Genomic DNA, 144,179 nt, shown 5'->3' with positions numbered 1-144,179 from the left:
CTTGATTAGGTTTTGGAAAAGATCATGGTTTAGGTTAGGCTGTTGCATACATGGCATAATTTAAGCATGGACCTTCAGTCCATATGCAGACTTTTTATACAATATCACCTGACTTGCATTTTTGTTCCCCCCATAATTATTATCACTAAGTTGCCGAACAATAAATGTAAATATGTGTTGTAATAAGATGCTTGCACAAACGACCTATATGGCCAATTTTCAGGTGATGACAGGCTGTTATTTTTTTGTGTCACAATAAATGTTGGTCCTGAAATGCAGGCACAGACCAAAAAACCCTATTCTCCAATCATTTTTTAGTACCCTTGTGACAGAGAAGAGTGGCTGAGACAACCTGAGGTAGCTATATGGAGACTGTAGGGTTTTCACAATTACAATCTGGAGGTCGGGAATCACAACAGAGCCACGGCATAATATTTGGGGGGGGGGGGGTTGCTATGTGATTCATGCTGTTGAAACAATAATCTTTTTCATTAATTTCGACCTGCCTCATTTTCTAAAAAATGAATAAATAAATTGAAAAAATCACGAGTTGATGTGTCTCTAATTTTGAATTTAACAAACTTAAATTTAAGCCCTTAAACCTTACTGCCTGAAGGTCCGTCATTACAAACGCATGCTATGCAGGCAAACATTGTTAAATCCACAGAACTTTATCTGAAATTCTCATGATCAACCCTGGGCACTGAGCCAGGTCACATCACCTTGTTGACCCATTTACAAAAAAAGGCAAACAAGGCTTTTCTGAGGCTGTTATTTGGGTCTAAATAGGGATGGCAGTAATGGTGATGATCTACAGACATGTTTGGCTGTGCCTGGAGCCGTATCATTGCAAATTACACAGAAGAAGAATCGTGACAGCTGCTCTGCAGAGGAATGCATCTTGTATGTGATGGAGCTGAAGAGGCAGAATACCTGCCTGTGTGTCTCCCCTCGCTCCTTCTGGCCATTGAAGAGATGTCAAAACAAATCTGATCACAGACTGTAACCTTAGCTGAACATAATGGACTTATTTCTGGTAATTTACCCTCTGTGGTGCTCATACCTGTTAAACACGCTTGAATAAATAGCTGACTATAAGCGTCACTCAAGACAGGGAATTGCACTCAGTTCCCTTTGTTTTGCTAAGATTTTCAAGCAGCAACCGCAAGCTATCTGATGACTATTTCTGTCTTCTTATGCCCATGTAAACTTGTATTTTTAGGCACGTTTCCATTACTATGTTACATGGATACCAAAACTCTGAAAATTGCTCCTATTTTCCACCATTAACTTTGAACATTTCCTGCCCCCTTCTCTCCTTTGTGTTACTTCCTGGCAGGACAGGAAGTAACCTTCTCACAAAGCTGGCCTGTATCTTGTGTGTCCAGTTGTCACTTCAAAATATTAGGCTGAAAAAAGGTGCTGAAACTAAATAAGGATTGTATGTCATTTCACATTCAAATCCAGGCTGTGGTGAACCCACAAATAAAATTGCAACATATCCTGTAGTTCACTAATTTCACTGCAGTGGGCTGTGACTACAGGCCAGCATTACAGAAGAAACGTAGGAGGTGTGAAACATATTGCACGTTTAGGGTTTTTTTTTTACATCTGCTAGTCATATATTGTAGATGCTAAAAATGAACAGCCTCATTTGGAACTCAATCAATCATGTGGCATTTTTCTCATCGAAGAGTCTTTCAGAAACAGCTGTGAAATAATGGCGCCAGAAGTAGCCGTGTTCCTACTTCCTACATTTCTCAACAGTGTGGAGTTTATTTTTGTTGCATATGCATATATAGAGAGCACAACTTAATTAATTCGCATTTGCCTGTCTATCCATTTGACTGAGTGATCAACACTGAGATAGCACTTACTTGGAAGTTCGTTCAATGGAGAAAAAAAAAAAGATTGGATGCAGGTTTATCACACTGAACAAAGGAGAATACTGGTCACAGCAAGGACCACTGGTTCTGCTGCTTATGATACAATTCACAGAATGTGGCGACATTGTTAAAAATTGAACTGGCAGCCAAGCGAGCACTGGTAGATGATCAGACACATTTTAAACAAGCTGCCAATTTAGCCAGATTAGGGAAGGAAAACTGAAAGTCAGTGTACCTGTAATGTTGCTAGTAGTGCATCGTTGCACAAGAAGACCCTGTGGAAGGTCAAAAGTGGATGGATTTTACTTTTCACCTTTCACCTTCTTCTCCAAATACATTTCCCTAACCTGGTGTTTTGTTTTCAGCCTGCATGATCGTCCTTCTGCTTGTGCATTTTGCCACAAAGGACCCTCGTTTTACAGTAAATGATGTTGCTGCATTCACTTTGTTCTAATCTCAGTAATTAATCTAAGCAGCTTGGTTAGTATAACTAATGCTATAATTCCAAGTAAACCCAATGGCCAGAATCACACAAATAAGACCTACCTTATAAAAGAAACGCCTTTGACATATGAGAATAAGAGAGCACCAAACACATCTGTTGAAAGGTTGATCGAAAGCTTCTTTTAGTTTATAGCTCTTGACAATATCAGTCTACCAAGCCAATGTCTACAGTCTTATCAGGCCACAATGTGCAAAGCTAAATTTGTGGTCCAAATGTGCAAGGCTAGAGGAAAAGAGGAGGAGTGGAAAAGCTTTTGTGTCAGCCAATTCTTTCTAGCTGACAAACTGCAGGCTGTGAGTTCAAATTGCATTGTTCTAATCTGTCCAAATGAACCCAGATGAGGAAAGGGTTCCAGAGTTTGAACAATCCAAAGCTAGGGGCAAACACACTCTAACCAAAAAGATAACCAAACACCATTTGATACAGCCAGTTGTCTCATTTACACACTTTAGCATTCCCACACATCTGTATTACAACATGACAAACTAATCAAGTACCATGGGAACAGGGTGAGCCTGGGAGCCGTATGGAGGGTGGGATTGAGCAAAGCTATTCTATTCTCTATGCCTCGTTCTGTTTCTAATAAGTCATCAAGTACTGTCCTGCAGGCCTCCTGAGCTGTTAAGCTCTTGCTCAAACATGATCCTTGCCATGTTGGTGATTTGCAGGACAATTGGCTCACTAGGGATGTGAAAAGGTCAGACTGAGGTGCTTGTCTGGTTCCCCACGTTTAAAGCTGATACACAAGCAGTCCTAATCTCCCCCAGACCATGCTACTGGCCACCTAGCTCTGAATAGGAAACTCTGCTGCCTCACTTTCTCCCAGCAGATGTGAAACCTCAATAAGGTTGAGCTGCAAACCTGCAGTTTGTTTGGGTTCCAACCGTACCTCCAAACTACATAGATGGGAAGACATAGGATGTATGTGTTTAGCCTTATGAAATGTTAGGAGAAAACATTGCACAGAGCTTACTGTTCATTCAATTTGTGTCTCCATTTAACAAGTATGCGACTGGGCTTTTCAGCTTGACTACCGTGTTTGTTGCAATTGTTTGTGTGCATTCCTGTGCTCTTCAGTCTTTTTATTTGTATCAAATAATGGATGGCTGGAATTCTTTGGATGACATATGGTACCACATTTCGGTGCGTTCATCATAAAAGCCTTTTCTTCCGCTTAGTTTCAATTCGATGTTTCTTTGTAGGTGGCAGAACACCAAAGTAGACACTGTCTGCTGTTCTCACAGTAGGTTACTTCATTGGATTAAACTTGCTGTTTTTTTTTCTTCTGTCGAGTTTAATGACTGTTGGCATCTGTAAGTGTAGCATTACTGTTGTCTGCTGGATTGTAACAGCCTCTTGATGCAAACTATTTACAGTGTCACCAAATGTGATCCCATTCACTACATTGTCCATTCAGTATGTCAGACCCAATTCAGTTGCTGGCTGGTATGCAAATGTGCTTTCTGAAACAACTGGACGTTACGCATTTCTGATTTTTGTCATATGTGTACCTGTACAACAGTTACGTGAACCCATGTCTATGGAAAAGAAAACTCTATATCCAGAATTTTGCTTAAAAAAACAAAAACAAATGAACTCTCTGCAATTAGAGCATGCATCTACAGTAATTTACCACATGCCAGATTCTCATTTTATTGTTTTACAATTACAACATCTCTGATGCAAAGCAGTCATCACTGTGCTGTATTTCCCAGGGATCTCTCAAACCGTGTGGCCAGTTTGTCTGTTTTCTTTGGATTTAGTGTTGATGATGTTTGGCTCTGCTCAGCCATGTTCATTCCTAGGTTTTCCTCTGCTGTGTTCGTTCCAAACAGCCCACTGTTGCTGTGGCCAATAAGTGGTGCATCAAATTCGTCAGGACGTAACTCTGTTGTTTCAACGAGAAAAGGTAACAAATATGCATAAAGCTTAAATTAATTTGTTTCAGTACTGTTATCAAGGGTTGTATTGGTGGGAAGCTTCTTTATTAAGTTGAATCTGATGTACAAGGTGCACAGTAAGTTTTATTGTCCTCCTGTTGCATGTTTTGCAACATCTCTCTGACCTTAACAGATACAAGTCGCTGGCACACGGCAGAATGTTTGTGTATAAGTTTGTGTGTGTGTGTGTGTACAGGTGGGTGGGTGGGTGGGTGTGTGTGGGTGTGTGTGTGTGTGTGTGTGTGTGTGTGTATGGGTGGGTGGGTGTGTATTGAGTTTGCATCATCACTGCCCTGAAGTGAAGCTGCGTGTGGTGTTTGTGGTTCATTCTTGACTGAGTGGGTCATGGATGAACAAGTCTAGAGCTGTTTACCAGAATAAAAATGATGAACAACTGTAATTTTAATGGATATGTTCAATCTCATAAAAGAGAAATTAACTCACAGCCAGGAGGCTCAGCTCAGCTCCAGCTGGCTTCAAGTCAGTAGGCCAACATTCACAGAGCAAGTCTGGACTTTTTTATCTCCAGATAGGTCCCTCAACCTAGGTTATATTAAATGTAGTGCTGTCAAAAATATTGCGTTATTAAGGCGCAAATCAATTTTAAGGACAATTTTATTTTTCTTATCGCGCGATTAACATTCTTTGTGACCTAGTGAACTTGTAGTTTTTTATAAGCTGTGGCCACTGCTAGTAACATTACAAAAACTACAGGATCCGATTGTAAACCGGAAACAAAACAATGGGCACGCCCCACACATGTTTTGGTCTTGCCTGCTCGCTAGCAGTGAAAGTGTAGGCGGATGTCAAACGCGAAACACTGAAATGGATGTGAATAAGATTCTAAATAGAAAGTTTAGTTTCAGAAAGTTGCCAAATGGGTCGACTGACAAGACCAAAGTTTGGACAGAGGCATATGGATACCCCAACTAAAAACAAGCTTACTGCAGCCATAGCCAAGTAATGTTCATTCTTTCTGGAGAGAAATAAGAGGCTGCGTTGATCAGCCTCTGGTGAACAAACAGAAGAGCATCATAGTCTGACTGCTTGTATGTTCAGAGGAAACTTAAGAAAGGAAAGTTTAAGCCATGGTTTAACTGCACTATAGCCTGAGTCCTAGTTTACAATGATGTACACTTTGTAACTTTTTCTTGTATCTGTTTTGATCTCTTAGAAAGGATTGCTGAAGGGACTTTTTTGTAACCAAGTTTTTTTTTTTTTTTTCTGTTTATTGGCAGTGTTATTGTGTGAGATTTGATTCATTCAAATGTGAATGACTGCTCAAAGTCAGAATGTTAGTGTGAAATAAAACACTACATGTTGTTGTTTTCAATAAAAAAACATTTGCACAAAGAAAGCCTATCCACTTTTCCATGTTGATAACAGTATTAAAATGATAATTAATGGGACATTTAGAATAGATAAAAATGTGTGATTAATTTGCGATTAATCGCGAGTTAACTATGACATTTGTACGATTAATCGTGATTAAATATTTGAATTGATTGACAGCACTAATTAAATCCACTTTTTTTTCAGTACTTTCATGTACAAATTGGCCGGCAATGGAAAGGGCAAAATAAACTCAGCTGTTGCCTAGGACAGCTTAACCACACTTTGGAGCAGGTGTACTTTTCCGTAGGTCTTTCCACGGGTCCCTTTCAGATTGGGTTACTTTCTTTGGAAAAGAATGTATTTTTGCATCAGAATCTGGTTTATTGTCAAGTTTTCATCTACAAGGAATTTGCCTTGGTACTTCGGTGCATAACAATAAACAGCAAGAGAAAAATAAAGTAAGTACAGCAGGTACTGCAAAAGCCAACAAACATACTGTGAGTAGAAAATAGAAAGTTTACAATGAAAACATGAAAATATTAATTCCATTTATTTCAATTTTATTTACATAGCGCCAAATCAGCAGCAATCAACAGAAGTTGTCTAAGGAAATTTGCTACAGACCATACACTTTATCTACAGAGACCCAGCAATTCCCTCATGAGCAGACACTTGGTGACAGTGGTGAGGAAATAAATAATATGCACAATATGTCCATTTTTAAAATGAAAGATCTGTACAGTTTACACAGGAATTTGCAAAATACTGACCAAAGTTCACCATATGAAGTATGAAGAATATGTATGATGTACAGAGATATTAATCCAGAAGATGTTAAAGTAACACATTACGAAATGTGGAGACTGGGGGAGTGTTTGTTTTTGGGATGGGAGGGGTCGGCCACAATTTTTCCAAGAGCAGTGGTAGATTGTAGCCTATCACCTTCTCAGCAGAGCGAATGATACACAGCAGTCTGACCTTGTCTTTGGTAGCAGCATTAGCATGTAAGATGGTGATGGAGGAGACGAGGATGGACTCGATGGTGCTGTATTTCCTTCAGCTCCAATTTGAGGTGCCATGTGATGATGGTGCCCAGGAAACGGAAGGACTCCACAGTGTTGACTGGAGAGTCACACCCTGTCTTTGTTGTTGTTGTTCTGTTGGCATCATGTCACCAGATGGTCAGTCTCCAAGACACGTTCCTACTAGAGATGAGTGCAATGAGGATCTATCATCTACAAAGTTCAGGAGTCTGTTGGAATGATGACTGGATTTTGTAGTTCTTGACGTACAGGGAGAAAAGTAGAGATGCTGATGGTCGGGGATGGTCCATTTTAGAGATGTGTTTGTGAGTAGACAAATGGTAGGAGTTCCAGGAGCAGGTCAGTGAAGGTTTTGAGGTGTCTGATGAGGAGTAGTTATTGAGATCTTTAAATCTCAGTCAGTGAGGTGGACTGTCCAACACTGACATTTATAGAGCAATAAAAAAAAGTTCATTTTTCTTCAGTTGGTGAGAGTATCATCTAATGTTTTTTGTAATGTCATGCTATCGTCAAGACGGCTTTTGGTATTTAGTCCTACTTAAATGAATGAACTCAACATGTGAAGTATGATTGTTATGGGTCAAATTAAAGGTGCAGTAAGAGATTCAGGAGAAAGATAGTTGATTGTTCAGTCTCATTTCCAGGTCATCAAATATTGAAGCTTTATATTTTCCTGGCTGTCAAATACCAACACTTAACCCCAAGCATCAGTATTTGACCACCTGGGGATAAGACTGAAGAATGAACCATCTTTCTCCAGAATTGCTTCCTGGACCATTGAATACAAACACTGAATGCAGTGTAGGACGAGTAAAGTGCATGATGTGATATATAACATCTTCAAGCTGATCAAAATGTCTGTATGGAACTGTAGTAATGAGAAATATGTGGAGAGAAAAGACTCAAAGCTGTGTTTGTAGGGGATGTTGTGTGAATAGCTCAAAGAAAATATTCATGTGATTTCTATTCCACTGACAGCATCCCTGTCTATTCAGAGGAGGTTGCTGTGCAGCAACTCAATTCACTCTTCATATGTTTTATGGATTGCCATAACTCTGACACTGATACTGGCTATTTTGACAGTGTATTTTGTTTCTCCGCTCTGCAGCAGGACACAGCCACTGTTATTTCAGCCCTGCATGCTTCCACAGTACTTTGCAGTGCAGGGCACCTGCAGGGCTATAGATGAGATTGCTGATACAAGGTTCCGGTTCTCCCCAACCTTGATACGCCCGGGCACCACCCAGTGAGCCAGCACAGGCCCCCATCCTCCTCCGTCTCCCATAAATTTTGAGCGAAAGATTATGGGCTCATTTGGCCAGCCATTTAGCCCCCGCAAAGCAGCTGTCGGCCTTTGACTGGAGGGGTCTCCACAACATGAGCCCTGCTGCACAGGGTCTGCATGCTAACACTGAGCCCAGGATTCAGGAGGCAGCCCCCTTCTCCGTGACAGTCACTGCCCTGGCGCTTGACATGGTGTCAAGCCCAGGTGCCGCGGTGGCTCAGCTCCTCTCAGCGCTCCAGACAGGCCAGATCCAGGCTCTGACAGGCTCAGTCTGTGGGGAGAGGTTGAGTCCAGACGCTGCTCTGACCCCTCTGCCCTCCTGTATGTTGTTTACCTTCAGGTGTTGGCACCTGCTCAAAGAGAGAAAGGAGGAAAAAAAACAGGGGTGTCTGCTTCTACCTTTCGCAGACAGGAATCAGAAATTGACATTGCTGGGCCTCAAAACACCTCAGCCAGACCTTGTGGGCCCTGTGGGGCTGCCAAGAACTGACTGGAGCTTGACCACGGCTTAAGCAGGTTCTCCAGGCCAAATTGACCTGGATTCATTGTGAATTCAACAGTTTAATCACAAGTTTCTGTGTTGCTGCCCTGAGGGAAAAACATTTATACTTATATTGGAATAATTTTTTTCACTATATAATGAATGGCTATTAGGTAATGCACATTTGAATCTAAATTCTCAGCCAAACCTTCAATTACTGCAGGAATAAAAAGAAAAGAGAGGAAAAATCAGCCGCAGTGGTGATCCCCATGTGAGCTCACACTGAATCAACACTTTCGTGAACAGCACCAAGCTGCTGCCTTGCGTCACCTCGCCCAATATGAATGGGTTCTTTTTCATTAGCTTCATTTGATAGCATATCCTACATTTTCTCCAACAATATGACATCCAAATGAGAATTTGAAAATACAATGCAGAATTAGATACATTTGGCCTCTCAAATTGGAGGTTAAAAAGACTGGACGGCAATTACAGCAAATATACTTTCTTGCTGGCGGTTTACTGCACACTGCTCTATTCTTGGTGAGCATTAGTGCATGAGTAATTATGGAGAATTATTCAACGGGAGCATAATTATGCAAAGTCTTCTAAATGATGGACAAATCTGTCGCATTATATTCATTGTTTTGCAAATGCGGTTGATGGGTCTGTTATCTGTCTCTTGCTCTGCAACACCTGTTTTGTATAATTAAAACAAACTTTGACATGGGATTGTGACTGTGGCAATTAACAGCATCATAAATGCTATTCAGCCTTAGAAAATAGCTGGCTAATGATGGTCCACAGGTGATTTTTTTTTCATATGGACATTCTGTCTTTTAGCTGTGTGGGCAGCACCCGCCAAACTAGATCGCCAAGCTAGAAATGAGGATTTGAATCTATGCATCTTGGTTGGAGACTTCAGAATGTAGCATTGTATTTTTAGAATCCTCACGAAAGAGGTTTTACTTATCGTTTGCATATTACATTTAGAATTACATGCCCTCATTTTATGTTATCGTCAAAGACGCCCACAATCCTGCCACTCTATCGTCATTTACAGATATATTTCTGCAGTAAACAGAACTCTGAAGTGCTGTTTAGATCCTCTTTCGGGCACAATTTTTGTTGTGAATTATAATATGATCTATTTTCATTCTCACATTCATGTTATTACATAGACGAGTCTCATATATGGCTATAGGACTAGTGTGTACAGTGTTTGACATTTACAAGCAAATACACAGGGTAGTTGCAAATTACAGAAAATCTGCAGAAAACGACCAAAGTATGGTAACATTTTATTTTAACCTTTGCAAAATATAAGCACTAAATAAAGGCTTTCTATAACAACTACTACAACTCCTCTTCATAGCTGGTATACTAACAGGAAATGAATGCTTGATAACACAGGACATAATAAAATATATTCCATTTCATATACAGTATTCCATAAATCTTACAGTGTATTATGAAGCTTTTATTCACGTAGGATTCACATAGATTTAAAACTTCAATGTATCATTAGCAATTATTACCTGTTCATACAGCAGCCTTATATGAGGTGTTACAGTTGCTGATGAAATGCTGCATTATAATGTGTTGTTGCATATTGTAAAAGGGTGGCATTTTGAACTATTAGTTATGAAAAAAGGTACATCATAACAAGAATATACAAAATTCCAAAGACCACATTCAATTGCCAAAATGTTGGTAATCTCAAAATGTTAAATGTAAGTAGTGATGAAATGATATCTCAGTGATGCTGCAGGGATGGTCCCTCTGTGCTGCCCACAGGGCAAATGAAAACCATCAGTTGGTCAGTCTGACACTTTGGTGCAGACTGAAATACCCCAACAACTACTGGATGGATTGCCACAAAATTTTGCTCACTCATGGTCTCCAGAGGATGAATTGTAATTTGATGATCTCTTCATTTATAATCTAACACCACCAGCAGGTCAAAGTTTTAATTTCATTTCTTAATACCTGCAAAATTTATATTCCCATCAGCTTCAGCTTTACTTTATATTCCATGCTAATACTAGCATGCTAACACACAAAACTAAGATAGAGAACATTGTAAGCATTATATCTGTTTGTCTGTAATACCAACATTTAGTCAATGTCATTATTACGTACTACAAAAAGAAAGTCAACAGTTCCAGAGCAAGCTGGTTGACCCTTAAAGCACCATTGCAGAAATTTGTATTTCATAACAAGTGTTCAACAAGTAAAACATATGTTTCCCTTTTTCCAAGACCACAGTCTTTCTGCAACTAAAACAAATGACTTTGACTTCTGTAATCATTCGCCTAAAAACATTAACAGTGCTACAGTTGCCAGGAGTGGATTTTGTAGGGAAATGAAACAAAATCCCTAAATGATTTGTGACTTTGCCAATATATTCATTAGAAAACATATTCTCTCTACATCAATAAACAACAATATCTGGGTGGCTTTGTCTTCCAAAACATATTTACTGTTGAGAAAAAAACAAAAAAAAAAAAAAAAACAGGACTCTGTATGTGTGCAGACATGTATATAGTTATATATGCCTGTACGACTCAAAGCAGACTGAATGTGACAAGCCCTGAATGAATTATGGCTTGTACAGCATCACAGTTTATTGTAAAATACTATCTACATGTATTCTAACACTTAGCAGGTAGTAGAGGCAGTAGTGGTGGTAAAAATAGTTGTAGGCTGTATTTCTACAATTTAATGGGAACAAAAGGCATTCTGTAGTCCTCTCAAACAAATGGCTTATCTGTACTTGTGTCAGAATCCTAAATGGATGAGAGTAAAGGTGAGAAAATAGAGGTGTACATCCATTTGGATTGTTCTGTTGCTTGAACTGTAGTGAAAGTAAAGTGTCATCCTATGTCTGCAAATATATTCCCCCTGGGGTCAAAGTCAATAACCCATTACATGGATTAAAAGAGCCTCTTCTGTCCTTCACCATTCACTTCTGGACAGCAAATAGCTTCTGATTTTTATTCATTGGTTTCTATCACAAAGAAATAGTTGGTAAAGTATGTGTCAAAGCAATTTACTCACCAACATATACTCCCACACAGAACAAGACTCATGCTGTTCGCCGAAGCATTGGGCTTCCTGACTCACAAAGACAAAAAAAGGGAAAAAATCCCATCTTGAAGGAAATCTTAAGCAGATGCATAGAAGAAGGAAAGCCCCTGGATAAGCTGTTACGCTGTGAAAGCCTCTCTCTGGTTATGAGCTGACAACACTCTGCCTTTATTAAACACAGGTTTCATCTGTGACAGATCTGGAAAGGTATTTCAGAGATGCACCGTGGTTGCGTCTAACCCAAGCACTCGATCTGCCGGTATGGGCTATTCACAGCATTTAAATCACTGCAGCAGAGAAATGAGACGAGATTTTGCCTCCAATATTTCCCTTGGAATTCCAGGTTCATGCTTGACAGTGTATCTACCATTTGATGCATGCTCATGATGCTGCTGAGTTCTAACAGCCTTACATTTCTCACCATTGTTATATCCACAGAATCCAATAATTCTTTAAGAGCCCATTTTGAGTTAAGCTGAGGTATAATCACATCAATCTAGAGTAATCCTTTCCATGTGCAATATAAAGGGTGAGAACATTGCAATTTTCACAAGACTCCACTTAAACCATCACGCCAGTTTATTACAACTTGGGTCTTATTTGGCACAATAGGCAATCTTTTCTATCAGTAATAATGACAGTACTCACCAAGGCATTTGCTAAGATATTACAAAGTGGCACCAACACTTTCCATCAGGTGTGAAATATAATGAAATAAATACTTGATACTTACAGCAGTTATCCAGCACTGGTCCAGAGTGAAATAGCTATCAGATTGATTGCAATGAAATTGGGTTCAGACATTCATGTTCCATGTCCTAAGAGGAATTCTACTCACTTGCATGATTTCCTGCCTTTTATTCTAGTGCCACATTTGTGGCTTTTGGGAAAATGTGCCGATGGCTATTGGATGGACTGACAATGAAATTTGCCAAACACATGCCATCCTTAGCTTTTCAGCTAGCACCACCATCAAGTAAAAAATTCAGTTTGTCTATTACTGTACTTCATGACCACATACTTGCAAAACTAATGACATTCCCTTCATCCTCAGCTGTACTTTAGTTCTGTGCCAATTAGGAAATCTGTCCATGCTAACATACAGCAGTAGATGTGAACACGGTAAGTATTACTTCCTAAACATCTGTATTTTCACATGCTATTGTGAGCAGGTTAGCATGCTGACGTTACCATATAGCTTAATGTTGTGCCATGCCACTAACAGGACTGTAGGCTCTTTCATTTGTTTTAAATGCATTTTTAGAAAATGGAACTTATAATGTCATGTTGGCCGATGTATTGGGTCATTTGTTTTGTAATTGATTGGCGCGTAGATGTTCGCCATAGCAACAGTCACATTGCAAGGAGTTTTGGATTTGAAGTTTGTACCTTGTTTCTGAAGTTTTGTCTGACCACCAATCTACTGCACATTGAGGTCTTCATAACCATTTTGTAAACACACAGATTATTCTCGAAAACCCTATCATAGCATTATAAATTCATTAGATACAGTGGAAGTAACTTCAAACACAACCTCAACATGCCTTGATTTGGCCTGTTGCAAGCAAAATGGGGAGGGACTTAGGGACTAGGTATTCATAGCTATCTGGAATTTATAGACAGAACGACAGTGTTCTAACTCAGCTAACCCTGCTGTTTCTACAATATGTCCAAATGACCTCAGGATTCAATACCCTTATTTGCCTATTTAGTTTAAGACATGCACCCCACACCAAACTTGTTACAGCAAAGCAGTGATTTATTTAGCCAATTAAACTTGGGGGTAATTAGGTGGAGACAATGAGGGAGCCGGGCAGGGAATTTGTCCAGTATGCAGAGGTTAATGATAATCCTCTTTGAGATAAGTGCCATGTGACCAATGGGAGTTCAGACTGGAGTGCCTGATCCAGCAGCCATCACTGGGGCCACTGAAGTGCATGAATTAGGATAAGGCAAGGCCCTGGCTGATTTACTGTAACTCCCAAGTGTCGCGCTCATTATTTTAATGTCTCCTACCACTTCACTTATTTCATCACATTTATTTCAATCCTGAGAGCTGATATTTTTGGTTTTTGCACAAAATGATGAATAGTGCAACATGAAAACACTTATTTTCTCAGTATATGTAGCGAGTGTGGAATAATTGGATGAAGAGAAATTGGTCCTTCAGTGTTGTACGGTGGGCTAAAAAAATCAGGATTTTTTTTTTCTGATTTTAACATTATTGACAGCAGTGTGTATAATGAAATAATCATTGCCTAATCAGACAGATTAAGTGCTGTCTTTCCTGCACTTATTCATTCAATGGACATTTTTAGCAGTAGCATATCAGTGGAGATGGATGTGATAGCTGTTCCTTTAATTTGGGGGTAATCAAAATCTATGAGATGATACTGACAAAATTTGTAAAATGATAAATCTGCATCAGACGAAATCATATTCAGAAATTAGATCAAAGTTTAAAATACTCTCAAATAATCAAAATTGAAAGCCAATTATAGCATCTAAAATAATAGTGGGTAATTGAATTCATTAGCTGGTAACTGGGAAACATTCTCCCCAGCTGTACTGGTTACTGGTCCAGCAGTCGGATGAAAACAGAATAAAAAGCCATGTTTTAATTGGATGACATTGTGTTTATTGACATTATGCACAGATTTGGAAAATGGTTTCAATTCATGGAGATGGATGTCATCCGTGAATGATAAGGGTTTCTTAAATTGGAGAATTGCAGATAAGAAACCCAATCTAGCTAGAATTTTACTTAAACATATGATTATTTATGTTTGATACTTTAACATATGATCATTACATTATACACACAGTTAAGATGTTTTTGTGTGTACAGATACTATATATATCTCTCCCTAGGAGCTACATCCATACTGGATCATTCCTCATGATTTATGCTCAGTGACAACATTTAGTGCCAATGCAGGAAGTGGTGTGCCCTGCATATGGAAAAGTAAGGGTGTGGAAACAAGGGTGGCGGATGTGCTTTTTCACTTTCATGCAGTTTCATGTCACCACAGTCTTTCTCTAACTTCAATGGAATGATTTGGTCACCCAACCTTTCCCTAACCTTGACCCTAACATCGCTGCCATGTGCACATATTGTAGAAAATGAGAGTTTTTAAAATGTTGTCACTGAATGTAGTCTGGGGTTAGTCAGTAATTTTCTACAGACTGTCTCTGGTGGAAGGGTTGTACGCCTGTGTGTACATATAGGTAATAACAACAAAAATAACACAAATGATAAATTAAAAGCTTAACTAAAAACAGAACTAACACTAATGACAGTCTTTAACTCTAAATATGTACAGTGACAGTACTTCATAATATGTTGCAGATAGTGTAAGATATAATATATTGCATGTTGATGCCTCAAATTGGCATGGCAAGGTGCTTCAGTAGATATCGCATAGATTACAATTTATAATAAATATACATTGAGTATACTCTTTGTACACACAGGTGTGTACAGGTATGTAGGTATGTGTTATAATTTACAGGTATGTATGTAAAAGTATGAAATACAGGAATAATACAGGGATACTCATACAGAGAGACAGCCACATGTGTTGTGTGTGCATACAGCGCATTTGAGTATGTGTGGGTATATACACAGTACATATATATGTATACATTTATACCGAGATGTGTTAGTCATTGATGATGGAAAGAACTGATGTTTTAGTTGTACATATTGTTAAAACTTTTCAAAAGACAAAGTTTAAAAAGAAAGCATAAAGACTGGAGATACAAGGTTTTCATGTGAGACTGATGTTAATTACCATGCCCGAATGTAGCCACCTTGCGGCAGTAAAAAAAAAAAAAAAAAAAGTAATGTGCTAATATATCTGCAAACATGTGAATACGTGTTTGGACAGATCTGTTATGGTCTGTCATAAAGTGTGCCTCATCACAGCTGTTCAGGATCTACTGTATTAGCATCATACCAACACACACAGTCTGTGAGTCACAGCTACAGCCAAACGAAAAAAACACACGCCTTGCCTTTGCTGTTATATACTGTACAGCCACATGACTTACCAGCTACAGATGGATTTGAGTCAGAGCAGACAAGTGATTAAGGATGGGATCATACTGTAGAGACACATCATAAGTTTATTAGCTACTGCAAAGTTAGAATGCAGGTCTGGACTGGAGGAAAATGCAAAGTCAGACTTTCTGCAGTGGAGACCACACCTTGGGAAAGCTGATGTCATGTATTCCATGTTGTGGACATAAACAGGGTGCAGAAGTCTGCTCCTGATGACACAGTGTATGATGCAATATACAAAGTACTGTTCTTTACACACACACACACACACACACACACACACACACACACACACACACACACACAGAGTACATGTATAAACCTCCTGTATATATTCGAGCCACAAGTGAACTGGGTTGCTAGTTTAACCACTTCTACCTGCTGGGAGAACTGGGGAGGGAAGTCCTGCGAGTATTGAGGCCCTCCCCAGCAGGCCTGTAGCAAATGTTCAATAAACAGCTCTCGTCCTTCAGGCAGCCAGGTTCCAAACAAACAAAGGAAGTGCTGTGGGAGTAGCTCATTCTCAGACACACACTGCTTTCCTTACTGTAGGACATCCTGAATACCTCACAGCAACTTGAACACGGAGTGAAAGCTTTAATAACCAGGACCATATTCAGATTGCATCATTTTTATCATAGTGGGAAGTAATGCATTCATAAGTGAATGAAGAACAGGGGAATTGCTGAGGGAATAATGTGATTTTATATATTCTTGGGCACTTATTAGTTCCAAACACATCTGCAAATTATTCATATGTGAATAAAATTATTATTTGTTCCAACAGTCAGCAATAGAAGAAATGTTATTGCCACTGATTTATAATTATCTTTGTGCTGCTTTATATCTATAATCATATGGTAGTGGTTATGAATTGTAATAGGAAGCCCTGATTATTTTGAAATATGCCATTTTAGCAGAGCCTTATTAACTCGTTAGTGCGGCAAAAATGACCTGTGGGCTCCCTACTCGCTCACCCCCGTCTTTCACTGTGCACTGCATATGTGTTGGTTAGTAATTTGTAATTAGTTTGATAACACACAAATCATCTAAGTACAATATATAATAATAGATAGCAAGAGGCTACATTACATGTAGTGTATGTACTCTGCCTTATAAATCATACAACTTATAAACTGTGAGATATGCAATCGTGTGACATAAACTAGTAATATCATGCGTTGTAGAAGAAAGGTATTACGTACATATATTAATGTGTAATCATGAACCTTTTTTAATTTTAAAACAGAGAATACAGAAGTTATAAAAATCAAATATTAATAGAAGATTTTTGTGTTGATTCACTTTCTGCTTCCCAGTCATATCTTCTCATATAATTCGTTGTTTGGCTGCAATTTAAAATTTACAATTTAAAATAAAAAAATAAAAAAAAATTAAAATTCAGCAAATAAAATAAGATGAGATAAGACTTTATTGATCCCACACCAGGGAAATTAAGTTGTTACAGCCATCAAGTAAAAAGCCAAAAAGTAAAAATAGTTGCACAAAAAAAGTACAGGATACAGAATAGAAAAACAACTATGTATATGTACATTATGTGCAGATTATTAAATACTAAATGCCATAAAAATCCTACTGCCATTAAAAGTACTATTGCCAATATTGTTATGAGTAAACTACTAATGTCATATGTTGTAAATACCATTGCACTTGATAAGTACTAGGTCTATGGATATGCACAAAATATACAGTTTCTATAAATACTGTTGCTGTTGGATAGTACGTAGTTTAATTGTAAAGTTCAGAGAAATATACAACAACTTAGAAATTGCATCAGGTGAAATGGATAATGTCATATATTATCATATATTAGCATTGACAACAGTTGTGCAAAACAAAGTGGTTTACGATGTAGAAATGGGAAAGACAGCATCAACACGTTACATGATCCTGGCGTTAAACAGTCTGACAGTCGTTAGGATGAAGGACCCGTGGCAGCGTTCTTTCCTGCACACTGGATCCAGCGGTCTGCTGCTGAAGGATTGCTTAAGCCCCCTACTGTCTCATGCAGGGGGTTCGACGGGTTGTCCATGATCAATGTCAGCCTGGCTAACATCTTCCTCTCACCCACCTCCTCAATGGTGTCCAGATGCCAGTCCAGGACAGAGCCAGTTCTCTTGACAAGTTTGTTTAGTCTTTTTCTGTCCCTGTCAGAGCCAGCAGACCACTGCATCGAAAACTGCAGATGCCACCACAGAGTCATGAAATGTCTTTAACAGTGTCCTATATACTCCAAAGGACCTCAGACTTCTTAGCAGGTGCAGACAACTTTGGTCCCTCCTGGACAGGGCATCTGTGTTGTTTGTCCAGTCCAGTTTGAGCGAATTGACATCCTTTTTCCTGGATAAGAACCTTTATCCTGAATTATAATATGCACAGAACAGTTTTGGGGAAAAAAAAATGTGTAAGATGAAGTTGAAAACATTCAGTATACCAATATGGCTTCAATTCTTTGCTAGAGTCAGAGCTGTTCCTTCCAGATTTCATGCAATAGAGTATATTCACTTGTATGAGTACATGTTGTGGGTGTCTTTATGTCTTTATGGCAACAGCCAAGGTTGGAGGCATTATGTTTACATGCCTATGTATGTACAAGTTATGTGAAGGTGTCTCTCTGAAATGCCTGGATGGAATTTCATTGCATTTGGCACAAATGTTTACTTGAATGATGAACTGATTAAATTTTAGTGGTCAAAGGTCACTGTGACCTCACAAAGCAAACAAGTGCAAGTGATGACATTTTCTGTTTAAAAGGTCAAAGGTCAACTTCACTGTGACATCATAATGTTGTGCAGAAACACTTTATTCAATACCATCACTCAGGAACAGAAGGGGAGATTGGGACCATATTTCACATTTAGTCAGATACTGAATTGGTGACTCTAATCTTGGGTGTCCACATTGAAACTGTGCTGATTGCACAGATCATCTGTGCTGCCTGGATGAAGATGTGTGTGAAGTATCCACTTGTACAGTTGGTAGCTTCTTTGCAGCAATGTCCAAATTTGAAGCATTGCAGGCCACCACACGTTCATTGATTTTACTGATATTGAGCTTCATGTGATTGTTGTTGCACCATGTGATGAAGCTCTATATCAGTCCTCTATACTCAAAAAAAAGAGAAAAAAAATTCATCTCTTCATGAAGACGCCATGTTTCTCACTGGAAATATTCACTGCAATGTCAGTGTAGTGATAACGCCCATTACCTTTCATTAAATTCCTTCAGAGTCTTCACTACATATATTATTGGACAGACAGATGGATGTAAACTGCACAGTATCATCAAATAATTCCTTTCCTGTCTTGTATAATTTTCCGCTGATTTTACAGTGGAGCTTACAAGAGCAATGTTGGTCAGTAATCTCTTACGGTACTTTCAGAAGCAGGCAGTTGCTGCCACTGCTGCTTCCGTTGTTTCCAATGGAAACAAGACGGCAATTGTGCCACCAAGTTCCACGCTAGTAGCAGCATCAAGGAGAGGAAGAGCATGGCTGTTTGCTGTTTTCATGCTTTTGTCATGAACAAAGAAACAGTGCTGATTTTACTCATCTCTGATTTCTTTACCAGCAGAGAACAGACAGATCAATGAGGAAAAAAGATTGAGGGCCAGTAAACATTTTTGATACAAGTCAGCAAAACTTGCTACATTAAACATGTGCTATTGTTAATCATTTCCTCCTGATTTAAAATACCCCCAGCAGTATTAGGCTATGTGATGAGATTTCAGTGGAGAGCAGCAGCCTGAGGTGTATGATACAGGTCATCAGTAGGATCTTGGGTAGCCTGTGGTCACCACAGAGGGAGTTGCTCTCATCCATTCAACAGAACATCAGCTGTCCAGTGGCAGATGCAGTGGTGGATAGTTGGGCATACCAAGTGTCCAACTGACACCAGACAGCACTGTGTCCTACCAACAGAAAATGTTGGTTTCTTTAGGTAAATCCTTCTGGGTTCGTTCTCTGGGGAGCATGAATGTGCTCAATAACATCATTTCGATCTAAGTATTAGACTTTGAAATTTTAGCCTGATCATGATGCTGGAAAAGGTCAGGAGTTGGGTCACCAACATCTTTGAGAATTGTCCTCAGGGGACCATTAAAACCCATATCATGTTTCAGAGCAATCTGGCCTGTAGCTGTCGAGATTTCTTTGCTTTTGAGCAAAGTCTTGGATGGACAGACCTGCTAAACAACGAGCAGACATCACCATCCGTGTTTTGGCTAAAATTTGTCTTCCTTTCCTTCCTTTCAAGACCTGCAAGCACCTCTGGAAGAGTGCCCTTTCAAAGAGCATTTTCATGACATTAGTGCTTTGTAAAGGAAAGGGGATGTAAAGGAAATTGGGAAATAGAGCAACAAAGGTCGGAAGCTGAGTTTGTGGTTGAGACATTATAATTACAGGCCAGACACTGAGCCACCAGGACATCCACAAGCACTCTTTATGGTGACTTTGGTCTCTGCCCCTCTTCAAGTTCATGGCTTGCAAATAATGCAAGTGCCTGTATTTATGTTTGAACATTTACAGTTGAGCAGAGTTTTGGTATTTGCCAGGAAAGCCTGACCTGCTAATAGATCCAAAAGGAAAGTAGGAAAGCTACAGGGCCTATTTCCATGTGTGCTGCGATTCTTGTGATGACAAACTGCAGGTAAAAATAGTGTTGACAGGAATCTGATGGGATGTCTGAACTGCTTAGTATTACGGGACATCAAAAAGATGAATGATTGTATGTGACAGATGTCAGCATGGGACATGTGGTATTCTAAACAATTGATTATAAGTTGTAATGAAATACAAGTGGGGATAGACATGGTATAAAAACTGAGCTATGTGTAAAAATGCTGTGGGTGGAACTCGCAAAAACACTCCCACTCCCACAGCTCGCACGTTCATGTTTGAGTCTTTTTGACAGGTCATGAAAGGAAAGAAAAGATTTATCGAGGTTTAAAAGATGATAACTCATAACAAAAATCAGGACAGGGAGAAAATAAAAAGAGGGCAAAAACAGATTTGGTTTCAGGGAAATACTGATGAAAGCAGTCATGACACCAGAATTAAATGATATGATTTTTTTTTTTTAATTTACTTTTTGAAATTAACAGGTTAAAGTAACTCAATTACACTCACTTGCACTCGTTAGTGCTCCTGCTCGTATTTTGTTTCCTTCCCCTTCTTTGCATATTCAATTCGTGCATGAGAAAAATTTGAAAAAAATGGAACTTGGCTGAGCTGGAAACACTGTTGTACAGGTATAAACAAAATGCAAAGCTTGTGCTCCAGTGGAAAGACAAACAGTAGTGCCAGAAGCATCAGATCTGTCTGGACTGGATGTTCCTCAATTTAAGAAACAAACATAAACACCATTTTTCCATTAGGTTTTCCACGTTTTCATTCATTTGTGGTTTGACGTGCTCTTTTAATTATATCATCTAATTCACTTTGTGAAATAACCTCTCGATGCACCCAACCTCTAATATTGACATTACAGTAGGGAATGAAAACACACATTAGTTTTTGTTTTCTTTACAGATTCTCTGGAAATTCGGTTCAAATTTGCTCGATATTTAATTTCTAGAATTTGGATGAAAATTTGGCTCTACACACAGATTAACTGAATGTATTTTGACCTTTGGAGTAAACCAGAACACCTGGAGATATGGGGAGAATATGGAAAGTGAAAAGAGTGGAATACACTCGGTGAGGCACTGGGACAGTGTAGAAAGAGGCGGGAACAGGCAAACCACGGTCAGATGGTTGGGAATTGGAAGCAGGACACAGGCAGAGTGAAGTTCGCTGCAAATGGGCCTTTATTGATACTTCTTTCTTTTCTAGTTTCTTGTACTGGAAATTAGTTTGCAGGTATGTGTGTGTGTGTGTGTGTGTGTGTGTGTGTGTGTGTGTGTGTGTGTGTGCTGTAACAAAAGAACCAGAACTTTCCATCAGAAATAACACAGATACACATAATCTATGGCAGCATCAACAAATCAATTCACTCCGAATAAATCAATACATTACAAACTAAATATTTACATATTTACACATTAACCACTTCCGGTTACCGGCATAGAGCCCATGTTATCGCTGCTTGCGACAAACAATACCCGTGGTGGTGCCGCACTCGCGGCTACTTCAAACTGCACACAGATGTCGGATACACCGCCCATCATCAAAGGCAGGAGGAAAGGGAAACCACACTCACGTTTCAAAGACGCACACAGGATTATTTCCACAGGCCAGGAGATAGGAGAAGTGTTGGGGTCTCGGGCAAACCATCCAGATGCAAAACGTGGCACATTGCGCCTCGGCATGTTCTATGCATATCCAATCAGCTGATCGTCATCCGGTGTGTGCATTACACTGCGCGAGTGGTGGCCTGGTTGCGTGAGTGCATTTGGGGCAGGGAACATGAAAGCAGCGCGATGGCTTTGGCTGGTTAACCAGGAAGTGAGTGAGGATTTTCTACAGTGTCTTCACATTTAATCCATAGATCCTGGATTCAAACCCAGGATCCTCATGCTGTGATGCAACAGTACTAACCATGAAGCTACATCATTGTAGGGCATTCCCCATTTCAAAGACATCCCATATAATAATATATAATAATCATTGTTTGGTTTTTATTTTATTTGCCCTCATCACACTGACACAGTTGCACTTATTCACATGTGGAAGCTCCCCAGCACAGCTACAGTCTGACCTATTCATCACTGAGTAGTTCCTCTGGACCAGGTGGAGGTTAAGGTCCTTAATCAAGGACTCCTTGGTGGTGGCAATGAGGGAAAGTCAAGCTTTTTCACTTTCCCCTCACAGATTTGTCCTGCAGCTCCGGGGATCAAACCAGTGACTTTCAACTCAAAAACATACCTCTCAAACTGTAAATTTAAGGCTTTAACATACACTTTCCTCATTTTTTTTTTCTAAGATTAGAAAAATAATTGAAGCTATATGCATTCACATTGAGCAAAATGTTCAAACCCAAGACTCAGCATTCTTTTATGGCTGCACCATTCCATAAATACAACTATTAGATGTCCTGTGCATTATTATATACAGTACACATTTCCCCCAAATTTAACTCTTACAAAGTATTCATGTCAGTGTATTTCTGTCAGTTAAAAATCATATCATAATACTATTATAGAATGATTTTAAAATATGAATGATGCGTCCCAAACTGGACATATTGGATATTGTGTCTCAATTAGCAGGATGGGAAAACATTCTAAAACAAAAAATAAAGATTAACATATATTAAGTGAAAGGAAATATCCAAATACATTCAATGAGCAGACAACATGGTCAACAAAAGTCTCCACAAAAAGCTATCTGAGTTTAGTATTATGGAGTAAAATGGCCCTCCAGCAGTGGTCAGGGCTGACGCTTGTGCTGCAGTATTAATGGACCACAGCAGTGCTTCCACTACCTCAGTTAGCCGTATTTGTGGAGGCAATGGTTTTTGTTTGCAAAAAACTATAGCAGGGGAACAGTGTCTCTACTGTATATATGAGGCACAGCAGGCAGCTCTGTTTGACCAGTGACAGCCATGTTGGATGGATGTGACCTGCATACATAAATTTTGAAAACATGTCTTCACCACAGAGGGAGGAGGAAGAGCAGCATTGTGATCAGCATGCCTGTGCACGACTTGGATTCAAGCTCACTCCACTGTAGCCTTAAGTCATCAGATACAGAAAAAAAAGCTTTAAATCTAGAAAGATCACCAAGCCCTGACGAGAAACCAAAGAGGCAATCAGCACATTTAAAAACAATGTATCCACTGTATCACATTGTGCAGAAAAGTTTTGGACTCTGAGATGCTGCAGCGGAGAGACTAATGGTATTATCATGAATATCATGTGGTGATGTGGCAGCTACACTGATGACTAGCCCAAGGGAGTGGAAAAACAATTATTGTGCAAAACCACCAAGGGGAAAAGAGGGAGCATTTTCAGAAAAGCAATGCATTTTCTCCCCCCTCATCTTCATAAACCTGTGTGGAGAGAAATGCTTAGGACCCAATGTGTTTTAATAGCTGTCACAGGATGTCACTCATGTTTCAGCAGTTTCGACAGGTCGAACGTTATCCCTCAAGCCACGAGAGTGTCGAGCAGCACACATGCCAGTGGCTACTGTAAAATTGATGAGCTGTTAAAGTGACTTATTATGATTTCAGATGCCTTATCTATAATGTCAAGGGAACAGGATTTCAATTTAACGGCAAATCTAACTTTACAACAGCTCCAACCCATAAAGCGCATTTTTCACACTTCCTTTGTTATATGGTGGCTATTATTAGGCAAAGCTCTTGAAATGAGGAATAAGTGCTTCCCTTGTTCTTGATAATCCTCTGATGTGATATGTCTGGAAATGAAGTGTCTCTTCTTGCCTGTTTGCGGGTCAGAGTGGCAGTTTCGATTTCACATGTCGAATACGGCATGTCAGAAGATGTGGAGCTCAATTGTTTAGAGATTTAATTATCTGATAACATTGTATGAAGTATGGCTTTTCCAATTGTTGTAAATTCATGTGTGGTGCCCTGTCTTGTCAATCTTGACTCTGGTCAAGCTTTCTGAGCATCTTTTGGATCATAAACTGATCGGTATCTTTATCTCATCCCGTGTCTGTCGTCTGCATGTTCGTATTTATCCTCTTAGTCACAAATCATTCTGTCACTTTTTTTATTGCTTCTATCTTTTCATTCCCCATTGTCTGGACCCTTCAGGTCATTCTTTGCATTAAGACAAAACTATGTATGTCTGATGTCAGTGGAACAGGTTATTGTCGTGTAGTGTAGACAGAGGCAAACTCTCTGCCCACTGTAAACACTAACGAATGAGGGTTCTGAAAGCTTTTCAAAATGGGTTGAGGGTAAAACCAGGAGCCAGCTTGTACTATTTTGGGGCCCTCAGTCAAAGCGACCAACCACCAATGACACTCATTACCTGTTAGCCAAGGTCAACGAATGAGTATTCATAAAGCCCCTTCTCAAAACATGAGAATGAAAGTTTATCAGTGTGTTTGTCTGCTCTAAGTAGCTTACCAACTCTCACAGCTAACTTTAATTAGACACATGATAAAATCTGCCAGATATATTAAGTAGCAGAATGGAAAGTCGGAGTCGAAAATGAAATTCCTGCTTTTGTTTAGCTCTGTCTGAAATTAAGGACCCATTGTTTCAAAAAAGACTACAGTTTGGAAAGGTAAATCTGCCACTGATGTCATTGTTAACATACATGTCGTGCTAGAATGAAAAGTTTAAGCTAAATAGGACAGGCCCAACGCCTGTGGTCTATCAGCCATTTTGCACTGCATAAACTTTGCCAGGAATCTAAGGATCAGAGAATAAACTTGATTGAATGTGCAGATCATCACTGTTTTGGAGGCACATGTTCATTCTCCTTTCCCACCTCCTGGCTGGCTCAGAAGGTCCTATCAGAAGGTCAGTGATTCAATCCATTGAAGTATCCTTGGGCAAGATACTGAAACTCAAATTGCTCCTGATGCTGTGCATTGGAGTGCGAGTGTTTTCATGCTCGTAATGAGCAGGTGACCTAGCCACCATTGCATGAATGCGTGTGTAAATGGATAATGCAGGCATGTGTTGTAAAAGTGCTTTGAGTGGTCGTCAGACTAGAAAGTAGCTTTATAAATACAGTCCATTTACCATTTACCTCTGCAAATGTCCTTTGCAACATCCATTTCAACAAGAGTTATTGTTGGCCTATTTGACTAATGTTTATGTTTATGGCAGAAATGCTAATTCCTCATTTTGTTGTTGTGGCTCCTTAGCTCCAGAAAAACCATCTGAGAGAGTGTTAGAGGTCACACCATATATCACTACTAGAAACCAGCTCGAGGCTGCATTTCCAGGTACTGGTGAGACAGTAAAATACAAATCAGAAAGGCTTAGATACAATACTTCTAGAAAGGCCGTGTTTGAATGTGCCATCACAGTGGCCTCATTCAAATCACTGAAGCCTTTTAGTTTTAACACACACCGCTGATGGGCATCTTCTCACAGCCCTGCATAGCACTTACCTGTGCTGCAGCTCTTCAGCCACGCCCCATACCTGTCTATCTGCACACCTAGCCTATTAGGCTCATCTGGAGGGTATTTAAGCCACGCTGTCATTCTTCCCAGTTGCCAGATTGTCTTTGTGCCATGCCAGACTCTCCAGCATTCTTCTCCAGTTTGATCTCTGGTATCCGACCTCGTCTGTTCCTGACTAGTGCTTCTGTCCTAGCCCTGTGTCTGCGGGTATGCAGATCTTACCGCCTTGGTGGTTAGAAAGAGCACATTCCTCGGAGAGTGCTTTTGACCTCGCCGAAATCTATCTGATTTCCGCGTTCGATCCGCTCTCCTCACACTAACTCCTTCTGAGCCGGCTCTCTGCTCAGTACGGCACATTGTTGCTCCGGTTGTCCGTTGTCCTGTGTTCCCAGTAAATCGACCGGCACTGCAATTGGGTCCTCTATTAGCCCGTTACACATCTAATGTAGCTGAAATGTGGAAGCTCTCAGCAATGTCTCTGAAAGGTAGTCAATCACACAAAAAATGCATCCACTCTAAAGCTTATTTTATGATATTTCCAGTGATGGAAATTGCCTTTCTACTGTGGACAGAAGAGCACAGAACAGTCAAAAGATGAGCCTTCAGATTTCTCCACATTAATGTGGAAATATCGGCCCAGTCATTAAAGTTTACTACATACAGTAGGTAAGAGCAGGTATTATGTTCAGTTTAAGGGTTCAGCTGGAACACATTATATTACACCTGGGAATCTTGCTGCTGCTGCCTACTGAGCACGCTCATTCTTGCCTTACTTGGGGTTTTTATCTTTCCCTCTCATATGAATAGAAAGTTTATGATGTGGTAACAAGGTATTCAACATCTTATTTAAGTGGCCACATAGTCGTGCTAGACGAAGTGATGTGATGTTCACCAAATTAATTTCATGAAGCATATGTCTGACTTTGGAACCAAAGTCTCAGTAGAATATTTTTCCTTGTTCCACTGGTGTTTGTGACTGTCTCTTTCTTCTCAACATCCCATAACAACCTTTAATAAACCCATTACTGGCTCGTCTTGGAAATGCTTATTGGCATAGTGGAGGGATTTATGCACGAAAGGTTATGGGCTTCACACTATTTCACACTGGATATGTTTGGTGACAGCGCGCTGTCATGGATTGAAAGGTGTGAATCCATATGGATTTGCTATAGGAAAGTAATAAAACATGTTGGCTGGGGGAGTGGGTGACCCAGCTGCAGACCCTGGAAGATGAACAGTCTTTCTTGGCTTAGCAGCGACACAGACAGATTTCACATAATCACAAACGTGTGGCTTCAATCCCCACCTTCTATCAAACACATTAAAAATAGGGTTGCAAAGGTTTTATGGTTCTACTTTACAACTTTTTATTATCAAAAAGTTTCTTGTGTTCTGCTTTTATGAAGTTCTTTTAGGATTCAAAATGAATATTTAACCCATTTTAGGTACTAATTTGTTCATCTTCACCTCCATATCATTTTATTGACTGTATAAAAAGTCCACTCTCTCCCCTCTCACATATTATTTTCCCACTTACCTGTATCTCTGTTTAATTTCCCTTCAGCCTTTCATTTGTGCTTTGGTTGCTTATTAAACCTTTCCATCTTTTGGATTCTTGTCTTGGCTGCTTCTTAAGTCTCCAGTTGAAATGTGTTTTTCAAAGGACCATTGAGGTTTGTGTCTCACCCACACAGTGTTCATTTTCTCTCTCCACAATCTGTTGCTGTCAGTTGTATGCAAATAAAGTAAACATGTAAAGCTGTTAATTCCAGTGAGCCTCAAGCATATGTGACATGGCAGTCATGAAAAGACATGGAGGCAAAGTCTTTTGAGCTCAGTATAAAAGCCTTTTCACATGAAAAGTTTTGCTTTTACAACGATGTTAAATACAAAGGAGAAAGTCCCGCAGTTCTTGTGTGTCTGCAAAATCTGAATACTCCGTCTACTAAGGTGTCATAATGTCAAAGACGTTCCATTTTCTAACAATACCTCACACATCTATACATTTTTGAAGCTACACAGACAAACTTCACTTCAGTACTCTTTATTTTACCTTTCAGACTGTGTGAACATCTCAACTCCTTCCTCCCTCTAGCCCCCTCTTCCTCTCCCTCTCTTTATCTACATTACAGAACAACAAACAAAGTCTTGCTTCTGTGGTTCTGACAGTCACTCGAAACCCAGAGTCACACAAGTTAACAAGTGGCATATTTCCACATGCTAATTCAGTCGCTCTGGGAAGTGGGCACGCAACAGTGACCTCTCTGAGTCTCAGTATGCCACCAGCATATTAATTCCAATGTAAACATAGGCGAGGGCTAAATTACAACACTACAACTGCATCCTCTACATTTTAATAAACATGATTTACTGTTAGTACTTGATATTTGTTTCCAGTGGAGCGTTCGTAAAGCTAAAAGGTCACTGTGGTCAATCCAAGCTATAATTGTGAAAGAAGCTTAAGGGTGCTTCTCACATATCTATCAAAGGAGTTTCTGCAGAACTGTCGCGGTATCACAAAGTGATCAGTTCACTAAGAAAGAGCACCCAGTAAAATGAGTCAAAGAGGAAATACTGTGTAAGTGCAGTAGTTTCTCATTCTCATTAGGGGAGAACATTTAAGAAAACAAGATACTGAAGGACAAAAAAGTAAATGAGAACTCAGGAAGATTCATTAACCATAATAAAAACACAACAAAAAAAATATACTGGAAAAAAAAAACTGGAAGTTTCATCTATAGCATTATTTTCTAAGATGATCAAACAGTATGTGTTATTCAATTTTAATCTGCAGAGTAACCAGTAATTATAGATGTCAGATAAGACAAGATATAACTTTGTTTACTCAAAAGAAAAGTGAAGGGTACCAGTTAATATAAATTAGAAGCAAGGACAAAACATGTGCATCTATGTTACCGTCTGAAAACATTAGTTTTCATGTTACATTAAGATGTCAGCTAGATGTGTATGTGTAATATATTAATAAATGAATTTTAAAGGAGTAATTTGGCATTTAGGGAAATAAACGAATTTGCTTTCTTTCTAAGAGTGAGATGAGAAAATGGACATCATACTCAGGTCAGTGTGTTAAGTAGAGAGCTGGAGTCAGACATGATTAGCCTAGCTTAGCACAAAGGCTGGAGGCTTGGGGAAGCACCTAACCTGTCTATCCAAAGTGGAAAAACAAATGCCTACCAACGCCTCTAAAGGTCACTTCAGACTCAGACTCTTTGACATTTTCGAGGGATTTACCTGCTGAATCTATTCCTAAGTGAACATGAGTAATTACAGTGTGGTGGTCAGGTTTGGTTCCATCGTGCCTGTACAGCCACCAAAAACCAAAACCTGTTCTCACTAACTGTATCTGGCAAACTGAGTAGTAGTATTTGCACAAATCAAACAACAAGATACACCATGCTAATCAGTGATCTGGTCTGTGATTTTTTTTTAACTCTGGACTGAAACTGACAAGTTTTTTTCAGCCTTTATGCTAAGCTAGGCTAATCACATCCTGGCTCCAGCCCTGTATTTAACACAATTAGACTGATATCAATCACCTTATCTCACTCTCAGGCATATATCAAGCAAACACATTTCCCATAATGAACCATTTCTTTAAGTATGATTAGATAGCATCTACAGGCTGGACGAAAATGCAAAAGACACAGCCTACCATGTAAGCAGATAAACTGACTGAAACAGAGGCTCAAAATGAGCCTAGAAAAGGTAGAATTTGAACAGTGGTCGGTGCTCCATGCTGCCTGTTCAGGCAGAGCTGTGTATGAGTGCTGTCCATCCTGCTTCAAAGCCACCATCCACTCAGCATTCCTCCATGCTCCCTCCTCCAACCAATAATCATCCCAATCAGAAGATAAAAAGGAACAGAGGGGCCAGGGCTAGATGTGGGCCGATCCCTATAAATCTTACATAATCCCTTTTGTTTCCCTAAAGGGCAAAAAGAACTGAGTCTGGAGTCAAAAGTGCACACGGGTGTTTTAATGACAGAGACGAGCCGAAAAGTTTGGAGCTAGCCAGTGGCGTCTCATTAATATATACGCATAGGTTGGAGCCGGTGTTAAAGGATGACTACCTGCTCCCATATTCCGCTTCAGTCAGTGCTGATGTACTGCAGCTGATACGAGTGGTGATGAAGAAGGAGTTTAAGAAAGGCGAGTGGCGATTGATGTTCTAATGATAGCGGGTTTCTCCCGAGGCTGCTGTCTCACTGCTGGAAAGCTGTGGGCCTGACTGAAACCTGCTGAGGATTCTGCAGTTTTCTCTGACTCTCAGAAAATGAAAACATTGTTTTAGGGCTAAGTTCCTCACGCAGCAGTCAAATGTATGAGAAAAGATTGCAGGGCTGAAGTAGTTTAGTATAAACTATTATTTTTTTCATTTATGACACACCTAGTAGCCAGTATCCATCTTTATCTGCAACTTTGCACAAAAAGGGCGGAATGGAATATGAATTACAGTTATTTTTATATTTGATGGCTATGTGTGATTATAATGTAGAGGTGTGACAACATCACTGGCCGTCATGCAAGAATATTTTTGCAAGCTTATCCTAAATCTCTTTAACTTATTTATTTGAGGTTTGCTCATACGAGAGTTCCAAGTCAGATTCACCAAACTCTCTCAACTGGACAAACTTGTTGTATATCACTTGTTTCAACATGATGAATATCAGGGTTTGATCTACGCTCCCAACTTGCCCTCTAAGGCCGCCTGTTCTCTTCTGTATGTGTGCAGGTTTCATACCTTGAGAGAAAATTTTAAGTGAAAGAAAACTGATGAATGCCACAAATTCTCTAAAATCAATCTTATGTGTAACTCAAGAACAAATCTGTTTGTGAGTCGTAAACAAGTCACTATGTCCCCTCGTCAGTAGCAGAGTAAGATTATACTTAAAGAAATAATAAAATATCATGTAATAATAACAATAATCTTCATTTCATCAGAGTCTCATCCACAAAAGTAAATTCACAAATAAAAGGACTCATTTTGCAGAGTTTTGCTGAAGGCTGCGGTGGATTGCATAGCCATTACTTCACCCTCGCCCAACAAAATTTAGTGAAAATTATCGATATTTGCTCAGCATACTCATTTACTTCAACGTGTTCTGTCAGGCCCCAGTCTGTGAGAGGTGAAACAAAGACAAACTGACGCATTAACTAGCTCATTTTTGATTTGCTGTGATTTGCAGTGGTGCAGACAGACCACAGGAAGACACTGCTCAGAATGCGCTACAGCTACATTTTTTTACCAAATGTGACTTTACTGTCTGCCCACCACAGAGCCGCAGAATAAGCCCCACCACTGTTATTGTGCTGTAGAATCTGCATAACCTTGGATTACACTCCGATGTTTTTAAACATCCAGTGTTATTTTTTTCTTTCTAAAGTGTCTGTAAATGGAAACTACAGTATGTTCGGGTTGGAGAGCGACTGAGGTTACAGTAAATAAAGTGAAAGGTTAACTGTAATGCACCTCCCACACAAAATTCAGATGTGTTACATGTCCATCAATGTGTAAGTTCCACACTTGGGTCAAGTTGTGACACCATTAACTCTGCAAGGACCTTGGAGGTATGGAGGTAAGATAGTAAGCAGATCAGTTGGTTATTTTGCTACATATGGTGTTCCCAAAGTCACACAGGAACCTCCATGCGTAAGATACTGGTTACATACTATTTGGATTGGAAGAAGACAAACACTGCTGATTCGCTGTGTCTATGACATGTTTAAATATAATGCATTTTCCTGAGTGAACTTGCAGGACATAGTATAGCTAATAACAGAATGAAAATATTGAAGATTATATTCTTGCTTCCAGCTTTGTTTGTGGGAGGACTTGACTTACAGTGCTTATTCCCTGAATTTAGATCATCCGAGACTTAAGCTGATTTAGGTTGCACCACAGTTCAAGATGTTCAGTTCATTGCAAAGAAGCAATAAGTTACATGAACAAGCATTTCTAAGCACATGTTTTAAAGTAAACCTTCATTACACTGAAATTACTCACAGGGGGAATAAAGAAAAGATTATCATCATTCTAGGAATTTGGTCCTGATACTTGCACTAAAGTCAGCAGAATGTCCAAGTGATGGTCAGAGGAAAGGATTTCTGAGTTCAAGGTTATAATCTGACTTTTGTGTGCCTCTCAGCAACATTTGTGAATGTCTGTACTGTGGGTGACTTTACTGCATGTTTTTGGTATTTCAAGGGACATTCATATATTTGCATGAAATTAGGTATGCAAATTATGTGTGTTTCACGACAATAAAGTCATTTGAAAATGGCCTTTGCCTGTTGGATATTGTTGGAAAACAGAGAAAAGCACTAAATATAACTTTTCCTCCAGTGGCAAAATGCAGCAGGAATCAGACATTGGATAGCAGAGCTGGACACAGAATTGAATTTTCCCATACCTACCACAGCTTCAGCTGCATGTTAAAACGCTCAGCCCATTGTGCGGGCAGCTGATTAAAGAGCAATTGTAAAAAAAGAAAAGAAAAAAAGAGGACATTTATTTCTCAAGGGTCTTGAGTGCCAGACAGGCAGCGTGGCTGAAGGCTGTGTCTGGGTGGAGGACAGCCGTTGGACAGACTGCCCGGGGGAGACGCAGGCCAAACATCGCCTAAACTGGATGCTGTCAGCATTGCAGCAGAGGCAGCTGGAGAAACACTGAAATAAAACACCTTTCTGCTGAGCATCCTTCAGATTCAAGGGGGCCACCTTCTTCCCTTTCAAGCCATGGAAACCCCAACTGACTGCTTCCCCCTGTACCTCGACTGCTGAACTCTCAGCAAGAGGTTCATTTATAGCAGATAGTTAAGTAACTGGACACTGTTGCTACATTTGGATCTGGGTGATATACAGTATACCTAACAGTCTGATGTGTGCAGCACCTGAGCAGGGCGATATGAGCCCCGTGGAGCCTTGTTAATCCTATTTCACTTCATAAAAAGAGATTTACGACTGAATGAGCAGCTGTGCAACTAAACTGTGTGTCCAGTTGGGCTTTGACATCTCCAGCGTTACGGAACTCCAAAATAACCAATCTGTAACTAAATCCAGAAGAATATCACAAATATTTTTCGACCATTGTAGAAATAGGACGTTTTCCAAAGCGAAAATGATCAGATCTGTGAAGTTGAAGTTAAAATCTGTATGCAATATTTTATTATGTCCTCATATTGTGATGTGTGTATTTGTAAACTGTCTTTCAAATGGCTTGGCGTTTGTGTGTGGATTATTATTTGTGCATTGTGTTTTGTAGGTTTCTGTCTGCTAGGCCGCATAATTGCACAGAAACCTGCCTTCATGTAGCTGATGTACCATCACTGACAATCTTGCATTCAAACTTATTCTGGCTCCTTCAGCTTCTCACGTTTCACCGGGAGGTTTTCAGACGTCGCCACTGTGGGATTCTGGGCAAACGAGGGGAAGCCATTTTAATCACTCCTGAATAAACAAACAACACGACGACGGTGGAGGAGCCAGTCGCGTCCCCGAGCACGGATGATGCCAAGTGAAACTGACCACATGTTTCCCATAAGTGTAGACGTCTGGCTATCTTCATTTGTCAACAATGATTTCAGCAATCCCACAATGGCACTAACAAGAGCGGTGCCGCAGGAAATGAAGCAGTCAGCAGAGCAGCACACTGCAGCATTGTGACATTTCACTAACCGAAAATGATTTTTGTGTAAAGCCGTTGTATTAGTTTAAAGTGAATGAGGAGCCGTGATCCAGGAATAATTTGAAACTGGGCAATAAAGGCGGCGCCTTGTGTGAACGAGGCCGATTAATTAGCGCTTTAATTAATTTTCATTTGCATGGAAATATCAAACTGGAATTAAAAGGATTGTCTTTACATTTGGTTGTCTTTAATGTGGATACATCGATTACCACAGTTGTGTTTTATGAATAGGGAGAATGTTTGAGTCATTTGAGGCTCCATTAGTCCTGTTTATATCTCTCTTTCCATTCTGTCTCCCCCCCAGAAAAATCTTTTTTCTGTACTGCGGCAAAAAGCAAAAAAAAACTTATAAAATCTTGTTCACTCTGAAGTTGCGATATCACACATCCTGTGACCCATTAACTGAGACGTAACACACCACTCCTCTGCCGTGCCTACATAACTAAAAAGTGGAGCAACATCCCAGACAGAAATGTGCTTAAACAATACAACGGCATACTTCTCTCTTTGAATCTCCTAATTGGATCACAAAGAAATGTGGATTTCTGCTGTACTTCCTTGTCTCCTGATGAACCAATTTTCATAATTGCGACCCAAGGCACATGTGAGTTTAAACACAGGGGAAATTTTGTGTGGAATGATTACTCTTTCTCTGGCGCTTTGCATTTTAAAACTTCAGTGCAGTCGCAGACAGACTCCAGCAGTAATGTGATTATATCAACAAAACGGTGTCAGGTGCAAATGGCTTTGAGCTGCCCCACAACAATACCAGTTGAGTTTTCAACACTTGAGATTTCCTCTGGGACAGCCATTCCATATTACCAATCTATAAAAAGAAGCAAATTGCCTGCTTGCACAACCAAACCGCCATTTGACAGGGCCTCTGGGCTGCTTCTCATGGCCGCTATTAAAGCTCTGGGTGGTGTTTTCCTCCAGGGCCTGACAGGCAGACTTCAGACTGCCCCCACCCTGCCTGCTGGATGCCAGGATCAGCCTGCGCACAGCCCCGCCGGCTGTGGACGGCTTGTTCGCTACTTACCGACACAGCCTGAGAGGAGCATGGGAACAAGATTGTGTACATAAGTATTTCCAACTTCTTTACACATCTCAGCAGTCTGTGGGACTGTCTAAGAAGTGTAATTCGAGCCTGCAGGGAGGAAACACTGGGAGAGGAGTTAAGTGCTGCCTGCTGATGAGGACACTGGATGAATGTTTAACAGATTTCTCTGGAATGGAATACAAACTGTAAATGTCTGTGTGTACTTTTACTTCATATTCAGCGTATGCTTATGCCTTCTTTTGAGAATTTAAAGACCATCACAGGACACCAAAGCTTCCCACTAACACCAGAGCTGGTGACATATTTTATGGTGGCTTTGTTTGCTTTGCTTTGTGGCCTTCAGACAGGTGACCCACAGCTATGGTTCACTGAGGGGGGACACTCTGATACAGTGTTCACAGAGCTACAGAAATACTGAGGTCATGGGTCTAACACCCCCCACCCCACTACGTTTGACTAGTGACCAAAAAAGATGTATTTATTTGACCGTTTGAGTCTCTTTTCTGTACTTTGACAAGACACTGGCACTGAGTTTGATGGAGTTTGTGTCATCATTTGTAATTTTGATCCAGCAACAAAGAACATGAGAAGAATTTCCTCCAGAAAAAGTTGTAAATGTACCTTAATATTCAGATTTTTTTGGTTTAAGTACCACTTTCAAAAATGAACTTCCATGCTCATCATTTTCCGACAATTAATTCTCAGAATGTGATGGGCTAAATGCTGGTTCAAAGCCCTTTTTCAGACAGATAATAAAATTCTCATTATGAAATCATTTGCATCATAATTACATTTTTTACTTTGTCTCCTTTTAGAGCTATTGGATGTAAAATATGAAGAATCCATTCTTTAAAAGCCACAAAATAAAATCAACATGCAGGATTAGAGTATAACCTGCTCCTCAGGTCATTAAAACGAGCAGATTTTCAGAGAAAATTCCCGACATGAGCTCAGTGTCCCCAAGGGTAGCTCCAGTCCTGTTCAGGATGCTACTAAATATGATATTTGCTAAAGCATGTGATGCATTTTATACCTTTTATTCAGTGTCACTTCTTATTGGAAGCAGGGAAAACAAAGCTAAAGTCCCCGGCATGTCAGTGTTTTTTTTATTTAGCAACCTGGGAATGTGTGGATTTCATTTTAATTCCTTTTAGGCCAACAAAACCTTAAGACTGTTCAGTATTTATCTACAAGAATTATATTCCTAGTAGTGAGGAAAAGGTTTTTGAAGCATTTAGACCTTCATGTTGGGAAATAAAGAAGAATATCATTGATATTAATTATAGTTGAACAGAAGCTGAAAAAATAAAACATTGAGAATGTAAAGAATTAAAAAAATCTTAAGACTTTTGATTTGGTATTTTGGGGAATTTGGACTCAGTGGTTCTCAGTGGTTCTAGTCCTGACAGCCCAGTTGACCTTTATTATGTTGCAGAGCATACAGTAATAGCGGTGTTTCACTGTATTTTTCTCATTTTCCAAGCAGCTCCTGCTTTGTATTCATTCAGCCCCCCAAGACTTGAAAGAGATTTGATGTAAACTAATCTCAACTGAAATCTGAATGCTGCCACACTTGACTGACACTCTATTGTCTGATACAGCGTGCGTTCTTTTTCCTGTTTGTGTCCTGTGCTGATCTGAATGTTTCTAGTTTACAGTAAAATGACCCTGCCTGCTGCATGGAGGCTGGAGGGTGGACTGGATCTGTGCTCACCCAGTTGTCTCAATAGTAGGTGACCAGGTTATCATGTGTTGTTGTTCAAACTGCATACACACTCGCAGGTGGCAGCCCTGTGATGCGTGGTCCTCAGACATATCACTGCTGGTTAATGACTTAATGTGTGAAATTGAGACAAATACTTGTATGTTTATGTTTCATCATTTTTATAAAATGTGCTTATACAGTAGACTTTTTTTGCGTTGTTTTTTTTAAGTCTTCTGGGTTAGTCTAAGTTGTACTGAAAAGCACTGATGAGTCAAACAAAACAAAACAAAAAAAAACATGGCTGTGGGGAAATGTATGTTTAGAATTCATTGTACATATTTGATTGTAAAACTGATAAAAATGGATCGATATCTCAAGACTGGGAGGGTCACATTCACAAACAGATGGTCAGAAATGAAGTGGTGTCTCTTGCCGCTGATATCTACACAGCTGGGTCCATTAGGTGTGTGTCAGTCCACAGTTTGCACAAACACTTCAGCGCCGCGCTTCTTGTTGCGACAGCTGCATCTTCTTCCAGCCACTCCCTCGTCATTGTTGCCTGTTATGACTGAGCTGCTATTGAACCAAAATTAACTGGAATAGTCTCGGCTGGCAGAAAGCTTGTGCACGCTGACACACAAAGTTTCACAGCTCTCGCCGCCTGCCAGTGACCTTTTGACACTTACACTTCTCTCTGTTAGCCAATCAGTTTGGCAACAACAAGGCAAGATGAGATGGTAGCAGCTTCATTACTGTCAGTGCTCAACATAATACCTCTAATGCTTAGTGTCACTTCCATATGAGGATAACAGGAAAGCTTTAATTAGTGGACGCCATGGCAACAGTGAGCATGTTTAGGTTAGGTACAATGAGGTGAAACAGACAGCTTCCAATTCAGTGAGATATCACACATTAGTCAAGCTGTTCCAGCTACTGGTACAATAGTCAGGGTGTTAAGAGACTGACAAAATGTCAAACTGCATAGATACATGCACGAGTGCTAAGCTGTCTACTGGACTTCATTGTGTCTTTAACTTAAAATATATATTCCAGAGAGGAAGTAGAGCCTGTGCCTCTCACAATGGAAGCAAGAGCAATGAAGAGGGAAGGACAAACACTGTAAAAATGAAGTCAAACAGTTACACTATTACTCAAACTGTATGTTATGAAAATCCATCACAGGTTACAGTCTGTTTGACTTTTTCAACTTTGACCCACGACACCTGCAAACACAGTTTTCCTGCGCAACGAGGGATCAACGCGGCATTTCAGGTGCACTCATTCGTAGTCTGGGTAATACAGCGGTTTAGATCATCTGGATAAAGTGTTGCTTTGCTCACAAATGCCTGATGTCTGACTGCTCATGTTTCTTGATCCGTCAGATTTTGTGGTGGTAATGTTGTTCCTTTGGTTCAATGCAGCACTATAGCCAGGTCATACAAACAAAACATTGTCTTTAAAGATACTGACTCTAAAGAATACCAGAATAAGAATAAGAAAAGAAAGTCACAGCATGTACCTTATTTGTAATTGTGGAACGTGTACTCGTTATCAGCTTCTTAAAATCCTCTGATGTTCAGACACATTGCTGATATCAGACACCAGCATAACCACGGCCCTGTTATAATGTTATCTTGCTGATAGAAAAGAGGGCCCAAACAATAAAAATAAGACCTGCATTGTAATAAACCGGAATGATCTTAAAAGCATGTGGAGCCACTGAGATGTCTGCTGGGCTTCATCGTGTCCTTGACTTTTGAGAAACATGTTCCAAAGAGGAGGAAATCTTCCTGTGCTGTCACAGAGGAGGTAAACCCAGCTGAGACAGAAGAACACACACTAATGAATATTCAAATATTGTTGACTGAAAACCTAAAATGAGTGTGTGTGTGTGTGTGTGTGTGTGTGTGTGTGTGTGTGTGTGTGTGTGTGTGTGTGTGTGTGTGTGTGCAGTTTAACCAAACCCTGTCTCTCACAGAGACTAGTGCAGTGATGGTGTCATACAGACAGTTTATGACAAAGGTAACATTAATCCAGATTAATTCAACAATCATTAGTTATACACTTCCATGCAGGACTTCACTGTGTATCAAGGGCAAAAAGGATTAGCTGCAATTTGCATAACAAACAGGCCAAACAAACAAACAAAAACAGAAAAAGCAGAGGTAAATAAACCTTGAAGTGAGTCCTTGTCTGCTTCTGTCCATTTTTATGTACACAGTTTATTAATCAATATTTGTTGGCCATAATTACAGCTGTTTCGCTTGTTGGGAGGTAATGGAGATTAATTAGTGACCTGCAACAAATGCTGTATGTATAAAGGGATAATGAGCTCTGTTTTATGCTTTAATTTTTAAGTGATATGCCAAGTCATCCAAGAAAGTGGGAAATTAACTTTAGACTTTTTAATTGTGTTTTTTTTTTGTTTTTTTTTTAATCTTTGTTTGTTATTTAAGACCCCCAACGGTCCTTTATGATGGAATCTCTCAAGCAGCAGAGCCATAATGATTCAGGTCGTGTCGTGTCAGTGGACCATCTCAGTGGAACCATCCCTTGCTTAAAGTGACCTTCCACAGAAATTCGAATCCAGGAGCTGAATGGAAAGGATTTTACGGCGCGTCTCAAGCTCTTTAACTGGCTAATCCTAATCGTATCTTTGTGCTTTATTTTCTTAATATTGTCATTCTGTTTCTCCACATTGTATTTCAAGTTTGTCGGCTCATACATGTGACACCTATTACACCTTCTTCCATCCTCAAAGAGGGATCCCTCCTCTGTTGCAACCCCTGACTTTTCAGTGTGTGTGTGTGTGTGTGTGTGTGTGTGTGTGTGTGTGTGTTTTCCCCTCGTCGGAATCCAGTATCTAAGAATAGATGGTGTTGTATGTTGTAGAAATTGTAAAGCCCAACTTTTTGACTTTTCCCTCCACCTCTTTTGTACCGCTGGTGAAGAAACTACACCTACCGGATGGCTGATTGCTGTGGGGTAACTAACGGCTTATTGTAGTCTTTGGAGAGATGAGTGTTTAGGGTGTCAGTCTCCTCATACACACACTCGTACTCTGTTAACATCCAAACACACTCTCTGCAGATGATCTGTTAAGTGGAAACGGCTGAGTTACAGCAGAAATTAGAGAGAAAATTAAAGCTGAATTTTTTCTTCTTTCCCCACAAATTCATCATCTCTTGGCCCCTCGGATTTATCTGGTGACCCTTTGGAGGGGTCAGACCCTACTGGTGCATCTGTATTAACAATCTAATTTTGAATACCACACTTTTCACTTAAATAATGTGTTTTTACATTAATGTTCTAGCAATTTAAGTAAAGCATAGTGAATACTTCCCCACCACAATCCAGACGATGTCACACATAAAATACAGGCTTTATCCAGTGTTTATTGTACTACCCGCTGGCTGTTTAGCCATCACACTGTATCAAATAGATGAGCAGTATCACAGACATCCCAAAGTCACACAATGATTATGAGACTATGTGGTTTACTACAACAATCCCTGCTTTAAAGAGCAGAGCTTAGGTTTACAGAGTGTGCCAGTTACAAGTCAAAGTCTGTCAGGAACTAGACGAGAGCTGTAGTTCATTTTCAATTGTCAGTTGAATGTGATGACTTAAACATTTTTACAGAGAAAGCCACCACACACACACACACACACACACACACACACACACACACACACACACACACATATATATATATATATCTGAAATCTGACAAACTAAGATTAAAAAGCTTTGTGCACGCGGAGGCCCTCATCGACAGCTGCCTACTTTGCCTCTGTGACAGGTTGGCCCCTGCCAACAGCACCCACCTCCTCCTCCTCCTCCTCCTCCTCCTCCTCCTCCAGGCCACCAACATAGTCGGGCCGCTCTACTATTTATCTCCCAGGAAGAAAATGAGCCTCAAGTCTGTATTTAATATAATTCCAAACTCAAATTCACCCTTCGCGAAGCAGGAGGCTGTGAGGTTTGTGACGCGATGTCCTGTCAGGAAACATACACAGCTGTAACTGCTGGATAGGTGGGAAGAGCATGTTTGAGTGAATGTGGTGAAAACAGATAAATAACTGAGGGTGTCAAAACTGACAACGAGCAGACGGGCGTTTAAAAAAGTTTAACAAACTTTTCACACTGTGGACCCTCTTGTCATAGTGCGTGCGTGCGTGCGTGCGTGCGTGCGTGTGTGTGTGTGTGTGTGTGTGTGTGTGTGTGTGTGTGTGCGCGCGTGTGTGTGTGTGTTTCGGGCCACCAATTGTACTGAAGCATCTCTTGTCCTTTCCCTGACGAAAAGCAAAAATATCTGAACCAAGTTGTGACAACATTTCCTCCGCCGTGCATCCCCTCAAAAACCCGCCCTCTTCCACACGCCTATTGGTCCTCGCTTTTCGAGACGTTGCCTTTTGGGCGTTCCGATTGGACAATTCCTCCGCCTGTCCACCTGACTGACATCGCCGGAGCCACAGTCTCCTCCCAGCGGCAGCCGACGCTATTTGAGTGGGGACCAGCGGATTGTTGTACATAGAAACGCTTTAGTGTCGTCAATGGGAAGCACGCGAGACGGTGGCAAAGCGAGTTACGGTCTAGATTGAAATCCGCGGCTGCACCATGCTCTCCAGGTCCATCCCGTGTCTGTGGATTACATTTTGCCTTCATTTATGCTGTTATGTAGACAGCGGGGAAGCACAGAATGCGAAGGAAGGTAAGTTCTTAAAGTTTGGAGTCTTCCATCCCATCGCATTTGGAAGGTGTCCTCCAGAATTTATAGAGATGTGTCCAAATTCAACAGACGTCTTCCTCCATTGTCTCTATTTCCTCTTCAAATCCCACTCAGAAGGTGGATGATTTCTGTAGCCAGCGCGGTCAGATGAGGCCGGTGTGCGGGGATGACAGCGCTGTGCTCCCGGGCTGTTTGCGAGCGACCTCTCGGTGTTTTTACGCACGGCAGTTAAACGCCGTAGAGCACGGATTAGACGCCGGGGCTCCTGTTTTTATTTCACTCCAGCGCCGATGCGCTGTCATCATAACTAGCCTGCTCGTTAAAGATTAATAATGTGTCACGATAAACTAGGTAATATCAGCGGATCGATCGTCCCAGCACGCTCGCCTCGCTGGAAGTGAGTGAGCCGTCTATCTGGACGCAGTTTCGGAAGGTTATTTCCTCCAAAGTGGCCTCTGTCTAGTCTTGTTTCTTAGAAGGAGAATACAGTAGATTGATGCGGTGCCGTAATCTGCTTCAGACGCCCAAGTTGGCAAGAATCAAGGCTATAAAACGCCAAAATAAGAGGGGATTTAAATAACTCCAAAGGGCTCAAATTTGGCACTTTTAATTGAACGGATTCCGTTTCAGTGAGTCACAGTATGTTATGCGTAAAAACAGAAAATCACAGGGCAGGTATTGAATTTTAGCCACAGAAACTACAGTGAAATAACCGAGCGCGTTGTGGAGGTAGCCCGGTGTCTTATATGAATGGTAAATCCTCGGTGTTTAATTTCACAGGGCTCCATATCAGACTGATGTAAAATATAACTGGAGAATGTTTCTGTGCGACGGTGCGTCCTGGCTGATGCCCCTTCAACGGTGGAGCTGTCCGCTGACATTAAATATGATTAAAACAACTTCATTTTTCTGAAAGCCGCCGCGGTGCCGCTTTGCACTCTCGCACGCTTCCTGAACATGAAACAGGCTGATGGGTTGACAAATCTCCTTCTCAGATTAAACCTGCAAACAAGCCGCCAGTCAGACGGTCCAATGTAGTTTAGGGGCCGTTTCGATCAGAAAATAATCCCGAGTTGAAGCGCATGAACTGTGTGTGCGTCGGAATAGAAGCAGCCGCTGCTTTGACCTTAACGCAACAACTTCCACTTCAAAATTGAGTTTAAATAAACTGATGCGTTAAATAAGCCCACATTTAATTCAGTTAATGTTGTTAAACCTTATGCGTAATGACTCCCGGCACATTCTCACGTGTCTCTGTTTCTAGACTCTTAATTCTTCTTTCTGCACACTGTCAGTGTCTTCATTTGTTTCCCAGAAAGTTCCCCGCAGACACGAGGACCTGTCCGCTGCAGTGTGTATTCTTATTGAATGTTTTTGCTTTAGCTGCTGCTAGAAATTAGGTCACGGTTATATGCGCAATAGATATCGATGTGTGGCCTATCAGTAATACCCAGCCCCGGTGCCCCGGTGAGATTTAACCACCTGCGTCTTGGTTTCCTGTCACTAGTGATTCTACTGGACTCCAAGGCACAGCAGACGGAACTGGAGTGGATCTCCTATCCTCCCAATGGGGTAAGTCTGCAGAATCTCTGCATCGCTGGCACAAGGATGTACTCCATATCTATATTTTTCCCCGAGCTTTCTCTGATGTCCCACATCTGTGATAGGAATAATAATATGTATCGGAAGCATAAAACATAAATAAGGCTGGGTAGCCTAAAATTCCCTGCTCACAAAAGTCTTCCCAGAATAAAAAATAAAGAATGCAAGGGGTTGTTTCTGCTGCTAAACTCTCTGAGCTTTTGACATTCTGAGCACAAAGGCCTTAAGCAAACCACTTCCAACCTGCTAGTCTGATTAAAAGCAGGCTTGGGGAAACTTTTTAAATAAATAATGTGAGCAGAAGCAGATAAACCGAGCACAATCATTCTTTAAAGATGTGTTTGTGCGATAAAAAAAATGCAACTGCTAATCTCCTTTCATTCACTGCAGTTTATCTTAATGAATACTGTCTAAACCGACTATATTTCATATACCTTTGTCATATTCATTACAGAGTAATCACCTCCAGTTTGATTGCCAATCATTAGACGTCTTTTCAGTTTGATGGCTTTCACATCTAAATTCAGCATGGTGACATTCTCTAATGGATGTATTCATTTGCAAATCTATGTCGTCTTCTTTCAGTGGGAAGAGATCAGCGGCTTGGATGAGAACTATACACCCATTCGCACATACCAGGTTTGCCAAGTCATGGAGCCCAATCAGAATAACTGGCTTCGGACTAACTGGATAGAGAAGGGCAATGCCCAGAGAATTTTTGTGGAACTGAAGTTCACTTTGAGGGATTGTAACAGCCTACCCGGTGTGGTGGGCACTTGCAAGGAGACGTTCAACTTGTATTACCAGGAAACAGATTCCGAGGTGGGCAGGAGCTTAAGGGAGAACCAGTACGTGAAAATTGACACGATCGCCGCAGATGAAAGCTTCACCCAGGGCGACCTGGGCGAGAGGAAGATGAAACTGAATACAGAAGTACGCATAATTGGCCCCCTGTCCAGGCGTGGCTTCTACCTGGCCTTCCAGGATGTAGGGGCGTGTATCGCCCTGGTCTCTGTCAAAGTTTATTACAAGAAGTGTTGGTCTATCATTGAGAACCTGGCCACGTTCCCAGACACCGTGACAGGATCAGAGTTCTCCTCGCTGGTGGAGGTCGAGGGCATGTGCGTGAGCGATGCCGAGGAGGAGGCCGACAACTCTCCCAAGATGCACTGCAGCGCTGAAGGGGAATGGCTGGTGCCCATTGGGAAATGTATATGCAAAGCTGGATTTCATCAGAAAGGAGATGCATGTGAACGTGAGTGCCTGTTCCTTTTCTTTGTTATGATCGAGTGAAACATAATTTTAGTTGTCTTTTAATTGACTCATTAGCATTCCCAGAGTTTTTTTTACTTGTTCAATTAAGTTTTAGAAATCAGTCAGGGGCATCCTGGATTTCACACAACTAAAGGTGTGCCAAAAAAAAAAGCAATAAACTGGGGAGTGTTTGTGATTTGATTAATGCAAAGCAGGTAAGTGACAATTTAGGCATTGCTGGCTGAATAGCTGTGTTGGCAAATGGGATTAAAGGAGCTGATTTGACAGCAGTAAAGATGGATAAAGTACCCAGGCCAAACATCCCCAGTGTAATAATTGGAATCCGTGTTAATTGATTATGAGGCTCTTAATTTATAGCTATGATTCTGTTGACACTGGGATTAAATAATAACTAGAGTTTAACTCCTCAGCTCGAATACTCCTCTCTGTCTTACTGGCAGCGAGCCAAGACAATCACTAGCAGAATACACAGGTTTAGAGGAAGTCCAGCCAGTCTTTCAGTATCTTTCTGCCCTGGCCAAATGACCCTGACAGAGAGGGAAAACAAATAGCCGTCGTACTGTGGCATTTAGGCCTCGGGATATTTATGAAGGAGCCTAACAGGAAGGGCAAATACAGCCTCGCCGTGGCTCAGTTTTACATTGTTGTGGTGCCGGATCGTGCTGCTACAATTAACAGTAACATGCTTTCTGTGTCTAAATGCTCAGAGGGCTGTTTTCAGTGGCCGCCTGACTTGAAAGATAAAAATCACTATGGATTAAAAGGGGGTGACTTAGGTCACAGAACTTAAGTGGCCTGCCTTGTCAGCCTAGCTTTTTTTTTTTTTTTTTTTTTCAAACAAAGTGGGCAACCTCAATCTAAGCAGCTTATGAGGAGCAGCAGCCAGTAATGTTAATAATTGAATGGAATGCATCTAAGAACAAATTAGTGTCCCTGGCAGACACGCTTTTATGCCATGCTGTCATCCATTAGGGACCCCACCGAGGGAGGTGTGTTAATGAAATATATTAGGCCATGTAATTTAGAGCAACACAAGTCGGGCTGTGTTTCTAATGTTAGCGGGCTATTGCTGATTCAACCCCACAGAGCTCTGTTTTATTGTTCTTGTTGTTTTAATATGCATAGATGTAAGATCCAGTTGTGCCCTTTGGTGGAAAGAAAGCCCACAATTTATTTCCACGGGGAGAGCGATGCAGCATAACAACCAATAGCTCTGGCTGGCTTGTCAAAGTAATTTTGCAGTGTCTTCTTATGATGTCTTGGTGCAAAGCTCTCAGAACAGAAGACTGTTGCATATCTCTATTAATTAATCTGTTCATGTGTCAACTCAAACAACTACCTAGATATAGGCAGCAGCGTAGTGAACCTACCCTCAGGTTGTTTAAAGTCTGAAGAAGAAGGCTCCTTAATGTGTATGTGGATCAAATTCCAGTCTTGACACTGCACCTTTATGAGCTTTATCTCCACTGAGGCATGAGAAGCCTTTGTATTAAGGGGTAGTTAATCTAAATAAAATGAGAATCACGGTGCACCATCAGCACTTCTTCCAGCAGCTCCACTGACATTAAATTGTCCATTCAGTAGTTTCCCCCAGCACAATCTAAAAGCTATTCAAAGTATCAGCTGAACAGCAGAGCAATAAGTCCAAGTGGCTGTGACCGTTAAAAATGTGAAATCCTGGCATTTGTACCTCAGACTAGCTTGTCTTAGTGGTGTCAGAGTACATCTTTATAATGGCGCCTTGTGGCGATGCTGCTCTTTTAGTATAAAAGGTTCCACAAGCAAACTACTTTGTATGAAGTGTGGTCTGAACACGTTTAAAGGTAAAAGTGTTTATACCTGTTTTAATGGCCAGACTGTGAGATGGGGTGAGAGCCTGCCTTCATAGAGAGGGGGAGATGCAAAGAATTGCACAAATGGCTAGTGTACACTTTTGAAGAGTCTTTCCTTGAAGTCTCTCCTTGTGTCTCACTTGTGTCTTATTGTGTCATTTGTACACACGGAAAGTGATGGAAGTAGTTGTATGAAAATAAAAAAGAATCTTGAGACATATGTTGAAACCCTCGTTACACGTGGCCAATCGCTGCAGTAAATGGTTAGTATTGTCAGTTTTTAAAAGCTAGGGAGGTTGTTGCAAACTTCCTGCTTCCACCAGTGGAAAGGTGGTTTTAGATGCTGATGGACGGTCCAGCATGAGCTTTGTCTGGAGACATGTGAGGCCTTTAGGGATCAGTGACACAGCCAGGATTTTGACATTTTTGAATATCCACCAAAAAAAGAGCATTTTCATCCAACAGTTCAAACATTTTTTTCTGTAATTTATATCTCCCAACATGAAACGTGTGGGGTGTGGGGCCAGAGTGTTTCACATGCCAGTGACTGATCTGACAGGCACTTGTTCTGAAGCATGCTGATGCCTTAAGACAGTTCTTAACTGGCCTATTTTAGTATGTGCAGTCTGCTATGATTATAACATGGCCGGCTAGTAAAATATTCAGCCGCAGGGCGGGCGCAGGTGGAGCTAAGCGAGTCGAGCTGTCAGTTATGTCATTTGAGAAGCCCCCTCTGTGGATGCAAAGGCCTCCTCCGAAATGTGTTGTGATCCACTCATTCATCACCGTCAGCAAAGAGGGACCCCTTGTCTTTCACCCCTACGCCCCCCTCCCTCTGTCTCTCTTTAACTCTTTGTGTGGCAATCTGTGGCAGTAAATGTCACTCTTCTTCTCCGCCCGCTGCGTTCAGTAGTCTCAGTGTAATGGGTGTTGAAAAAGGCCAGTTGAAGTGTCCCCGCAGCCTGCGCGGGCTTCATTTTGCGAAGAAGTGCGTGTTGTGAAAATAGCGCCCATTCATCCGCTGGTCTTGTTTAGCGCTGGCTACTGGTTGCAATGGAGCCACAGAGTCGTTTAGACAGAGAGAGGGCCCTTGTGGGAGGACATTGGCTTCTTTGTTTCGCTCAATCGCGGGAATGTATGTTGTCCGATTTTGACACATCACATCATTGTGGTACTAAGTAACCACTGCCTGAGAAACGATTGTTGACCCTCGACCAAAAAAGTTACAGGCCTCTATCTGGTGGAAAACGTATAAATCAGGTCGTATCTCGCATGCTAACAAGAGAATTAATGAGAGGATGCAACATCCTGTAGACGCTGGCACCATCCATCTTGACTGTCAGGGAGTTGGACAGAAGTTAGTTGGAGACTGATTGATGATTGAGCCCCTGAGGGAAGCGGCTGAGCAGTTGGGGTCTGACCACGACAGCTAACGTGTATGGAGGCCACCAGGCGGCCCCTTGCAGCCCTGCCCAGCTCCAGGCCTGGAGAAAAACTGCACTTAGCATTTCAAATGAGGCCAGGAAGTCATGAGTCAGGAGGTCCTCATACATCTTGATGCTCCTCTGATTGATAAGGTGTGAATTTAATACACCAAATGGCTGTCTTTTACAACTGCTCCACAGCTTAATTATGCAAATGATAGGTGTGCGCCGAATCCACAGGAGACCTAAATGGACTTAAATCACTCAAGATTGAAATAAATTGTTGATGGATGGGAGCTCGTCCTGTCACTGCCAGTGTCTACTTCCTGTGAATAGTAGCATTCTTCCACAGCCCAGGGCTTTTCCTCCTTGTTGTCTTGGCCTGGCAGGTCGCAGTTAGACTCACAGATGTGGTATTCTCTGCTGGCAGCGTCCTAAAATTGATCACTTATAGGGGGACTTTGAGACATGAGATTTGGAGAAGCTAAAACGTTTAGATTAGTCATGAATAAAATGACAGATATTTTCTGTTTCCAGCTTCTCAAATGTGAGGCTTTGCTGTTTGTCTCTGCGTTGTGTCAAGCAGCATGTGCTGGAACTATTTGACCGCCGAGGCACTCTGTCCATTTTTGCTTAAGAATTAATTCAACAATTAATTCGAGATCGAAATGATTGTAGATTAATGTTCTGTTGGACAATTCATTGATTATTTAAACAACTCTTTTCAGTTCTAAAGACATTTCTATTTGAATTTTTGTTGGATTTCCAGGATTATTAGTGTACCAACTTGCAGTAATTTTATAATGTATTACATATCTCTGATTTGGATGTTCAGCACATTCTAAGAGTTACTGTATTTCATAGTTCTTGCAGCAGAGAGAACAATGGTTGTTCAAATCACAAAAAAAGACAATGAATAGGGTGTTAGATTTCAGTTGAAAGGACTCTGCTCAGAACAGATGTAGACTCTTCATGGCCAGAAAGACTGTATTCCTGTACAGTTCTTTTGCTCTAATTCCTGCTCATTAGTAGAGACTAAACCACAGTTACATGTAGTTCTGAAGACAAGGCGAAGTGTTTGAAACCGTGTTTTGGCAAGCTGCAATAAAGAATATTTGTTTTTCTTCCATACACAGTGTCCCCGTTTAAATACACACTTCCCAATCGGAAGTAAAAGCAAGAAGTTGTATCCCAGGGATACACTTGCTTGAGCTGGTGCCAGCAGCGCTTTCTGTGGAATCCGGCTGCCCTGTCAACACGTCAAATTATATACGAATACCTCATTTTACACACAAAAAAATTTTTTACCGGAAGGCTCATTCACAACGTCTATTTATTTGGTAAATATTTGTCTCTAAGTTACATACATATGGGCAGCACCAATGATGCTGAAACAAAGGCAATTATTTGCTCCAACTGAGTTCCACATTCATAGATGTAACCGTGCGGTAAAGATGGATCTAAAACACATGATCTCAGCACAGAGAAGGGATTTTAAAGAAGGATGTTAGGTCTCCAATGTCTGGTCACTGGTAATGGGTTTGTCTCTCACCTCTGCTGATAAGCTACAGCCACTGACTCATGCATACATGAATATCAAACAGCTGATGGAAAAGCTCAGTGCTCTCAACTGTTGTAGGAGCACAAACCTCGTTCAGAAAACACTAGACTATCAGCAACAAAAACAAATCCCATAGGATATTTTCCGAATTCTAGTAACCTTATGGTTCGTTACTCCTAACTTTTGAACCCTAGGCTGTTTATATTTTCTTTATACACAGGCTTATGGCATAGTCACTACATAGATAGGCATGTCATATATTATTTTCAGACTAGCTTAGTTTTTTCAAACGTCTGTCTATGAATGGATAGAGGAGAGTGATACAAGGATATACGATTCCCTTTCACTTAGTCCTGTCAAACAATAATCAACTGAAATACTGTTGATCTTAAAATTGCTGATTTTTGTTGCCAGATCTGAACACGTTTCTTACATGACTACAAAGCAGGTTATTGTTGTCGTTTAGCCCTGATGCACAGCAGAGATGGTGATAATTCTGGGCAGAGTAATTGGTGCTGATTCCAGGAGTATGCACTCAATTTGTGATTTCTGGTTTGACTGAATGATGAACGAAGGGATGTGATTCTAGATGCAAATTGCACTAAGCAGCTTTATAATGCTATTTGAAGTTGACAAGAAAAAATAGGGGAGTGATGACTTATTAGTATCCAGGTCTTGGAATTTGACCTGCCAGTCCAAATTTTAGACCCTGTGTTGCATCACATGAATAGACAGAATCCAAGTAAACAGCCCTCATTCTCACACAAACAAAGGCATATGGTCAGCCGTGCTGGTAGGAGACTTTTTTAACCCCCCAAAAAGGGAGACCTCCACGACTCTGCGTCAGATAGCATTATTTCCAAGGTGACACTGGGGTTCACATTTGGCCATGCATGAGGTCAGTGAATATTAACTTCATTTACACATGGCTGCAGACCAGCGCAGTGCCACAGTGGAGGCCTGCCTGTTATGTTTAGTAACATGAGCGGCCTGGCTGACAGGACACTGTCAAGAAGGAAGATGGATGACCACAGCAGTTGACCCCTGATCGCCAGAAGAGTCACCTCTCCGGCCCCCTCTCCCTGCATGACAAAAGAGCCCTCCCTGCAGTGCAATGGCCCTCATCTCCACTTGCACTAACAGGTTCAGGCATCTCCATCGATCCCCGCTTCCATACCACTTGCAATTCTAAGCTTTTGCCCTTTTTAGCTATCCAAACTGTGGCACAGATGTCTTTTTTGTAATTGCTTGCCTGCTGACTGCTTGAGCAGGATGTGATCAGACAGGCGAACTCTATGTCAGAAGACAATGTCTTTGGTGTTCCGCGTTGTGTCGCTGCGGCTCGAGGGTGAAAGTGATATGTGACTGGGCCCGGGGTCTCGCCACCTGAAGAGGCAGCAGGGAGGACCCTGTTGTCAGTGGAGCTGCCCCTCTGGGATGCTTCAGACCATTGGCTCTGTACTTCAATCTTACTTGAAGAGGAGAATCAATAACTTATTACATAACTTCACACCTTTTCCCACTTACATCCAGAGCGGAGGAAGCAGAACTTGAAATGTGCTGAGGATGGTTCTGTTGCAGGAAATTCTATTTCCTCCAGAGAGTTATGTTAAAATGAAGACATCTTGGCAAAACAGGAGGTATCCGATGTTTGCATAACCAGAGTGGGAATAAAAAAACTTTAGGGTTCTTCTAATGATTATGAATATTATTTAATCATCTGCCAGAGATTTTGTGGACCATTTAAATAATCATCAATAAAAACGCCAAAAATGCCTCTTATACGTTCCCAGACCATAATGAAAATGACTCATTCTCTGCATCTATCTACAGTATTTGCATAGGTTCAGATGATGGGGATTACATAAAAAACAACTTGTTGTTCCTGTTTTTTGCATGAGTTTAGATTACTTGACTATCTAATAGCGATCCAGATTTGCACAAGCACTTGTGGGATCTGAGGCTGAGCCAGTGTCTTTGTGTCAGGGGAGGCCACGGCGGCCTGGCCACAGCAGTGACGAGAGGCTAGTTTCACATTGTTCCATTCCTTTCTGTCACAGCTCTGGGACCAGCATGGTGGGAGGGGTTGCTGGTGGATTGGGATGGGCTGGGACTAGGTCAGGAGGGTTGGTAGGCATTGGCACAATTCAGAGATAATGCTCAGTTGCTGACTGGGGACATTTCCAGTGCTGATCTCGCTTGGGCTGCAGGGGGCTTTGGATCGGCCAGACCTTTGGACCCTGTGCTTTCATTCCCAGAATGCAGAGTCCTCCCCTCGTCTGCGCTGTCTTTTAGTACAGCACCCTTTTTAGAGCTGACCACCTCATTCATTAAAGGTAGCCGCCTGGCTGGCCTTAAGGGCCCTCTCTTCTATTTCCATGTGGGTTAAATGAACTAAACAAAAGACGATTAGGTAGGGACATTTTCCATGTCACTGAGAATCCATTTCAAAAAGCTCACTCCACATGATAGCTTAAAGAAGCAGAGACCTCTTAGGAGGACTGCGCACAGGCTTGAGATACAGCTGCTGCTCAAGCAGAGTGAGAGGCTATAAATTTACTGATGTAATGGGTTTAATCTTAAAATGTTCTTACATTTACCACCTCCAGATCCATGGAATAAATCAGCAGGAGAGTTGAAAGAGCAAATAGGTGTTGAAGTTTGTTGCTTGTAACGTTTGCTGTCAGCAGAGACTGCAATGAAGCTGAAGCGGTTTTCTTCACTGACATCATATTATTTCCTCCTTTATGTTTTACTGAGTGAACAAACAAACCAACACACACATGCAAACACACACAAGATCAGATAAGATTGGCATTATTGTATTTTTTTTTCTGGTCAACAAATCACTTTTTCATTTAGATCTGAGGTGTCTGTTTCTGAGATTTCTGCCTCCGTTCCCGTAAAATGAAGGTAAATGTCATTAGTAATGCAACGAGCATTTGTACATAAAAAAAAAAAAATCACTGGTACTAAGTTCTGGTCCTGGTTCTTCTCGAAAATCCTGTTTTAATGCCTGAATTCTAATGTCTAAAAGGCAAAAATTACTTGCTTTATAGTGAGGCAAATCTAAGCCAAATACAAATTCTTTATGTAAATTGATATAAATATAGATTACCACAAGAGATGGTAATCTTGATCAAGACCTGATAAAGTGTTCATTAGTTTGCTGTTTAATTCCAAATTGTTCCACTTTTACATCAAACTTGGTGGACTGGCTGTAGCACCATAGCAGGAGCATTAGCTCAAAGTTTAATATAACTTAATCAGTGTCTGGCTTTGATCTTTGCTGTGAACAACAGAGCAACCACTTCCTTTGGGTTTACTCTGCTTAGAGGGCAAAGCTGCATGCCCTCCAACACAGTGTAAGGGAATGCTAATCTTCTCTTTGTTTCTCATGGAAAGCTACTTATCTCCCGCTAAGCACAGGTACCTCGGATGAATGGGTCGGTTGTCTGTATGTGTGGAGTGCAGCAGCAGCCAGACAGAGCCATTCCAAGTATGTGTGGGGTGAAGGGAAGATCCGGCCCAATATCAGATTCTTTAACCGTTTAAACTTGTGTTTCAGTGGCTCATTTTAATCTGACTTCTTTTTTGACCTTATTGTAGCCATGTCCTGTATTGTAGGCTTCCCTGCCCACGGAAGGTGTTGGTGTTCTAAATGAGCTTGTTTGGAAGGGGTTTGACTTTGAAACTCTATCTCCGTCCCATGAAGAGATTTTCAGCACAGTCTTAGTTCTTTTCCTTTTCTTTGTGTGATCTGCCACTGTTTCCCAGAGCTGGATAGGCGCCTCGCCTCTCATAGGTGGGAGATTAACATGTCTGCCGGCAAAAAACCCAGCTGCTGAGCATCTTTTTTCTTTATTGAAAGAAAAAAGATTTAGAGCAGTGCAACGTGCTCGGAGGAAAAGGAAGAAATCGACAAACACCTGCTGCTTCCTTTGTTGCTCCTGTGATCAGACTAAAAAACAAAACATGCCTGAGTATGAAAAAAAAGTAGAAACATAAACTAGAAAAATTCTCAAGCATAATTTTAGAGTACTTAAAATACAATTTAGATGATGCGAAGCCATAAACAAAATGTTCGCAAGCACTGTAGTAAGCTTAATAAATAACTCATATCATCCTTCAAGGCACACTTGATTCTTCTAAAACCTTTGCAGCTACAAAAGTCCACACATCACCCACAAGATGAGATCAATTGAGCTGTCCTTTGGCTTTTCAAGTAGAAGAAATACATTCAGCTCAGATTTTTTCCCAGGTCTGCCTGCCTGTGTTGCTCTGAAATTACTCACAAGATATACTGCCTCTTACTTTGCAGAGGAAAACACCACAGGCTTTGGTCCATAAAAGAGATGCAGCCGTAGTTCAGTATGCATAAAATGCCAGTAAACAGAGCCTGATGAATGTCCACACCAAGGCCTACAATTTATTGAGGCAAAGAACATAAGTCACATCTAATCAGAGCAACACACATAGGCCCCAGGCTACATTAATGCATAAGAAATAGGCTCTGTGTGAGCTATTGACATCCTTCTCTATAGTCGGAACGCACGGTCATGGTCCTAATCGTATGCCCTGAAAGTGAAACCAAAAAACATAAAGCAGGAGTTGGGTTTTTAAATAGCATTTCATGGTTGTCTGAACATCCAGCTAGACACAGGGTATTTTGAAATAGCTGACAGAGAGTGTTTATGGCAGTATTAAGAACGGATTGCAGTGTAATAGAAGCAATCAGACGAGTTTGAGGGAGAGAAGTCCTTTGTTTTTTCACAGGTAGCATAGGGCATCAGGAATATTTCTTTTGGCACCAACTGGAATATGCGTGCGCACAGGGTATAGGAAACTTGTCAAATGAAGAACGCTGGCATTGAAGTTCTGGTCAGATTCAATTCAGGTTTACTCTTGTTTACTTATTCTTTAAACAGGCAGTTCCTCATTTTAAGTCTAAATTTCACCAAATGTAGGTTCTATTTTATTTAGGCAAATTTCTTGTGAGCCTGCTTGAGTTTAAACTACATTTAATATTTGAGCATTGGCAGATCAACCTGCCAAGGAGCAAAAGAAAATCTGCTGCCGGGCCCCTCTTAACCCTCATTCCCTCACTCTCTAGGCAATGTGTCTAGCATACCCATGTTAGAAAAAACTACCCGGCTGCAGTTCAGTGTGTGAAAATGTGATTAAACACATTCATTTCTGAATATACAACATATTCTCACAGAGTTCAAGTCAGGCCCTGAAGACCCCCGTCACTATTGCCATTTAGTGGTGAATGTTTCCAAATTAGCACAAACTAGCTGACGTACAGTAAAGCTGGAGCTTTAGAGTCCCCGGCAGTTCTGAGGGCCTGGGGCAGTTCCGTGCTCTGCATGGTTGGTAATCCAGCCTCGCATCTGAGAAGTTTGACTTTTTTTGTTGAATTAAAAAAAAAAAAAAAAAAAGATTTGTAGAAATACATCTGGGATAAAATATTCTGAAGTCAAGGTTCACCAACCAGCCTTTGTCCGCAGCTTTTGACAACATCCCATGGCCCTCTCAGCAAATGGAAATTGCTCAGCTAGAATAACATGTTTGTGTGACAAAGTTGGGCATTCAAATGCCAAAAGTCTGTAATCCCTCTGCATGGGAATATAGAAAAAATATAGATAGAGGAACATTTCAATAGATGCAGCCCTGCTCAGAGGTATGCACAGAGGCCAGCTCAGCTCTGGATGTCAGAATCATGCAGACAAACTCAAAAACACTTGGAGGAAACATACTTTCCTGAACTAGGGGCGACAGGCCCCCCATCATACCAGACCTGTGTTTAAACATGATATTTATAAAGACATTTCCCTAATGGAATGGCAGTGGTGAACGTTTTACAGAGAAAAATGCTGTTTTTTGAAATAAGAAAATAAACTGTTTCCTTTATCACGCTTGACCCGTTCCACCTGGCATTCATCAGCGGCAGGGTCTGCATGTTGGTCCTGTCGGCTGTTCTCCTCCCTCTGCCTCTTTTATCACTCTAATGGGGTGCTATCTCCAGGCTGCTCTCTCCAGGTCTCCACAGCCCCGCTCGGCTCCATTCAGCGCGCATTCTTTCCACATCCATCCCGACACACAGGCGGATTTAACACATAATCAGGCCGGACGGGAGGGCAGCCGGAGAAAGGGCTAGGCCGAGCCCTGACAGGAATCATCACGCTAGGACCGTGGAGACAGAAAAGCCCACACCAGTCATTCTCACTCTGGCCCTGGTAGTCTGCAAAAAACAGAGGGAATCTTCCACATTCTCAAACTGCAGCTCACTTTGAGAACCGCCCGCCGCAATGTTGAGGCAGACGGGGAGAAACTCAATATTTCAGCTGCCCTGCTTGGACCAGCTAGAGTCCTCTGTGCTCAGTAGTAATATGGATTGTAACCCTGATTGGATTCGTGGGCTGCAAGGAAGCTCAGCTTCCAGTTTTTGCAAGAGAGAGTACTGTTACAATTTTTTGGTACTGGCACCAATACAGTACTTTAGTCTCAGTGCCAACACCAAAATAGTGCTTTTCTGATACCTTCCTTTGTAACACCTACAGTTCAAATTATGTATCTTTCCGCAACTGCATCTGCAGAGCTACTAGGGTCCACGAGAGTCCACATCCATGTCTTTGCAGATATTTGCATTCTGCTCAAAGTATGTGACTATATAACTGTACACACATCCACCATTGCAGACAGCAAATGAAGTATAAACCAAACCAGACCTACTCAGAATTGGATGATAAAGCCGATGAGCACTTCTGGCCGGGTTTCTTCAGATTCCTTGACAGTTCTGGATAGTTGATCCTATGTACACATTTCATTTGATACCTTTAAAAGTATAGACATTCAATAACCAGTCCGAGTTCATGAACTAGAAAACTACACAGAAACGAGAAAGGGCAAATTTGGAATTCCATCTGTCAGCAAAGACAATATTAAAATGGTATCACATTGTGGCTTTTGGTCGTAATAAGGATAGCAGTCCTGATTGGATTTGTGGTTTGAAAGGAAGCTGGGAAGGAAGGAATAAAAAAAACAACAATTTATTAGATACTTTTTCCATAAACCTCAAAATATACTTTCTGCATCCACAGAGCCACGCAGATCCACAAAATTGTGATCTGTACTTCTACTGGGGTCTCAGATCCGACCAGGCACTCATGACTGATACATTACATTACAGTCCAGTTTGATTCTTTGTGCCATGGATGCATCTAGGTCGGCACATACTTTACCAACCAGCCCCAGAACACAGTAAACTATGCAGAAAACAAAAAAGGGCAAATTTGGATCTGTCAGCAAAGGCACAAGATTAACTGGGGAGCAAAAACACCATGGCATCACCCTCAGACAAGGGAAATGATTCTTTTCTATTTTGGCCAGGAAGGGATATGTCAGGCTGTCGCATAAGGAGTCATTGGCCCCCTCCCACCTCCCTCTCTGTCCCTCACCCAGAGTGTCATGACACTGCCAGTGCGTGAGAGAAATTGGATGTAATTCAAGAATGTTAAGAAGCTCAGCTCAGACGAAAAAGAAATAAACCGAGATCTTACAAAAATACAGAAGTCCGTTTTCTCCCTTTTTTTGTGTATGTGTGTCTGCATAAGATAAGGAGACTTTGTTTTATTCTCCGGGCCAGTGTGCGCTGTGATTGAGACGCTATAGTCGCAGGAGCGTTTGATTATCTTTATCCCACCACTCTGAGGACCTCTCCTTTCTCAGGCTCCTCTTCCTCTCTCTGTGGAAAATTGCTGACTGCAGCTTGTCCCCACACACATCACTGAATGAAAGTGCTTGACCACTGGAAGGGAAATTACAGATGCTGGCTCTGTAGCCTGCCGAGGAGCTGGCTGGAATGTAAGACTTGTATTTTTTTTTCTCTCTGTTTAACCTCAACCCGCTTCTCTAAGGACTAACTAATTTCTCAGTGTCGTAAATAAGCCGACTGTTGTGTCTGCCGCTGAGCTTTTTTAACAGGCCCGTGTCTACAAGCACAAACCATTAGTCGGCCTTTATCTGTGCCAGAAACAGCCCAGACTTACATAAATGGCGCTTTTTCAAAGAATCACTCTCATACCCTTCAGCCTCACTAATGTAATTACACGTTGGACTGTAAATCCTCTTGAAAAAAGTCAGTGCAAGTAATGAAGAGTCTGAAGTTTCGTATGATGTTTGAACATGTTTGTGTGTCAGCGTTTCCTAGTAAGGTGTCAGTCACTTTGTCAGTTAAGAAGCTACTTGATGAGCAGGGGTGGTGTAATTGCTTTGTAGATATTTCCACTCAGAAGCGAACTGTTGCGGCAGGGACAGTTGACAAAGAAGCTCTCACTCACTATCATCCAAACTCGGCATCTCAGAAGAACAGTTTCTCTTCCGCATCTGGTGCCAGGAACGGAAACTCGCCAGCAGCGAGTCAGTGTGCACTGTACTGCTGCTGCTGGGTCAGGAATGCCGGGCTGGGATGGCTGTGTTTGTACTTGTCACTCAATGCACTGCCAGTGGTGGGGAGAGCTGCAGAAACACTTACTTGCCTGTGTCATGCAGGCATTCGATTTTTGAGGCCTCATTTGCCGCCTTGTTGCTTCTGTAAACATTTCCAGGTGCCAAACCCAGTCAGACGCACTGATAAACACGTGGGCTTTTTGCTGAAAAAAGCTAGAAAAAGAACTGTTAAGCTTGTTGGCTTGAGTAAGTAGCGTTTATTAAAGCGGGTCTTATTTGTGTAGTTTGGGCCATCATTTCTGTCTTCTCTGAAACATTGAGCTCATCAAAGTAATTTTTTATATCGAGGATCATTACAACACCGTGGCAGTGAAGTCCACTGGGGCAAGAAACCCGGGAAGTAAGGCGACAGGTTGTAAACAAGGCAACAGTTTCATTAGCATGGACGCCGATACTGACCATTTTAAGCTGATTAGGTATTGGTCACACTAAATAGTTTTCTGTCCATTTGCTGCCATGAGGTAACATTGATGTATAAAGCTACTGCTGATACCAAGCCGTTTCCTGCAGGTGGTTTGCAACAAATGCATTTTGATGTGAATTTATGCAATAATAGGTCTCAACAGCTCAGAAAATGAGGAACTACTTTATATTGTGTTGACAAGACAAGTGATTCTTGTTAAGTGAGAGTTTAAAAAAAAAATGTGGAGAGCTTTGTTGTTCAGCAGGTCACTCTTTATAGAGCTGATGTGTAGCTACAGCCCTGCATTACTTTAGTCTTACTTTGACACAGGTAGGTTTATAGTTTTTACAACTAGGTAAAAAAGAACATGTTGGATGAGTAAGGAGTATTAGCCGGTACCCTCAGTGGGGTATTGAATTTAAATCATTACTATTATTTTTATAAGTATATAATTAGTCTGAAAGGGTGAAAATGCTGAACCCTAACCAACAGAAATATGTTGTGATGAGTTGAAGTTTTCCAGTAAAGCTGTATGTACTCTCAGAAGCCCCCCCCTTCTCAGCCTTGCGCTCATCTTAATCTGGGCTGTGGATCCTCTTGTTTGCTGGAGTGGTGGTCACGATGGGAGATAGCCTCAGTCCCTGCCGGGCTTTGCCCCTCTGCACACCGGCCACCCAGCAGATGAGCTCTCAGAAACCCAAAGGCAAACAGACACGCTGGCTTATCAGAATGTTTAAACAGCCTGGCATGGTGGGAGAAAGCGTGGTCTTAGACAGTCTTTCTTGCCAATCTTTAACCTGCTGGAGAAAGCCCTTCAGTGTCATTATCAACATCCATGGGGGAGTGTTTACACTGCGTATCAGATACTAGACATGGCCTCCTTTGCTGTTTGTCAAATGCTATCGTTCATCAGACCTGTATATACAGCAAGAAGCAGCTAAATATGATGAGTAAGCACTTTGTAGAGTGTACATTTTGCCTGGTCAGCATTCAAGACCCACTGCTCACAGCCTGCTCAGGGGTCTGTTTTCAATTACTGGCTTGAAAAGGTAAAGAAAGATTAGAGATAAAATCGGGTATTTTTCCCTTTTGAAAAAAAAGTCTTGTTTTGAGGCTGTGGCAGTGCAATAAATGGAGAATGACAGGGAATTCATTGTAGCTGGAATAGGGATACCCTGAGCCCCAACCTCCTCTTCAACGCTGGAAGTGTTAGAACAAGAAAACTCAGATGCCTCTATCCTTCTTATTCTGGAGCTGTCACAGGAGGTGGTGGCCAATATATTCCCCTGGAAAAAGGACACGAAGAACTAGCAGAACTGAGATCTGCAATGGGTGGGGGGGGCGGGGGGTGGGGGGTGGGGGTGGGGCAGTATGAAAACCACAGCTGATTTCCCCCACTGGCTCATGAAAAATGCATTTTTGTTGTAATTCGATAGTCTGTATGCAGAGCTGTTCACAGAAGTATGGATATCTTGCAGATTGTTTAAGAAATCATGTGGCACACGTAGATTGCAGTTTTTCACCAGGCTTAGCTCTGGCACACACAGCCGGTCACTGTGGATTAGTCCACTTGGAGGCGAAAATAGCCAGGCTCAGAATAGACATTTTACTCCTTACTGGTATTTAAACATTAATATGACAAATGCATGTGATTCACAGTGAGGTTGCTATGAATCACTGTGTTTTGTTTGCCATTTAAGTTCTGCCTTTGTCATTACTTGCTTTCATAGCTTTTTGTGGGAAATGACAATCATTATGTAACTTAAAAAATGGTGGGTGGGTGAGTGAATGATTTGGGTTTGAGAGTAATTCTTAAATTGCTGTCTCACCTCACAGGCAGTGATGGGTATTTCTTGATAAGTCCTATCAGTCTGAGGTTTGTTTGCTGTCTTGGTCAAAGGTACAATGTTGAAATGATCCATGTGCTTGTGCTTGATATGTACGCTTATCTCTCTGCTCTACTGAAAAATGTTTCGTCTCAGAGAGAGGACTTGTTATAAACAAGCCAGACCTCTTTACTGACCTGAGGATTCACCAGAATAAAAATAGCCTTGTTATTTTCTTTCCAAAGTGAGAGGTTGTAGTTTATCCCTGGGCTAATGCTTCAACATGAGGTTTGCGATGCCGTTTCATGGCTCAGCCTGCGTGATGAAGCCCAGGGGGACAGGCTCATTCAAATACTGGCTGCTGCAAGATGTGAACACAATGGTTTGTTCTGTCATGCCCTCTTCATAATGGGACTTCAGGTGTGAAGCGAAGACTCTTTCAGACTGTGTTTGCACAGGACTAATATCACCTGGAGACATTCAGTGATTCGTAATGGCTGCTGAGATCATCAGTGAGTATAATCCTGTGTGAACCTGGCTTATCTGGGGTTTACTAAATAAAAAAATGCTGTGAGAATTTCTGGTATCTATTGAGTTTTTAGTGAAGGATGGGTATCATTTGGATTTTCCTTTAAACCATACCTATTTACCCACTGGGGGCCCAGGGGTAAAAATGAGCTGTAGGCCCTCACTAGTATGAGTTTTGTTCAGTTCAGGAAAAATGATCCATTTTCAGGTAGTAAGTTTGAAAAATGAAATTCCATCTTTGCAATCAACAAAATATACCAAACCTCACAATACATCAGATTTCGATGCTTTTCTTGTTGCCAGAGAGGAAGTTTGCCTAAACAAAATAGTTTCAAAAGGTTATTCAGTTATTCAAATGAATCATCTGAGTAGAAAGGTTTTTCACAACTCATAGACATGTGACATCAGTGAAAAGGGGCTGCAAGCAGAAACAGTCATTTTAAGGGGTCAAGACTGCCCTATTCGGTCATTTTTTTTGTTTTCCTCAAAAATTGAATATGACATCTTGTGAAAATGAGCACCATATTCCACTTGACTTCATAATGCAGAGATTTATGGCTAACTGATAAATCATGTGTGATCCCTACATGACACTGTCTGTGTAAACAGGGTTAGAAACTTTTTATTGTGTCTTTGTCCTCCTCTCTTTGCCTTGGCCTCATTCTGTTATTTTCTTCCTCCTTCAGCATGCGGTCGTGGTTTCTACAAGTCTTCCTCCCAGGACCTTCAGTGCTCTCGTTGTCCGGCACACAGCTTCAACGACCGTGAGGGCTCCTGGCGCTGCGACTGCGAGGATGGCTACTACCGAGCGCTCTCTGACCCTCCGTCTGTGGCCTGCACAAGTAAGTTTGCCATGCTGTTGCTAGGTAAACATGGCACAGATCTCTTGCCGGGATCTGAATTTAAACAGCCACACATGCGAGGGAAAAAACACATTGCGCAGCCTATGCCAGACCTGCTCAGCCAGTCTGCAGCGGTCTCATGAAAGCCCAGATGTGTTCCATAGCAGTTCCTCTGCCTCCCAGTATGTCATTATAATTATGTTTGCAGGCTTACATGTCTGTTTTCTGTCTTAGCTGGTTGCTAATGATGAGAGGAGCAATTTGCCATTTCCCGTCTGAAAGATTGCAATTACAGTCAGCAGCGGCAGCCCAGGCAGCACCCTGCGTCTTCATTTGTCCTGGCCAGTGTAATAGTTCTGTGACAGCCATTGATGGCTTATTTACACAGGCCCGGGAATTCAGACTGAAAGGTAGAGCTGATTTGCTTCCAAATCCATTCTCAAACGTGGTTATTTCAAGGTGCTGCTGGATGCTGCTGCTGCTTTTTTTTCCCCATTGATTTTAGCTACTGTGTGCGGGGAGTGGCTCACCCCAGCGGGGCAATGTTAGCACTCTAATTTATCTCTGGAGGTAAACAGCACCCCTAAACGTAATCTCCGCACCTTATCTGTGTGCCTTCATTTTACTGATAATGTATCACAAGACTCCTGGAAAGGCCCACAGGCTTTTGGCTGCTAGACACACACCTCTGTCATTCTTTTTTCTATTGACATAACTCGTCAGGAGGAGAGTGGATAAATTAACATATATTTTGTGGTTATTTATTTTGTACCATTTTCTGTTGATTAAAAACAACAAAAACAGACATGCATATGCGGGAAAATCAGCATGCCTGTTTCACACCCTGAGCAGTGCTGCTTTTTCCCCGAACACCCAAAGTAGGCCAAGTCAGAATCTCTAATATGTGCGTGTGTGTGTGTGTGTGTGTGTGAGAGAGAGAGAGAGAGAGAGAGAGAGAGACACAGACAGAGAGAGAGAGAGACTGCTGGTAAGATATTATGCAAATAGTAGAATGTTTTAGTGCTGCATTGGCTTATCTATGCATTAAATCAAAGAATCAAAGAGATGATTATACAGATAGTAGTTGGATTTAATATTGTAAATATCAAATGAAAAATGATTCTTCGTCATTTCTGGGTGTCTGTAAAGCCGCTTGTTGAGCAACATATCTGTGTCTGCCTACCCAAACTATTTAGTTCTACATATTGTCAGTGCACAGGTGTGTTTAAGTTGCACCTTTTCTACAAACCTTTCATTTCATTTTTCTGGAAAAAGTATGTTTCTACTTACATAAGGGAAAATATGTTACCAGGGGAAAAAAATATTTTAATTAAAAAGTGAGTATAGAAAGAAGTAGAGGCAGCATACATACCCCCTCACATTCCTGTATAATTAGCTTGAAATGCCTATTCAAGACGTCCGAGACATATCCAAAGTAAAGCTGTTCTTGAACATGCATGGCTTTCTGTTTTGAAATGTAACACAATTAATATTTGTGGTATGTTATGGTACTAAATTTATCTTTTCAACCCTCTGTAATATACCTGTTTCCCCAAATTACTCACTGAAGCTGCATATCTTTGTTTTTGGAATTTCATTGGCTATAAGAAGAACTGGTCATCAGCGCAATTGAACGAGGCCCTTCCTTTCAATGTGGACTCTTGCTGGTTATTGTCAGCTGTGGACATGACATAGAAGATCCTAATTGGTCAAGTGAGGTGTCAGTAGAAAGGTCAGACTGCAGCAGCCCTTCTGAGACCAACATGTCACCTACATGTACATACTTACTGAAGTTAGAATGGGGAAAATGCGGAAGAGTAGAATGTGGCCAGCTAATTTGAAACGATAAGACAGCTTCTGGTGAGTTATTATAGTATTTTGGACTAAATATTTTACTGGATTGGATCGTCTGGACCTTTGCTGATGTGACCAGAGCGTTTTTGTTAGTGTTATCAGTCATTACACTGTGCATTACTATAAGACTTCATTAGTCAGTTGCATCGATTTGGTAAGTGTTTGTTTATTTGTTGTTGCTATTGATTGTAGCTGTTATTGTGATTGTATCTTGAAAGGGTTTGAATCAATCAAATCATGAGAATCTTAGCTTTCCAATGATGAATGGCATGAGTACAAAGTAATACAGAGCATGTGAAGAGGTTTTTCAGATAGAGATTTTCCAGATAAGCCAGATTTTGAAAGTATACAACTGAAAAATTCTATCCACTCTGTTCACGCGTAGCTCGTGATAGTTTAAGCAATACATCTGCCTGGCTTTGTGGAAGACATGCAATGAGTGCATGGGCAGAGCGTGAGCAGGTAGACACGCATGCAGGCCTGTCTGGGAAGGTTTATTACATGTCTGCAAGAGCCACAGATACCAGATATTTTTCTTTGTTTCTCATACCATTTGATTTATTTATTGCTGTCGGAATGTAACAAGAATTTCCACAAATATAACAAAAATGCTTCTAAAACACTTAAGCTACTCTGGCTTTAATGAGCTACAGTTTCCCACAAGCATTATTTGGCATTGCAATATCAGGCCTCTATTTTGCATTAGGCTGGCTGTTTTTGTTCTCCATGCTTGGAAAGTTTGGAATAAATGTTGTCAGCGTTTGGGCTTGTCTCAGAGTGCTCCCTCAGTACATTAGCTAGTGAACTCTCCATAGAGTCAGCCATATTTCTTTTGTCCCAATGCTAAAGTGGTTACTGTGGGTTCTAAAAAAAAGTAATAGAATTTACCTTCTGGCTTAGGAGACAAGTATATACGCTTCCATCTATATCCTTATTCCAGTAATGTTTTCAGCATATTGTGGTATCTACTCCAGAAATATGTCATTATTCTTAAAATGAGATTTATAGTTGAGATATGTTGAGACCAAAATCACACTTTAGTAATGTTGATGGACACTTTTGTACCACGAGACAGTATTCAACAGAATTGAAGAAGCTACACAGCTCTTAAAAAAGCAAAGTGCTGTGTGACAACAACAAGTAATGCATCTTTGAAAAACATTTTAACCCTGCTGGTGCTGGCTGGGGGTCAACAGAGGCCCAAAGCTAATTTTTGCCTACAGCCTAATAAATGTAGGTTGATTGGTCAGCCATCATGGCCCTTCAATCATCCCCTGTCCAAGTGAATCACTGACACCACACAGTGGCCAGATATTGTTTATCTGGCCATCTATACATATTGGATCAAATCAACTTCGTACACAACAGCTTTTTGCCTTTTTTTTTTTTTTTTTTGCCTTTTTTTGGTTTTCTTGCCACAACAGATTTTTAACTAATGACAAAATATTCAGCTAATCTTTACTCACAGTCGTTTCTCATGTTATGTGAAAGCACGATTCTTTCCCCTAAAGGGGGCGCGACTTTGGTGCTTGATGACATGATGGCGCACTGGTTTATTCCCATCACTATCTAACACAAAAAAGGACATAACTCAAGCTAAGTAAATTTGAGGCTGGCCAACGGCTACAAAACACAGATCTCTCCGTGTAGCAACCTCACAGATCTTGTTCTAAAAGACAGGTCCATTACTCACTACTCCAACCATCCTAATCGGATATTAACGCTTCACTCTAACATCTCTCTCTGATCAAGGGCAGGACTCATGCAGTGGTAAGAACAGGAGAAAGTTCCCACTTCTTTGCAGTGTCCTCTGGCTGTTCCCTTCTGGGTAATCACCTTGGCCAAGTAGCACAGTAATTACTGAAGTTGCCTAATGCACACTTTTCATTATTCATTTTCATTAACTTCAGGTCTACACTTGATGACCCCATACCATTATATGTAAATATGTATTTTTAACTTGTATGAATAGCCTCACCCTCCTCCGCAGTCACCCAGCACAATTTTTGCACAGCTTTCCGTACGTGCATTTCCTCATTCATCGCTGGATTAAGTCAGTGTGACCAATAGTCACTGTGATTTCCTTTTTTCAAGCCTTATCCAGACCAGGAGTGAATAGTAATTGAAAATGAATTTGCACTGCCTGAACAAATAGCTTGATTGACAGATTTTTTTTAATAGGGGTTTGTAAAGCTACCATATCATAGGCCTTAGCAAAACAGTGAGATGGATCTCTGGCACACAGAGATTAAGAATGTGTCTATGAGGATTTGAGAGAAAATGAGATGAAGATGTAATGTGGGGACATGAAAAGCCAAATCCACGCTGAATAAAGATGAGGGAAGAAGTTCCAAAAACATAGCTCCAAATACATTGTTTCCCATGTGGTATGTGCTGAGAGGGGGCGGAAGGAAGAAATGCTTTTGTTTGTTGAATGTTTGTCCATGACATTCATATGCAAAGTTGTGAGAAAATGAGATACATGTGGATGGCCACGGGAAGGCATTTTCTCCAGAGGCAAGGCACAGAGTTGAGTTGTTGACAGATTCAGGAGTGGGAATCAATCATGCAACAGCTGCGAGTAGTTCTGGCGCAAGCTAGGGGCTGAAAAGGGCAGTTGTGAGCAGTGGTCTCCTCCTCCCAGTCCCAGCCGCTCCCCTTAAAAATGTGCCACCTCAACAAGTTGATGTCCGTCAGAGGGTCCACCCTGCCTGGAGTTGCTAGGGGACTGTGACAGGCTTGCAGAATGTTGGGGCTAGTGCTTCTACCAGATATCAGAACTAGGGCAAAGATCAATAACTTAACATGTTATACTATTACTTTTTTTTCATAGTATAATAATACATTTGGCTAAGCTGTTGCCATGTTTACAACCTGTCTGATACTGTGCCTGCTCCAGTCTCTTCCCCTGTTGTAACAATGTTTCCATGCTCCCAGATTTCAGCAATTATTTACTTTGGCCAGGGATGAATGAACCAACAAGGAGGCCCTTGAGCAAAAATGTGCTGTTGGCGCCCCTTTTTGGTTATAATTTGATTGAAAGCGAATAATGTTAGAATATACACTATAAAAAGCATTTTATCAATTAAAATCTTCAAGATGCTAAATCTAATTTGGACATAAGACAGATGTATGGTATAGGTTATAGTAGCAAGAATGGTATAGGTATAAATGCAGAAAGAATGCCTTCTCCATTTCAGTTTATATTTTGCTTTAGTGAACCTAACAAATTTTCATTTTATCAAATTAACACAAAGTACTTGCTGCTCAAGTGATCAGGAGCCCTTGGGGACCCCTAAAGGTGTGTTGCCTCTGCACAGTTGATTGCTTTGCCCAGTCGGTGGTTCATCCATTCATCCATTACATATACCTGATTATCCTTTGCGTTTGCAAGTACAATGTTGACATAATCAATAGACATTCTAAAGTACAAAACCCCAGTTGTAAACAAGGCCCAAGTTGGAATAAACCAAAACAGTCCTTTAAGATCAACATGTATGCTGGGAAAGCAAAAAACCAAAGACCAAATCTGAAGCCATGCTATTATTTACTAGGTTAAAATAATTGAAATCATAACATAAAGCCACTTCGTCCCCATCTTGGTCATGCACATGTAAATTGCTGCGTGTTTTTGTCATTTTGATTAGAAGTGGCCATGTAAATAGGACTGCAGGCAGTTCACTCACAAGAAATCACAATTACCCCCACATACTGTATAAGGACACATAATAGTTTGTATAGAGACATCATGATCAATTTGACCACTCACAATGGCTTCGCCAATTGTTTTAAGACTCATTGTTTCAAAGACATAACAAGACATGACAAAATATTGAATTCAGTGTGGTACTGAGGTAGCAGTGGGAGGCCCGTCAGCAGAAAAACTCTTATTCGAACCCTTCTCTTCTGCATGGCTTCTCTCATACAGCTTCTGCTGTAGCCACATCATTAGAGGCTAGGTCACAGGGTCACAACACACATTTGTAGAGTGAGGATTACCTCATGGGTGATTTGAATACCACTCACCCTTGCCGCCCCTCTCCCCACATCTCCCCAATTAGAGCACAGTCAGCTAATAGGCTATGGAGGGTTAAGGCAGCCCCGAGCACCTCTCAAGGCCGATAAGCACCGGATTCTTCTCTCCTAAGCTTGGATTTACTCAGGTCTTACAACTCTGTACAAAGTGGAGATGGACTTACAAACATGACCTAAAAACGACCAGTTACTTTGCTATGTTTTCTATATGGTATATTAGATTTAGTGAAAGCTCTGTGTGGCTGAAGGATGTTTTCTCACCCCTACACCCATGGGAGTTCTTTGTTTATTCCACAAAATCACAGGTTCTACTATAAAATCTGTTTCATGTTAGCATGCAAATGATGTAGCGGGGAACATAAACTGTGCATGCACATATTCCATATTTATGCACAGCAACAAAAATACCCTCACACACACACGCTTACCCATGCTCGGTCACAGTGGCAGTGCTGGAAGGAAGCTAGCAAGTGATTGAGACATTTCAGGCTGTGGGGGCTCTGGCAGGCTAATCCGTGAAATGAAACTTGACTGGGAGGAGGGGTGAGAGGAGAGAACACGAAAAGATAAGACAGAGTGGGGGAGTGAGAGACAGAAAAAAAGAGTAAAAAGAAGAGGGAGAGCGACAAGCCCTTGAGCTATAAGGATGAGCAGACAGACAGCGGAGGGCTCAGGCTGTGGCGCAAATCTGTGCTGTAGGTGAAGTGGGGGCAGAAGAGTTTCATATTCCTGAGTCCAGACAGAGCATAATCGGTGAAACAAAGTGACGCCAAGGCACAAGAAGAAGAAAGACAAGACAGGTTCAGTATGCTTCAAACAAACTGGGTTACATATATGATGTGTCACCATGTCTAAAAGGAAAAGAGTATACCTTTTATATGTGGCCACACTGGGAGACTGGGCAAAAGGCTCCGTAGCCTTCTCCCACTGCTTTTACTGAATCTCTCTCCAAGAACTCTCCAAGAACTCTGTGTCTTTCCCATGTCTTTGTAGTCTTGATGTGACAAATCATACACTTTCAGACAGTCTCTCCTCAAAAGCGTTCATGGCATTGCACATGTGGCATTGAAACGTGATATGATAAAGAAAGCTTGAGGGAGAAGTTCAAACCCTCCCTACTTTAACAGCTCTGCACACACTGGATTGTCTGTTACAAAAAGTTACAAAACTTGTCAAACCCAGCCTAAAGTCTGCTACCAGGCAGGGAGTTTCAGATTGTAGTCGTTTGACGATCCGACAAGCACTTTGTTTGAAGCATACTGAGGTCTCTTGAGGAAGAAAGGCAAAGCTTGCAGGGTAGTGAATCTGTAAAACAGGACAAAAGACAAAGGTCACACAGATCCAGGGCCAGTCTAATCTAATTTCCTCTCGCCTCTTGTTGCCGAGAAATCACCGCTTTGATCTGTGGCACCTGAGATCCAAATGAGAGTGGCACGAGCAAAATGAGATGTTATCATTGCTTACCGTGGCCATGGAAATGCTAGAATAAAAGATCCCGGAGGTTCAGGCTGGGAGGTGTGAGATGCGTGTGTGTACGAGTGTGTGTTTGGTTGTCAGTGCGTATGAGCTGCAGCACACCTTCCCTTTGTTGGCAAAGAAGATTGAGAGTGCAGGTCGAGTGTCAGTGCCAAGGCTGAAGTCGAGTGGCGCTATCAGCAGTCACTCGTCTCCACTTCACCTGCCACAGGTGTCTCTTTCATCTTCCCAGTGCACAGTCTGTCTCTTATCTTACCCGATAATCATGAATATGGATGTCTCTGTTGAGCCCTCGGTTCTAATGGGTGGAACAGGGAAAAACAACTAAGTACTGTATTAATGAGTCTGAATATTGTGATAGCAGTTTTGGGTCTATGCATATGCATGACCTATTTTGTTAGTTAATGTGACAAATTTAATGAGTTGAGAGGTCCCTCTCCAAGATTCCCTCAAAGAATATTTCCTGAGAAAACAGAACAGTTTAAACCTCCCAGAGAACAAAATGAAGACTTAAAGTATTCATAAACAAAGAATACAAGTCATATAATCTTTACTGCGTTAGGGGGAGTTTATTTATATCAACATCTGGGCCATAAAAGCCAACAGCCTGGAATTTGAAAGATGAAAGCAGCAATTTGTTATTCATTGTTTTACGAGATCAGCTAATCTCTTTGCCATTACGTGAACATTTACTAGCAAACGGTCTGTGGTCCTGTGCACTTTTGATGACAGGGAGCTACTTGTTATTGTATGTCAAGTGAAATTGTATATGGCAGTTACAGGGCGGTGATAATCCAGGTTTAAATGTTGTTCATAAATTCTGTGGGTGAGGCAGTCTTTGAGTCTTTTTTTAGAGGACATCAACTTTAAGTGTCCTGCTGTCTACATGATATACCTTTCCATGGAAACCCAGTAAAGCCACTGTCTCCAGCTGGTATAGTTGTATATCTTTGGAGAACAGGAGAACTTAGAGAGTGGCTGGCTGTGGCTTCTGATTCCCTGCTAAGCGTTTATCCCACCATGTAGCCAGGTCTCAGTCATCCTCATAGCAGCTGCAAATTTAATGCTGTTAACAGTCGTTATGTAAACAAAGCCCTTAGTCCATCTGGATGAATCACCAGCTATGTTTGCATTCAAGAGTACATTGTAAAAGAGTTCTTACAAAATGAACATATGAACAGACAGGTTTCCTAAACACTGCATCATTATTTTAACATTAGTAATGGATTAGATTACCACATGTTAAAGAGGTGAAATGGGTCACTCATTGTAAACATAAAGACAATTGTAATAATGTTTTTAGCATATTTCAGTATCTTTAGCATCTTTGGTGCCACTGTACTTGATCTGCTCAGCACCAAACAAACGAGAGTGGGTGGAGGTCAAAACAGATCTTGCAGGAAAGTGATTATCAGGTGGCAAGTTTACATAACGCCATATTTGTGTTGTGTCTACTGAATGTGTAGACAGGAAATAGTTTGCTGCCTTGATAGCCGTTTTGACATTTAGAATTTAAGTTAGAAACTTTAGAAACTAAAGTCAGCTAATATTTTTTTTTTTTTTTCCTATTCTTTTTATAGGTAAAGCAGTTTAAAGTCAGATCCCTAATTCGCCACCCTCCCAAATCCTTACCCTTTGCTGTACTGCTATCAGCTAAATGTAGTCAGGATGAATGCTAATGCATAGTTATGAAATCTGTGGTTGAAGTGCTTTGTCAAATAAAATAAAATGACTAAGAATAAAAGAACAAAGACTTTCTAAAGAATTTTAAGTCAAATACAATGCACGCAGGGATGCTAATGAGCTAACAACTTTTTTGAGTTAAGTAAATGATCAGTTGGACACTTTTTGTCAGTTTTTAGTTATCATGATTGTGAGTTCTAAAATGTTTTTCAATGTCATAACTACACAATTTAAGTGGACCTGATGTTAAACTGAAAAACTCTTTCCATTGTAAAATCTCATAATCAGTTTACTTATACAGCATAAAGGATGGTAATGGAGGATGGGGGAAATGGAAGTGAGTGGGCTAGATAGGTGCACTGTCCCGGTAATTATAATTCAGAAAAACAGCAACATAAAAAGTGTGTTGCATGAACTCTGACTATGAAATTATTCTCCCTTTGAAACTCTGGGCTCCACTGCTTGATTTCACAGTCTTCTAAGACTGACCTTGGTGCCTGCCAGAGCTGACTTCCTTTCAGTGTACCTTTTCTTTTTTCTGGATCTCTCTTATTACAATTGAGTGTGAGTGTTTGGCTCTAGGGCTGGAGCATGTCCATAGTGTTTTTTTTTCTTTTCTCAGAGAACAGTGAAACCACAGATCGAGTCAATACACACTCTTGGCTGTCACTTTCCTTGGCACCTCGTTGTTTAATTCTGGCTTCCTCCGTGTCCACCTCTGACAGGACCTCCCTCAGCGCCACAGAACCTGGTCTACAACATCAACCAGACCACCGTTAGCCTGGAGTGGAGCCCGCCAGCTGACACGGGTGGCCGCAATGACGTCACCTACAGGGTTATATGCCGGCGTTGCAGCTGGGAACCTGAGGAGTGTGTTCCATGCGGGCCGAATGTGGGATATTCTCCTGCACAGTCAGGATTAGTGGACTCTTACGTGACCATCATGGACCTGCTCGCCCATGCCAACTACACTTTTGAGGTGGAGGCTGTCAATGGGGTGTCAGACCTGAGCCGCACACAGAGGCTGTTTGCGGCAGTTAGCATCGCTACTGGTCAAGCAGGTAAGGACTCTTACATGAGTTTATTGATAATGTTGATCTACATTTGGGAAAATGATGTGTAATGTTTTTGTGTGGGGTACAAGTGCTTTTCGGTTGAATTGCCATTAAAGGAAAAAAGAAGTTTTCAGCACCTTTTGAACTTCTCTGGGTGTTTGCAAATTTAATCAAATAGTTCAACATTTTGGGAAATACACTTCCTCTTTTTCTCTTGTTGTTAGATGAGAAGCTCAATATCAATGATCACTCTGATAAGGACAGAGCTGATGCCAAGAGGTGATTAGCCTAGCTTAGCATGAAGATTAGAGGCAATTTGGCTATTTTCAGTGTTCAAAATGCACCTACCAATACCTCAAGTGCTTGCTAATTCTGCCTTCATGCTTACTAAGTTGTTAGCCTCAGTGGCTTCTAGATGCCGACATGTTGCTGTTGCCTAGTAGTGATGTTGTCATGGCTTAACTGCTTCAACATCAAGCATATCGTGTACACAAGATCCCATGTCAGAAACACACGCATAATTAATGCACGGTATCTCATTAGTTTAATCCATACACAGACATAAGTTAAAAAAAAACGACAATTTGTCTTTACTGACAGTGTCTGACAACTGGTACTACAACATTAGCAGAAGACGCTAAACTTCTTTTTGGTCAAGAAATTATTTCAGCATGTAAAAAGAGAAAATTGTTATTTTTACATAACTAAATGAAAATTGATTATTCATACAGGGTACAATGTTCTAAGTAGTGATCTTTAGTGCTAGCTGCTAAGCAAGGCTAACTGTGTCTTCAGTGCTGTACTTAATGCATTTAATCCACAGACATGAGGTTTGTATTGATCTTCTTGTCTGACTCTCAGAAAGAAAGTGAACAACCACATTTCCCACATTTTTAACTATTTACTTTCAAACTGAAGTCTGAAAATGTTTGTCTCACGTCAGTCTGTGCACAGTTCAGCTGAAGAGAGTATTAGGAAAATGCCAAGTCGCAGTTTAATTTTAAAACCTCTCATATGCAAACCACTGTAATGATTCTCCATTAGCATTAATGAACATAGTTTGATATAATCCATTATATATCCAGTATGCATATTACCTAGATTAATTTATTGTGTATATCAGCACTACAGTGGCAAACATTATTAGCTTAGCGATGATGCAGACTCCCAGTGGTACCTAAAGAGCCAGTACTGTATTTGCAGCTCAGTCTCAGGGGAATCTACCGTAATTAAAATGCTGTATTTTGTCGTGACAAACTCTAAAGCCTTTTTTATTCATTATTTCTATGGATCCACCCAACAAGATTCCTCTTTCATGCTTGAGCATCCATGAAACACAGTTGGCCCAAAAGAGTGTTCTGACTATGGTGATTAAAAAGAAGGCTGTAAGGAGAGCACTGAAGCTGTTGCTGGATATATAACCGCTGTCTCTGGCTAACTACACCTGCTGTCTGCGATGTGATGGCCAGTCACGTCTTGCTGCTTTAACATCATATTGGTTTAGTCATTCGGATTCATGTCATCATTTGTTGTGAAGCTGCTGACCCTTTCATTTTTCAAAACATACTTCTCTAGATGCTGTTGTTTGCTACCAAAAACAGTTACGATTACACAGTAAATATCTCAGTTTGCTAGATATTTGGATCTCTGAGAGAGACAGGAAGAAGGAAGAGGCATGAAGTTGAATAGATGTGTGTGGGATTTAATGTTGTGGATGATGTATTCCGCGATGCTGAGATTGTGACAGTGACACGTGCTGGAATGTGCAGAGGGTTTGCCAGGCCAAGGACACAAGGATGGCGGGAAGAGGACAACTTGCAGGAAAAAGCCAGAAAAAAACAATTAACACATTGCTCTTTTAGAGTCGGTCATAATTAGACGTGGCATTTTGACAACAGACAATTAGTCAGTTAACCCAATGGAATATTTAGCCATGAGCTATTGTGAAACAGAGTGGAGCTTTTGGCCCAGATGGGGTGATGTTTATGATCCCAAGTAAGTGGCACCATTTCAAGTGCTGTAACAGTGAAGTTGGTGTTTTTGGCCAAGATGGATAAAGTCACTGATAATTTTGTTTACCAATTCCATTAAGTTTTGATATCCAAAATTTTGTGCCAAACTTCAATTTCAAAAAACAAAACAAAGATGACCCAAGTGTTTATTGGGATGGACTGGTCACTGAAACATTATTTAGACCATGATGCAAGACAAAAAATCCCTATTTGAAACCCAGACTAATCAAATTCCTTCAGCAGCTCTTCAAGGCAAAGCAACCTACTCCATCTGTTCAATGGGTAGGACAGAGCTGGGGCAGAATACAATAAGACTGAAATTGCAGAAGATAGCATTGAAAAGAACACATCAAATACACAGAAAAATAGCTCCACAGCTTTATTATGGTCGTTTCATGAAATGTGGATTATAATCGATTTCTATCTATTGTGCAGGATTATACCACACTGACATCAAGTACTCCAAACCATAATTTGTAATTGCCCACTTAATTGGATGTGAAGAAATAATGACTCAAGGTCCACTTATGAGCATTTTCTGGAGCTTTTAAACTGCATCCCACCAACTTGAAATGAAGTTTGTTCATCTGTCATGGAGATGATTCTTGATGCCATCATGTCACCTAAATAGGGAAATTCAGTGACAACATAAAGGGTGTTTTCATCAGGATGGGGAACAATTATTTTAGCCCTTATCACACCCACCAAGCATGCTTGTAAACACCACGGACACAGCATTTTCATTGCCAAATACTATATAAATGAAAGAGTGAAGATCCTGGAGATCTTATGAAAAAACTGACTTGCATGAGAGCTAAGTGTTAGCATACTGACAGGTTGTGACAGAAAGATGCTTGCCTATGACTCACTGGCTAGTGGCACACTGATCACACATACAGACAAATCAGTGTTGAATTCAGATGCACATATTGGTTATGTTTTTGTATTGGGTTAGGTAATCATGAGTGGGACAGAACATTAGAAATGTCTCTGTGAGCACTGAAAAACAAATTTAAGTTGGTAATTATTATTTTAATAATGGTGAGAGTGTTAGTGTTTTAAAGATATTTGTTGGGAATTGGGACACCCAACTTGAAACTGGGTCCTGGGTGAACAAGGATGTCTGATCACTGTGTTGTTGATCCATCTATCCACCCTGACATCCCCCTTATGAAGTTGTAATAATTTGTTTGAAAGCCAAACTGGTTTCTGAGCCAGTTTTTGAGATCTGAGAACTGTGGAACTACAGTCAAAACTCTCCAAAATCAAGTTAATAGTCAGAATTAGTTTGATATTGATGACCTTGTGATGGGTCTCTCTTGTTTCCCATCTTGAGCAGATAGTAGATCCATGCTGCACCGCTCATTGTCCTGCTCACTGGACCCTCACTGTGTCCAGCGCTCTCTGGGCTGTTAGGGGATGCTTGAGCGCTTTGTAATTAGAACATCGGAGCTTCCTAAAACAATCGGTCCTTCCTGAGCAAGCATGCAGGACCACTCATTAGAGAATGACTGCATTATTAAAGCTTTTATGGCTCATCATTCAGAATTGATTAACCTTTGCATGGCAAGGTGCCGGAGCCCTGTAGCACTGAAAGAACCTTAAAAAAGAGAAGCCGTCTCCTCCATCCCTCCCCATCTCCACCTCCTGCATGATAATCAGGATGAACATAGGCTCGTAGCTGGGGACTCGGGGAGTGAACATGCAGTATGTGAATGCAGATGGTGATCCATCTGATGAGGAATTCACACCTCCCCTAATTACACCAAAGGAAATGTCTGGAGTGAGGCTGGAGCTACACAAGGTGCTGAGTGCTTATTGTTCCCAGAAACCTAATTACCTCTCAGCTCTGTCTTAAATGAGTTTAAGTAGAGGCTGCAAGTTCGTAAGCTTGATTTCTCCAGCTCTGTTCTTGCAGCTGTTGAATAGAAATTCGTCATGTTGAGGATTTTTTCCATCTTTGACATCGCTCCACACTGGAAGTTAAGAGTGTGTTTCAATCAGCACTCCATTGTGGGTCTACAGCGCCACAGAGCCACCCTTGGAGGCCCTCCGAGGCCCTTTGTGCCTTAGTTTTCCTCAAGCGTACTTGTAAACAAGGCATTTTGTTCTTCCAGCACACTTGTGAGTGGGCAATGCTCATAGAATAACCATTAATATTTATTCAAGCGGATGTTCACATCTCTGAGCCAGAAAAATCAAATCTGTGGAGAAGGGCACAGAAATAGGATTTGAAATTAGTTATGGGAAACGCTACAGGACCTGTGCGTATGTGTGTATGTTTGTGTGTGTGTGCTGTGTGTACACATTCAGCTTGAGACCATCCAAATGGGGTTTAGGTGTGATCAGCAAGAGGTATAGACAATATAACAAGTGAAAAGAAGAACCTGTGAAAATTGATTTTAATGTTGACTGCTTGTATTAGCCAGCAGCACAAAGCCTGTTACACTCAGATAGCAACTTTTACAATAGTTGAGCTGTGCTCTAAAGTATTCACAGGCTCCATTGGTGAGTCAGAGCAGAAAACAGGGGGTGTGACTTAGACACATTATTTGGACTGTGGTGATTTGACTAGAAATGCCTCAGAATGCCAAGAATGCCATGGCTGTCATTCCAAAATATTTGATAAGATGAAGACATTGTTTCAAATTTTACATCTGTCTTTGTGTAAAGCCCTGTTGACACATGGAATATGTAACATAGCTGCCTGTATCTGTCTGTTGTTGGCTTTTTGTCATTCCCAGAGACATCCTTTAGCATCTGTTTGAGACGCACTGCCATTCAGCTAACTCCAATGTAAACCCATCCATGGCAATGTTAGACACTCATAGCAACTGCTCCATCCAAAAAATGCATGCACCACCACCATCCAGCCACCCCCACCGAAATGGTACCGCCCACATTGTAAGGTTGCCACTGTGGCTTTTCTAAAATTACTTGGGTGCCTGTTTAGACATAAAACATAAATTGCCATCACAGTTACATAACAAGTTCAATGCCTGAAAGGAGTTTTAGATTAGATTGCTTCTGAATGCCAAAAATTCCATGGCTGTCATTCCAAAAATACATGTCAAGATAGTCATAATATTGAATTTTAAATGAGACTTTGTGCAACATACAAGTTTCACAACTTACATCTGAGGAATTTCAAAATCAGCAAACCATTATGTTTATTTTTAGCCATCCATAGCTTCATTTGTTGTGCATCTCTGTGTGAATGTATTCTGATGTTATAGCCCCCCTCAAGTACAAACGTACTTAAACATTCAAAGAGAACAACAGGCTATTCCCTTCAGTACAGTATCGCAGTGCAAAAGAAAAAAAAAGCATTGAGGCACATAAGAATGTAAGCTAAGCATTTGACTTTGATCTGCAAAGCCTCTGTGCCCTTGCATTGCGTGAGAAGCAAATATTCCCGTTTTGTTTGGCTGCTTCAGTCAAAGTCTGCTTCACTGTCCTCCAGCAGTTTAGTGTGTGGAGTTCAGAGAGGAATATCACAGAGCTGCATGATCTGATTATTATTTACCTCTACAAAAGAGATCAAATGATGATTAAAATATTAAATGTTCATGGGTGCAAATTGATATCCCAGTTCCTCAGTGGTAATCTATATAGCCACTTTATTGACACTTTATCATCACTAAATGGATATTGTTCAGGGCATTTGTGAAAGTGACACTTGGGGAACAATAAAGGCATTGATTTATCCTTTTTTGTGCTCTAACCTGCCATGGTGGCCTTAAACAGAAGGATTGATTGATTCTGAGCAGTCCCCACTGACCAGTGCCAGCCAGTGTAATTTTCTAGTTAAGCAGATCCTCCTTTGTAGCATTTGTCCCACGTTTTACGTTACCTGGGAGCCCATTCTTTTCACCACCCCCCCACTCCACATGCTCGCAGTAATTTGATGAGAGCTGGGCAAAGCAGTAAGATCCAACAGCTGCAATAAAACTGTGGTGGTCTCAGAGCAGCAGCTCGGAGCACTTAACCTGTAGCTTTTCTGTAAATGCCTCCTGATTTGTCTGTCACCCAATCCGTCAGCAATGAATAATTTTCATGGAAGGTGCACTTTAATTACTTTCCCATTTAAATGGCATTATCGTGGCCTATCTAGGTAATTAATCTCACCAAGTATCCTGTTTCAGCCTTTTATTGCTGGCAGACGAGCTCCTTAAATCCCCCCGAATCTGCCGTGCTTGAATGAGCCCTCCCTCATAGAAGCTAGCGTTGCCTCTTTCCCCTTCACTTGGTCCCTATTGCAGCCATTGGACGGTCTTTTCTCTCGGTGCAAGAAGCCTGTCAGAGCAACGGGCTGTTCCACTGCCTTGGAAAGGACACAGGCAGACACATCCATGCAGGGTGGTAGTCAAGAATAGGCCTTCACCAGCAGGCTACAGCTTTAAAGAGATAAAGCGGCAGGTAGTTATTTTGTGTTAACATTAGCATCTGTAATGTTCTTCTCATCAACAAATTGTATGAAAGACCCAAGTCAACAATAAATGCATCCTACTAACAAGTATGATGTGTGTATCCAAAGCCTTAGAGATAGTCTTCCTCTGTCATTGTTGTCTAAAATGTTCCGTCAGTACCATGAACACAGTTTATTTTGACTCAATCCCACACACACCATCCTGCTGTCATAAATACTTATTAGATCACCAAATGTGTGCCAATCCACCGCTACAAATGGTGAACAGAGTCACAGACAGGTTAAGCTGAGGAAACAGCATTCAGAAGAAGCTTGTTGATATTTCTGCTTTCAGTTGGCTGAATGTAATAAAAGGCCAGTATTGAGCGTGCTGGTCAAACCCTTGCCATAACTCTAGTAAGGCTCCCAGACCAGATCCAGTTATTTTTAGCTGTTTTTTTTTTGAAACCTTCTGTGTCCCCATAGCTACTAGGTATGTAAGGGTTGGCATGACATAAATTTTGTCTACGTCTCCACATGTCGCTCTGTACATACAAGGATGTTACGATGTCGTATAAACAGAACCACATGTGTATCTGGCCTTTGAGGGAAGGCGAAGCCAGTCGAGTTCAAAAGAATTAATCACAAAACAAACATCTGTAAAAACGTCTTTTTTTACATCTGAACAGTTAAATGTTGAATCCTTCAAGAGCTTCACTGGGATTGCAGAGATGTAGATGTCTGCTGCAGCTCTGCACTGGAGCCTGCAACATGCAACGAAATACCCCATTGAATCAGAGAAGAGGGGAGTCAGCATGTAGTGTGTGGACCAAAAGAAAACCAAGACATCAGCAAAAATTGTCTTGAGATTGAAGACATGCCGTTCAGACTCTAACATGCACAGAAATATCCTTCGTTCTTTGTTCCTTTGTTCCAGCCGCTGAATATCAGGTGGTTTTACTGCTTGGGAAACCAATATATTCACTTAAATTTAATGTTTAAAGGAGAGGGAGAGTTGAAACTGACACTGAAATCACATCAAAGAATCAGATAAATCTGTGTAATTTTGTTCAATTTCACTTTGTCGTACCGCAATAGATTTGCTTCTTATATTAGTTTTGCTCTCATTATTAGAATTGTAACTCTGGTATTTCTTTATTAATTTCCTTCTCTGACCCTTCCTTATTTTCTGTGGATTATTTTTGTTTATTTCCACAGAAACTCTGTTGCTAAGCTTGTTTGTTTGTGTTTGGATGCAGTGTTTTTAATTTGAAACATTTGCAGAGAGCGATATTATTTCATTCTTTAAACTGTCTGAAAAGTTGCAGCATTCTGATGTTTTGGGCTCAGCTGGGAATATGTGAAAGTTGAAAAGGGAGCGCTGATTCACATTCCGCTTCATCCTATAGGCTGTGTTCCCCCGGAGCAGACACAGACACGGTTTTAATTATTCAGACCTCTGCAAGGCAGCAGAAAAGATTGAGGCAACGTTTTTTTCTGGCATTCAGTCTGCTGTTTACCTTCCACATAGCAACTCAGCTTTTCAGTCAAACCCTCACCTTTCTGGAATCACTGCTTTTTCTCTCACAGACGTCAGCTGCTCTCATTTATCAGCCGAGACATTTGACAACTCATTTTCTGCAGAAGTTGGCCACTGAACAAGTTTCCCAGAGCATTTTTTGCACTTATCGTTTCGGGGATATTAAATTTGTGTGTGTATTTTGCGATATCATAAACCCTTCTGTAAACAAATAAGGATTTCTCTGCAGGCATAAAGCAGGAAGCTCAGACACTGAAATGTTTGACTAGACTCCGCTGCATGTTTACATGTTGGCGACAGGCTGGCCGAGTGGTTAGAGTGACAGTCCGCTGAGGAAAAGGTTGCAAGTTCAACTCACGGAGCAGTCTGTTGAAGTGTCTTAAAGCAAGACATGAACTGTTCATCCACTCTTTCGCTGCAAGTCACCCTGGATGAGATGATCAAAGTGTCGCCAAGGGTCAGATTATCACAATCCCTCTATCACCATATCTGTTTTTACAAGGAAGCAACATAAACTCCTCTGTGGAAGCACAGGCTTTTCATTCAGAATGCTAGGAGGAACACACAACCATGGAATATTAACTATAGATTAGTCATTATAATATGTGGTAATACATTTTAAGTGAACAACCGTTCCTCTAAAAATTACCACTGTCTGTTATAATAGATGGATGGCATTTAAATGTCAAAATTTAGCCTTTAGCTACAAATTTTTTTGCTGTTTCTAGGAAATTCAGACAAAAGAGAAATACCAGGATCTCCCAGTATTCAACCCTGGTATTTATTGCAACTACTTCCTACTGAAGAATTGTCCCTATGGAAACGGCTGCCAGCACACCTTAACACAGGGACACTGTGTCTGGAAAAATATACATTTTTTAAGATGGAATTTTTGATATCAGTGAGCAGCACAAACAAATTGCATTCATATTTCAAGACAAATAAAACCTTTTAATAAAATGTGTTTTTTGTGTGTGCAATTTGGATGAACTGACCAATGTACTGTATATACATATATATACATATATATATATATATATATATATATATATATATATAGCACAGCATTCAAACTTATATATATACTGTGTGTGTATGTGTATGTGTATGTGTGTGTGTGTGTGTGTGTGTGTGTGTGTGTGTGTGTATAATATATATATTCATCCATCTATCCATTATCTATACCGCCTATCCCTTTCGGGGTTGCGGGGGGCTGGAGCCTATCCCAGCTACAATGGGCGAGAGGCGGGGTACACCCTGAACCGGTCGCCAGCCGATTGCAGGGCCACATGTAAGGACAAACAAACATTCACACTCACACTCATACCTACGGACGGTCATCAATTAACCTAATGAGCATGTTTTTGGTCTGTGGGAGGAAGCCGGAGTACCCAGAGAGAACCCACGCATGCACGGGAAGAACATGCAAACACGGCAACCTTCTTGCTGTGAGGCACGCGCACTACCTGCTGCACCGTGCAGCCTATATATATATATATAAACAGAACAAAATGCAATGATTTGCAAAGCCTTTCAACCTATATTCAATTGACTACAGTATAAAGACAGTATATTAATGTGCAAACTGATAGACTTTATTGCTTTTTGTAGATGGCCCCTCATTCTGAATTTGATGCCTGCAACATGTCCAAGAAGGTTGGGACAGGGCATGTATACCATTCTGGTTCTTTTGAAGGTGCAGGTCCTTCCCATTCTTTCTTTATACAGGATTTTAGTTGTTCAACAGTCAGTCTAGTACCCGCACTCTTTTTCTACGAAGCCATGCTGCAGAATGTGGCTTGACATTGTCTTTCTGGAATAAGCAGAGACATCCCAGAAAAAGACATCACCTGGATAGCAGCACATTTTGCTCCAAAGCCTGTATGTACCTTTTAACATGAGTTGAATGCTGGCTTTTCAACTCTGCCCTGGTAACAATCTGAATGATCTTTTTCCTCTTTGGCCCAGAGGACAGGATGTCCATGATTTCCAAGAAGAATTTGAAATGTGGACTCGTCAGCCCACAGAACACTTTTCCTCTTTGTGTCAGTCCATCTCAGAGAAGTCAGTGGGTTATCTGGATGTTAACATATGGCTTCACTTTGCATGGCAGTCTTACTTGCATTGTAGATGCAGCACAGTTTTTTTTTTGGAAGTGTTCCTGTAGTAATAAATGTTATGCATTTATGCTGGTTTTTAATGCATTGTCGTCTGAGGGATGGAAGAACACGGGCATTCAAGGTTGGTTTTTGGCCTTCCCCCTTACATACAGAGATTTTACCAAATTCTCTGATTGATGGTGGTGTTTTTTCACAAAGTGGAGAACCTCGCTCCATCCTTGCTTGTGAACGACTGAGCCTTTCAGACACATACCTGTTTCTGTCTGAGTTTGGATTGTATTTCCCACATATGTGTAAGAGAACATAAGCAGATTAAGGTACCAGTGCCTGAGCCCTCTCTTTGCCACCATCACAGGGTGACAGATCATGAGCAGAGAGTATTCGCTCAGTGAAATTACAGACCTGAGGGGTAGTTGATGAGAAATGTCACTGTCGACGAAAATGGAACTCTAATATATTCCATCTCAGGTTTGTTGGACACTTATTAATGTCTCTCAGTGAGTGCCACTAATTAAGGTAGTCAGTCTGGTGCAGTGGATGAAGTGTGGGACAAATAACAGTGTGACCTGAGAACAAAAGAGCTGCAATGAGAATATACATATTTTGCAGCACCATGAAGTAGTCAGTGTTCTCAAGTTGGGCAAGAAAGTCCTCGTTGTATCAGCAAAATGCTGATATTTTAAACTGCTTGTATCAAAGTTTCATTTCTAGTTTGTGATGGCTGATGTCAGCTATGTTAACTAGTTAGTGTTAGCAAATTTTTGATAGATAATTGCTGTGTACCTGAAAGCAGCATGTAGCATTAAACTTCAAGTTAGATAATATAACAGGAATGTAGGTAATCTTTTAAACAGAAATGTGAAAGTCACTGTCTTAAGCCCTTCAAATGTGTTGATTTGCTGCTTTTCTCTAGTTTATATGATTGTAAATTGACCGTCTTGCACTGTTGGCCACACAAAAGAAGCCATTTGAAGACATCACCATGGGCTGAAGGATCATGTTTTTGACTATTTTAACCATTTATTAATCAAATAATCAGGAAAGTAATCAACAGGTCAGTTCAAATTCATGAAAACACGGATTAGTTGCAGTGCTACAGCCAACAGTAAATGACAAGAAAAACAGCAGTCAACATCCGTCTTTTCCTCCCTGAAAAGTTCTGAACTGAAAAGTGAACTTCAGCTTCCACATTGAAAGTTGCCCTGTGTGTTTTCAAGCGTTGACCGGTCAGTGAAGGCAGCTGGCTTTGGCTCCGGAATGCAGCCGCTCTCTGTTTACTGCCCACGGGTGACTGTAAGGCCTCAGTAAACACCAAAATACTTTCTTTCCTTCTCTCTCTTTATCTACTCACTCACTCACTTGCACTCCCTCTCCACTCTCATATACATTCAATCAAACGGGCACACACACACACACATACCACACACACCCTGTCAGCATGCACCTGTGACTCCCAGAGCCTCTCTTTATATGGAACACATGCTCAGGAATGTCACGGCCCTGGCTGCAAATGGCTCCGACACTTTGCAATAGAGGCATTCGAGTGTTTCATTTCCTGCCGAAGGAGTTAAAAGGACTTCCAAGGGTAATAAAAGCCAAGCGAGGTTGCATGCTGTAGGTGCCCAGTAGCAGCGAATTCCCCCTACTGGACAAAACACACACACACGCACACACACACGCACACACACACACACACACACACACACACACACACACACACACACACACACACACACACACACACACACACACACAGCAGCAGCAGCAGCAGCAGCAGCAGCAATCCCCAGTCTATAGCTAAACTTTGATCGTTGTTTCCTGTAGGCGATAGTATTTTGTCTGGTGGTGCAGAGGGATTGTTTGGAGCCCAGAGTGTGTCCACATGTTTGGCAGAGAGAGAACATTTCAGCTATCACACAAAGGAAAACATCACAGGCCACATCAGCCTCAGCCTGCCTGTATGAAAACAAAATCAGCAAATAACATTAGATGTTTGCTAGCCAACACTATAATGTCTAATGTCAGATTTAGTCAAGGTACCAGCTTTGCTAATCGTCTTGATGTTAGTTAGTGTACTGTTACAGGAGCAGTTTGTGTTCTGTCATGGAGAACATGTCGCTGATGGAAAACACGCATAATTTGCTCCTCCTCATCCTAAAAAGTATCCCATGTTTCAAAACAATGCGCTATGCAAACACTTTACACCTACTAAGGGCTACGTGTAATGTTTAAACTGTAATTTATGCCTACATTGGAACTATTTCACCTGGTGCGTTGGTGTGAAATTAGAAAATACATTCAAATTAGGCGTTTGAACTCATGACTAGCTTGTGCACCCCAGTACAGTCATTTTTCTCAGGAGAACCAAATCTGAGTGACACATAGTGATCCCTGAACCTTTGGGCCACCTGTGCCCATGTTCCTCAATTGATAATCCAGCCTTACTTCTTCACATACAATATATTATCTGTATATGTATAAGAATAGGACAGTTTTATCTTACCATGTGTCATTTGTGACTGGATGTATTAAAGAATTCATACAAATAAGATTCATTCTAGTAATTCAGATCATATTGGATTTTAAAGAATAATATGTGTATCACAGAAAATGGAAGAATGAGCAATGGGGCAGATGAAGGTTACATCTTTGTATCTGATTGGCTACTCCAGCACAAAGCATTGTGCATGCGATTGGTCATATGGTCACTTAAAAACTGCTTTTAAAGGTGAGTCCTTTAAGTGCTGTAAGATGCACTAGATTGATGTGTCTTATTCTGAACATTTTGCAAAGACCTTTACGCTGTGCTGATGAGCTGGCTTTCAAAGCATTCTTGAGGGTTAGACTTATCAGAAGTCAGTCTCCAAATTGTTTGACTGCAACTCCGATGTTAGGTATATTTAAGATCGATTTGTGGTGTTTAACACTCATTCACTTCTAGCACTTTCTAGCATGACGTGGATTGTGTTTGCTAGAAAACATCCTCTTTCAAAGCGTTTGTTTTTTCTTCCTTCCCGAGGTCTATAAAATGGTTTTATGGGTGTAGAATTGGCAGAGGTTTGCATTGCGTAACACAGTCGTGTACTGCGGTTGCAGGGTGTGTGGGGATTTTTTTGGGGTCTGTGAGCATTACTCACTGGTGCTTTGTGAGATGAAAGAATCGGGGGAGATTGACAGCTCGGCTTTTTTCTGTCTTTCATTGTCTCATCAGCATACTGTCTCCTGCAGTGAGGAAAACTAATTATGTCTTCAACCCCCTGCCTCACCCCCCCTCCCCTTTTATTCAGATCATCACACTTGGAAATCATAATGAGTTTGTGGTAGACCACTTTGGCTTTGGAGAAAGGAAGAGGAAAAAAATTCAGAGTCCATTTGTCTCCACTCAAACAGGCCGCTGGCAATTATGGACAACCTTTTGACCCTTGAAAGCTGTCGCCTCGAATTCTTTCAGGGCCCGACCAAGTCCTGCACACCTGCTAGCTTCCTTAGCTATGTTTCTGCCGCTTTAAACTAGCACAGTACCAAAACCTTTTCGCTATCAAAGCAGAGGGAGTGTATGATAGCCATCTGCTTGGCTGCTTTTAATTATTTGGTATAAAACTACAGTAAAAAGATTATGGCAGCCGAGGATCCAAAAGGACGTTGGTATTGGCTGTGGAGCAGATGGGCTTCACATCTGGGCTGGAGGAAGTTAGTGAGGGCATGAGGGGTGCTGTGACAAGGTAACACGGCCAAGAGCTTTTGCAAAGTCTCCCAGTCCCTTTGTATCAGATGATCTCCTTCACCCGTCTGTCCTCTCCGCTCGTTCTACTGCAGCCCTGGACAGCTGGGACAAAGAATTAAAGTTTGGGTCTGACTGAAGCACCGTGAGTCCTGCTGGGAGGAAATGATTGGCCATTTAACCTTGTGATTTCAGAGATTGTTGACAAAATGCAAGAGTACAGAACACAGAAACACATTTTAGCTGGAAACAGATCAGTGGGCTTCAGAGAAACTGCTTATAGGCAGGTAGGTGTCGAGAAAAAGAATATTTTCATTTATTACTAAAGAAAATATCCTTGGACATTTCCAATTTCACATCTCTGCGGTTTCTGAAGTTCTGAGTTTTTTTGTGAGTCATTTGGTGCACTCTTTTTTCCTTCAGTCTTCTTTTACCTGAGTCAGACTTCCTACATTTCCCAGATTGCTTTGTTACAACCTCACACAATACTAGTATGCTGCACTGTGTGTGAGATAAGTGCAGTATTCACATGGACTCAGGCAGGCAGTCGACGGCAGATGGACAACACCTCCTGGACAGCACAGAAGAAACAAACAAACAGTCTGACGGAATGTCGGGACGGCAAAATGAAACACGTATGATGACATGTTGCTATGGTGATGCTGCATTATTTACATACGTATTCTGAGATGAATTATGGAGTTCTGGTAATTATTACCTTCTTCTTGTCCAGATTGGCCGTGTTGTCTTTTTATGAAAGGCAGCTAAGCAACATCCCATTGTATATTCCACCGGAGGACAGCAGCAAGTTCAGATGTTTTAACTTTGGGCGGCAGTGTCATCTACTGTTGCCATTGCCAGTGTTCTCTGTGGGTCTTACCTTATTTCACCATCATGCTCTCATCCACTAAAATGATATCTGGTTTGCTGTCTACGATCTACCTGAATCCATGTGAATGCAGTATAAGGGTATTATGATGGATTTCTTTCTGTGTAATTGAATGTTGGTTCAAAATCCAGAAAGAAAGCCTTCATTTCTTTTGACATTTTTGAAGTCTGGTGTAGAAGTTTTGCTTTAGATCACTGGAACTGGATGACTGTTAATCATTGCAACACTAAAACATATAGTAAATTGTACAGCTTTGGCAGTGGAGCAATTGTTGTGTCTTGTTAATCTGTCATTTGGAAGCATTTCGCTTTCCCTGTAAATAACTGAATGTCTCTGGAAACACAAACTGTCAAACAGGCCTAAACCCTCGGCCACAATATCCTCTAAATGCTTCTGTTAGGGGCTGAACCCCCCCATAATGCTCTTTCACGCGTTCATCATATTAACAAGCTGCAGGTGTCAGGAATCATCATCTTCTGTTTTACAAAAAACAAAGCACTAAACCAAAACCCCAAAATTCAATTGCACCCCAAAATATGCTGCATTTTGGTGGGTGGGTGTTATTTTTATTGTTTTGCTGTTATTACACTCTCTGGAACTAAGCAGCCAGTGTGTGCTGCATGTTGTGAAGTACTGACACTGAGACGAGCTATTCTGTGAGAACTGTGTGCTCAAATGTATTCTCCAAAGAAAGATTACATCTAAATGAAAGTTGGAAGAGCTTGTATCCTTAGAGACCGAGCTAATTAAATTTGTAAATTCCTCCCAAATCATCTCCCTATCACACTGGTGACTTGCCGCCGAGTGCTGCCAAAAAGTATGTCACAATGTGTTAAGACCAGTATACTTTGGCAGTAGACATCTAGATGAGAGACAAAATTAAAGGCCTGCAGATACCCTGTTTTTAACAGGTTTGGCTTTTTGTAAAAACACTCCTCTAGTTCTCAGGAAGAGAGATAATCACTTATTAATGTCATGACGTTATTTGATTTTGTCTACTATGCAAAATTAAATTACATCTAGCTTGTAAGATTCAGTGACTTAATGCACTGACTGGATGTATTTCAGCTGTATGGGCTTGTTAATCTGAGATGTTACTGATAACATCCTCAGTTTTCTGGCTGAAATTAAATCACAGTTGATAACACAAGATGAATTCAGTCTGGAAGTCTAAAGTGTGCAGCATCTGTCAGCTGCTGCAGACGGGTGCCCCACACACACTGAAAGCATGGTGTGCTACAGGAGGGGAAGGCTTCTCCGCCAGACTGCCACCATGCTTTTTGTTATTTTGTCACCTCATGCTAACTGACGTTTGCTTGCTTTAAAATGTGTGAACATGTCTGACATTTGCATTAGAAATAACTCACCACTCTCCAATTAACTGGTGACAGTGGATTGGAGATACGCTAAGTAAACACACCGGACGTCTGACACAAAGAGGCAAAAGCCGCTGTTTGTCATTGTTCCCCGGGTAATTGGGATGGGTTTTGGGAGAGGCTCAGCACCCTGAAAGCAAACTCTCACCCAAGCCCTCCCACTAAGTCTTAAGCCTCGTCTCCCTCGTCGCCTATTAAACAGAAATCACCAATTACAGTAATGGCAAATCCTGCAGCCAATACACAAAGGCTGACAATGATGTGACACCTTGCCGGCCTTAATCAGGATGTCGGGCTTCATCTCTCAATTTGCGAGCCCTCTGTCGCTTACTTTGGTACGCAACTTTAAGCTGCTTTGGTCCAATTTCACATGGTGCTGTTATCTTGTTGGGACATTGTTAGGAGAGAAACCGTCTGGAAGAGACTTCGTCCATGTTAACTCAGACTAAGAAGTATCTCATGAAAATTTTTCACAGATTTCTGCTTTTGTCAGATGACAGCAAAATACTGTAGCTACCACAGTATTTTGGGGCTTAATCTTTGATGGAATTATTATGGGACAATTTAAATTAGGTCATAACAACAGCAATAATCAGCTGAGTTGATGCTACATTCTGTATGTGCATACTGTATACGTACATATCTGTCACATGTCTGTGTGAGTGTGTGTTTGATGATTGGACAAATGTCGGATTTTGCAGTCTTCTACCAATACAAACTATTTTTTTTTGCTTGTAACTCATATTTTTGGCCAATAATTAGTATTTTTCAGTATTTAATACTTTCCACATCAAGTTTTTAAATAATCCAAGCAGTGTCTTATTCATGTCCTACGCTGTTTTTCTGTTTGTTTCTGTTTCTTTGTTGAAGAGCTATTGTTATTGATTCGTGCCAGTATTCTGGCTGGCTCATGTTAGAGGTAGCTCAATAACTCGCTCTGTTAGTGGTCACTATGTCACAAAGCTTCTAGCACCACCTATTTCGCATGGATGAACTTTGCTGTTGCACTTTCTGGAGTGATCAGGCCTTAACACTGAAGGGCTAAGTAGTATTTGAACGAATTTGGTATTATTGCTAATCTAACACCTGAGTTTTCATACTTTTACTTACTTCATTTAACAAGAAAAGCTTCTCAAATGCAACCTGCATCTGCGCAAGGATTTTGCCAAAATGAAGTAGTCCAAAATTAGCAGTTATCATTGTTATTATTATTATTACCTGGTTTAAAAAAAAAAAGAATTATAAACCAGATCTAACCAAACATTTGTTGTCAAATTTCTGTACTTGATGACAGTGCTTGATACTGCAGACATATTTAAGTGTGTACCAAAAGAACATTGAGGTTTGATACAGAGTAATAATTAGCGCCAATATGAGCTGAATTCTTTCATCAGCTTGTTAAAGCCAGCTGAGACCGTTTGACACCTCTGCAGCCTGCAGAGTAAAATCCTAAACCTCCTTCCATCACATCACCAGGGGACAATACTGACTGGCTGATATGTAATTTCTACTACAAGGCCAGGCTCAGCCTGATCTACTGGCAAACCAACTTACTGTATGAGTGTGTATGTGCGTGTTTGTGCTCCACACCACTGGTGGTCCCCTTCTAGTGGGGAATCTGCATCACAAACAGCCAGCTCCCCGACCCCCTGCTGCTGCTTTCTGAGGCTGAATCTACACAGCTCTGCGCTGCAGCACAGAGCAGCCGCCTATATAGATATGAATGGTCCCACCAACTATTCTTGAGTTTAATAGTGAGGGATTAAGGCGATTCAGACAGATTCACAAAGGACGGGCGGGGGCAGCTTTTTTAATTGTCCCTGTGTGACTAATGTCAGTTGGGTTAGGCAGGGAGACAACACAGTGTGTTCAAGGCATTGACTGCTGATTGTTTCCATGTGGAGGCTGAGAATATATTTGACCAGACCATGGTATTTTCAGTGGGGAAAGATTAACAAATCCCTTTTTTTATTTCTTCTCTGTTAAGAACCACTTTCACAGTTTCTCTTTGTGCTGTACCTGCTTCCTTTCCCCTCTTAAAGAAAACAGAAATATGATTCCGAGCAGAAGCGAAAAACGTAGTTAAGAACAGATTTAGGCTTTTTCTTTTTGTCTGGCCAATCTCCAAACTTTAATCAGTCTGTGGACTTCAAGGAGGTACAGTTCTTTCCACAGGCTTCTTTCTTACCCAGCAGGGAGAGCGATTCGTCTGCTCAGCCTGCAGTTTTATATGACTGCTCCCTGCTTCTGTCGTTTTAAGCAGCTCTCCATAAGCTCACCACAAAGCCATGAAACAGGCAAAATGAGAAAACATTATACAGCTAATAGAGCTGTTACATAAACTACCTTTTTGGATTGCTTAATGCCACGAGGTGCCACCTTGAGCGCACTGGGCGCATTATGCTGCTCTCTTCATAGTAGCGTTTTGAAGCCCTTCTCAATATCGCTGCTATTTTCTCCCCAGCTTCACTGATGATCTCTGACATCTCATTAGAGTGTCTGTTATTCGTATTACCCACACTAAGGCAAAGTTATCACGGTGGATATTGTGAGGTAAATTTCTGTAACCAGCCAAAGAAGAAAAGAGCCATTATCAAGTCCAATATACAGTTGGCAGCAAAACAAAGACACTTTGCTCGATGGAGAAAGTACAAGCTATGAGATTGTTTCCCAAGATACATTTTCAAGGCTAATTATCTCGCAATAATGACATCATTATAATGATAGTGAGCCATGGCACAGGCTGCTGAAGAATGAAGCTTTGTTCACACAGCACTCACACAAACTGCCATGAACGCACTGTTTTCAGAGAAAACAGCTGAAACAATCAGAGAAACTGCAGGTGTTTTTAAACAAACCGTTCTGCTGAGATTTCTGAATTCAAACACAAGCTTGTACACTCCTGTACCATCAAGCCGTGATGTCCGTCACTCAGTGTATTCTACGATGAATATTGTAATGCATTTTTGGGAGGTTTTCCTCAATCTGCCATGAGTAATTGACTTCCAACATTTCGCAGACTTTTGACAGCCCACTGAGAAGTGGTGTGAACTCGTTGCTGTCAGCTGTGGGTTTTATGCACAGGTGGAAAGAGCAACAGTGGGAGAAGAAGTAAGAGTCACGACCCTGACTGAAATAGTGTGGTGGCTGCAAGGGATTCCAGTCTGCGTCTGTGGTTGGAGAACGTGGTACCTCTGTCACTTCTATGATTGGATTCTTCCTCGTGTGACTGTTGAACACTGATGTAAAATTTCAGCTGCTAAGAGAAAACGTGTTAGATCTGTGAAACGTTTTGGAGCGCTTGTATGCACATTTGACTAGTTTTATGTTGGAAAATGACTAGACGTGTTTTGTCAAATGAATGAGATATCTGATTTTCAACAAACAAAATAATGACCTGTCTTAGCTGATAGTATGTTAGTGGTGAAAAATTCCTCTTTTTTTAGTTGCCTATATTTTAAATGAGGCCTCTGCCTCAATGTATTTCCAAATTGCACTTGCTGCTGTAACACGTGAATTTCCCCCATTGTGGGATAAATAAAGTCTATCTTATCTTATCTTATCTTATCTTATCTTATCTTATCTTATCTTATCTTATCTTATCTTATCTTAAGTTAAAAAAAAAAGGTTGAATGAATAAATAACAATTGACTGGGCATTTGGGGCTTTTGGGGACAGTTGCCCGCTTTGCCCAGTTATTAATGAAGTATCGCAAAGCCTTCTGAAAGCTGTTTTTACAGCATTGCACTGCTTTAGGGCAGATTGTACCTTTAACTTAAACAGTGGCAAACGGCAGCGTCTCCCAGCTCAGCGCGCCCTCCTCTCTGCCTGTCCTCTGTCAAAGGTTATATTTGTTATTCCTAAACCCTGGCGTTGTTATGATCCTCTTCCTCTCAGAAAAGAATGGGAAAGAGGATTTGGGCCCTGCATTTGTGGGAGCCCTCTTGTTTATCTAGCAGGTGTCACAGCATTACCAGGCATCTCTCCATGCAGTGAATCTGACTCTGTGCCCAGCGATTATGGCCAGTCACTCACCCTGGAAGCCATGTTGACCGGAGGGGTGCGTAGGTGGGACAAAGGACAGTGGATGTGGCTTTGTAGGGCAGAGGGAGCTGGGGGCTGGTCTGTGCCGAGTTCAGCCGGGCAACCTGAGAGCTGGCTTTGTCTACAAGCAGCCGATCACTCAGCGCAGTTTCAGTTGAAAACTGTTCGCAGGCTTAGAGGGCAGACTGTGTTGTCCCGAGTCTGAGAATAATCAGCTCCTGTTAGACTCTGCTGCTTTTTAACTCTGCAAACAGCTTTTACATGACAGTTGATAATAAATCATAGTTATGAATTTGATATAAACAGATTGTTACAAGCACTGAGTTGTGGCAAACAAACTCTGAAATCGTTTCAAAAGCATGATGTTTTTTTTGAATCCCATAATATCCATAAACCCCACAGAGATAGAGTCACTGCTCGTCTCCGTCTGTGCTTAGCCGTCATTAATCATAATCAGTTTGCTGCTGCCATAAGTTAAGCGAACATAAAGAAGAAAAGATGTGGCTCAGGAGGTCAGTCATTTAAAGGATCGACACTTTCTACGCAGCGATACACGAGCCATCGTCACTGTGAAGTGTTCCTCCAGGACAAATACACTTGCTGTGTGTTTATGTGGAACGACACACCCAGTCATAAGCGTTTGTGTGCTGCCGTCTGGTTCCCTTCACATCCTGTCATTTGCTTTTTGTCTGCGCATAAAGAAGACATCAAGTGAGCTCATAGCAGACAGATGAGTGATAGAAGAGCTCACTGCTGATGACAGACACAAAAAAGCCAATCCCCAAAACTACAGTCAGCCAGTGTGTAGGCTTTTGTGCAATCTTTTTTTTTTTTTTTCTCCCACATGCTGTCTGGCTGGAGGCCTGTCTGGAGTGTCTGGCCTGGGGGTTACTCATCACGAGCGCGGCTGCCAGCATCAGGTCGTCCCCTTGATTACAGGGCTGCTGCTGCTGAGTCGGCTGGGCGTTCCACTCTTATCCCTTATCACCAGGTGCATTTACTCCAACTATGCACTGCTCCATTTTCTGCAGATGCAGTCGGCTAACTCACACCGAGTGTGCAGTCAAATGAGTTCTGTACTTCCTGTGTCAAGTCATTATCACCATCCAGTTTGCGTTTTCTCAGGCAGAATTAGGTGCTGCTTGGTGGAGCTTTGAAGCAGGCATGTCTTGGAGTGTATGCCTGTGTGTGGGCGTGACATAAGCATTAATACCTTTCAGCAGGAGGTATTTTTCAAATAGGGACGTCAGAATCATGAGGGCATCAGGAGTCACTGCTTCATTAGACATTTTCCTTTCTCCTAATTTTCCATCATCTAAAATTGACTCAGCTGTCTTTAAGGCTATTAAAATAATCTTATCCCACACTATCTGACAGGATCATATCCGCCATCAATAGCATCCTCTATTTTGTAAAGGCTGAGAGGCTTCACTTATGCTGAAATACTGCTTGATCCCTTCACTTTCATGCCACTTGTTTCACAATTTATTAAGCATTATGCACTATTTTGACACAGTGTCATCTAAAAATAAATATCTTAAAACATGGTTTTAACACAACTGCTGTATATTTTGGTCTTTCTACAAGAAAGTGACTCCAGATAATGTATGGTTGACACACACAGTGGAAACGGGCAGTTGGAGCCACTATTTCTGGTTAGTAATCCAACCTTGGTTGCACCATTCCATCAGACATTATTTTGACTAGGGATGTACTCGTACTCATAAAATTGCCACAGATACCACGACACCGATACCACTTTTTGGCAGCGCGTGGTTTACAACCTGTTGCATGATGTTAAAACTTTAAGCTTCACCACGGACATTTGGAGCAGCAGTGTCAGCCCAATTAAAGGGTTAGGGGTTAGGGGTAGGGTACATACTCAGCCTCAGGTTTATGTTGGCTCTTGAATGAATATGTTGTGTAAGTTTTGAAGTGAAATATGTGGCAAAGCTGTTAAAAACACAGACACAGAAAGTGACAATTTTGCACTCAGGTTCTTTGGTGATATGTGTGGCAGTGCCTTGTTTAAAGACTTTTGTCAGACTCAGTATTCACACAGTATATGATCTGAAGTTTCACTGTCACCCATGTACAAGGAAACCTACTGAGGAATGTTGTACAGATGATATGTGGAAAAATTAAAAAAAAAATTCAAAGCAGTAACTTAATGTGTAATGGCGTAAATAATCAGTATCGGTATCGGTGAGTACTGAAATGCAAGTACTCATACACTACTCATACTGGAAAAAAGTGCTATCGATGCATCCCTAATTTTGACATATGACATTTGGAATATTTGGCAGAATTTGCAATACTGGTTTGTAGGCTTGACCTATTTGACCACACAGCATGTTCTGAGCGGTCAGTGGGGTTGAAGATTTTAACAGGTTAACAGGTTTTTGTTTTTTTATCTGACTGGTTTACTTTCACTTTGGAGTTGAAGATGAGCCCCCTAGAACGAGGTGTGTTTACACTCTTTCATATTTGTCCCACTTGCTGTGTGGCAGATTGTTTTCTGTGTTCTTGCAAAATGAAAGATCAAAACACTGGCCCAGTGCTGAAGTAACCAAACTTAGAATTTGTCGCTGTCACTTCCATCTGGCAGAGTACCGAACTTGTTGACAGATTCAAGGTGCTCAGTAACCCGACTACAGCACCAGGGGAGTACATTCTGCACCTTACTGTCCACAGCAGTATGAGTGGGGTCAGTTACAGTGCTTGTCAGCCTTGTCTCGGGCTCTGATCTGATTTAACTGAATGATGTCTTGGAGAGCTGCAGGCCTGGCCTAGATCTGTTGGCAATCAGCAGTGTGTTGGACTAGACTGCTCCGTACAAAATTACAGAGGCGGCTGGAGGGGCCATGGATATGATTTCCCTGAGATGGAGGCTGTCCAAGACTGTGATTAAAGAGCATATGAGCGCTGATTAATATGATCATCTTCCTGATGACAGAGGTATTTTTATAATAAATGAGTGTTTATGATGCCAGCCCACAGCGATCATATGTCCACACATTCTGCAAAATGGTGGTGGTTGGCTTAATTTGAAATTTTAATATTTCTCATGCCAGATGCCAAACATTAGATTTATTCATTGATAAGGGAATGAGAGCAGCTGCCTCTGTGTGAAGTCACAGATAAGTGTGACTATAGGGGTTGAAACCTCAAAATAATGGCAGTGCCTCAGGATTCTGACCCGGTGTACGCCATCAGTCCACAGCACAGTGCATTCTGTGAATTATCTCACTTATCAATCCCCGCAGAGCTCAGATGTCCAATCAGGGTTTCAGATTGGAGCACCAGGGCCTTCAGGCTGCGCTTTGACATTTAAGGGAAGCAAAGAGGTGGAAAGCCGTTTGGCTGCTTAGCAGCTCCTGTAAATATTCACAGTCACCGCGCCGGCTCTCGCCCTAATCGGCCCTGTGCCTTTTCACTCCACAGTCTTTGTTTTATTAAGATAAATGATAAAGCCACTGTGTATGCAAAAGCATATCTCTGCTTAGCCTGGTCATGTATTTGAAAAGACATGCCTTGCAGCTGCTTGTAGCAGAAAGGTCAGCAAGACAGTGGATAAGCAAAGCCAAGCGTGTACATTATAACAAGTACCAGTGCTTTCATTTCTCATCTGGCCTGTGCCTGTTTGTTTCACAGCGTATTCTCTCTGACAGTCCATGTGCTGAGCTGGAGTTAGATAGCATCATTATAGCACAGCTCACCAAAAAAAAAAAAGTATATGGACAAGCATGGCATATTTTTATGACTTCATTGTGCTTTCTGGCCAATGAATTCTGCAGATTTCAGGAAATTCAGCAATTAAGAATGAGGATATCAGGCCATACATCATGCAGCCAGGCAGTTCTCGGGGATTTACTCTGATTAAGTGGGTTCAGATGGAAAACAGTCTGTGAACAAAACCAAGGTTTATTTACAAACTCTCAGAGCTTTTCCTCTTGTTTTGACCCTGTCATTTATTTCCAGCGACCTCCCTGACACAAGCCTGCATCTCAAAGCGTTTAGCTCCATCTCACCATGCCACCTCACATCACATTACATCCAGCACACACATGCTGGCCTGCTGCGTATTGTCATTATAATTATGATTGCCAGAATAAGTCAACAAATGTTCTTATTTGGTATTCTGGGACATTCATTATACACAACTGGTCCCTGAGTTCCTTATGTGAACAGTTAAGGGTTTTAAATCAAGAGGCTCAGTTTTATGTGTGTGGTAACTACACAGTTTTGGCACAGTCAAGCTGTAATACACATTTAGTTTATGTTCCATGTCATTGTCCTTTGAGTCATATTGCTGTTTCCCATCTGTCCAGTTAATCATTATGACCTTCTAAAAATATGACGTGATTTCTGTGAGACTCAGGAGGAAATTACAGTTCACACCTGGCATTATTGAAATATGTCCCAACTGACTGCTCGTGATCAGATTTCCACTCCGCTGCACATATTTGATGTTATCTCTGGGAAACTGTGAAAAAATCATGCATACATTTGCAATTAGCAGCAAGCTCTAGAAGAGTATCACACTGGCTTTACTATATGTGGTCAGGTGTCCCTGTCCACTGCAGAATTTGGATTCGGATCTGAGTGAGTCTGATTAGATTAGCCCTTGGAGACAAAGTGGGAGGGTTCTGTATCTGATTCTGCTTCAGCCGCTCCTCGTTAATTTCGATATCTAGAAGTATATTCTGTCCTTGCCTCCAGAGAACCCCATTTTAGAGAATTTGCTGTGCTGTCCTCATCCTTTTAATGTCTCAGGTTATAGAAATCATGGCCAATGTTGCAAATTATTCAAGAACGCTTTACTTTTCCTTGAATGCATTTCCCGCATGGTTTTCTCTCTATTAACAGTTTGTCAATTGAATTTGATACACATCTCACAGAGCTTTCTGTGAAAACCTGTAAACTGTCAGCATTGTGTCCTGTCGGTGTTTTGGTTGCATTCAAGTAAACCTGTCTATTTGCGAAAGGATCACCCCAAGGTGGATTTTGGTGCCCATTGTGAGCAGGCCCATCATTTCACCATTTCTAGTATATGATTATGCAAATCTTGGTGATGGTACGATGGAGTCGAGATGTCTCTATTCTTGCTCTACATGGGGGAAAATAAATATGGCGATTGCAGACCCCATTCTAGCTGACTTGAAGAAATCAGGGAGTGTGCAAAGAGCCGCTGATGATAGGCTGCCAGCCCTGCTCCCTAATTTGGACACTGACACAAGAAAGCTGAGTGCTTCTTCAATAAGCGGGGTCCCTGCTGGCTTAACAATTATGTAACAAAGCTGACCAGTGATTTCTGCATCTGTTACACTACTGAATGGCATTTTGATATTATACGAGACGCATGCCATGGAGCACCACTGCGGGTTAAAATGAACTCCCTGTCAGGAGGCATTGGAGGGGCAATCAAGCACAGTGCGCCTTGTGTGTGCATGTCAGTGTAGCATGAATGCAATTTCCCCCACTGACCTTCCACTGTGATTCTGATTCCTGGCTTCACAGTAGCGCACAGGGCTATACTTAAGCTGTTAGGTGTTGCTGATGCACTCAGCGAATCACACACCAAAAAACATTTACCTGCTTGAGCGCAGGGAGAATCCAAGGAGGGATTCTATTAGCTGAAGAAATTCTCATTGACATCTAATGCGCTTCCTTTATGGCCAAACACATCCCACCATCATTTGATGAGCATGTCTCTCTATCAGACCTCTCTGCTGATGGTTACACTTAAGGAAAAAAGCTCTGAGGCAAAGAGAATTGGATTTGATACCTCTCTGTTGATCCAGAGAATTGATGTGAATATATGATAGTGGGGTCCTTGAACTAGGAAATAATGAGGGGAATTTTGATGGCTGTGTTGAGCTGTCAGTGGTGAAAGCATCAGATATGTATTAATAATCATCCCACCACCTCTGGAGTTGTCAGTCCTATAGAACATGAAAGACCCAGCCTAGGTCTCCTTCAAATCAGGCCTAGCTAATTGCTTTCAAACGGAGCCGCCTTTGACCTCCCCGCATGGTCACTAAAGGTGTCCCTGCCTCGACCGGCATTGTTATGCAGCGAACACTCTGTCCTCTGCCGGGCTCTTTAAAACTCTATTTTCAAATACTCTTGGTTCAAGGATATTTCATGCAACTCTACCTGAAGTGTTCACAGTGAATAGGAATCATCAGGCTCAAAATCCAAATGTTCCAAAATGATACCGTTAGCCTTTGATGGGAGGACAAGCTGCAGGTGTAACTATGTCTGGCCAAGATCCACATGATCCTCATAATGGAGAGCTTGTAAAGTAATTTAGTTGATCAGACTGGATAATTCAGATACCTATAAGAGTGTAGGTTTGGTTTCAGACGTGAGGGGGCACAGTTAAATTATTGGTCTCTGACCTTCGTCTCTGAAAGCAGCTGCCTGCTGCCCGTGGAAAGGGCTTGATGAGAACGGAGTATGTGGGCCAGAAAACTAAAATAGTGAGCTTAAAGAAACTAAACATACTCATGTGATAATTTGTCATTATAGTAACACTTTAAGCATTGAACTTTGTCATTTGATGATGACGATATGATGTCTTTGGACAAGGACTTGAAATTCTTATGATCAGCTCACAAAATGAAAAGTGCTACTGACTGTCTCATTTGTCCCTTTTTGTCCCTGCTCGGGTCTAAGCAGAGTTGACATGGCACGGCATGGCAGCGGCTGGTGAAACGCAATGCCGTGCAGTCTCCATGCCACTGGCAAGGCACTGCCTCTGTAGCCCAAAAGCAAGAAACTTGTCACACCAATTCTGACAGTTCCCTCCACATTCATCAGAGCCCGGGTCTGTTATTGTCCTCCATCATTGACTCACTGAGCGTGCTCCCAATGCACACAGTTACTAAAGGGAAATCTGCTTTTAATTCAAGGATGCTTTAGATATGTTACCCACTGCGTGGATGAAGGGCTTTTAGAGCAAAGCTGCAAGCTAGCTTCAGTCTGACCAGCTCCACTGTCAGGTGAGGAGAAGCTGGGGGCAGATAACATCCACCCACACACACGCACGTTTTAACTGGGTTCACACAGGCAAGTAAACACCCACACACAAACATACACAGGCTTTCCAGCTCTAAAAACCAGCTGGGGTCACATGAAATTTGGTGGTCTTAAAATGCAAATTGCATATTCCATGCAGGGAAAGACAAACGTTCCCCACCAGGAGAGGATTACATGGAGAGGAGACGACTGGGAGCAGGCAGCAGTTTGACACTGAAACAGAGTGGTGGAAAGTGAGTGTGTGGAGGTCAGAGGGGGGCCGACTGCTCCGATACATTTGCCTTGGAAGCCAGCGACCCACGTACAATTCTCAACTCATGCAAGCAATTTTTCTGAGGCCGAGTGAAGTCTTTATTTTCAGCCAAAGTGGTTTTTCATTTAACCATGAACAAAAGTTAACCAAACTGCCCTGCCTTGACCTTAGAGAGGAATCCCACCAATTTTACTCCTAAAAGTCAGTTTACTAGTCTTCTGTGGCTGTGGAGCTTTGTCAAGTCTTTGTAAAGCCTGGTTCACAAACACTGACAAAATGATGCAAATGGTTGCATTCTGGGAAATGGTGGATGCAGCAGTTTGGAGCTAAATCTCAGCCTCTACTGCTCCAATTTTGACCATTCTTTTTTAAATCTGTCTCTTGCAAATCTTCTAACTTTATGAAAGTGTCCTACTAAATAGCTGGAATTCACTTTTAACTTCTTGACTTGCAATCTCCTCAACTAGAACTATTTTTGTCCACAACAATCACCACCTTTAGGGTATCATGCAAAAACCATTACTTGAACATGCATTGCTCCCAAGATGCCAACATTTAACAGCAGTCACTTTCTGCTCTGTTATGGAGTCACAACATCAAGTCGAAGTAATCTTGATTATGTCATCCCTCGTTAGTGTCAGCCCAGACCGGAACCAAACTGTCGCCACACTTTTGTTTCACAGGCTGCTGGAGATGATGCGTTAAAAAGGGTTCTGTCTAACAACCAGGCTTCCCTGAACTGTAAATATTCGGCTTGGCAGTGATGAAAGGGGAAGCTGAATAGACCAATACAGCATGTTAAATGCATCAATCGCTGTCAATGTGTGAAATACTTGATATTATGGAGAGCAGAGCCAGGATTTTAAATATGTTAACATAGATTCTTGAGGAAAAAACAAAACTCTACGTCCTTAAGATGATAAAAGGACTTTTATGAATGTGTCAAAATTAGTTTTTTTCTGGCGCATAGTGTCAGTAGTGTGACATTTTTTGAAATTATTTTCTCAAGGAGACGTTGTAGTGTCCTGTTCAAATTCAAAACCTTCAACGAAAATGGTGCCATAAGCATTAAGATACAGAAGCTCATGCTGAAAACAGCAGTAATTAATATATGTGTTTATAGCATTGGTACGGTCCATGAGGCGAGCATGGAGGCAGAGAAAGACGCTTATGTAATGAACTACCTCCGCTCGGCTTTTCGCCTCTGAGTTGAAATCAGCAGGCTGAGTGAAAGAAGAGGATATTAAAACACACTGTCTAATGTATTCATAAGATATTCAAATGCAGAGCACGTTGGAGACTGGCTTCTGGATCAGTTATCTTTACAGGAGAAGGTGTTCAGGGTCACTAACACATTTCCTAATATTGCAAAATGAATGCACAAATGCCTTCCTGAAAAGTCTTTTTAAGAGCGGCATAACAATTATACAATTTTCCGCCATGCTAAGCCCTGCAGGTATGTTAAAAGTCTGAGAGTGCCTGACTTCTTCTGGTCTCCATGATATCAAGTCAGTCATTAATGGCTGTCACACAGTGCTGCCTGAGTGATCTGCGGGGGAGGAAGAGGAGTAGGTTTTTCGCAGAATTAATGCTGAACTCTGGTCTTCATTCACAGCCCTGAGAAATGAAAAATTACTTTTACATTCTGAAAAGAACGTTGTGACAATGATCACCTTGTAGCCTGCAATGCTGGGTCTGCACTGATCTCGTGATCTCTGTGGAAACACAGGGCACCGGCTCTGTGTCACCCGTGGTGGAGTAAGGGAGTGGAAGATGGGGCGCGGTCGGGCTGAGTCATTGCTACTACAGCCGTGGGCCAAAGGAGGGTAAATGGGGCAGATCTGGTGCCTGAGCTTGTGTCACACTCTGGAGGGAGAAGAAGCTGTGTGGGAAAGTAGCTCCTCACGCTGCACCCTGCCTCTGTGGCTCAGGCAATATCTCTGCTGCCGCTTGGAAGTCATGTATCTCTGACAAGAATGTGGTTTTTTAGAAATGATTACTATGCGCAAGCATACCAAACTCATATGCATATGTGTGACATTTGAGACTACGATTTGAGCAAGTAAAAGGCCAATGTTAAAGGCAGAAAATAAAAAGAATAAGCATACTGCTTGGCGATAGGAACCAGACTACAGTATGTTTGGCTATGATAGGAAGCAATAGAGATGAAAGCATAAAGTTGGATTTGGATTGCCTCACCAGCAGAGTTGGGGTGATCAATGTGTTTGTTTGTGTACTTCTTTCTGAAAAACAGCATGCGGGTCCTTTTCTTTCTTATTAATGGATTTTCAGAAGAAAAGTAGAAAAGCAAAGTAAAAATCCCAGACCATCTCACCCAAACAACAAAAGATATATATGCTATATAATACACAGCCCGACAGCAATCAATAACCATAATCAGTCAATAATCAAATGCTCTGACAAACAACAACAATCTACTATCTGTGGCTGTTGCAGCATGCACTCTGCCTGTGACTGCAGTCTTCCACAAAGCGGGGCGGATTTGTTGCTAAAGCTATAGTGAGCTCGTCACACAAGGCTGGTAGAGAAATGTAGCCAAATCTCCCAATGCTAACATGCTAGCATGACATGTGTGTGCCGGCAACTAACCCTGTGGCACAGAGCACACATGCACAGTGGTGAACTATGACCCAGGCTGGGTTGCTGATTCAGACTGAAAGATTGAAGGGTACGTTCAGGACGGCTAGTTCTCTTGTTTTTTATATGATTGTGGTATTTAATGGCACTGGTTGTTTATGTATTTATTAAAAGAACATGTCTTCTCATCACTACTCCTCTCCCCAACGCTCTTTCTTGAGTAGCTGCCCGCTGTGAGTTCATGTATTTTGGGGGAGTAGCTTTTGAGGGAGGCATGAAGGGAGGAGGAGGGATTTTTCAGTTGGATACTTTCAAAATCTAGCTTACTCTTTCTGGTTTCTCCAACGTTACCAACCCCAGCTTTAAGAATTATAAAAGATAAACAGCCTCCCCCACTTCAGGTCAAAAGCTTAGAAACAGACCACTGGGCCAGTATGAAACTAAATATATCCATTTGCCAAAGTCCAAGAGCTCATAACAGTGTAAATATACGTATATCCTGAAGTAGTTCCTCTATGCACATGCAGGGTGGAAAAATCCATCAGCAGGGGATGAAAGCAAATGTCAGATTAAAGCAGTAAACACAGACAAGAAGCACCATTTAGTGCCCATAAACCCGAACCAGATTTAGGATCGGAAAGAGAGAGGTCCATATTTCAAGGACGCCGTCTGGATGGGGGCAGAGTAAGCAGCCAAATTGGATGAAGTTAAGCTGCACTAACTGCTTGTTGTGACTCGAGAGTGAAAACTCAATCGTCCCTTTGACCGGCTGACTGTGCGGAGAAAGGATACATTGTTCCTGTGTTTTGGGTGGATTATGAGGGGACATGTCACAACAGCAGGTTTTTGACAAGGTCTTGGGTGTCTGCTGTCGTGAGCATTACTGTCAGGAATGCCGATGAGGCCTAATGAGGTTTTAATCCAGCCGGAGTCATTAGTGGCAGGTCATCTTAAAACAATCCGGGGTCAGGCTGCATTAAGGCTACAGAGGTCCACTCCCTCTGGGTCACTGAACATGGCACCGACACTTCAGCACTTCAGCAGCTTCTGCTAGTACAGGGTAAGGGGTTTTGTCTCTTGCTGGTCAGTACCAAAAGATAAATGATATCTCTATCTCCTGACTGGTTAGGACTGTGCAATCTGCAGATTTTGGAATATAAAACACTGCCAGATGGTATGCCAATAGAGAAATGTAAGCTTATTGTTCTGTTCGTCATTTGTAAATTGCTCCAAATGAGGCAATCAACTAAATTCACGTCAACACAGAAGATTCTGTGTCTTTAAAGAATTCACATTTTCTTTGGTGTAAATTTATCATTCATCAGCTTTCATTTCATTTGAAAGCACTTTTAATCCATGAAAGACCCAGGAAAGAGAAATCAAAGTACGGCTCCCGACAAGTGGCTTTTACCTCAGAGTTTGCATCGTCCCCAGGACGGCTTTTCAAACTTGCTAAGACATGTTAATTAATATGTTTTGCCCCAAGAGCAGCATGAGTCATCAAGATTTCACACTGTGTTGACAGAAAGGATTGCTGTGCTGTTTAGAGTGCAGTAAGCTTATTGTTTGAAAGTATCATCTCCTTGGGATAAGGTTTAGTGGCCCAAAAAGCTTGCCCTCTTTCTTTCTCACCAGCGTCTTAACGAATAGTGCTGTAAAAATGATGGTGATTATAATCAAGACGATGATGACAGTGATGTAAAGGTAATGGAAGTTGTACAGAAGCAAAAGGCACAGCTGCAAAATTAGTAGAGGTATTAAACACTCCATAAAATCCTCCAACTTCTCCGTCTGCCTCTACTGTAAGTCCTAAAAATTACATTTATTTAAATGAAAAAGTATGTTAGTGCAGTCGTAATATCACAAAACAAGAAAAAACGGGCCGCTGACTGTACTCAGAGTTGGTTTGCATGAGATAGAGTTTTCATGTTTTTAGAAAATATGACATTAAAGCAGCACTAACTGATTCAGGATGGATGAAATGGTGGTTTATTGTGAAGTAGTTTATTGGTTGGTTGGAGTAAGAAACTCAGAGAAATATCTCTAATTCTGTCAGTTCTACGTGTAGCATTTGAGCATCTCTCAGCTCATTGCTTTGTGTAAGGCCCTCAACTTTCCCATTTTGGCTCAGTCTTACTGCTCTGCAGCAAAAGCAGGAGCTGTTTTCACTGAACTTGCCGTGTGCTACCTGCCCAGCCACAAACACCTGACAAAGTTAGAAACTTTCTGGTAAACAGGATTCTCAGGATTTGGTTGGAGACAAGAAAAAAGCAAAAGGTGAATATTTATCTTTGTCAGGTGGGCAGACGCTGGAATCTGAAAGAATACTAATGTTGCTGTGTGTCAGGAGGATGTGTACATAGGCAACTGCTTGCTAACAGGTTCTCCATATCAGTGGAATAAGGTGGAGATATGTTAATGTTGTGTTTATATCCAAAAAATCTGTTGGTACAGCTTTAGCCAAGTACCTTTGTCCTCTCCTTAAATTACATTTGATATTAGGGTTTTGATTTGCATGTAATTATAAAAGTAGGTGTAGTAGCATCTCCCCACAAATGATGAAACATGGAAATTTGTCCCACTCAGTATTTGTGATTGACACGACATCAGACTCCCCCAAAGAGCTGGAAGGACGCTGATTTGTTGCCCTCAATATTTACAGAAAACTTCCTGCATCTCATTTGAGTTCATGTCACCAGCAACAGTGAACACAGCAGCACTGAATATATCTGGGGTTTTGTAGAAACTCTTTGTGTTTATTGTCAGCGCTGTGTGTCAGATTCTTCCCTTTGAGTTTAAACACCTGCAGCATCACACACCAGCTCGAGCCATGACTCCATCTTTGCATTGACAGAATTATTGTGCGGATTGAGACACGTGGTACAGTGACCGTAGCTTTAGTCAGGATCTGGTGGTAATTAATGTTCTGTGCTCTGCTGCACATCTACACATGTCAGCTGTTTCACATAGATTCAGAGTGCAGGACATGAGCAGTAGCTGTAGTTGGTGCTACATCAATGATAGCAGGGGTAATAGTAGTAGTACAGAAGCTAAAGAAGGTGTTTTTGCAGCCACAGCACTCGCAGTAGTTAAACGATCGAGCGCATGCTGAAACATTACACGGCACAGACTCGGGCTTAAGCATCTGAACAAGGTTGTTAAGTTCAGTTCCATCACTCACCTTTAGGTACTGACAACTGAAAATATAACAGAGTGTGTATATGCACTGTTTAGCAAATCTAAATGTGGTAGCACTTAATCCAGGCAGCCAGACACTTATAATGAGTCATGCAAAGAGCCATAGATAATTGGTGTGCATAAGACTGGTGTTCAGAAGGTTACAGGTACACCCCTCTCCCTCTAAGAGCTTCCTGAATACTTCTGTCATCAGGGAGAGTAAGTGTCTGCTTGTTCCGCTGGAAATGTTGGAATTAATTGAACTGAATTGTCATTCATAATCTACATGTTGCAGTTTTCCACTGGCTGGGGTAATGCTATCTTCCGCTGTTTGCACTGTAATTGGAACTTCGATCATGAGGTGTAAACATTTAGAAGCATCCCTGTGAATATTCGGCGGCTTGCGAGGGCCGCTGAGTGTCGGAGCGCCTGATTAGTGGCTGCTGTATGCGTGTGCGTGCAGAGAGGGTTTGCCCTCTGCTTATTGACATGTTCTTGTCTAAACAGCTCCATCCCAGGTCAGCGAGGTCATCAAGGAGAAAGTACAGCAGCGCAGCATCCAGCTCTCCTGGCAGGAGCCGCACCAACCCAACGGCGTCATCACTGAATATGAGATCAAATACTATGAAAAAGTGAGTTGCTGTGGATTTGTTTGTGTCCTTGTCTCTTTCTGAAAGCGCTTCCCCTCCATCTCTCACATCACATTCACTTTTGTCAGCTCTTCATTTTGTATTCTATCTGCATGCTGCTGTGAGAGGAATTCACAAGATTCTGCAAGTACCTTCTTTGTCTCATAATTGCAATAATGAATGAGATGCTCATAAGATTTTAATCAGGCTGTAGTCCTTCACAGCCGCCCCCACGCACATGTTAGCACACACACAATCCGTGGCTGCTGCACTGCCAGAATTAGCAATCTGTTACTGTTATCTCCTTTCCCCTTCCACATAGATTATACCGCTGCCTCACTGTGTTTCAAGTCTGAACACATCAGCTTTTTACAGCGAGGTTTAATGGAGCGAATTTAACCCAGCAAATCAAAGACAGGGTAGCAGAGCTCTGATGCCAGTCCTGCTGGCCACAGCCGCTCGCAAACACGGACGAATCAGTCTCCTATGTCACGTACTGTGGCTGTGGTCTGCCCAGCTGTAAAAGTGGAAAATTGGAAACAACAACTACACCCCTAACACACCCTGGCATTCCATTTGGGCTTTTGCCAAGCAAAACATTTACAGATCAACAACAAAGTACACAATGCATGCAGCCTGTGCATCCAAATGGATTCCTTGATGGAGAACTTTTCATAGGCATTCATGTTTTCAGTGTTGCAGGCTGCCTAAAGTTAACAGAACCATGTTCCATAGCATGTGTGCAGTATAAAGCATAACTGATGAAGTGATTTTCATTCTTAAATTCTTGAATGAAAGCTAGTATTCAAATAAAGGCTGGACAAAATAAAACATACTGTAGTTTAAGACCTTATAAGGTGCTTTCAGCATAAAGCACATTTTATAATCAGATTAGCAGCAGAGTTTGTAGTCTTTACAGACATACTGATTTCCCCAACAAATCAGTTCCATTTCCATCTTTTTCAACATAAAAAAGTTGGGGTTTTGCCCTTTGAACCACTGGAAGGCTTTAAATAAGAAACATCTGTGGAGGAAGGTCTGTTGACTGTGGCTTACAGTGATTAAGCTATACCGCAGTAGAAGCGATTGGAATTAAACTGTCAATAAAAACAGTATTTCTTAGAGACAGAAACCCAGAGCAGCAGAGTGGTGAGTATGATGAACTTAATGCTGCAGAAACGCACTTTATACTGAATTTATCAAGACAACAGGTTTACGACTAATAATAAGCCATATATCATTTTACAACTTTTCACACACACACACACACACACACACACACACACACACACACACACACACACACACACACATATATATAATGTTAAAATGACTACTAAATTTAAATGATTTCATCTTAAATTGCCACACTGTGTATCTCTTTGAATTAGACATTCTAAATCTCGTTCATTCCATTTGCAAAGGGCAGGTAATTACACCCTCTGAATTATATCTGCAGTATTTTCAAAGCAGACGTTAAGATAATAAACTTCAATGGGGCTCAGACTTTCACAGCAGCTGGATATTCGTTTTTTTTTCCAAATTGGTGAAAAGGTCAGTCTTTTGAATAAAAGATGATTTTAACTTGTACAGGATCAGAAGGACCGGATCTACTCCACGGTGAGGTCCAAGTCCACATCAGCCACAGTGAACAACCTGAAGCCCAGCACGGCCTACGTGTTCCAGATCAGGGCCTTCACAGAGGCAGGATACGGCACCTACGGCCCCAGATTAGAGATAACCACCAAGGAAGAGGCCACAGGTAGGATTTATATACAGGCGACCAATGCAAGAACACACACTTTTTCAATGACTACTGCTTTAGCTGTGCATTATGTGTTTTATGTATAGAAGGGATGTAAACTAAAATCAATATATTACTCAGGTATGAACACAAAATAGGCTCTGTGCAGGTACAAACAGCATCCAAATGTGAGCAGTAATGGAATACATTATTCAGGTATGAACAAAAAAAAAAAAAAAGGCTCTGTGTAGATCCAAACAGCACAGGAATGCCTGCAGTAATATTTGAAGATAGTTTAAAGTTCAGTGTGGTTTGTCCTCAAAAAGTTTTCATCAGTTTTCACGAGAATTGTAATGTGATGCAGGATAAAACTTGATGCTCCACATGTGTTATTTATACAACATAAGCAGCTATTGAAGCCTGACAGCTGAAGGACTTGACAGCAAATGGTTGACAAGTTGGAGTTAGGGCCCCGGTAGCTCACCTGGTGGTCTCTCTTTAGCTGCACTACCAAATAAAGAAAAAAATGTTTTTTTGTTTTTTTTTTTTCATGAAAAACCTATAAACTATACTCATATGGACCCATTTCCTATTTCACACACAACTGTTATGCTATTAGGTCACTTGAGACCAACTGTATATTCATCTGGACTTCAGCTTCCAATATCTAAATAAAAATCATGCAGCATGAGTTAAAACCTCACATCCCACAATTAAACATCTTATGCTCAGGTTAGACTTTTCTGTTTTTGTCTTTTTTGTGGTACATCTTCAAACATGATGCTATATTTAGTAATGTTTTTATATTTTGCAGGCAGCTAAACTTATATGTACAAGTGGAACATAAGTAGAAATGGAAGTAGAAAACGACTGAACACAGAAAAGGAAAAAGCGTAGGCAATTTCTAGAAACTTCCTGTATTAGCTTTTGCTAATACATTATTTTGCATATAATATCCTAATAGCAAAAGTCAGCTTCAAGTGAAATCTGTGGAAAGTGTGAAAGCTCTGATGAACTGGTTGTTTACAGATCTAATAACATTGAAAGACTGGAATGAAGAAATGATGTATCATTACCAGATAGTCTTTCCTGATGCTTTTCATTTGATGTTTCACCTCTTTGAATGAAAAGACCACAGAGAGCATTAGTATCTCTCCAAATTCATCAAAAGCAAGCACCTAACAGAGAGAGTTTGACCACAGCAGTACACTGTATTAGCACACAGGCTTTTACCTCCTAATTTATGCACAACTCGTTAATGTTTCCAGCTTCTGCAGTAAGAGCTCGGGGAAATGATTTACTTTCGAGCAAAGCAAACAGAAATTACTTTGACTTTATGCTGACAACACGTCATGGGAAAAATCACTAAGCACAAGGACAAGCTGCTGTAGCGTCATGAGGATAAACTCATTTAAATCTAATCAGGTGTATCAGCTCTGCCCTAAGTGTCACATTGTGTTACTTTGAGTTTTGGTGAGGGATGCTGCTGTGAGGTGCTCATGTTATGGGTCATGATGTTGAACATTATAAGATGTTCTAAACATGGGCACACATGAGCTTAGGCAAAATGATTCTCTCCTTTCAGACTTCTATAAACGAAGCCAAAACTACCCTCACTGACCCTGCTGGCTTAGCTTTCTAAAAAGGCTGTCCTTATGAAATATTGTGGTAAGAACATGGCATATGCTACATCAAAGGAATATCAACACTTTGGGGAATACGCTTACTAGCTTTCTTTCCCGGAGTGAGATGAGAACATTCTGATCAACCTCATGCCTGTGTGTTATAGTCAGGACATGGTTAGCTTAGCTTCACATGAAGAATCAGCTAGCCTGGCTCTCTCCACAGTGAAAACTAGGCATACCAACAACTCTAAAGCCGATTAATTAATATGCTTTATCTTGTTTCTTAAGTATGTCCACAATCAGAAATGCAAAATTCAGTGTGTTCTCTTTTTTGTTTTTTGCCTGCAGGCACGATGTTACCAAACCTGGTAACCTCACTGTCACACCAAGGCTTTGTCTGAGATCTCTCCATATTTAGTATACAGTGCACCATATTTACTCTCCACCATTTGATTTGACAGGATGTGAATTTAATTGAAGTAATAAAGGTGTCAGTGATGAGGCAAAGTAATTATGATTTATAAGTGTCCAAGATCTCAATTTACTGACTAATACACATTCAACTATTTAGTGTCTATTATAAAGTAGTGAATGAGCAAGCAAGGGAGTGTTTCTGGAAACAGCTGAGAACTCTGGGAAGCTGCACACAGTCAGCGCGCCCGGCTTTTGTTCGCCAAAAAATAGTTCCAGCATGTAACTCCCCCTAAAACCACAAATTGTCATTTTTAGTCTTCTGTTGTGCAGAAATAACACAAATCACATATTTGGTTAATTAGTGTATATGTAAATTATAGCCGTTATTTTTTATTATTGTGTGTTTTTGAGATTAAAGCTCTCATCTAACTTGTGAAAACCCCCAACATCGAACCTTCCCACCCAAACACACCCCACACATGTTATATCCAACACTACTGCAAAAGAGGTCACATTAATTACTCATACCACATGCAGAGTGCGTCCTGTAACAAGGTTAGAAGGTTGCAGTCTGGTCAAAGTGTTCTCGACCAGCACAGTGAACCACTAGCCTTCTGACAAGTGTGTAATATGACAGTTGAGTACTCTTAATTCCTCCCAAAATAGACAATTGGTGAGATATTGAAGCTTGACAAAGAAACGGCTGATGCAGCTTTATTTTTCAGCCCCTCCTCCTCAGACAGGCCACAAAAAAAATTGTTCTCTTTCATTTATACAGTGCAGATCCACTGATTTAAAATGCATGAATTTTCCCCCTCGTACACCACTCGCGTTGACTTTATACGATGCTACGGCGAGACATTCTTCGGAGCAATCGGCAGTTTGTCAACGCAAACAGTTCGAGCACTGTGAGAGTTCTGAATGGGAAACAATCCAACCTGAATGTGTCTTTGTTGGAGATGAAGGGCATCGCCATTGCCGTCTGGGACTATTAAGCCCACTTTCTGAAACAGTAGAGCCGTGTGTATAAGGACAGCTCAAAAATAGAAGCGTCCCTCCTCCACTCTCTCAGAGGGAAGGAGAGGAGGGGGGTTATCAATCTCCACGCCTCTCATTGGGCTCAATTATGTCCTGCAGATTGTAGTCTTTGATGTGCTGAAGTTCACACTGAGCATTTCTGTGTTTCTGAATGTCTGTCCGTGTGTTTATGTGTGTGTCTGTCTCATCAGCTGCGATTGTCTCCAGCGAGCAGAACCCCGTCATCATCATCGCGGTGGTGGCCGTGGCGGGGACCATCATCCTGGTGTTCATGGTGTTCGGCTTCATCATCGGGAGAAGGTACGCTCTCGCGGGCCCCATTGACTCTCCGCTCCTGTGAGTCTGCGCTTGTCAATTAGTCTTTCTGTCACTCACAGGCCTCCACGTCTGTGGAGTTGTCACACGCACACACACGTGCACCCATCATCTCGTGGCATGCTGTGCTAATGGGTTGTGATGCATCTTTTTTTTTTTTTTTCCCCAGCCCCAACACAATTTTTAAGCTATTTTTTCAGAGCCATTATGAGACAAGTACCCCAGAGTGAGAAAGCTTTGGCTCTGCATTCCTGTGTGTGTGAGATCCTGAGGGCGGGATGAAGTATGGCAAACATTTTTTTTTTTTTTTTTTTTTTTTCCCACAATTGCAAAGAGCCCTTCCCATTGTGATTATCATCATCCCCTCATCTGTGGTTTCATCTGCATGGATGCCATTCCATCAGAGCTTGCTTTAATGGTGGTTTATCATATAGACTTTCCTGGCACCATTTTAATTCTTACAATGCTAATTACCTCTTAATTTAGATTTAAATTATCATTTCGATTTTTTTAGCCAGAAAAACTCTCATCTGCTCAGTTATTTACAGAGAACCATAATGTGTTCAAAGCCTGTGAACGCACAGGCAAACAATCCAAATGATTTCAAATGGTGATAATAAACTGTTTGATAGCATTGCTGAGTAGCGACCAATCATGTGTCATGTCATCACATGTTAACTGAAGATCCACTGACTAGCTTTTTCCTGAGGCCAAAATAGCCAGCCATTGCAAAAAAAAAGTGATAAGACGTAGTGACAGCACTGGCTTGGCTTGAAAGTAAAAGCAGTGTTTTAAGATGTGAAGTATGCCGCATGAACGGTGGAGACAAGCTGCACACGTCTAACGTCCTCTACAGTAAGTGCATGTCCATCACTTGTGGCTTATTTCACTTTCCCACGTCATCCTTTTTTTTCAGTTTGTGCTCAAAGACCAACTTTGTGCAGCAAATCACCTGCTTGAGGGAACCTTCAACACGTTAATATTACAAATTAATATTACAAGACATGTTGAACAGTCCTTTGCAGTGCATGTATTATCTGATATGTTACATGATTAGATATGTTCCCAGGCTATAGGCTGCTGGGTTCACAGCTCCCGCTGCTCAGCTGGGTTTCTTAAGAGATTTGTCATGCACGGCATTAGTTGCGGCATTAAAATTCTTGTACTTTAGGGAATTTATTTCTTTCGCACAATCAGTTGATTCTGCCACTCTCTTCCTCTCCCCGTGCAGGCACTGCGGGTACAGCAAAGCCGATCAGGAGGGAGACGAGGAGCTCTACTTCCAGTGTGAGTGCCTGCATTCATCAGCCCAAATGCACACACGTATAGTATATATATATGTACACACACACACACACACACACACACACACACACACAGATAGACACATCTCAATTACTGTGCTGAATAGGACAGCTGCCTTAAAACCCATTAGCACCCACAGCCATAACTGTTTGATCCCAGTTCATTTGCTATGAGTCAATGCCGGAAACAATCCGCCTAACATCTGCTGCTGATTGGCTCGACTCGTGCGTGGAGATGAAGAAGTTAGGATGCTACAAATGCATGAATCTGGCAGCTGCTAGGGAGGGAGAACAAGCTGACCCATAAGGAAGGAGTGTTCTTTAAAAATGTTAAAGCTCAGAAGGTTCTAGAGAGCATCAGAGTTTTTGGTGTGCACACAGTTTGTTCACTCATAGAGGCTGATTCTGGGGCTCCTTCTATCAGTACAAGGGTTGTTTATATATATATATATATATATATATATACACTGATACACCACCCCTAATGATGCCCCTGGAGATACAGCAGCAGACGGCTTCCCCAAGTGGAGCCGTAATGATCTGTGCTGTAGGCAAACTGCTGATTTGGAAACAAAGGGTCAGAGGTGCCACAAAGTGTAGGATTAAAGCAGAGACAGTGGTGGTGAGCACAGGTTGGCTGCTGCTAAGTATCTGACAGATCCACCTCAGCAGCTCACAGGACCCACCCGCTGACAAAGAAAAAAGAAAAGTGGGGAAAAAACACAAACAAGGCTAGTGTCGCCTTTAATGGAAGGATCTGCCGTGCAATATCAAATGACGAAAGGCTGCCAGGGCGACAGAGGCTAGATAGCGCGAGAATTCAACATGTAGACCCAATTTGTCTGCCATGTCTCGGCGAGGAAGTCGTGATAAGACATCTCCTATCAGATCCACTGACATCTCGGATGGACGAAGCAATTATGGGAGCAAGTGGAGGGAAATCTCAGCTGCCGGCGTCCCCTCGCTGGAGCACAATGCATTTGTTGTATTTACAATGTTGGATTGGCCACCATGCCTTCCCTCCATGCAGAGAATCTCCAGCTGGATGAGCTCGCTATTCTGTTGTTTGGGTCCAGCATTTATCTAGTGTATTATGGCTGTACTATCACATTAAATTTTAAAGTTGACAGCTTTTATTGTTATCAGTGGAATTTAAAATGCACAGTGTTATCGCCCCGTGAGTGGACTGTTCACTTAATACTGCATAATATTGTAATTTGCTGATTATTTGGAGCACTGGGCAAAATAGTAACCCCCTACCCCATCTCTGTCCTTTCTCTAACCTTGTTTGTTTTCCTTATTTTCTACAAACTGCTTCCACTCTCACTTCATGGATATTCATGAACTCTTCCCACTTAAGTGTTACTTGAAATTGCTTGGACTTTATTTTTAAGAAATTCCCAAAAGCATCAGTCGAACAAAAGAATTTGTTTCCTGCCTTCCTCAAAAAACCTCATTTAGTTTGAATTATAGAGAAATGATATTTCATGATAGAAAACGGTGTGTTTGTATCTGCACTGAAAAAGCACTTTCCTTTCTACCTTACCTTCGATTGATGTTCAATTTTCTTTCTAAGAATATTGAACATTGCTGTTTTTAAATTATAATGCATGTTTGAAAAGTGTGTGAACAACAAAACTGCTAAATACCAGAGGGACTGCCAACCAAAAATACTGGGTGTAAGAATTTCAACTTTGTGAGCAACTTTTAGATCTTTCAGTAATAACTTCAGAATTAAATAAATTATAAATAAATTAATTAAATATTTAAATTTGAAAGCCATCTGAATTAATGTGATTTGACTATATACTGTTTATTTCATATATTTCATTCATAAATTCAGTAAAAAAATTCAGCTTTACTCAAGTTGCTCACATTCATTTGGTCACTACTTTTGGAGCAAAAAATCAGAAACCTAAGATGATAATGTAAACAGCAGTGTTCAGACAGCAATCAAGCCTGAACAGAAATGATCAAACACCAGTCCTATCCTAAAGCTGAATTAAGATTTCAACGTGAAGTATTTAGAAGTGGTCAAATTTCACATGTAGGTTTTTAACTGCTTGCAAAATTTAAATTATTATCTTTGCCATTTTTCGTTCCTTAAAAAAAACATCTGCTTAAAATTTAGGGGAACAACCCCTCCCCCACCCCATCCCTAGAATGATATTGTGTATCATAAAACCACCAAGCAAGAGAAGTGTGTGAAGCAACAAGAGACAGATATTCTTCAGTGAGATAGCCTCAGACGCAGGCAGGCGAAAGGTAACTGTCAGCCTCATAAAAGCACCACGCGTGGGTTACTCAAATCTTTGCCTCCCATTTGTGAGGAATTTTTCTGTGTGAAAACCCTTTGACACCGGCCGCTGACTGTTCAGCACTTCCCTCTGAATCACTGGTCTTAGTAATCGTTTGCCTGTCAAGCGCCGGCTGGTGCGCAGTGTGCATATTTAATCATAACAGTAATCCTCTTACCTTTCTACAGTTAAATTTCCAGGCACCAAAACCTACATTGACCCTGAAACCTATGAGGACCCAAACAGGGCTGTCCATCAATTTGCCAAGGAGCTGGACGCGTCCTGCATTAAAATTGAGCGGGTTATTGGAGCAGGTGAGCCCATCCTCTGTCTCTTAGCTCTTGCTGTTTAGTTAGAGTGTGCTCTCATATATCACACTGACAGCCAAATATTTACACCTTGAATAGGGACACAGTTTTATGCATTGTATATTGATAGTGCAATTGCAAAGAGGGGAAAAAGTTCATTGCAATTAATGTGTGAGCTTCGTCTGGTAGAAGCAGTCACAGAGATTCCCACAGCTGAAAATTGCTGCCACATGGGTTTTACAGAGGCGGTCAATGACAGTATCTATGCATCTCCAGCATGTCTTATTATAGGTCTTGGTTACACTCCCCTGAGTATAACAAGATGTCACACTCCAATTTGTATTCCACCACTGCGCAGCTGCTTTGTCTCAAAATACACTAATAAATTTGTCATTGTGAAGTGCTTGATTTTTAATTTTTTTTTTTTAAACCCACCCCTCACTAATGAATCCCACACAGGAGAGTTTGGGGAGGTGTGCAGCGGCCGGCTCAAACTGCCTGGAAAGAGGGACGTGTCAGTCGCCATCAAGACATTAAAAGTGGGCTACACGGAGAAGCAGAGGCGGGACTTCCTGTGTGAAGCTAGCATTATGGGACAGTTCGACCATCCTAATGTGGTTCATCTGGAGGGGGTCGTGACGAGAGGTAATCACACTTGAAGGTGAACTGGAAATATGAACTGTGAATGTCATGAGGCAGGTTAAAAATCCATTTCATCACAGTATATTTAGCTTTGAAAGGTAAAAGTCCTGTAGTTAGAGTGACATTATATCTGATTAAATTAGCTACACTGCCTGTTTAACATTTTCTCATTTAGACGCTGTAATAAAAGGAACAGATGGTAACTTTTAATTAAAAGCCAATGAAACACATAGCTAAAAATAACTTGGAAGCAGTTTTCGACATAGTTTACTGTGAAGCATTATAATAGCAAACAAAATTCAGGTTTCAATTAATCACCTTATTTTTGTCCATCCTTTTCTTTTTGTCTCCAGGAAAACCGGTGATGATTGTCATTGAGTACATGGAGAATGGCTCATTAGATGCTTTCCTCAGGGTGAGTATCACCTTCGAAAGCACAGGAGGCTCAAAGCAGCATCTCTCCTAACTTTTCTTTGCATTGGCTGGAAAGTGTCCCAGACAGCAGGCAGTCTGCAGTAGGATCTGTGCATCACATAAATATCATAAATCTTGTGCTAGAGCTGCTGCAGTGCTGTGACCTACATTTCCCTCATGGTCAGTGAAGATGGCTGACCTGCCTGTGTTTCTCTGTGCCGTGCAGAAACACGATGGTCAGTTCACAGTCATCCAGTTGGTGGGGATGCTGCGGGGCATCGCGGCAGGCATGAGATATCTCTCTGATATGGGATACGTCCATCGAGATCTGGCTGCACGAAACATCCTTGTCAACAGCAATCTCGTATGTAAAGTGTCTGACTTCGGCCTGTCAAGGGTGATAGACGACGATCCTGAGGCTGTCTACACAACAACTGTGAGTCAATTAAAGCTCTTGCTCTCTTTACCCAGATCCCTGCCTGAATTCTCTAATCAAGTCCCAGCCAGAGCCTGAAAATAGAGCAGAAATATGGGTGCACGCACGAGTAGCCTGCACCATTTTTAATATGCAGAACAAGCTTTATTTCAGTACGGCTTTCTGACAAGGCACCCCCTTTATAAAGGGCTCATAAGTTGTCGCTAATAGTTTATTTGTGGTTAATCATATACTAATGCTTTATAGAGCAATTATAATCCATTAACAAGCACAAGTTTTGGGTTGCCAGGTTTGTAAATCTCTTTGGTTGGTTATCACGAGTGTATTAACAAATATGTTAGTAAATCCTCAATAGAAAATGTTGATTTATTATTATTACAAATTTGCAATTGATTCATCAAAGAAATACATACAGTATGAAGCCAAATATAATGTTATACAACATGACAGAGCAATATGTCATACACTTCTAATGAAGATAATCTAAAAAACAGTTGAATTCATACAGTCATGAGTTTCCTACTTCTATTAATCCAGGAAGTATGTTGTTTTAGAAGTAAATAAGCTGTTAATAACTAAACTTTGATGTAAAAGCTTTGCAGCAGTGCAGCAAAACCTGCCAACGGCATATTAAACAAGCTTGTTGTTTAAAGGGTGCCTTGTTAGAAAGTGGTGCCAGTATTTCTGCTCATGTTTTTTTGGCAAAGTTTTTTTTTTTGTTTTTTTTTTTTGCTAATTGATGTCTTAATTGATGTTTTGTGAAGATGCACAATATAACGAGTTTGATCTTAACTCGAGCCACTGTCCTGCATTTTATTGAACAGGGTGGCAAAATACCCGTCCGATGGACCGCACCAGAAGCCATACAGTATCGTAAATTCACATCTGCAAGTGACGTGTGGAGTTATGGCATTGTCATGTGGGAGGTCATGTCCTATGGGGAGCGACCTTACTGGGATATGTCCAATCAAGATGTGAGTTACTATCTGATATAAAGTCATGAAGTTACTATAACAATAAGCTTGTCAAGATTGGACTGTGTTATAACCAAGGATCATAATCACTTGTAAAAAGGCATCATTCATATTTCAGTTTTACTGAAGGTTTAATAGATCCTTGCACATGTAATTTCTCATCCCAGACCTTGGGGAGTGATTTGGAAATCCTTGTGAAACGTATAGTACATGTTTGTTTAAAGGCAGGGCTAGGGTTGGGTTTGGATTAACATAAAGACTTCAAATTGACATCTTCACTTTGCTGCCTGCTAACAGTTGACCTGGACTCTGATAGTTGTAGTGAAAGTTGTAATGAAAAAGTAAAATGACATTTTTCCTGACATTTTTGTGATGAGTTCCTAAACCATAAACCATTTATTATTCACAAATAACTATAGTTGAGGATACGTATTACTTCTAGTCTGATCCTAGTAACTACCATGTAAAAAGCAGCATGAATTATGAGATTGTACGATTTTCCCCAGATTCATCTCTAATTATCCCTAATGAACTCTTCCCACTAAAGCATAGAAAATGACAGATAAAAATCTCAGTTTGTGGTTCTTCTTTGAGGCTTTCTAGCAGGACCCTCATGAGAGCAGCTGAGCAGGAACAGTAACCTTGGGCTTAATTAGTTCAAGAAGTCGTGCTGTAATCATGCCATTTGAATCCATTTGAAGGAGAAACGATCTTGAAATGGGACGAGCGTAAAAAATGAAATCCTGAGAACATGGATTTGATGCTGGTATTAATATAAATAACAGCAGTGGAAAGCACTTGTCATGCAGAATACTTTTGATTCAAATGTCTTTAAACATTTATAATGACTTATGGTAATGTAAGCCATTGTGAGCAGCAGTGTTGAACCAATTACACAGCAAGCAACTCATGCATATTTTGAATGTTGCATTGCACTCATTTTGTTTTTGACATGGAAGTCAAGGATGCTCAGATATGCTGTGATTTTAAAGGGGCACTCAAGAAAATAACCCTGATGATATCATATTGATGTCATCTGGGTTATTTTAGCTTGGACTGAGAAACTACACAACTACACAAAGATAAGGGCATCAACCAGTCAGCGATTGCTGTTGGGTGTATTACGGGAAATATAGGATGCAGTGTTTTTTAAAATATCACCATGCTTTTGTCTCGAAATTGGGATATCTTGGCTTCTGCTACTTTGATTGTCAATGTCCTTTTTTTTTTTTCTTTTTTTTTCCAAAACTCAGAAAAATGCCAAAATCCACACAACATGAATAATCACGGTGCTTTTAAATCCAGAATTGTCTCTCACCTGACAGCTGATGTCATGAAAGTTAATGTTCTGGAGCTGGAAGGTGATTTTGGACATTTGGGGTTCTTGTGCATAGGTGCTGTAATTAAATGTATCTTTAAGGTACAGAAGGATAAAAGGCAGATTAGGTAAACATGATACATAACCAAGATTATCATTTTTACACCAATCCTGCTTTACCATCAAATAAATTGGAAGACCTGACTTTTGACATTGTCCACTGCTTTCTTCCGCAAAGAACACATTTTTCACATTTTTTGTGAACATTTTTCTTTCTTTCTTTTTTTTTTTAAATGTCGCAAATTGTTAAAATGATTGACTCACCTGCCGTTCCCTGAGTGCTGTTGTCTGCTTTCCTGTCAACTCCCACTGAGGGAGTCCAACTGTGCCAGACCACTTGAAGCGCCTCCTTATTGCCGGACACTTGCCACATTTTGATTGATGGCACAAAGCAAGTGAGCTCTGGCCTTACAGTTCCTATATGGCACCCGGGGTTTAGCCCCCCTGGGGCTAAACATGATTAAGATTCTCTGGCGCTGCAAAGCAGAGGTCTGCTGATTGAACAATCAGATGTTAGAAATGCTAAACAAGATGGCTGGGCATTACAATGGCGTATGTAATGTTTTGATGCCCTGCTACTTGACAGAAATCAATGTCAGAAATTTTTGCGCTTTGTCAAGATGTCAGCAAATATCTCCAGGGATGGAGGGAGAACATTGTTTGCATTTTTCCCAACAGTTTCAGTGTTTTGACACCTCTTCCCTCCATGACTCATTCTTGTCTGAGCAGTCCTGACAGGAATAGCTGATGAACATATGCAGAAACATACACAGCTCTTTATCCATACAATAAAGGAATGGGAGCTAGGGGCTCAAATCAAAGTGGGCCCTGCACCTATTGTTCTCAGAACAGTGACTTTTAATGAACTCTGTGCTAAACTGCATGCACAATGTGGAGTGACAGTGCATGAGGTTTAAAGCCTCTGCAGAAAGATCTTTTGTTTAGACAAATGAGGGAAATTAATCTCAGGGAAACAACTTTGTCGGCACTGTGGCATGTAACGTATTACATACTTTCAATGTTAGCAGAAGCTATACCTCGTAGTGCCTTAAAGGTTATCAGTAAAATCTGGAAATGGTGAAACTTGCAGTCAGCCAGTAAAGAGAGACAAGGATGGATCTAATATGAACCCATCTCCTCAAGAATTGTTTCACGCTTAGCTGTAGCCTTTAGCACTCACTTAAGGCTTAGGATAGTTTTCCAACTGAGCCTGACAAGTGGAGAGCAACGATGATCAAGCTGAGGCAAATAAAAGCATGCATAACCTTTTCAGCATCAGTAAATAGAAATAATGTCTTATTTTGGTAATGAATTACACAACATGTTTAACATGACCATCAAAGGAAAGTTCATTTATTTGCAGAATTACATTCTAGATCTCACACCCTTTGTTTTGGCCATTATCATCAATTAATTCATATAACATTTTGTTTCAATGCTGAGATTTTGGGACATGGTGACAAGTTAGGCAAAGATTTACAATAGGGCACATAGGACAGGATCCCAAGCCAACAATCAGGCTTCAAGTCCACAATTCAAACATATTACCTTAACCATTTATTTGAAAGTGAAAATTAAAGCAAACCTTAAAGTTAAGATGCCAGTGTACTCCATCATCAGCTAGATCTTGCAGAGCTACTAAAATGCCTACTGTTTACCCTGTGCAATTAACTGTTGTAGGGGACACTTGGGGTCCGTTTACATTCACATTCTCTTCCAACTAAGTGGTCTAAATGGTTAGGATAAACTTGGGATTTATTTAAAGCTTTTCCGAATGTGTGACCACTTGTGCTTACCATTCTGGATTCCACTCTAAAGCTGTCTACTGGGTATCACTGCATCCCAAGATTTCCGGTGAATTAAATGTTGCCATAGATGACAGAAAAGAAGGACAACATGATTAAGTTTTCTTAATGGGGTTCTCTCTTTCTTTTAAAAAAGAATGTTCAGAATTGATGCAGCATATCTTGACTTTTTGTCCTTGGGTCACATTCCCAAATTGCTGGACCCCACACTTCAAACACAGGCTTTCTGTTAAAGATTTCACACTGAAGTTTGATGATGAGTAGTAGATAGGGAATGAGAAACCTGTCACACCACAATTACTGCTCAAAGCTCATCGGTGTACCTACTTTCATCAACTTTTGTCGTTCTGCTTTGAGTCCTCATCCCATTCACTGCAACTCAACTGGCATCATCTAATCCTAAAATCTCGGACACATCTGCTTACAAACTTGGTGATTAAAGCCTGAAACGTGCATGAAGAGTAGTAAATTCATTTCATCAGGGTTAGGCTTAGGGTGACTCTTAAAGCTGATACTAAAGGGTTAGGGTCATGGGTTGGGGTCAGGTGGATACTACGGGCTGATACCAAAGGGTTTGGGGTAAGGGTTTTACTCAATACTGACACTGTTGACACTGTTGACATCTTTTTTTTGTATTTTCCAGGTCATAAAGGCAATAGAGGAGGGCTACCGTCTTCCAGCTCCAATGGACTGTCCACCAGGCCTGCATCAGCTAATGCTGGACTGCTGGCAGAAAGACAGAGCCGAACGTCCCAAATTCGATCAGATAGTTGGCATCCTTGATAAGATGATCCGCAACCCTAACACTTTGAAAACCCCAGTGGGAACATGTACAAGGTGAGGAAAGAAAACCCACAAATTAATCATTTTAAAATGTGGTTTCATACAATAAAGAATTTTAACTTTTATTTTACCACATTAGTGGATGATCCAAAGTGTCCAGTGGATGATATAGCCTCTGTAGTTCACAGATGAAAGATAAATCCCGCAGGATCGATACCCCAAAGCAGCTTCCTTGGCTTTATGGTCAATAGCAGGGCTTTTAAATCAATCTCTATAATGAGTTCCTGGTACTTTAAAGTGCAGTGGGAACTCCAGACTTCACTCTGACGTTTGTCAGATGAATTCTATTTGCAGTCAGAACATACTTTCCCGAGGTGAGATTGAAACTCAGAGGTTATAACTGGTTAAAAAGCACTTTATTATATGGAGACTGTATGGGGTGAACGTATTCAGATTGAAATGATATTGACAAAAATATTTTCAGAAGTAGAAAGCTGATGTGCTGCATCGTTTTTTAAATTTCTTATTGATTGAACCCTCCAATCAACATTTTTTTTCCCCTTCTCGCAATTTACTGCACCACTGGATGCCTTTGGTCGTCACTTTGTCTCGTCTCCTGCCTGATTGTGTTTTCAGTAGAACGTTTCCTTTTCACATAACACATAAACATCGTTCTGTGCTCATCCCGCAGACCAATTAGTCCACTGTTAGATCAGAGCACACCAGACTTCACTGCTTTCCGCTCAGTGGGAGAATGGCTGGAAGCCATCAAGATGGAGCGATACAGAGACAACTTCACAGCAGCTGGCTACAGTTCTCTGGAATCTGTGGCCAGGATGTCAATCGAGTAAGTAGATACAAAGCCCTCAAGTGGTCAAGCATCAGTAGAGAACATTAATACCAGCAACATTTAGACTGTGATCTCACCTACACTTCACTTCTTTCTATCCAAACCTGAGTAAACAAATCAACTTGGTTGCATTTTATGTTCATGTAGAGAAGGGCCTCTCAAAGTCCAGACATCTGTCCACATACATACTGAACGGCAAGTCAAAACTGAACCCAGCACATAACTTATTGATTAGCTGGCTGTCCACGGGCCACATCTGGCCCGCAGAATATTTAGTAAGTGCAGAAAATTTTGTGCATCCAGCACTACTCGCCAGTGGATGAAGCCCAGTCCATCATGAGAGTGATCGATTAGCTTGCAAAACACTTGGCAATGAGCCAAAAAGTCTGTAATTCATAGTTCACCCATTCTACAGAATTACTCTCCAACTCTGTCGTCTGTACTCTGTTGACCCACCATCAAACCGCTTAGCTCCCAGGGAAACTGTTACTTGGATTTATTTTGGCCAACTGTTGTATTGAGTCTCGAACTGAGTATTTTTGTTTTCCTGGGATCCCGAAGAGGAATTTTTAGTTGAGATAAGTACTTATTCATTGGTAGTTGAACTGTGGGTTTTGTATTGAGCACTGACTGCCTCCTTTGCAAAGGATTGTCTAGTTAAGTATCTAGTTATCATTATGGATTTTCCACATTTTCTATTCACACTGATAGGCTCATCAAAATAACATTCATTTTGTAAGAAAGTAAAAATATTAAACAATGATGTTTTTTTAATTTGAAAGTCCAACCCCCACATTCTCTGCTTAGAAAAATTCTGTCCCTTGGACAAATGTTGTTGAGGATGTAGAGTTTTGGAAAGTTCAGAGTTTTGGTAACTTACCATACATCAGATGGTGGCCTTGACCTTTACTTACCCAAACTGCAGAGAGAACCAGGCCTTTATTTGAAACACATTTATATTTGAGATAGACCTTTATGTCTTCCCTAATATATTACTACACTTTATCATTGAGCAGAAAATAATTCCTCCCCATCCTTGTTGCCTTGTAATGTAAACATCTACACAAAGTGTTGTGTTTTGTTGATCTTAGCTGAAAATCGAACATCAAAATTATTGGAATAGAGTAATGAGAACAGTTTTTGTTAAAAATAAATAAATAAAAATGACATGACTGTTGTACTACACTACGTAAAGTACAGTAATTCTGCAACCTACCCATCCTACCTCCTGTTTTTTTTTTTTTTTTTTTTTACCCAGTCTTTAATTTGCTGCTATTATCTTACAAGAACATCAAAAAGAAGAAATCTTGAAACTTCTGACCCAGTCAGAGACTCAAGTAGGCCAGGTAGATCTGGACCAACATTCTCCCTTTAAAAACCTGACCAAGTTAAGCCCACAGCAGTACCAGTTGCTTCCTGTTTGCTTCGCAGAATGTCCAAACCTTCCTCAGCCCACTTTGCACTCATCTCATTATTTTTTGCCTTTTTTTTCATATCATAAGTAAAGTTTGTTGAAGGCTACTATACACATTAGCTTTACAACCGACTTAAAATCTCTCAGGATGAAGTTTGTTTGTTGTTCTGTGGTCAGCAGTCAGTCACCCACAATTCCAAATCAAACATTCCCATCATGTGTGTTTCAATCTTAAGTATATTAATTTGTGTGAAGTCTGTTTACTGCAGTCTTATTAGTTAAGAGCATCTGAATATGAGCTTGCCCTTGAGTTGTTACACAGACTTTCCAATGACCATCAGATGTGATCATCAGTCTCCACATCTCCATAAAATCCTCAATGGTTTAAATAAATGCACTTGCCAAGCAACAAACAACAAGATCAGATCTTTCTTTTTTGCTGCATTATCCTTGAAATTGATGTTACAATTTATTATTGAGATTCATAAACAAGCCTGCGGTGTTGCCTTTTTTTTTACCCCTTACTTACAATAATGAAAATGCTGAGGCTGTAAATCTCACTTGTTTTGCCCCTTACTGTGGTCCAGTGCGTTGATTGATGTGTTGTCCTGTCTTGCAGGGACGTGATGAGCTTGGGGATCACGCTGGTGGGCCATCAGAAAAAGATCATGAGCAGCATACAGACTATGAGAGCCCAGATGCTGCATCTCCACGGCACGGGTGTCCAGGTGTGACGGACTGCGACTGGCCGCATCGGACAGGTCGAAAACAAAAACAGAACTTATCTGGAACAGTGCCTGGGGCGTAACTGGGATAATCGTCAAAGTAAACGGACATCTGTTATGTCTGACTCTTCCGGCTGTGTCTGGAGTGAAATCATTCCTTTGTTCCTCAGTGAAGGATTGTGGTCCGCCTCTTCAAAGGGCACTAAAGAGAGGAAAAGGGCAAAAAACTGCAACAAAAAAGAAACTACCTGGACAAGACGATTTCCTTTTTTTTTTTTTTTTTTTTTTTTCAGAAGCGCTTACAAACTCAACCACATATCAAATGGCGCATAAGGAAGGAGTTTAATGCTTTCTTTAACTTAATGAATGATTTAGGTGCACACCATGGCTATGGATTTCCTTTAAAAAGAACAAAAAACTTGCTGTCTACTTGCTGTGGTTTCACTTGTTTCTTTTTCTAAATGGTTAATTTTCTTTCCATCTGCCTCAATGACATATTGTGGCCCACACAGCAGGTTTTTTTCTTTCTCTCTCGTCTATTTGGACTTGACAACAGGGTAAACTCTTTTATCCAAACATGGAGGGAACTTTTTAGGTGCAGATTCAAAGGTACTTCTTGTGCTGACACATGCTGGACTGTTTGAACTGTTTGCAGTGACTCATGTTTTCCTTCATGTGCTGTTGAAGTGAAAATGGTATCCTCACATGCTTGTTTGCAGCCTACAGGAGTGGGTATTTGATGTGGTTTCAACCTTTCAAAATTTTTTTAAGGATTTTTCTGAAGAGTGCAACACTGAGTAGATGCAGGAGGTGAATTGTTCTTCAAATCACCAGACTTTTATATCAGAGTAGCAATATCCCTTGTCTTGTGTTCACTACAGGAAATGGAGAACAGTTACTTGGTTAGTGAGTAGATTTGTTGCAGCACTGTTGAAAGATTGTACTGAAATTCAAGCCACCGCAAATTGTTTTGCCATCATTTTGCCTAAAATGTTGCACACAGTGTCTGTTTTGGTGCATTGCTCTGCAAATACAGTTTTTAAGGGTGGATCCAAGAAAGGTGTAGACAAAATACTGCCTTAAAATGTGTTTAATTAAGTATTGCCACTTTTAGGCACTTCAATGGCAATGCTTTATGCGGTTCATGTTAAGTGTGGACAAGCTCCCATTTTTTGTTTTCCTTGTAGTGTGATGTGTTTTTATCTGGAACTTGAACTGGTGAAAGCAAGTGCACGAACATGGTTTAATGTCACGAGTGACACAGTCAGTGAAGAAGAGATGGACTAAACAGAGCAATAATTACCAGGTAGAAATGGTCCTCACCTGAGATTTTTAAGGTGCTAGGTTTTATCGCATGTGTGTACTGCGCTGAGACAAACCCTTTGGAAAGATTCAGTCAACGCCGGAAAAGGAAGGAATGTACCTCTTTGATCTAAAAGGGGTTTGGAAAATGCTCAGAAAACTGGCATGCCAAGTCATCAAATGAAATAATCATGTCGTGTTTTGCCACTATAACATGCTGAACATTCGATGGAATGGCATGGAGATGTTGAATTGAGTGGCTGCAGATATAAAAGAGGCACCATTCGAAACTACAAAGGTGTCAGTTAGTCGAGCTGACATCATCTTCTGACACAAACACGCCGCCCAGAAATCAAAAAGCCCCTCAGGGTTTGGGTCTGAAAATGCAGGACCAAACGATGGATCCTGAGTCAGATGCAGAACGTGCTGTTAAATCCCACCATCCCAGCTCTGTAGGCAGCCATACAGCTCCCTTGTTTATTCATGCGTCTCTACTGCTCATCCCTCACAGGCGTAGATGTGACGGAACATGCATTAAAGTGTCTCTTAAGATTGCTCCTCTTTTCTTCCATACAGCTTTGTATGGAGAACAGAAACGAGGCGGTTTTGCAGAAGATGTGCTAAAAGCCAATCAACCCATTTGGTGCCATCTGTCTCCACCTTAAATACAAGAAAACGAGAGAGTTTCCGTGTTGAGTGTGTTTTAGGGCAGTCTTCTTTGCTAAAAAATGCAGTTATTCAGCTGTCATGTAAAGAGGAGTGGTGCTCACAGGGGAAAACCATTATAACTTCCTTTACTGCTGCTGTTACCTGAGAGATAAATCTATATTTTCAAAGCTACAGTCATCTCTTTTAACTTTTTCCATCTCAAATTTATAAAAAAGCATAAGCACGTCAAGAATGAACCTTGAGCTCATTGACAGGCAGTAAAGCCATCAGTGGCTTTCTTCATTCTCTCCATTTTCTTGGGATCCACATTAAGCCAGCTTCATCTGAGAACACATCTTTTTCCCTCTGTTTTGGCCCTCTGTTCAGACTGAGCTAGTATGGAGCCTTTAGAAAATGGTCTCCAGGGTGGATAAATCTGAAAGGCCAGGGACGCAAGGAAGATGTAAACCTACCTGGACACTATTGACTAAAGTCTGTCACCTCCACAGGGGTAGCTATAGTCCTAGATTGGATGTGGACAGCAGAGATGCACGGCTGCAAAGACAGATGTACATTTGTCAGCACATACACCTGCACATATAGTCTGAACTCATAAATTTTGGGGGCATGCAGACAGTTCGCGCATCCATGTGTCCTTAAGGTCTGCATGAAGTATCATTTGGGCATAACTCTATAATCACTCAGTGTATGCAATATAGCGGATCACACATTACATGTTGTTCTCATCACGGATCAATATTTATATTTACTCTTCCTGACAACTTCAGTAATTTGAGGTACAGCGAAGTATTTTCATGATTAGGTATTACTCAGTTACTGTTACTTCCAATTATTTTCTCAATCTGTTGGTCTATAAATTGTCAAAAAATAGTGAAAACTGCCCATCACATTTTCCCAAAGCCCAGTTGTCATCGCATCCAGTATCTCATCCAGAGATGTTCAGTTAACTATCAGCAAATATTCGTATGTGAGAAGTGAAGTGACTTCAACAGTTAGTCAATTATACATTTTCTGTTACTTTATTCAACAAATTTTTTCTAGATTTCATTGAAACAGTTGTCTAGAAACGACTGTCTGCCTTATGAAGAGGTAATATTGATGAGCCGCTTGTTCCATTGTCTGACAACAGAAGCAGAAAAAGCAAATGAGGACTACTAACTGTTGACTTTGGCTCTATTAAACACTTTATAAATGATTGCAGAAACAAAGAGGTTTAACTTGTTCAGACTCAGTATACTAGCCCGGCTCTGTCTGTGCCAAGTTTAAAAGATTAATTGTAGCTGTTGTTCAGCTACTTGACATGAGAAAGCTAATGTGGATGCATGTCATTCTCTGTTTTTTCAGAATCATCCTGCTTAGTCTGGATGTACACTTAGATCCATTTTCACTATCAGATTCACCTTTGTGAGGAGACACCAGGAATTATCCCTGACCCGCTCCAACCCCACGTCACACACACCCTCCCTTCATCCACACAGCAGAGCTCAGCAATTGGGCCTTGGCAAGACCTTTGAATTGAATACCGGCATGAATTCATTCAGTCAGCACAAAACTCCCCAGTTCACAGGCAGCACTCTCTCAGCCCCACTCCCTGCTCTGATTTTAAAACCAGGCCCCCGGAGACCTCTCACACCCCAGGGTAGAATGCCTCTGTCCCCTTTTTCCTGCACTGGGGAAACAGCAGTTTGAGCCGAATTGAGATTAAGGCCAGGAAACAATCAATTCACTGTCCAATTCACCTGTAACCTTCACCAACAAAAGTCACTTTACTCTCTGTGTCCACTTGTTTCATCCACATTTTAAACTTCAGGTTGCTCAAATCTGGACAAATAAAAAAATGTTTTGCTGTGACTGTTTCAGCAAAACACAAAAGGAATAAAAAATGTTTAAAAAAAAAAAGAAGAAAAAAACAGAAATCTGTAGGCTATAGAGGAATCAGGAATAGCAGATAGAGTATGAAGTTATTTTTCACATCTTGTGGTTCAGCAGTTGGAAATTAGTTTCACCGCTTTGGCGAGGTGGTGGATAATTCCAAAGAGTGCAGCACTGTTGATTGTGTCAGAAAGAGTCGAGATTTGAGGGAATCTTTGTATATGTTCTAATTGTAAAACTTGTACATTTTATTTATATTGTTTTTTACACATATTACTCAGTAGAGAGCTCTGAATACATTGAAAATGCACTATATTTTTCTATCTTGCAGATGAATTATTGTCACCCACAAGATTTCAGTTGTACATAATTTTTCATTTAGGACCAAAGACAGCTGATAGGATTTCCATCTTTACTTGGACGTTGTTTTGATTTGCCTTTTAGTTTGTTGTACAGTAATACAAATTGTCAATTTATTATTTATTTTTCTGTGATGAAAGTATTGAAAATATTCACTGGTCAAAAGTATTTTCCCCAAGAGCAGAACTGTAAAATCATTTAATTAGACAATTTCTTGTTACATAGACAATTCTTTTTGCTTTATAACCTTTGTAATAGACTGTACATATATTTTTGGAAATATAATACAATCTCTAAAGAAGCTTTGAGCCTCCTTTGCTGTGTTTTTTTTTTTTTTTTAATGATTTTTCATACCTTGGGTGGTGTTCCTTTTATCAGCTACAATTTAGATTCAGAATCTTTAGATCATGTGAGTTTTGGTCATATTTAGTCATTTTACATTTTAGTTTACTTTTCAGTTGAGGCAAGCACTTGACAGGAATGTTTCTTCAGGCATCATTAAATATTAAAAAAAAAAGTTGTTAATATTTTAGTCTAGTTTTAGTTTGAGCATATTTGTCAAACTTCCATCTTAAAATCCACATGACTGAAAAAAAAAGTTACAGCATGCATGTCTGGTGCTCTAGGCATGCTGAGAAGCTGCGGAACATGCCTACCTCATGTAAGTGTAATCATATGAGTGCTGATTATAGTTATGACTCTCTACTGTTGCCTTTATTCAAGATAACTTCATGCATGTTATCCTGAACAGCATGTTAGTCTGAATTAGTTAAGCCATGGTTAGAGAGCAGGGCCCAGGTTGCGGTAAATCTGGGTCTGTGATTATCCTTTCTGTGTATCAGTGTTATGTTGATCATCAATGAAGAAACAAACAACAAAATAATTTATTAATAAATACATTTTGGTACTGATCTTCTATAGCTCTTACCTGTAAGGTAAGTGGTCATATAGTCCAATTAGTTAGAATTAGAGGATTTTTTACAACCTGGCACCCAAATTTTGCTCCAAGTAATGGTTTGCAAACTGTTTGTAACATTTTTGTAAATTATTAATTAACCATTATTAAAGTCAGTAGTTATAACATAGAAAATATTTGAAGGGAGTCATATTACAATGTGTTACCAATTAAAGGACTGCATCCAGACATTAAACTTCCTGGTAGAATATATATGTTTGTATAAAACAAACACAGGGAACACTCTGCAGAAAATAAGAAAAGAACACCATTTAAACTGTGCCTTCAGCCTCCAGATGGGTAGCAAAACGTAAAGACAATGAAATCACTGAAAAACAGACATCAACTGTATTTTGGATTTCTAGATTTTTGCTAATTGTGTTCAGTGTTAGAAATCAAACTATGTACAATGCATTTGGTGAACTGTCTGACTTATTTTTTGGTCACCTTCTCATTTGGCCATGCAGCTCCTCAAGGCTGTAGGGTGCAGCTAGTTAAAGACTCCAGCACTGTTAGCGCTGCACTGCAGGTGTGCTACTCCAGCCGTGTTGCCAGGCAGGCATGGTGATAATGGATAAAAAGAAACTTTTTAAAAATTCTTGTTTTTTACAATATCTATGCATGCCAGCTGTAATGTCATAAAGGTAAGTAAAAGATCATGTTTATTGCAAAGTATGATTAAAGGTACCTTGTGTAGTTTTTTTAGCAGTAGTAGCCCTATGGATGAATGAATCCCCATTTCGTTTGTATTGTGGGCCCGGTAATGAACATTCCTGCAACTGATTTCACGATTCCACTGACTGACAGTTGGCAGCAATAAAGTGGACAAAAAGTATGGAAAAAAGAGAGGGAAGATGAAAAAGATAGACATGTAAACAATGCAGGATTTAAATGTTTTCCGAGGAAGGGAATGTATTCAACAAGTCTGTTAGATCTGAGGGATATACCCAATACATGTTGGTGGCACTATGTTAACATAACTTTGTTTGAAGAGAAAAAAAAAACAAAAACTCGACGTGGTACTTTTAAGACACGGTTAGGGTAAGGCAACTAAAACACTTGTTTATGGTAAGAGGAAGGCAGTAGTTTACAAAAAAGGCTGAAATTAGGTCTGTAATGGGACATGAATTCTGATCTCCTGCCTGAAAGTCTGACACTACACACCCATTTGCACCACACTGACCTCCACACCATACTTTCTGCCTCACTATATAAAGACCACACTACTTCCTACGCTGGCACTGAACACTGGCACTTGATGTAAATCATGAGGTGCAGAATCATCCAATATGGGCATAATTAGTAGGAATACTGGGCTGGCTGCTGGGAGGATGAACCAGGCATGCAGGAAGAGCAGTCATGGATCTACATGAATTTCATCTCCTGATTATTCCTCAACATAAAATATATAGAGCATGTTTGTATTGTCTGTATTGTTTCATGACCTTTATTTCACCCTGTCTAATGCCACAGAAAAAAAGGTTGTTCACAGATAAATCCTATTTGTTATATGGTGCATTTTCTATTATTCATCTTCTCCTGGACTACACTTGCAGCTGTCATTGAGGTTTGTGTGTGTATGTGCTTGTGAAACTGTGTGGACATGCTTGTTTGTACATGCATACATGATAAGACAGCCAGAACTCTCCAAACAGTCCTCCAAACTTCCCAGTTTTGTACTTTAATCTTTCAGAAATTCCATTTCTTTGAAGGAGCTTGAATGGATTTCTCCTGATCACATCTTTCAGCAGTTTTAGTATTTATTTTGGTAAGTCCAGTAGTGGCTCAACATGCTGTCTCCAAGCATCCTGCAAGACTTTCTCTGTGAAACACGAGTTTGGTTTTCACATGAATTTGGCTTCCTTCTTTGTGTTTCTCTGTGGCTACTCCTCACTTCCCAGTAACTTGAGCTGCACAGTCTGATCCTGCTTAAATGGTTGGATCATCTGCAGAGTACTGCAGTGAGAGTCTGAACATGCAGGGAAATAGTGCTTTGGTGTCCTTTGTCTTAAGGCCTCAGCTTAATAGTCAGTGGCTAAATAAGGTACACTTAATCTGTGACCAAACATAACTCACTTTGTGACTGTTAGGAAATCATTTTAGTTGTTCATGTCATAGAAAACTCTTTAAATAATGAACAACCACATCTCTTTACAGAAACAGGCTCTGTGTTATGCTGGATTATCAACAGAACTGATTTTCAACAGTTTTCAAAGCGACTCTTTCTTTGGTAGAAAGTAATTCCAGTGAAAACTAGTCTGGCAACTAATACATCAATAAAGAAAAGCAACATCAGATGTTCAATTCCATGGCATTGAGCAGACTCTTTTTGCTCTTGAAAATCATGTGGTATGGATGAATGGTCCACAATAGCTTTGTGGTGAGACTGTTTGATCAATGCATTAAAATTTTGTTCAGATTTTAACTACATTTTGAGAATATCTGCAAAAGAGTACTAGAATGTTACAGTTATGCAAATGTTAGGAGTTTGTTTATCCCATGTAGTAATTTAGGAACATTACAGTCTCCTCACCGCTCCACACGGTTTTCATCTGCTGCAAGATTTGATTTTGTGGTAACCCTGTGGTAACCCTTCAGGTTGAACGTATCAGAAGATGCAAATTACACTGCTAATAACACTACCCGAACATCAGTGTCACTGTTATGATTGATAAATCAATAATTTTTTTGTAAGACCCAAGAGGCAGATAAACAGCAAGAGAACCAAGGGAGCCATTTAACAAACGATTTATTTGACAATCACAAAATAAACCAAAAACACTATAACAATCCGATAAGCAAACCAACACAAAATCAGCCCAAGAAAACAAAAACATTCACTACACTGTGGCGAGCGGGTAGGAAGAAAAACACACGACTAACAACAAAAACCAAACCTAGCACACTATACTATGGAAAACAAAACAAAGACAAGATTCGCATGCAGGCGACTATGGAAACGAAGCTAGGCAACAAGGAAGCTATGGTAACAGGACAAATTGTGTCACTACAGTTGGATTTGTATCCCGTTTTGGGAAAACCCAATGTAGTCCAACAAAAAGAGAAAATCATCTAGTGTGAGCTTGAGATCAGCAAATTAACAATTAACCCACTACCAAAATGATCATGGATTCATTTTCCATTGACAGACTCATCCACTCATTATTCAAGTATTCTACTAAATTCATACTGAATTTTGCTTGTGTTTTTGTGTTAAATATTACAATATGTACAACTCCCTTTTTAGACATCATATCATGTGATCATATGCTTGGAAGTGCAGTGTGGTATGGCATGATAACCAGGAGGTCCATCTTCCCCCATTGCCATCCCTAAAAATCCTTCATTCTCCAGTAGGAAATTTTCCAATATGCATTTTAATGACTCACGGAATATCTTTTGAGCACTTGATAGAGCTTGACCAATAAATCAGTCATACTGATACATTAAGAGATATTAACCCAAAATTTATGGTTGATAGAAGGGCTTAAAGGAAGTCCTGTTATGAGCACCTATGATAGGTTTGATTTGTATGCCAGTGTTGGATTTAACCCATTTATAGCAGCACTGCGACCAGACAGATGCACTGTACACGACTGGACTCTGTCGGGTTTTGATTATATTCCCCCACAGTAACTGTATTTGTGATATCTAATTGACTTTGTCTTACAGATAGGATGGTTCACCTTGTTCCACCACCAAATATAAGACTATTCGGTGCAGCCGCCATATTTAAGGTATTGAATCCACTGTGACAGAGAGCAGGGGTCGTCACTGTCAGCTATGGCTCCCTGCATCAGCAGCTTGTTGGAGATAATGCAAGCAGCCTCACCTGACCAGTCGCAGCGCTTGTTGTTCCCATGTGGTATCTCCATGACCACTGAAGCCCCAACATGTGGCCAAGAGGAATTTTGGATGAATCCCTAAACTGCCTTTTATTTATTTATTTTTTTTAATCAATCTTCTCTGATGCCCAATAAAACAGCAAACAACTCCTTTTCCCAAAATATGCCATGCTCTTCTTTACATTTAGATGGCAAATTAACCCTCACATGGTTATATTACAATTGGTAGTTAATCACCACCCTCTAATGTATCACATGTTGGATCTTTATGTATCAGAGTACGAAATGTGTTCATCTAAATCTCTCCAATATGCCGATGTACTGCTCCGAACAACAGCAGAACCTGGCAGACTGCCAGAGGAAGATAACAGAGAAAAGAATATTTGTATTTGGCAATTCTGCAATAATCCTGAGCCGTGCTTCACTATTATTACAGTATCTGGCATTTTGCATCTAATATAGAAGTCAAAGGAGGATATGGAGATGAATGGTTTTAAACTGTGTAAATTGATTAGGAGGAATGTGCGGGCCTGACTAATGGTTTACCTGTTGGACTCCACTGGGAAAACAGATCATGACCCATTTAGAAAACAAAGGCTTTGCTTTTCATGGTTCAGATGTATCCTTTGGGGAAATATAATGTGGTATTTACAGATGCAACAAAGCAGACTTTTCACGCCTCATCTGATGCTCTTGTCTTGATGAAAATTAGGGGTCATTTCCAGGGAAAGGGGCCCTTTATCCTAAAAAAGGAGTTGGTGCTTTATCAAAAGTTTAGCCATTGATTTGCCTGTAGGAAGAAAGCATCAATCATCAACCCATTCTCATTAAGTTGTAGATAGTGTTGAATTCCAAAGCGTTGTTGTTAATCAGGCCAAGTTGCAAATATAATGCCTTATGTTTTTCTTGTATGTTTCAAAATGTACAAAAACAGAGCCCCCGAGTTTCTGGACAGTGCTGCCTGCAGGACATTGATCGTGCACATCGTGCAAGGCCCTGTGTCAACTTAAAGGGTGAGTCTGGATTTTTTGAAGTGGGGTTGTAAAAAGTACTTACCCAGTGTATGACCTGCAGTAAATGGTGGTCGACATGCCCCAAGGCAGGAGTACTGGGATGTAAGATGAACAATGTCCTGCTGTGGATGAGGTCAACACAAAAATGTATATAGCCACCTAAAAAAAGGCCCATGTAAAAATATATATCAGTTTAAGTGTAGCTGTCTATGCTATATTTAGAATATTTTTACCACTTTATCTTGCTGTCAGAAAGCCCTTTCTGATGGGAACTGCAGCTGTAATATCACTTGCTCCAAACCCACCAGACACCTTTGACAAAAACATTTTACTTTGCGCAACATGGGAATTGCTGGTTTGCTGCTCCCTGAATGTTTTTTTCTTTTTTGGGCTATTGTAATTTTGGTGTTTTAACTAACCCTTTCATGTGCTATGCCCTGATCACTGACGTGTGCATGCATGTCATGTTACAACACAGAGCTAGCTCAAGTCCAAATAGCAGGGAGGAATTTCATATGAATTTCGTTTGAGGTACTATATACACAATAACAAAAACGACGTGATCAACATGGCAACAGCATTATACACACAAGTGGTGGAACATAATGAAGCACTACTTTTACTCCAGTCCTATACTTACCAGGGTATTTCCACTTTCAGCTACTTTATACTTCTACCCTACTACCTTTCAGAGGTAAACAATTTTACCTTTTTCTCCACTACATTTATCTGACAGCCTTAGTCCTGAGTTACACAGCAACAGATGAAACCACGTTACATCATATCACAAATTAGCTCCACTCCAATCAACAAAAACATTAAAGTGAAACTTAATCCAGCATTATAATCTAAAGTAAAAAAAAACAAACAAAAAAACCCACTTTGCATGGCCCTGTGCAAATACATCTTTCAGTCCCTTGCAACAGAACTTTTGATTTTATTTTAACAGGCAGGATCCAAAGGCTCCTGACACAGTAAGATGTAAAGAAGCAAATTTAAGGCTTGAGTCAGCCCTTTAAGCTCATGTTTACTGAATAATTTCAAAAACAACAACAAAAACAAATGCATCATTATCATAACACTTTTCTAATTGTGCTGTATTTATCTCAGTAAGGGCCCTCAAATCCCACACATCACTGCCTCACTCTCCACAGCCCACCTATCGACCATCAGAACTGTCCAAATTCACTGTGTGCGGTATTTAAGATGATTAGGTGCTTTCTGATTTGGCAAACAGCAGAACTTTGCCTTTATTTTCCCTTAAATATTGCATGATACTCTGGCTGTATGTGTCAGGCTAAAATAATAAACAAAAATAATCTGAAAATCAAACATCGTCTTTCAGCTTAATTCCCTTTCTGGTTTCATCATTTGGAAGGTAAACATAATATTTTCGACACAATCTACTTGTATTCCTTTGAAGCCGCTTTTGATCCACAATTCAGGATAAACCATTATGACAGAGGTAATTAAGAAGCCTGAGTGACATTTGTAAGGGAATCTCAACTGTGGCTCTGGTTTTAAGATTACTGAGTACATAATAAGCAGTGATTACATCATCAGATACAATCTTCTGAGAGGAAATTGGCAATCACCATACTGATCAAGCACATATACTGTATGAAATCTTTCCTGGGGGGGAAACCACAATGAATATTATTATTCAAGATGAAGTCATGTTTTTTTTTAATCTTCTCTGAAAATCATACCTGGAGAACCGTTTTATTGAATCTAAATGAGGAATCAATACTGTAGGCATTTTGCTCTGTAAATTACGCACCATTTGGTTTCAGTGAAGCAACCATCAATTGTTTTTCAGTCCTGTTTTACAGGTTGCAGCTCTAGGCTACACAACCCACTTAAAGGTTCTGTATGTGAAAATCAGTGTTTATACTTTTGGCGTGTGATACCAGACAATTCTCACACCACAAAGCCACTTTTCCATTAAAAATAGCTGACACTTCTTTGCGCCTGCCAAACAGCACTGAGTGGAGTGGGTGACCGGTCCAAGACGGCGGCCCCACAGCTCGTCAGCGCCAATAGGCAGTAGCGGTTGATGCAGCGTCTACACTTTATATCTCTATGGTCTGGTTCTAAAGGACTGGTTGAGTCCCCCTAGTGGCCTGGCACACTTCCGTTTTGTGGAGTGAATTTGCAGCGTTTATTTCTTGCAGTTGTTTTGGGGTTGTGTGTGTTTTGATATTTGCAGCATTTTTCTTTCGCATTTGTTTTGTGTGTTTGTAAGTTTTTGCTTCTGCTTCGTTTCTGTGATTGCAGCATTTTTCTCTTGCAGCGTTTTTCTGTTGCATTTGTTTTATGTGTTTGTGTGTTTTTGGCTTTGCATCATTCCTGTGTTTGCAGCGTTTTACCATTTACCGCGGCGCGTTTGCCCTTGTCAGCCACCGTACAATAGTGATATAGGTTTTACTGGAACATCAGTACTGATTTCCTGCATCTTGCTCACACCTGTTAGGCTGGTACGATTCTTAGCTTTGGATTAGATAAATACCTGAAGTCATCACACAGCGGCTGGATGGATCTGCATGTCTCCAAACAGCGGGATGCACTGTTCGCATTTACATTAGCTCACCTGGTAGAGCATGTACCCCATGTACTATGGCTGCATCCTTACTGCAGCGGTCGGGGTTCAATTTCAACCAGATACCTTTGCTGTATGTCATTGCCACTCTCTTTCCCCTTTCCTATCTTTCTCAAAAGAAGAAAAATTCTCAATGTGGCAACAGGATTAGTTACATCTTGGGCTTCAGACAGGAAAGATACCACACATGCATTCAGAGATCATACAGTGATATTACTTGGCTAAGCAGCCATCCTGAGTCCTGAGTCTCCATCTCCACCCACCCTTCCACTGCTTGCCTGCAGCTTTGACTCAACTCATCAAGCACACAAACTTCATCAGCAGCTTCGTTATCAGACAAAACGTTTTGAGCAGCATTTGGCATAACTTTTTTTGTCAACATCCCAAAGCCATTTCAAATTTCCTGTAAGCATTTGACATGAATCATCATGTAACTTGGCAGGCCAACGTTGGCTAACATTATCTAGCACACTGCAGATTTGTGTGGACACAGTCAACGATACAACAAAAATAAACTTAAAGGCTGACTAACATGTTGGGTTGTGCTTGCTGTGTCCCCAGGATAAGTCAATAAATCAGTGTCTGGCTTCAATATATGTTTTGTGGCAGTGCTCTTGAAAAAGGCTAGTGGAGGCTTCACTTCGCCTCTCAGATTTTTAGATCCTTTGGTGATACATGAAGGCTCACCATTTCACCTTTTGCTACTTTTCCCCAAAAACCTTCTTTCTACAGAGAAATGTAATGAATTTACTTGCTTTTTTTAGTGCTAAGACAATTGGGAAATTCTCGTTGAGGCTGGTGTGCCAACAGATTTCCCTGCCTAATCTAGCATAAGCATTCAAATGAACAGCCAGAAAATGACGACAGTTTAACAATAATCATTTAATTTCACAGTTTCACAGAAAAAGTAACAATTTACAGCTATAATAGACTTTGCTATGAAATAGATAAAATATTATGGTATTTATCTACCTCTTCATTGTGCCTTCTTACAGCAATGCGGTGCCCATCATCTAGCTGCGTTGCTATGCTAATCTTTCTGAACACAGCTAGCTTTACGTGAGCTTTGGATCTCTCATGCTTCTTGATCCATTTGGAGAGGTGCTTTAAGTCAGTTAGTCCAGTCTTTGTCCAAGTCGAATCACATTTGTCACTTCTGAAGAGGATACAGGGGAAACAGAAAAGTGCACAGGCTGCACCACAACCTGCCAGCCACGACTTACGGTTGAACCGGCTCCAACAAAAACTCCATTTGTACAGTTTATCTTTCTCCTTGGTTTGCTGGGAAATGTCGATTTCAGGCTTGTAGGGTCCCAGCTCCTTAACAAGAAGTTTTTCCTCCGTTGTCCATCTCGCAAAAGGGTACATTAATAATGATTTCACAGAATTTGGTGGAAGCTGCTCTTGAACTCCAGTTGTTACCACCATCGCCATCATATCTCTTCCTCATCGCCGTATTTTTTTGCTGGCTCGTCACATAGCTCTAGCAATCATAAACCTTCACGCATTTTACGTAGTAGTTGGGGCGACATTGGCGATGTTGATAGGCCAATTATTCATCATTTTTCCCCAGCAAGCATAACCGGATTGGCTATTTAGCTGCAAGTCAGGGGCGCTTTGCCAAGCGCCCCATGAGAGAATGATACGCTGTCTGTCAGTGGAAATTCACTATTCAATGAATGTCAGTTGGTGGAAATGTTGTTTAAATGATTTAAATTGCATGTAGAGACACACACACACAGACACTATTAAGTAAAAGTGACATTGATTAAAAAAACCTGCAAAAGATGTTTTTCCCCTCCACAGCTGGTGGGGCGGAGCCCTAGCGCCCCCTATGGGCCAGCCGCTGCTGACTAGATCTCAGTGTGCCATTTGACACTGTAGATCATAGAAAACAGGGCCGGAGTTACTTTGTCACAATTGGCAGGTATGAGTTTGATTGCGTGTCTATGACAATCCCCCAAGAATCAGTTCTCGGACCTCTTCTGTTGAATCTCTACATGATGCCTTTGGGCCAATTTTGATAGAACAACAAGACAGACTGCATAGTTATGCAGACGATACTCAGATATATCTAGCTCTCTCATCAGATGACTTCAGTCCAATAGATTCAATGTGTTATTGTTTTGAGCAGATAAACCAAAAATTTAAATTAAATGAAGACAAAACAGATTATTGTGTTTGAGAAAGGGAGAAGATAATTAGTATTTGTAAACAGCTCATCTCTCAGGTTCTAAAAACCAATCAAGTTCAAAATCATGTAATAGAACAGATAGAATAGATTGCACTTCCACCAGCCTCATCAAAGCACTAGAACAGCCTTCTTTCAACTTAAAAATGTCTCATCCATGTTTTTCTTTCCAGCAGGGTGGACTACTGTAATGGAGTCTTGACAGGTCTTCTCAAAAAGACCATTAAACAGCCACAGTTCATTCAGAATGCCTCTGCGATAGTTTCATCCAGGGCCAAGAGAACAGAGCATATTACTCCTGTTGTGGCCGTGGTTTGGTGATCTGCTCTGACCCTGCTATGTGTCTTTTTCAGGGCTGGAACAAGGCAGGGGCAGGGCTGATCTTTGCTGGGGTTGAGCAGTTACCTGACACACCTGTCACTAATCTCCGCTAATCAGGACTCTCCTTCTTAAGCATGCTTCTCCCACACTCTGGTGCCAGATGGTCACGTTGCTCATGCTTGTGTTTCTCGCCTCAGCGCCGATCTCCTGGTTCCTGCCTTGTGTTCTCCAGCCATCTTGCCTTCGTGCACGCTGTGTGATTTTGTGAGTTTTGTTTTCTGCCTGTGAGCTAACCCATTATGGAGATTTTTGTTCTAAAGTGTCTGTTGAGTGGTTCTCCAGCACTTGTGGTTCTTTTGTATGCCTTTGTGCTTTTTTTTCCCCCAGCGGTGCTTTTGTTTCCATACCTGTGACTGTCGAGTTCTCTCCAGCACCTAAGTTTCATCCTGCCTAAGCTGTCGAGTGTCCCCCAGCAGAGACTGCCCTTTCCGTTTCCTGTTATATCGGCTCCCTCAGTTGTTTACTTCTTTTGTTGTTACTTTTTCTAATAAACTGTGATTACCGCCTCTGCATCTGAGTCCTGCTTCCAGAGTCCGTCACAATTCCAGTTCTTTACACTGGCTTCCAATTAGTTACAGAATAGATATTAAAGTGTTCCTAGTAGTCTTTAAGTCTATGAATGGTTGAAGCCCAGAACATGTCTCTGATATACGTAAAGAATACAAACCAAGTAGTGTTAGGCTGGTAAGCCAATAACTAACTGGACCCAGTAATGCAGACCCGGAGACAGGACTTAAATTAATCAAGAACTAATTTATTAACAAAACGAGAGCACAAAACACGCTCACCGAGCGGATATGGAAACAAACAAAAGACGCACTCAAAAGGAGTGGAAAACGATTAACAAAAGGCGCACTCAAACTGAGTGGAGGAAAACTCAAGGAGCTCCCACGAAGCGGGTATGAGGCACACGTGGAAGCGGCAGGAGACACTGAAAGAACAAAAAACACAGCACACAATAAGTGGCTGGAACGTAGACGGAAGAACACAAAACACTTGCTCTGAAATGAGATGGAACAAGAGACGTAGTACTTACAACCAGTAGACCGAACACACTCATGGGAGGATGAGAGAATAATCCGGCAACTGGGAGAAGACTGTCAGCTCTTTAAATACTCCAAACAATGAAGACATGTGCTCCAGGTGAACACCTGGAGGCGGAGCCAGCTGCAGGTACAGGGATGCCCAGCCGCGGGAACAGGGGTGACAGACAGACACACACATAGGGGAAAAAGGGAGAGGAGACACAAGCGGAGAGACAGGAAGCTAGGATCTTAACAAGTAGAGCTCTTCGATCTCTAGACCTGTGTCATTTGTACAACCCCGAGTACAAACTAAATGTGGTGAAGCAGCATTTAGCTGTAATGCTGCATACAACTAAAACTTGCATGGTATAGTGTATTCTCTGTGACTGTGTGGGATAAACACACAGTCAAGGCTTTTCCACCATGTTTTTATCCTACTCTACCTGTGTTGTATTTTCTTTTCATATTGTCTGTTCTCTTTTTAATTATGATATTGATATTTTATATATGGATGGTCTTTTGCTACTGTTTATATAAAATGGATCGAATTGCCCCCGTGAATGAAATGTGGTATGGTAATTGTGTAATATTATATCACGTATCTAAATGTAATATAATAATTTGCTATTGCTATTTTCTTCTTAAAACAGTACTTGTTTTGAAATTAATTCATTTGTGCTTCTTTCAGTGTTGAAAAAGCATTTTTTTTTAAATGCGGCAACATCTCTGTCCAATGCGATCTCAATATAATGGTGGTGAATGGATAATCCACAGACAACAATGCAAACTCTTGTATCATGCATGAACGTCTGATGCTACCCTTATCTTCCACCTCTCTACATAAAGGACAAACTATCTCCTGCATTGACAGTGAGCATTGTCAATGGACATAAATCATGAGGTGCAGAATTGTCCAATATACTCATAATTCACATATATAGTAAGTTGAAAATTTAGCTGCGACTGTGGTTTCTTGCCCTTTTGACAAAATTTCATCTCAATTAAGTGTTGCAGCTACAATCAGATTTGTGTTCCATATTGTGTATGTCTGTATTGAGTGTCTAAGGATGCATTGGTGTGATTGAGAGTGGCCTGGCTGCTTTGGATTCATGGGGTCCTTTTTCTGTCCAGGCCCGTGGCACCTTCCTGCATTAAGTATTTAAGGAAATATGGCTCCTTGTGCTATGGTCTGCAATCCCCAAGGTAGATGATCAGTTTCACAGGCTGGCAAATGCCTCTGTAGGAAAGGTTGATGGATTTGGCAGATACAATGGTTTCTTCAAAGACACAGTGGAGCAGAATGAGTGATAGTGCTGCTGCCATTAGTTTGCTTCTTGCTGAGAGTGTTCAGCTCTGTTTTCAACTCTGGAGAGACTCATTAGAAAAAGAAAAAAGAAAAATGTATCACATAAACTAATGTACTACATGGAAATCTTATTAAGGTATGTAGATTCAATAATAATTATAGCCAGAACCACAGTGGAAATAAGTAAAGTGTTTTTATCCTGTCATGTTTTAATTACATGATTAGCATCTTGTTTGTGTTATTGTCATGCTATTTTTACCTCATTGTTTTATTTCATTTTATTTTTTTCTTCCTCTCATCTTAGCATATTCAGACACACACACACACGCACACACACACACAGTAATAGTAACTTGTGTGTGTGTGCGTGTGTGTGTGTGTGTGTGTGTGTATACATATGTACATAAGATACCAGGAAAAAAAAACAAAAAACATAAAAAACAAAGAAATAGAATGTAGTATTTCATATAGTATTTAAATGGATATAATGTAGACTTTAATACACTGTGTGGATTGTTATTATGTTTTTTATTAGAAGTAGTATTTTGGCATTTGAAATTAGCTCTTCAGTAAAGATAAAAACAATGGATGATTTAAAATAAGAAAAGGTAAAATGAGATACGGTCAGATGTACTTTATTGATCCAACCCAGGGCAAACAAATCATCACAGCAGCCAAAGGAAGTACAACAGCAGATAGAGTTTGTACTTCATACAGTGCAAATTAGTGATCAAGAATGCAATATACATTAGAATCATATGTGAGATTCAATATGAGGTATGACAAATAATAACAGGTTTATATCAAGTTCTAGATTCTCATTGGTTTAGTTTTATGCTAATATGTGGCAAATTTACCATAAAGCAAATCTGGGACCAGGTAGCATCCCATCATAGGAAAACTGTACCCATTCTACACAGACTGGGAGAAATGGGGGGTTCATGGGAGCCTGGCAACTTATTTTGCCCTTAGGCCAGAGGTAGGTCAGTGCCCATGCAGGTAGCCATGTAAACTATATGAAATGCAGTTACAGCAGCAAAAACAAAAGCATATGAAAGATTTGATCCGTGTGATGTCCGTTTGATAGGGTGATACTTTTGCTGTATTATCAACACTGTAGGTCCAAATACTGTATACTATACTGTATACAGTATCAGTCTCCCATCTTCAACTCCACAGGGTGGTTGGTGATCAAACTGACTGAATTTTGTAATACCACAGAGTGATTTTTGGAAAAGTTCAACAGATTCACTTGGATGGTAATAACGCTGTGACATTTGGAAAGACTGAATAGTTTATGTGTTGATATTCACTCTAATTACAAGTGCTGTGTGTTTTGTTTGATTTAAACTTAAAGTGGACTGAATGAGTTCTGTAAAAACCCTCTTCATCTGCAATAGCTCTGTCAGGTTTCTGTGGTACAGGCTAGGTTGCCTGGAACAGACAGAAAGTCACAATTTTAGTATTTAGCAGTAGTTTAGAGGTAATAATGAATTACAACATAATAAATACATGAACAATTCAGACCAGGTGACGTAATTGCAAAGTTGCTGGTACTGATAAACAATTGTAATAATCTCCTGAAGATACAATAACAGTATGGTACAGTGAAAATCTTTGTCTTTTGAAGAGAGAAGTGAAAACATTATTTATTTCTCCTCATAGATGTGGATGCACAAAGGCAAAACTATTATATTGAATGTATGCATCTTATATATAAGGTGCAGGGTTTGACAAGTTAAGTGTCAAATGTGATCAAGACTGATCTTTGGATGCTCAAGACTCCAGGGGCTTGGAAGTTTTTTTTTTAACCTGAGAGTAACAATGGTCACAAGGTTGTTCCACATTTATGTATGAAACACTCAAAAAAACAATGAGAGCCAAATGCAAAGTCCAGAATGATTGCTGCCATATTCAATTCATTGTTTTCATTGCATAAAAAATTGAACAACTGGTTCATCAAAAGCAGTCATTGCAATTGGATGCACTAAACAGCCAGTGATTCTCTCTTGAGGCAATGCAGTATCTAGCATCTTGTCAGCAGAGTCTAATCAAGACTGATCAGTAGCATCCCAGCAGTCAGAGGTCAATAAGAGTGATTTGTGTGGTTGTATGCCTGTGTAAGGTCAGGACATGCCTCTCTGCAAACCCTTTCACTGGGCAGCAATGTGAGGCATGAAGTGGCTGGGAAATCACAGAATGGCCTATTGTAAATTGTGCTGAGCAGGAGATGTGGGGCCAGCATTGTGACACTATTATCTTTCCATCTGACATGAGATGTGCCACATTATTCATGGCGAATGAATAGATGCAGGATCCCACAGGCTTGGGTGAGTGGAGATGGGCAAACAAAACAATAGATGAGTATTTATGCAGCCACTGTCGTGGAAGCGCTGCCTGGAGATTACTTACAAACTGATATATAACGTGTGTGATATGCCATCCCTTTAGGAGTGATTAGACAGTGCACATTTGCAGGTTTTCAGAAAACGAACAGCAATTGTTAACATCTGTCCCTTCCCTGCTTTATTTTGCACAAACACATTTGCAGATAACATTCAAACGCCTCTGAAATCAGCCACAATTCATTGCAACTCTTACACTGAATGTATAATAGTCCAGTCCTACTGGCAAACAGCTGCTTGGCTGTCCTCTCACAGGAAGCTTGATTTCGATAAACACAGCTGATAAATGCGCCTCGCACAGTATCCAGTAATCACTGTAATAATAATAGTGCTCAGCCAGAATGCATGAAAGGTTAGTAATGCATATGATGCACCTTTAGGAGCTGCAGCTCAATGGAGCTGGATGTACGAGTGCCACAGCAGCTGGTGAGGCCTGTAGGGTCTCTTCACTGACTGGGGCGAGCGGTCGATGTTCAGAAGCCAGACCCAATAGGGGTCCATAATGGGGCCTGTATTGATCCTAGCATGGTGTTCACCCCATGGGTCTAATGGAAAAGACTGTAGAAAAAAAGAAAAAAGCGCTCCCCAGTCTCCAAATTTGGATCACACATTGGGCCCGAAGTGTTCACTTTGCCATGTCCTTCAGATAGACCAAATGTTTATTTGAGACATTGAGAGCAGAGCTGTTGCTCAGAGGTGAGCCAGTATAGTAAAAGAGCAGCTGAGTAGGCTCATGCTGGAAAACCCAGCTGCTCTTGAGTGCCTCGCTCCCCCTTTGAATAAGTGCTCACAGTCACCAGCTATGATATATAGCCTACATGTCTCCTAATGACCTTGATGTGGTATATTGAATGTAAACGAGGTTTCAGAGTATGTTTGCACATAAAGTGCAGTATGTGGTGCTAAAGGGTCATCATCAGTTGTAAGGCCAGATAAACAGAGAGCCTGGTTTGATTTGGCTCAGGAAGATGCAGGCTAAGTAAGACATTTCAGCTGGTCCAGTTTCTCTGGGAATTATATTCAAATTGCACAATTCTGGACAAGTAACTGCCAACATGCAATATCAATGCAAGAATTAGTGTGTCTTTCATGTAGCAAAGCAGGAAGTAAGGATGTGGAGGTCAGGGTTTTGGAATATTTCCATGGGAAGGTAGGCACTAGTGATGACATCGT

General features: G+C 40.9%; 1 protein-coding gene across 4 annotated transcripts; it reads left to right on the top strand.

Annotated features, from left to right (window-relative positions):
- The first annotated feature begins 40,700 nt into the window (after positions 1-40,700).
- Positions 40,701-127,587, top strand: epha7 (eph receptor A7). Of its 4 annotated transcripts, none has more exons than XM_070986789.1 (17): positions 40,701-40,881; positions 42,407-42,471; positions 43,087-43,756; positions 60,548-60,703; positions 70,477-70,812; positions 104,496-104,620; positions 106,211-106,379; positions 109,630-109,738; positions 110,985-111,040; positions 113,555-113,668; positions 114,122-114,307; positions 114,658-114,719; positions 114,945-115,154; positions 115,979-116,128; positions 119,955-120,148; positions 120,786-120,941; positions 122,978-127,587. In XM_070986789.1, exons 1-17 carry the CDS (start codon positions 40,788-40,790, stop codon positions 123,090-123,092), a joined length of 2,967 nt encoding a protein of 988 aa, XP_070842890.1. In that variant the 5' UTR covers positions 40,701-40,787; the 3' UTR covers positions 123,093-127,587. The 4 variants fall into 4 exon arrangements, with proteins under 4 accessions (XP_070842890.1, XP_070842889.1, XP_070842888.1 ...); XM_070986788.1 differs by having other exon boundaries at positions 113,543-113,668; positions 122,978-123,314; XM_070986787.1 differs by having other exon boundaries at positions 109,630-109,774; positions 122,978-123,314.
- The last annotated feature ends 16,592 nt before the right edge of the window (positions 127,588-144,179 follow it).

The sequence above is a fragment of the Chaetodon trifascialis genome, chromosome 19, assembly GCF_039877785.1.
Source record: "Chaetodon trifascialis isolate fChaTrf1 chromosome 19, fChaTrf1.hap1, whole genome shotgun sequence".
Classification (NCBI taxonomy): Eukaryota; Metazoa; Chordata; class Actinopteri; order Chaetodontiformes; family Chaetodontidae; genus Chaetodon; species Chaetodon trifascialis.
Note: the sequence above shows the minus strand (reverse complement) of the source record. Positions and strands in the feature narration are given on the sequence as shown.

Excerpts from the sequence above, each read along its gene's own strand:
- epha7 (XM_070986786.1), top strand. The coding sequence starts at position 40,788 with ATGCTCTCCAGGTCCATCCCGTGTCTGTGGATTACATTTTGCCTTCAT. Across the intron at positions 109,775-110,984 it reads CCCATTGACTCTCCGCTCCT|GCACTGCGGGTACAGCAAAG; the intron begins GTGAGTCTGCGC and ends CTCCCCGTGCAG. Across the intron at positions 120,149-120,785 it reads CCAGTGGGAACATGTACAAG|ACCAATTAGTCCACTGTTAG; the intron begins GTGAGGAAAGAA and ends CTCATCCCGCAG.